The sequence below is a fragment of the Notolepis coatsorum genome, assembly GCF_963971535.1.
Source record: "Notolepis coatsorum genome assembly, chromosome: 2".
Lineage (NCBI taxonomy): Eukaryota > Metazoa > Chordata > Actinopteri > Aulopiformes > Paralepididae > Notolepis > Notolepis coatsorum.
Genome location: NC_140166.1, coordinates 170,605,420 through 170,749,598, shown reverse-complemented (window position 1 = coordinate 170,749,598; position 144,179 = coordinate 170,605,420). Strand labels below are relative to the sequence as shown.

At 44.5% G+C, this 144,179-nt stretch overlaps 1 protein-coding gene across 2 annotated transcripts; it reads left to right on the top strand.

Annotated features, from left to right (window-relative positions):
- Positions 1-70,339: 70,339 nt before the first annotated feature.
- On the top strand, positions 70,340-132,781 carry hdlbpa (high density lipoprotein binding protein a). 2 transcript variants are annotated; one of them, XM_084308856.1, is made up of 28 exons: positions 70,340-70,395; positions 71,859-71,930; positions 74,895-75,057; positions 75,153-75,319; positions 79,923-80,138; positions 84,841-85,047; positions 86,683-86,898; positions 87,228-87,431; positions 102,425-102,532; positions 102,978-103,082; positions 103,851-103,929; positions 105,190-105,329; positions 105,744-105,848; positions 106,008-106,121; positions 106,897-106,983; positions 107,063-107,194; positions 107,447-107,665; positions 110,096-110,317; positions 110,812-111,030; positions 116,615-116,753; positions 117,717-117,904; positions 119,230-119,334; positions 120,118-120,252; positions 125,331-125,474; positions 125,892-126,071; positions 127,907-128,023; positions 128,131-128,271; positions 131,178-132,781. In XM_084308856.1, the coding sequence occupies exons 3-28, from the start codon at positions 74,934-74,936 to the stop codon at positions 131,265-131,267; spliced, it is 3,903 nt and encodes a 1,300-aa protein (XP_084164982.1). In that variant the 5' UTR covers positions 70,340-70,395; positions 71,859-71,930; positions 74,895-74,933; the 3' UTR covers positions 131,268-132,781. The 2 variants fall into 2 exon arrangements, with proteins under 2 accessions (XP_084164982.1, XP_084164983.1); XM_084308857.1 differs by lacking the exon at positions 70,340-70,395 and adding an exon at positions 71,629-71,681.
- The last annotated feature ends 11,398 nt before the right edge of the window (positions 132,782-144,179 follow it).

Sequence of the window (144,179 nt, the reverse complement as noted above, 5' to 3'; positions counted from 1 at the left end):
GGGGTGGGGCTGTCCATAGATATATATAGAACACTAGATAGCTTAAGGCGGAGTCACCAGCATCGCTGAACCGCCGCCATCTTGCCCCAGTCAGCCTTTCTGTTACGTTCTATGGTAGCTGTTGGAGGGTGAGTGATCTGCACAGACAAAAATACTCATAACTCGCTGAAATATTGATGGATTTACAAACGGTTTGGTTTATTACAAGCATTATTAACGTGGCTATGATTCAAGCGGTTTGTAAAAAAAATCAACAAAAAAATCAACAAAAGATTATAAGTATGCAGTACCATAACTACATATTTGATGTTTATAGCAAACCAACCCGTTTGAAAATCGGTAAAGAATTGAGCAATCTATGGTTATTTAAATAGTACATCTGTGAATGTGGAGAGACTGAAACTGTCGGGCATGTCTTCCTAAAATGTGAAAAGTATAGGAAAGAGAGGGAAATCTTTTATAAAAGTCTGGTAGAGTTGGGAGTCTCTTCCTTCTCTCTTAAATCTTTCTTTGGTATGGATAATGAGAACCACCAGCTGATCACAGAGGCAGTGCTGACATTTCTGCATGCTTCAGAGTTGTACCAGAGGATATAGCGTTATTGTATTTATTAGTATTGGACAGGCAAGAGGAGCAGAGAAGAAGGAGATAGTGTGTTTTGAAGATGAGAAGAAGAAGAGGGTAAACAATCAAAAGTTGGTTTACCAGAGGCCTAACTATGGCACACCACTAGCGTAGGATAAGAACTGAGGAGGGCAGTAATACGCCTGCGGGAAATTCAAAAGAAGAAAGAAGAAGAAGAAGAAGAAGAGCTCATCAAAAGAATTGCGGAGGGCAGTAATACGCCACGATGCGTCTACACTGCCGGAAATTCTAAAGAAGAAGAAGAAGTACATGTACCATAGACATTAATGTTATCAGTAGCTGAGCTGCCTGGGGCAAGATGACCGCCCTACGACGACGCCGCTCTCCATTGGCCGGCAGCGCGGGCAAGCTAGCTATCTAGTGTTCTATATATATCTCCACTTGCACAACCTGAAAGTAGGCACTTCCGGCTGACTTCCGGTTGCGAATGGTACTTCCTGTCCCATCCAAATACATTGTTTTTAGCTACTTTTCTCCCGTTATTTAAACAACTTTGTCGTCACAGAGAGGCAATGAAACGTTTGTATTATTATAGTATAGAATGTATTTAATAAGCAAACGTCTGTCAGCAGGGTTTTTGGGCTGTATTTCATGTAAAAACGTTTACTGTTAGTTTACTTGCTCACGCTAATTAAGGCTAATGCTGGTTAACAGAAGCTAGCGCAAGAAACGACGCCGCAAAGTATTGTTTATAGTGCATTCCTTGCCACCTTATAGCATTTGTACATTTGTATGACAGTCTATAATGCTCCCGTGAGGTTTTTCCGGATGTTTTGGTAATGATTTTCACTATAAAATCATATTTCTAAATGACAGGAAGTTGATGAAAACTGGCCGGAATAGCTTTGAGCTAACGATCTTTGCCGATGCATTCCATTCTAAACGTAACGTTAGTTGTTCAGAACATTACCTGTCTATATAATTTGTTCCTCAACATTAGCTTCTAACTGTAGCAGGCTGCAGCTTGCTGGCTAACGTTAGCTTCTAACTGTAGCAGGCTGCAGCTTGCTGGCTAACGTTAGCTTCTAACTGTAGCAGGCTGCAGCTTGCTGGCTAACGTTAGCTTCTAACTGTAGCAGGCTGCAGCTTGCTGGCTAACGTTAGCTTCTAACTGTAGCAGGCTGCAGCTTGCTGGCTAACGTTAGCTTCTAACTGTAGCAGGCTGCAGCTTGCTGGCTAACGTTAGCTTCTAACTGTAGCAGGCTGCAGCTTACTGGCTAACGTTAGCTTCTAACTGTAGCAGGCTGCAGTTAGTTTACAAAACATTACCTGTCTATATAACGTTGAGGAACAAATTATATAGACAGGTAATGTTTTGAACAACTAACATTACGTTTAGAATGGAATGCATCGGCAAAGATCGTTAGCTCAAAGCTATTCCGGCCAGTTTATCAACTTCCTGTCATTTAGAAATATGATTTTATAGTGAAAATCATTACCAAAACGTCCAGAAAAACCTCACAGGAGCATTATAGACTGTCATACAAATGTACAAATGCTATAAGGTGGCAAGAAATGCACTATAAACAATACTTTGCGGCGTCGTTTCTTGCGCTAGCTTCTGTTAGCCAGCATTAGCCTTAATTAGCGTGAGCAAGTAAACTAACAGTAAACGTTTTTACATGAAATACAGCCCAAAAACCCTGCTGACAAACGTTTGCTTATTAAATACATTCTATACTATAATAATACAAACGTTTCATTACCTCTCTGTGACGACAAAGTTGTTTAAATAACGGGAGAAAAGTAGCTAAAAACAATGTATTTGGATGGGACAGGAAGTACCATTCGCAACCGGAAGTCAGCCGGAAGTGCCTACTTTCAGGTTGTGCAAGTGGAGGGGCTGTCATATATCTATGGCTGTCACTGTGCTACAGAGTTCAGAGAGATGACAGCTAAGGAGAAGAAGCTGTTCCTGAGCCTGCTTGACTTGGAACAGAGATTCCTATAGCGCCTCCCAGAGGGAAGGAGGGAAAATAGTCCGTGATTGGAATGAGAGGTGTCCTTGACAATGCTGCATGCCTTCCACAGACACTTAGAACTGTGTGTCGGTTTTTATAAATATGTAATAAACATTGTGTTTTGATTTGCGCCTAGGATTAGGGTTATAAGTGTACTTATAAGGACGTGGGACATTATTCATGAAAACTATTGTCAAGCTCAATTATGTGTAATAGATTACTGCAGCAAGCTTTTGGTTGATACCATTGCCATTGGTGACACTGAGTCAGTGTATTACCGCACCATTTTTGACCATGTGAAGATTGAAAAGAATGGTAAACATCCACCCAAAAGGCCACATAAAGGCATCAAGACCTTGATTAACACTTGAAATGTTCATACTGTGATTTGTTATCAATAACTATTGATACCTGGAGATTTCTGCAAGATGTGGATGGTGAGCATTTCTTTTTCTGAGCTCAGAACCCCTCCCCCACACTGACAACGTATCTAGACAAACCACACTCTCTTTTATTGGGCCAGGTCTCGTCCAAGTTTACGGGTGTAATGTTTCAAGGTGCTGTGATTAACTTAGAGGGCACGGTGGGTCATTTTACAGTGAGGTCAAATCTTTTTCATTTTCATGGGAAGACATATCTTCAGTCGTGTGTGCGTGTGTGTGTGTGTGTGTGTGTGTGTGCGTGTGTGTGTGTGTGTGTGTGTGTGTGTGTGTGTGTGTGTGTGTGTGTGTGTGTGTGTGTGTGTGTGTGTGTGTGTGTGTGTGTGTGTGTGTGTGTGTGTGTGTGTGTGTGTGTGTGCACTCGCTATATATCGCATAATACAGGGTCCATCAGCCTGATATTGTCTGCAAGCTCTCACAGTCGGCCACAGATGTGCGTGTGGGAAAATGTTTCACAGAGAGACCGGATCCCAGCAAATCAATCAATCATCATTAATCAATATTGTGCTGTCAGAACAATTTCATGTTTGTAGGGTAAGTATGTATTAATGTTTGCTGTATGGCCAATTGTCCTCTGTCATCTTGTTCTAAACAGGAAACACTCACGTTATTCAAAGTTGAGAAATCTAGTGATCTATGCACACATTTCTTTTTTCAGCAGATCTTAGTTACAACAAGATTGTGTTAGCTACTGTAGGTTAGGCAACATCGTGTTTAAAGATGATAGTATTTATAATGTTCACTATTTGGCCAAACAAGATGGCGATTTTTTTCACAAGTGAAATACAAATACATGTGCCGATTTAAGAGACCATTCATGACTGTAGAAGTATAATTGGATGTGGTGCGTTAATAAGTGCACCGTTGAGCTTCATAAACTGAGATGTTCCAGTGGTTCAGTGAGTGGTGAGTGAGCAATGAGCACAGCTGTCAGACAGAAGTTCCACAGATGAACTTATGTGGCGGGAACGAAATACAGCCCTATCTTAATAATAACATTTCCTGGATATAGTGCATGTAGGCATCTCTCTGAGTGCCCTTCTAGAAATGGATAAAGTGCAACTGTATTATACAGTGGATAATGTCATATCTAGAATTGTAATGATTTGTAAGTAAAATATGAGTAAATACAAGTGTACGATGGATAAGAACAAATGTATGAAATTATGTACAATGACATTATTAATCTGCTAAATGTACTCCAATCAATCAGATGCATGGGGGTTGAAACAATGCCTGGAGTTACACTAACCGCCACGTTACCGGGGGCAACACCATCACACCTGTCAGAACCAGCCATGGAGGCTAATGGTTAGTGTTTTTAGTAAACATACAGGTGCAGCTCAATAAATTAGAATATCGTGGAAAAGTCTATATATTTAGCTGTATTGATGCAGTCATTTGTGCAAAAGGAGCCTCAGCCAAGTACTGAGTGAACATACATGAACATACTTTTCAGAAGGCCGACATTTCTATATACAAAAGAAAAAGACATCTATTTTTAAAATTTTTATTGGTGATACAGAATCTTGGGCTTTCATGAGCTGTAAGACATAATCATCAAAATTAAAACAAATAAAGGCTTTAAATATTTCACTTTGTGTGTAATGAATCTATAATCTACGAGAGTTTCGCTTTTTGAATTGAATTACTGAAATAAAATAACTTTTCCACGATATTCTAATTTATCGAGCTGCACCTGTACTGCCATATGCAGACTTGTTATGATTAACAAGAACAACAAGAGAAATATAAGTGTAAGATGGATATGAACACATGTATCGCCTTATGCGGCACGGTGGCACAGTGGTTAGCACTGCTGCCTCACAGCAAGAAGGTCCCTTTCTGTGTGGAGTTAGCATGTTCTCCCTGTGTTCACGTGGGTTTCCAGTTTCCTCCCACACCATAAAGACATGCATGTTAGGCAGGGACTACAGATGGAAAACTAGCTCATTAGCTAATTCTGGCACATTTACATTTACGCACACACTCACTCAAACAAACAACACACTGCAGCACCCACTCTCCACACTTTAGATCACACAAACACACTTTACACTTTATATTTATTGATAAAGGATTTGCACTACAACTCGTACACCTACTGTGAATTGTACCTAAATTGCACCTCGTCCCATTTCTGCCTTGCACTATATAGTATTGTATATTAGTACACTGCACAGTATTGTATATTGTATGGTAACTACGTCTATTCTGCATCGAACATTGTACATATGTCTAAACTGAACACTGTGACCTCATTTTTTTACTTCTAATTTTACTATGTTATTTTATTTCATACTTATCTTGTCTTGCACAGTCTCTGGAGCGTAACAGTAAGAAGCATTTTGTATAAAAGTATTCTGTACTTCTGTATGACAAATATTAAAGAAACTTGAAACTTGAACATTGATGTGTGAAACTGAATATGTTGATTAATGTGCACTGTCCCTTGATAAAAAATAAATAACTCAACTAAACTATGTATAACGACAGGATTAGGCCACAGTGCCACGTTCAGTGATAAACGTCAACATCCAAACAATTCTGTATATGGAACTGGTTTAGGTAAGTGGAACTGGTTTAGGTAAGTGGAACTGGTTTAGGTAAGTGGAACTGGTTTAGGTAAGTGGAACTGGTTTAGGTAAGTGGAACTAGTTTAGGTAAGTGGAACTGGTTTAGGTAAGTGGAACTGGTTTAGGCAAGGGGCATTGAAATAAAAAAATTTGCTAGTTCCACATTGTAGATACTCATGATTATGGTCATGCAATTCTGGTAATCCAATCGTGAAACAACTTGAACTGTCTTTGTTGAACTTGTTTTCGCAGAGCAATGAGGAGGGAAACAGCTAGTGTCTGGTGAAGGTGCATTAATCTCAATGAAAGCCAGGGAGCACACTGACACACATCCTGGAGTCCCAGCAGTAGAAGACATAAATGTGTACATGCACCACCCTCCTCTCTACACCACCTACACCTACAACAACATCCTCCTCTCTACACCAACATGCACCACCCTCCTCTCTACACCACCTACACCTACAACAACATCCTCCTCTCTACACCAACATGCACCACCCTCCTCTCTACACCACCTACACCTACAACAACATCCTCCTCTCTACACCAACATGCACCACCCTCCTCTCTACACCACCTACACCTACAACAACATCCTCCTCTCTACACCAACATGCACCACCCTCCTCTCTACACCACCTACACCAACATGCACCACCCTCCTCTCTACACCACCTACACCAACATGCAACACCCTCCTCTCTACACCACCTACACCAACATGCACCACCCTCCTCTCTACACCACCTACACCAACATGCAACACCCTCCTCTCTACACCACCTACACCAACATGCACCACCCTCCTCTCTACACCACCTACACCAACATGCACCACCCTCCTCTCTACACCACCTACACCAACATGCAACACCCTCCTCTCTACACCACCTACACCAACATGCAACACCCTCCTCTCTACACCACCTACACCAACATGCACCACCCTCCTCTCTACATCACCTACACCAACATGCAACACCCTCCTCTCTACACCACCTACACCTACATGCACCACCCTCCTCTCTACACCACCTACACCTACATGCACCACCCTCCTCTCTACACCACCTACACCAACATGCAACACCCTCCTCTCTACACCACCTACACCTACATGCACCACCCTCCTCTCTACACCACCTACACCTACATGCACCACCCTCCTCTCTACACCACCTACACCTACATGCACCACCCTCCTCTCTACACCACCTACACCTACATGCACCACCCTCCTCTCTACTGGAGACTGGATGCAAGGTCTGCATCCCCTTAACAATTGTGTGTATTGAGCCGTACTGTATTGTACCCATTCTGCAATCTGTTAATAAAGTTTTCAATCAATCAATCAAAGCATGGAAAGAACAAGGAAGAGTTAATCTGGCTGCTCTGTTCTGTATGATTTTTATTTTTATTTTTTTTATGTTTCTCAGCAGAAGCACTTGATCAAATAAATGGGCACTACTCCAAGTGTGACAGAACAAATGACCGAACAACATCAATCATGACAAAAGATGGAACATAATGCAGAACATTTCCTTGTAATTGCAGTGCCCTTTTCCATCATGGAGACATTGTGATCAATCAGGTTGTTGTTTTTATTGTCATTGATTAATCCTGAGTAATAAGCAGATTTGCCTGTGGTGAGCGTGTGCTTATAAGTAATCAGGCTATCATTCCAAGATAGAAAGGTTCAAGTTTAGACAACCTCCGCTTGCGTTTAATTTGATTGCAAACCTGTTTTCTGAAAACCTGTTTCTTTTATGCATTTTCACCCTATCTCGCATCCCCCAATGTTGTCAATATGCCAATTCCCTCCTGGTTGTTGCGCTACCCTACTGTCGGTCCTGGGAGGGTGTTGAACCAGTGTATCATTCCTTCGTTTCATATTCATTCAATTGAGAATCCAAAATCTGATATATTTATTTATATGTTTATGAATCTGATATAAAAAAGAAAAAACTGTGTCACCTGGAAGTAACTGTCTTATTAGCTTGAATCAGTTTTGCTAGCCTTGACAATCAATCATTGAGAGTTCAGAGGAACTAGGGTATTGTAGTTTTGTCATATATTCTGTAAAATCAGTGGTCCATTCTCATATTGGTAAGACTACATGTGCCTACCAAATTGGTAGGCACATGTAGTCTACTCGTGGTCTACGAAAAGAGATACAGCATTTTACATACTTCTGAATAGCTCAATTATTCTGAAAGTAGGCTTTTAGTGGCTGAGCAACGAGGAAGGCAGTCTCAACCGTTATCATGCAACAGACAAATAGAAAATGCAGTCATTGGGTACAGACCTGTGTTCCTGCCAGTACTTTCACATGCAACATTCATGGGTACGATAAGATAAGATATTCCTTTATTGATCCCCTTGGGGAAATTCATAGCAGCATGGGGGAGAGGGGAGGGGAGGTACAGGTATGGGCATGGTAATAGTAGAAAGACATAAATATAGGCAATCAAATTATAATAAAGATAAAATGAACAGTGTAAACAATATAATTAACTCTGAATATAGGAATATGAGAAAGTATACAGTGTAATCAAAGGTGCAGTTGAGGGTCTGTATGCCCTATCAGTTATATTATAATGTAGCGACCCTGGGATTTGGGTCGGTTGGTCACTCTGCACTCTGCCAACCTGGGGCTGGCGGCGACGCTATTGGTCGCACAAGCCGGGGGTTGGCAGAGGGGAGGGGGCAGGGGCTGACCTGGAAAGAGTATAAGACCTAGGGTGTGGCCTCTTGAGGCATGGGAAGTGGTAGTGATGAGTCACGTGTATACTGCAACCTATGCACCTGTGTTGTAATAAAGAAGCAAAGAGTGAGAACTAACACCTGCCTCGAGAGTCGTCAATAACGGTTGAAACATTGAAACGCTACAATAAGTTACAATAAATATGGGCAATAAAGAATTAGAATGTGAATATATACTATGAGTAAGTAAAGTAAACAATATACACAGGTGCAGTATACACAAGGTAGGTACCCTAACTGGTATGATATACGTCATGTTATACGTTGTAGTCCATTCAGGTTAGGTGGTAAGAGTCAGACACACTACCGTTAGTCCTCCGGCTGCTGGCAGCAGTCCCTGCCAGCGGTTGTGGAGCCTGGTTCGAACGGCGTTCGAGCCGCTGGTACAAAGGAGAGTAACTAGGGTAGATGACATTGCTGATATTGCCAGTCTCAACAGACCCAGGCTATAAATCCACATGGTGATGCTCTGTGAAATGTCACAAGGTCACCGAAATCAACAGGTTTCTCCCGGTAGCTGTCGTGAATATTTTGACTACATGGGGTCGGCAGATACAGTCATTTGAAATGTACAAGTTTCACCAAAAGCAATACATTTCTTCTTTTGGAATAGCAAATATCATGTCAGTCCGACCTTTAGTTTTTGAGATATGGTGAGAACAGTTGCACACATACACACTCTCTCTCTCTCTCTCTCTCTCTCTCTCTCTCTCTCTCTCTCTCTCTCTCTCTCTCTCTCTCTCTCTCACGCACACACGCACGCACGCACGCACGCACAGAGATAATGAAGAGGTTACTGTGACATGTGTGATTGATTTACTAACCTTGAAATCAGCCTTTGCTTTCACCTCAAACAAAGTTATTATTGGTCATATGTGGGCCAGGGTTTACATACACATTTAAAGTCCCATTGAAGTGATTTACATTTTAATTTCTGTACAGATAGCCTTTTTCCTGTATGATTTCTCCATTGACTTCCATTGTAAAATTTAACACGAAAAAGTCACTGAAATTGTACCTATCTGTATTTTCACACATGGTGATGGTGATGATTCATATTTCATATTTCTCAGGAACGGGACTTGAATAACATCCAGAAGTATACATATCCCATAGTGTGTTTGAGTATTCTGACTGTATTCTACTGTACACCTAAAATCCCATTATCTCCCATTCACATGTATTGAGGGGTGTTGGTCTCTGATTTATTAGCAGGAAAGATTAAATAATATCATGAATGACCACTTCCAAAAATTCCAAAAGACTCCAATGAACTTGTTAAGCCCAAATGGGGGACCCTGCTGTTTTTATCATAAATCGATCAATACAGACCGTATTAATTAATGTTGTGTTTCTTTTTCAAATGTAGCCAAGAGTAAAGACCTTAACCCTATCAAAACAGCAGTAAAAGTGTATATTTTAAGCACTACGTTTGTTTACAGATGTTTTTAAGATTTACCGAAAATAAGAATTTATCGGAAAAATGCTAATTATATCTCTCTTTTATCGTAAAACCGCGAGGAAATGACTAAATCCAGATTTAACACAGCCATTGGAAAGAGGAACTTTCCCCCTATACATAGATGTATGATTTGGCCATAATAAGGTCAAGGTCAAGTTCAAGGTCAAATATGAATTTATAATTCAAATGGATTATAATTTATTACTCTATCTACAAATCCTTCTATTTAATCATCTTCCCTTTATTCATTTGCTTAGATCTTTTGTACACTTGATCTCAATAAGGTGGTGAATGAGCTCAGTGAGCGAGTTCGAGGAAGTCAGAGGTAAGCGACAGCTGTGATTGGAGGATCAAGAAAAGGGGCAGGGTTTGAGATAGGTCTATTGTAACATGGTGTTATTCACCAGCAAAGATGCAAAAATAAATCATAATTTATATTCTCTTTGTTTCAACACAGTTTACTCAAGCCTAGTAACAGATACAATATTTCTAACACTGGGAATACATACCCCCAGGTCCCTAGATGTTCCTAGATACCAAGAACATGCAAATTTACCTTGTAGAAGTGGAGCAATCTTCCATTTACTTGGGCATGTACCATTAGGCGAAATTTCTGAAAATAGGGCTACAGCTTAACAGGTTCAAAAGTAGAATCAGATGCATATAATTATGATATAGAAAAAGTATTATTTCTTGATAACATAATTTTTTATTTTTTTTTACTTACATTTTTATTATCAGTTTCTTGATTTACAAACAAACATCCATGTACAACATTACAATTGGCGGTCAAAATTACAATTCGACAGATAAGAACTAAAAGATATAGCTGATAGTAGAAAATAATATCAAAATCAAATGAAGAGTTGACCTAAAATGAATTAACTAAAGGGAAAAAGAAAAAAATATATATAAAAGAATAAAGTGACATGGGTTCTTTGGTACCTTCATAGTTCATTTTCATTTCTATTTCTCTTCTTGTCTCCTTTTCACTCTCCTGTGATGTCGTTATTTTCTTCCTCTTCCCACTTCTCCCACTTTGACTCAAACTTCTCGTCTTGTAGCCTCAGCCTATGTGTGATTCTCTCCATTTCCTGTATCCCCCCTACTATCTCTGTCCATTGTTCTTTCGTCTGTGCTTCTACATTTTCGTCAATGCTTTCTTGGCTGCTACTAATAATATCTTAACCCTTGTGCGCTGCTTATTTATTTATCTTATTTTGGTGTTAACAAAAACTCTGGGTCCGAATGGACCCGGTGTGTGTAACTCAGTACCAACCACCCCAAAAAATAAGGATTATTATCCAGTTTTGTTTTGTACTTCATTACTAACTTATTAGCTCATCATAACCAGTACCCATATCAAACATTATTTTATATGGCCCCCATATGGCCCCAAGACACAATATACATATTATTTCAATCGAAAATAGGATTATATTCACTCATGCTGTTCCCAATATTGAAGAAAATGGGTAAATATGTATGCAATCTGACTATAACAGGCTAATATTGTTACGATGGCACCAGGTAAGAGTGTAGAATTCCAATAGTGGTTGGCAATAGGGAGACAATTCGGGTATCCTCTTTATTAGGAACAACCGTAGAGCAGTTTAGGTAAATAGGAGTACTGATCAACAGAGAACAAAAGGATAGAATGCTAGTTACTGCAGCACTTGTCTCTTGGTACCGCCGCGTACTGGTTCTGGAGATTGTGTGAAGAGCCGACGAGGAACAGAGAAGACAGGAGTTATTTGAGGGCAACATACCAGAGATTCCACACGTTCCACAGAGTGACAGCCAATACCAGGTGACAACCAATAATACAATCAAGGGAGAGGAAAGTGACAGGTGACAGGATGGTAGCCGGGATCTCAGGTCAACCAGACCCGAGAACCCAGAACTTTACAGTACCTCCCCCCGACGAACGGCACCCGATGTTCACCTAGGGGCCTCGGGATGCAGCCGCCAGAAATCAACGATCAGGCTGGGATCCAAAATATCCCTTTGAGGCACCCAAGAACGCTCTTCTACCCCGTACCCCTCCCAATCCACCAAAAACTGAAACCCCCTACCCCTCCGTCTACAACCCAGGATCCTCCGCACCGTGTAGGCCGGCTGACCCCCGATCAACCGAGGCGGAGGAACCGCGGGCAGAGGCGGGGACAAGGGCGATGAGAGGAACGGCTTCAACAGGGACACATGAAACGTCGGATGAACCCTCATCGAACTCGGAAGCCGCAACTTGTAAGCCACAGGGTTCACCCGACGAACCACTCTAAAGGGTCCTATGAAGCGAGGACTCCACCCGGAGAGGGAGATCACGGGTGGAGAGCCAAACCCGCTGCCCAGGACGGAAAACCGGAGCCGGACGGCGCTTGCGGTTAGCCTGATGCTGGGCCTTAACCGAAGCCTTCTGCAGCGCCGTTCGAACCCGATTCCACGTCCGGCGACAGCGAGCCACATGTGCCTGGACAGAGGAGGTTGAAAATAGGGATGTCCCGATCCCGATCATGTGATTTTGAGTATCTACCGATACCGATATTTCCCGATCCGATCATAAAAAAAAATAAGCAGAAGAATTTTGCCAAAACAAACCAATAGTATTCAGCTGCAGAACGGCAGAACAGCCACACTCTCAGACCCAAACGCATTTCCTTTGATTTAATTATACATCAAATGATTTATGAAGTTAACTTTTCACCTGGATAACGTCAACATTCAGGGTGAATGTAATGTGAGATATTGGGATTAAAAAAATAATAATAATTATTATTTTATTTATTTGGGTCTGAGAATGTGGCTGGTCTGCCGTTCTGCAGCTGGATACTATTGGTTTGTTTTGGCAAAATGCTTCTGCTCTGTGTGACAATAAATAAATTAATGATGATATGCAATTTAAAACCAAAACTAAGGCCTCAGTATGAGTTTAAGACGTGAACATGGTCATGTTTGTTGAATAATAATAAAAAAAAAAAGTAAAAAAAAAAAAAAAAAAAAACATGGCTGTTTTCTTTTCTTTTTTTTTTCGATCCCGATCTTCGGAAAATCACGCGATCGGCCCCGATCCCGATCACGTGATCGGATCGGGACATCCCTAGTTGAAAACCATATTGACACTGAAATGGAGACATACCGGTAGAGGAGGAGAGGAGGGTATTATGCGCGTACTCAGCCCAGGCCAACCTCCTACTCCACGTTGCCGGACACCCGGCAACGTAACACCTTAAGATCCCCTCCAGATCCTGGTTGACGCGCTCCGTCTGCCCCTTCGACTGCGGGTGAAACCCAGACGACAGGCTGACGGAGCCGCCAAGACTGGTGGCAAACGCCTTCCAGAACCTGGAGGCGAACTGAGGACCCCGGTCCGACACGATATCCACTGGGAGCCCGTGGACCCGAAAGACGTGCTGTACCACCAGATCAGCCGTCTCTCGGGCAGAGGGAAGTTTGGGAAGGGGAATGAAGTGAGCCGCCTTGGAGAAACGGTCCACCACCACCAAAATGGCAGTGAACCCATCTGACAAGGGTAGGCCTGAAATAAAATCCAGGGATATGTGCGACCAGGGACGTTTGGGAATAGGAAGAGGCCGGAGGAGACCTGCTGGTGCACGGCGAGAGGTCTTACTGCGCGCACACACCGGGCAGGCCGCCACAAAGGAACGCATATCCCCCTCCACTCTCGACCACCAGAACCTCCTACGGATAAACTCCAGGGTTCTAGTGGCCCCAGGGTGGCCGGTGAGTGAAGAAGTATGTGCCCACTGCAGCAGGCGTGAGCGTGCAGCCTTGGGCACATACTGACGTCCCGGAGGACCCCACCAGGATCAGGCTCCCGTGCCAGACCGATCTTACCACCTTATCTATGCCCCAAGACACGGGTGCCAAAATCAAGGCCTGTGGAATAATGGGATGGGGGCTCTTCTCTTGACCCGGAGGATCAAATTGGCGCAACAATGCGTCAGGCTTAACGTTTTTGGAACCGGGTCGATAGGAGATGGTAAATCGAAATCGAGTGAAGAATAACGCCCACCTGGCCTGGCGAGAGTTAAGGCGTTTAGCCCCTTGGATGTAAGCCAAGTTCTTATGATCAGTCCAAACAAAGGGATGTGCCGCGCCCTCCAACCAATGTCTCCACTCCTGTAGTGCCAATTTGATTGCCAATAACACCCGATTACCCACGTCGTAGTTACGCTCGGCCGAAGACAGCCGGCGAGGGAAAAAAAGCGCAAGGATGCACTTTACTGTCCTTTAAATATCTCTGAGAGATAACCCCCCCCCTCACCGCGATGTCAGAGGCATCCACCTCTACAATAGACTGAGCCTCTGCATTGTGGCGGATCAGTACAGGGGCGGAGGTAAATCAACGTTTGAGGTTGCAGAAGGCCGGCTCTGCCCTAGGCGACCATTCAAAGCCAGGGAGAGAGGACTTAGTGAGAGCTGCTAACGGATTGGCTAAGGCGCTAAAATTGCGAATAAAACACCTGTAAAAATGTGCAAAGCCCAAAAACAGTGGCAGCTCCTTGAGCGACGAAGGCCGTGGCCAATCCAAGACTGCACTCACCTTGGCTGGATCCATGCGAAGATCACCCTTCGTCAACACAAAGCCCAGGAAGGAAACGGTGTCAGCGTGAAACACACACTTCTCTGCCTTAACAAATAGCTGATGCTCAAGGAGACGGCGAAGCACCTCACGAACATGCAATTGGTGTTGCACCATATCGCGAGAAAAAATCACGATGTCATCTAGGTAAACAAAAACTGACACCCCAATTAAGTCCCACAGCACGTCGTTAACCAGGGCTTGGAAGACTGCTGGAGCATTAGCCAAACCAAAGGGCATGACTAAATACTCATAATGCCCATTAGGAGTATTAAACGCAGTCTTCCACTCGTCCCCTTCTCTAATCCTGACCAGATTGTATGCATTAAGTAAATTAAGTTTATGGAAGGCGGTGTCCATGGGAGGTAGGGGATAGCGGTTTTAAACAGAAACGTTGTTCAATCCCCTATAATCAATGCACGGTCGCTGACCCCCATCCTTTTTAGCCAGTGCCGGCAGGGGATGTGGACGGGCGGATATGCCCCGCGAGCAATGCCTCCTGAATGTAATCGTTCATAGACACAGTCTCAGGGCGAGAGAGGGAGAACATACGCCCACGGGGTGGAGAGGCGCCGGGTAGAAGATCAATGGGGCAGTCGTATGACCTATGAGGCGGTAGTGCTTTAGCACGCGCTTTACTAAAAACGTCCGCAAGGTCCCAATAGATCTCGGGCACACCCATTAAATCAGGATTATGAATCTGCAACACTCACCACCATCCTGGAGAGAGAAGAGGGAGACAAAAAAGAAGAAGGGGTGGGTAAACCCTCACCGGGGGACGACTCGACGCCGCTCCCCACCGAAAGTTCACCCGTTGCCCAATTAATGACAGGATTACGTTCGGCTAACCACGGATGACCCAAAACAACAACACACTGGGGAGATCTGATGACATAAAACTGTACCCATTCCCACCCCCCACCGGCCACTTGGATGTGTAATCGCGCCATCCTCTTGGTAATGATCCCATCACCCAGTGGCTGTCCATCCAACGCCTGGACCGGAATAGGTACCTGCAATGTCTCTAAGGCTAAACCCCACTGTTCAGCCAACCCCACATGAATCAAATTCCCCGCTGCCCCCGAATCCACCAATGCCCTGGTTCTTTTGAAAGTCTCCCCACAACCCACAGTAACAAAAAATTTACGCAAATCCCGGGTGAAAGGAGAAAGGAGCCCACCTGCTAAAGCCTCTCCGGAGCCTAGCGAGCCCTCCCATTTCCTGACTCAGCCCGACAACTGCCGAAGCGGTGACCGGTCCGCCCACACCGGAAGCAACGCTTCTGCTCCACGTACCTCCTCATCTCGGCGTCGGAGAGTGACAGCGCTCCCAACTGCATTGGTTCGTCACCCAGTGGTTTGCCTGTGTATCGCGGAATGGGATCAGCACCGGAAGAGAAAGGGAATCGTACTTGAGGCTGAGACGCTGTTGATCCTCTCTCCCGTCCTCTCTCCCGATGCCGATTGTCCATCTTAATGGCTAGGTTTATGATGCCATCCAGGTGCTCCGGTAACTTGCGAACTGACAGCTCATCCTTCATGCGAACCGAGTGCCCCTGGACAAACAGAACACAGCAGGGTATTTCGGGCCAGGCCGCCTCCCGGGCCAGAATGCGGAAATCAATGGCATCATCTGCCACGGTGTGGAGGCCTTGCCGGCAAGTGATAAGCCGCCCACCGGCTTCATAAATGGAAATTACACGGGAAGTGTCAAACACACGTCTTAACTCCCCGGTAAAGGCGTCCGCATCGTGGCAGATCATCGACCCGCTTTCCCACTCTGCCGTAGCCCAGGAGAGGGCCCGGCCGGTGAGAAGGGTGATGATGTAGGCCACCCGGGACATGGCGGAAGGGAATGGCTGGAGATGGAATATAAGCGAACACTGGGTGACAAACTCTCGACACCCCTCCGGGGCTCCCCCGTAGCGCCCGGGCGGCGTCAGCCTCGGCTCCCGAACCTCCTCTGGAAACGATCGCCCTCCTTCGCTGTTGGAAGCCGCATCCTCCGACAAAAGACTTCCTGTAGCCCCCGTCCCGGCAGCTGTCTGTCGAGCGATGTTGGCCAATGCCAGGGCCGAATCCGCCGTCCTCTGGGCAGTACCGGATATACTGCCCAGGCGTCCCAGCTCGCTGCCCACCTCCTTCTGACGCTCCACTACCACTCGCAGACCGTCCTTCTGTGTCTGGAGTTCCGCCCAGATCGCCTCCGTGGAACTCATCTTGGTCGGCTCTTCTGTTACGATGGCACCAGGTAAGAGTGTAGAGTTCCAATAGTGGTTGGCAATAAGGAGACAGTGAGTAGGTTCATTCTTCACAATTCGGGTATCCTCTTTATTAGGAACAACCGTAGAGCAGTTTAGGTAAATAGGAGTACTGATCAACAGAGAACAAAAGGATAGAATGCTAGTTACTGCTGAAGTATCTCTCTGTTCTTCATTTATCTCTATATCTAAGTTCAATGATCGTATAGTTTTCTATATCACCCTTCTCCTGCATTGGTTAGGTAGTTCTCAGATGTTCGGTTCAAGTAAAGAGAGGAGCTGACAACGTGGTCAAAAACAACTGCGGTGTTTATTAATACCACAGCTTAGGAATTAAAACAAGTACATCGTCTCTTTCATTCAATCTAATCGTCTCTTTCATGTGGCTGTTGTCCATGCTCGGATCAGCTAGGGTGATCAGAGTTTTCTTCTTCCGGTGCGGTCCTCTGGTTGTTGTCTTGGTTTCCAGGCCAACACGCGCCTTCTCTCTCGTGGTTCGCTGGTCTGGTTGTCAAGGCAACCTGGTCTCCTCGCCGATCAGGCAGGGAGTGCTTGATTTCGTATCGGCGGAGTCTGCTATGAACCTCGGCTCGGCCATCTGGTCTCAATGGCTCTCTGTGTCATCGGCTCTCCCGTAGCCGGCTTGGCGAGTCTCCCTCTGTCGGTGGAGGTTTTCAGCGCTCCAGCTGCTAGGCGATCTCTGTCATTGTCTGTGTCCATGGCTCTGTGTCTCCATGCTCTCAGGATCCTTCTCGCTGTGTCTCAGGCTCGGCTCTCCAGTTCTGTGTGTCTCTCCAGGTCCTTTCTGGTGTGAGTGTTCTGAGTGTCTCTCTCCGTCCCGGTGTCTCCGTGTCTCTGTCTCACCTCCATCATTCAACCTGCAGGTTTTATAGAGAAGAGAGAACCCCCCCAGAGAGCCTGCTTTCCTATTGGCTAGAAGGTCTCCCCTCTCAGTGATTTGGGTCTTGCGAAACAGCGTTACAAGGTGGCCTTACAGAGGGGATATGAACTAGTTTCCTTTTAGAATGATTTACCCAAGTGTCCCTGAATGCGACCCTCATACAGATGGAAATATAGTACCCACTCAACCTAACAGTGGGTATCACAGAATGGCCTGTTTGGTCTGCTTAGCTAAAGTAAACAGAACTCGGGTGCTGGCCTTCAGGCCGTCACTTCTTGACTTAAAAGTTAGTTATTGGGCCCTTCATCCCACTTTGTTGTGTGGGGAAAGAGGTTTCATCCTGTGGTCTCAGTACATCTGTATGAAACGATCACCCTTCCTTTGAACTGTGGGACTGTGTAGTCATAAAATCTCTTCTAAACCTTACACAAACACGTTTTTCTGCTGGTCTCAGCTTATTTGAAGGCTATCCACATTTGTCCTTCCCTGACCTGTATTCAGTGTTTCCCCTCCGTACATCTCAAGGTAGCTTTTGGCCATCTTTCACCATTTAGACTGAGGCCAGTTAACAGCCTTCTTGTTGACTCAAATGTATGGTTAACCTAACAGGTGATTTGGCATGGCTGTGAGTCTCTAATTTTCTAAGAGAAAATAACCTAGTTCTTTTCTATTTCATATATGTGCATAATTTCTATTGTTTAATTTACAGGTTTTATTTAGATAAATATACGACAATCCACCCTTAGTGGGTTTCATAACCCACTATATAGCACCAATATGTTCTAAATTAAACATGTTAAACCATAATTATCATTTTTGCTAATATTTTCAAAATTTCAAAAAAATTCAAAATTGACCCAAATCGAACTACAAAACCCCTTTCCATCTGTACAGTTACAAAATCATCATTTCACCTACCTCTTCTTCTTGCACAGTTATACACATTTATCAGTTATTATTATGACATCCAGTCTAAGAAAGCTGTTCCTGTTTTTACAAGAAACACTCTTTCAATAATAGCTTTTTTGTTTAGACTATTTTATCCATGTAATTAGCTTAAATGTCTATTTTGTGTAATGGACTCTGCAAGAAAAGATTAATACATCACACCACTAAAATATTAACACTCTAAACATTTGAGGGAAATTCAAACAAGCAACATAAATCATTTCTTCTTCTTGAAAAGACCACTGAGGCCTCAATTACCTCCCTGTCAGTTATCCCTATTTCAACCTCCTGAGGCCTTTACTGCTAACTCGTTTTTGACCGTTTTCTTCTTGTTGTATTTTTTGCTAATCACCGCCTCTTCTTTGTTGTATGCAGGTCTTGGTACTGCTCCGATTCTCCACAGAAGGAAACGATTTTCCCTCTGTCCTTTTTGCATTTTGGATTATTATTTACAAAACACACAATAGATTGGAAACTTTTATTTTCGCAGATACATCTTTACTGTTCTGCATTTTGACAATACATTTTTCTCCAAATCCTTTATCTATGTATTTCACAGCTTCTTACGTTAGCATTCAATCAAATCACCTTTGTCTCATTTCTTTTTGTGCTGTACTGTTTTACTAGATTCAATATCTCAAGATCAACACAACTACCTCCACCCTTGAAAGTGGAATATCCATTATTTCACTATCAAATACCTTGTTTCCCGACAGCTCCTCGGTCCGGACAGTCAGCTCTAGACGAGGCCAATCACCAACAGAACTTATGTGCATGGTCAACAAACCACAGTCCCTTTAAACACACATCACACACACTCCGCCAGCTTTCAACAAGCCGGTGCAGAGTCTTCCATAAGTCAATCATCAAATTCACATGTCTGCACCCTACATGAACACTATTTCGGCCAATTTGCGACCAAAAACCTACAGAGCTTTCTATAGACAGAGAAATATGTTTCCCCAACCCTTACCATAACCCAAAAAGTGACACAACCGCCCAGATTCTACATCTGGACTCTTAATGAGCGGAAAACAAACCATGAACCAGCTCCCGTCCATTCCCAGTTTCCAGCTCATTATATCAGACCTCCTACCAGTCTCGCTGTGTCACCACCACCTGCTATCCCTGACCGGCGAGAGATCCCTCCCAGCCAGCCAGTTCCTAAAAAATATAGTCAAACAAAAACAAAGAAAATTGTAAATAAACAAAAAAATTGTGAGTGCCTACATGCTACACACCCATCCAACAGAATTTAACTATTATCTAGAGGCATAAATACCCCCGCAAAAACTAAGACAACAAAATTAAAAATCCAAAAAGAAATAAAATAAGTAATGAAATAATAATATTGTTGTGTTTTTTTATTTTTATTTTTTATTTTTTAATTCAACTTGACCACCCTTCGATCAAGTATGTAATCACCACTATAAATAGTCCTTTGTCTCTAACTCTGTTCAATATTAAATGTTCCATTGTTCCTGTCTAAAGCCATCAATTTTGTTAGTTTGATTAGCCCATGCAATTCAGTTACGTCATCCCTCTATAGCCCCAACTTACCCTGGTTAGTCTTCCAAACCATTTTAGTAACTTGCACACTTAATCAAACCTTATCTATGTATCCTCGTCTCTATCCTTATTCCAATCAGTCTCATTTTTCCATTTTAATTTATCAATAACTCTATTTACTCGAGCACCCAAAAGGCTTTGTTTGTGCATTTCCGCTTCGCTCTTAATCAACCTATGACCTATGCAGACACCCCCTATTTACACCCCCTCTGAAAATGTCCCAACTCTCCACATTTCCAGTAACTCTGTTTTCTGATGGACTCTCGCCTTCTACTGGACTTTTGCTGAGCCCTCCACCCTTTGTCACATGACCGAGCGAAATGGCCAACCTCCCCACAATCCCAGCACACAGCCGACGCCGGCCATCCCAGGGGTTCCAGTTTACCACGACTCCCACAGTCTCTCGGCTGGCCTCCCACAGTCCTCGCCAGGTCCACCCCTCTCCTGTCCTCTGGTCGCATGTCCTGTTGCCTGGAGGAGAGAGGGGCATACCTGTCCTTTTCTGCTGCCTCTCCTCGGGCCCTCTCCTGTTGGGAGGGGCCTAGAAACTCACCCCTCCTGCGGTTCTGTTCACCCTGTCGCGGCCCAGTTCCCTGTCCGGGCAACGGAGCACAGGGCACTCTTTGATCACGGCGGCCTAGGTCAGACGCCCGAAGCATGATCTCAACAGCTGTCGCTTCTAGTAGCGCAGCCTTTCTTGCCAGTTCTCGTTCCAATCTCTGAGTCTCGTGTGCGGCTTGACCGATCTCCAGCTGTGTCTTCATCAGATCTCGATGAACTGCCTCGTGTTGTTCGAACGCTGTCACAAACGCTCTCTGTTGTCTATAGTATGCTGCCTCTTCCCCCATCTCAGCACTGGCGGTTTGACTTCCCATCGCTGGGCTCCGCCTCTCATCTTGGCTTTGGTGCTGAGGGCAGGGTGGACATGGGAAACGGGTGGGCTGTAGAAACTGTTCGTGTATTCCATACCTGCTGTCGGTCTCAGTTCCAGCCCTCCGGCCAGAGTGGACTTCGTGGGACCGCTGTAACCTCAGTCTCTTTTTCTGCCCCTTGGTTAAACCGCAGTCGCCTGCAATGGACACTCCAGCTCGAATCGGTTCTGGTTGGAGTAACACCGTTGTCACTGGTTCACTCCCCTGTATTGGAACCAAAGTCAACATTTCAAGTCCTTCTGTCGTACTGGTCACATGAGAGAAGTCCCAATCAATCAGATTATCACTGGTAAAGTCTATCTGGGAAATGTCTGCAGAGGCTCTCGGCCTTCTCCCCCCAATGGCCTGATCACTAAGGCCCTTCTCCATATTGTTGTTGTTGTTATTCTATTGTTATTGCATCTAACGCTTCAGTTATTCCTATCAATGTTCCACTAAGGTGAACTTCCTATGTTACTGTCATTCACTCCACCCTTTCAAACACTCCTGCAACACCGTTTGAAAAAACAAGTTTCTCTGTCTTTCACTATTTCTACTTACTTGAGTTAAAACACTCACACTGTCAAATTTTTACTGTGCAGACAAGGATTGATAACTGGCTTATCATTCATACTTATACCAAGGCTCATTACAGCCGTTTCCCTAGATGGTTATGGAAATCGTTAGAGCTCCTGCCCGGCCGAGCACCTGTACAGAAAGAAAGCAAAAACATCCAGACTTAATACAGTGGCATTTCCCTATTATTTCCACTATTGGTTATGCATTGGAAATGTCGGGCAACACTATACTAAAATATTTAGAGAGACACAGTGTGATCTGTTTGAAAATAACGATACAGCTTATCTTGATTGTCCGTTCCTTCAACAGGAACACTGGAGGTTTCCAATCCCCTGTGTGTTCTCTCCACCTGATTTTCTGGGAAACATAATCATTAGTCCCATGCCTATCAATTGTCTAATAATCCTTTGTAAACCTGGCCTTTCATCCGTTCCAATCTCTCTTTGCTTGATGAATCTGTTCATCCTAATCTTATTTCTTACTTTAAATGCCCGATTAGTGTATCGACTAAATGTATTATTCGCTTTTGCTTCACACTCCTCATACAACATCAATTTCATTCACACTCCTCATACACAACCATTACCCCCTCACAACACTTAATAAAAATCAACTAGTGTTGTTACTGCTACCAACCACCAATCAGGGAAAACAATAAACTTTTAGCAACTTAGATCACCAAAACCCCGACCGACACATAGTACAGCTGGCCATGTTAATAAATTCATGGACACTCGCACTATGCCACCGCAATATTCCTCAGACCCTTGAATACACAAAGAACCGTCAACCTACAGCCCAAAGCGTCCTCCCTTCAGTTTCGAACCTGAACGGAAACACCCCAAACTTCCTACCAAGGAATATCACAACTCAACCTACCACCACCTGCACCTAGACAGGCCAGCGCCCATCCGGTACCTACCTCACATACACAATAACAACGTAGTTCAAATAAACCTACAACCCAATAACCACAACATGCCGCAAAACCAGGGATGGTGAACCACAGGGAGAAATACAAGGAGAGACAGAGGGGGGGCGGAGGGAAGAGCAAAAGGAGGGAGGGATACAGGGATACAGGGACTAAGGGGAGGAAGGGGGGGGGGGGGGGGGGGCACACAAAGCAACATTAACTAATACCAAAACCGTCTACACTCAATCAGCAGAATACCCCGTATTGCCTGGTCCCGTTTACCCACGGGACTCCAAACACATCACCATCATCTGCTGCCAACTTTAACTTAAATCAACCTTAACTTCAATCAGACCAAAAGAATGACCATGAATATTCTATCTATCCTTATGTAATCCTATTTTAGCAAGTAACACTATACTAATATAACCAACACTCCAAGCCCACCATAAAGACAATCCATCCTATACAAAACTCCCTTTGCGCACCCGTCATCTCACAAAGTCAAGCTGGGAGATAGGGATGGAGCGGAGGGGGGCCATCATACTTGGCCCATAACAAATACAGATTTATAATCAAACAAGTATACACATTCATCATCAACAACTGAAAAAACCGAATATAAAGAATTTACAAATCCCCACAAATGGTCGCTACTCAAAACCTATAATAATCACAAACGTTCTCTATTGCTCACTGCACCTCGTTAACCTGTGAAGGAGAGGTGTAACTATCAAAGAGGCAACACTGCCCTCCACTGGAACGTTCGCTCATCACCCTTATTGCACCACAGTTCTCACCACGTCCTGCAGGAGGCGCCCACGCCTCCCCCGCAAGTGCGTCATTCACGCCGTACCACACCAAGACGACAACTTGACGTTCCACCTCAACCACAAAACTACAATTCCCAGAATCCTCTACACCGGAAGTCCCTGTCCACCGCCTCTCTAAGATCCCGCGCCAGCCACCAAAGAGTAGCAACACGCGATATTCTCCGAGAGTCCAATCATGCTATATTGTTAGCACAGGTAGCTTAGCATCTTAGCTTCGTTAGCTCAGCACTGCTAGCTCCTATTAGCTTAGCTTAGTACCCAACATCACTCCTCCTAAACGGCCCAGTCTCCTGTTGATCCGAGCGGCACAACACATCGCAACGTTTACACAACCCCTGCTTTCCCCCGCAACATAACTTTAATCCTATAAGCCCCCGTTCACAGAACATATATCATTATCCTTATTCTAGCACGCTCGCCCGATTGGCCCCGCCTGACCGAAATACACAGTATTTTATACCCAACGCTCCCCAAGCTTCGACGCTCCCAGTGACGTCATCAGCTCCAAAATCTCCGTTCCCTTTGATCGCTACTACATTACTTTCAGACTTTATCCCCACCGTTTTGAAAAATTTCAACAAACATTACACATCATCTAGGTTCCATCACACTTGCCATTCATTCAATTCACTCGACAACGCAACACAGCGTCCACACGTTAGTCGCGTTGCCCTCGGCTAACGCCGGCAGCTAAACAAACGCCTCTCTTCTTCCGGACAGGGGTGCGGTTTCTCCTGCTGCCGCCTTGACCACCAGTGTTTATAATAATACAAAAAAAATACCTTGGCATTCACTCAGAGCTCCTAACATTCATCCATTCAAACACATATACTTAGCAAAACAATGTCCCATTCATAAGCATACCATTCATTTATGCACACATTCATCCTAAACGCATTTCCTACCTTGCTTCTTTCACACAACATTCTCCTATGTTCTAATCACATGTGCAGTATCTACTTCCAAAGTGCTTTACTCCAAAGGTTACTTTCCCAACGTCATCCTAACTCCCCATCCTCTCAATCTTAGTAGATTATGTCGGGCCACGATACAACAGCTCCGCATGAAACGTCTTTCAAAGCTCGCCTGTCAAACGCGCCGATCCTAAGAGCGAAGCCTCGACGGTCTGGCAAAAAGCAACCAATTAATCCCCATTGTACTCTGTTCTCAGTATACCCTACACTCCGTCCTCTGTTCTCTTCGTGGAACCAGGCTATCCCTGTACTACACCACGGTTCTCAGTACTCTACACTCCGTTCTCTGTTCTCTTCGCGGAACCAGGCTATCCCTGTACTACACCACGGTTCTCTCATTAAACTCTTTACCTTACCCTCTAATGAACCACCTCGTCACTCACAGTCTCTCGTCCCGCTATCTGTGACCAATCCCTGTTCTACCGCTTCCACGCCGGTCCCCTCAAATATTTTTCCTATCCCTAGCCTATCCTCCTAAGCTAACTAAACATAGAGATCTATATCCTCATCCTAACCGAACATCCCCCATCCCCTACGCTTCCTAAGTGCAGCGCCGGCGTGTGGCTGAGACCAGAGTCAGGTTGTGAACCCTGAACCCCGATCCCCTCCAACACCAACTTTATCCTGGTCCATTTACAACTTATTTCTAACCAAAGTAATAGCAACCCCAAAATGCGAGACTGCTTCGACCATTACCAATCTTAAACGCCATCACTACTTACCTAGTTCCGCTGGCCTGTCGAAGTGGTGACGATCATTTCAGTCGTAGAAGCGTCGACGAGGTCCATCTCCCAGAAGTAGCTTTCAGGCGTCTCCAACCGGTTCCGGTCGAATGCAGCACGGGTCACCGCACCAATTGAAGTATCTCTCTGTTCTTCATTTATCTCTATATCTAAGTTCAATGATCGTATAGTTTTCTATATCACCCTTCTCCTGCATTGGTTAGGTAGTTCTCAGATGTTCGGTTCAAGTAAAGAGAGGAGCTGACAACGTGGTCAAAAACAACTGCGGTGTTTATTAATACCACAGCTTAGGAATTAAAACAAGTACATCGTCTCTTTCATTCAATCTAATCGTCTCTTTCATGTGGCTGTTGTCCATGCTCGGATCAGCTAGGGTGATCAGAGTTTTCTTCTTCCGGTGCGGTTCTCTGGTTGTTGTCTTGGTTTCCAGGCCAACACGCGCCTTCTCTCTCGTGGTTCGCTGGTCTGGTTGTCAAGGCAACCTGGTCTCCTCGCCGATCAGGCAGGGAGTGCTTGATTTCGTATCGGCGGAGTCTGCTATGAACCTCGGCTCGGCCATCTGGTCTCAATGGCTCTCTGTGTCATCGGCTCTCCCATAGCCGGCTTGGCGAGTCTCCCTCTGTCGGTGGAGGTTTTCAGCGCTCCAGCTGCTAGGCGATCTCTGTCATTGTCTGTGTCCATGGCTCTGTGTCTCCATGCTCTCAGGATCCTTCTCGCTGTGTCTCAGGCTCGGCTCTCCAGTTCTGTGTGTCTCTCCAGGTCCTTTCTGGTGTGAGTGTTCTGAGTGTCTCTCTCCGTCCCGGTGTCTCCGTGTCTCTGTCTCACCTCCATCATTCAACCTGCAGGTTTTATAGAGAAGAGAGAACCCCCCCCAGAGAGCCTGCTTTCCTATTGGCTAGAAGGTCTCCCCTCTCAGTGATTTGGGTCTTGCGAAACAGCGTTACAAGGTGACCTTACAGAGGGGATATGAACTAGTTTCCTTTTAGAATGATTTACCCAAGTGTCCCTGAATGCGACCCTCATACAGATGGAAATATAGTACCCACTCAACCTAACAGTGGGTATCACAGAATGGCCTGTTTGGTCTGCTTAGCTAAAGTAAACAGAACTCGGGTGCTGGCCTTCAGGCCGTCACTTCTTGACTTAAAAGTTAGTTATTGGGCCCTTCATCCCACTTTGTTGTGTGGGGAAAGAGGTTTCATCCTGTGGTCTCAGTACATCTGTATGAAACGATCACCCTTCCTTTGAACTGTGGGACTGTGTAGTCATAAAATCTCTTCTAAACCTTACACAAACACGTTTTTCTGCTGGTCTCAGCTTATTTGAAGGCTATCCACATTTGTCCTTCCCTGACCTGTATTCAGTGTTTCCCCTCCGTACATCTCAAGGTAGCTTTTGGCCATCTTTCACCATTTAGACTGAGGCCAGTTAACAGCCTTCTTGTTGACTCAAATGTATGGTTAACCTAACAGGTGATTTGGCATGGCTGTGAGTCTCTAATTTTCTAAGAGAAAATAACCTAGTTCTTTTCTATTTCATATATGTGCATAATTTCTATTGTTTAATTTACAGGTTTTATTTAGATAAATATACGACACTGCAGCACTTGTCTCTTTGTACCGCCGCATACTGGTTCTGGAGATTGTGTGAAGAGCCGACGAGGAACAGATATTTGAGGGCAACATACCAGACATTCCACATGTTCCACAGAGTGACAGCCAATACCAGGTGACAACCAATAATACAATCAAGGGAGAGGAAAGTGACAGGTGACAGGATGGTAGCCGGGATCTCAGGTCAACCAGACCCGAGAACCCAGAACGTTACAAATATATGAAGACACTTTATTGAGTAAACTGCTTTGCGGGTTTTAAAACTGTATTATGGAAATAAATCAAGGAACAAAACAACTCCACCTCCCTATGACTCTCTTCCTTCTCTTCCTCTCCACCTCCCTATCGCTCTCTTCCTCATTTCCCTCTCTACCTCCATATCACTCTCTTCCTTCTCTCCCTCTCCACCTCCCTATCGCTCTCTACCTCCTCTCCCTCTCCACCTCCATATCACTCTCTTCCTCCTCTCCCTCTCCACCTCCCTATCGCTATCTTCCTCCTTTCCCTCTCCACTTCCCTATCACTCTGTTCCTCTCCCTCTCCCCCTCCCTATCACACTGTTCCTCCTCTCCACATCCCTATCACTCTCTTCCTCCTCTCACTCTCCACCTCCCTATCACTCTGTTCCTCTCCCTATCACACTGTTCCTCCTCTCCACGTCCCTATCGCTCTCTTCCTCCTCTCCCTCTCCACCTCCATATCACTCTCTTCCTCCTCTCCCTCTCCACCTCCCTATTGCCATCTTCCTCCTCTCCCTCTCCACCTCCCTATCACTCTGTTCCTCTCCCTCTCCCCCTCCCTATCACACTGTTCCTCCTCTCCACGTCCCTATCACTCTCTTCCTCCTCTCCCTCTCCACCTCCCTATCACTGTTCCTCCTCTCCACCTCCCTATCGCTCTGTTCCTCCTCTCCCTCTCCACCTCCCTATCACTCTGGTCCGCCTCTCCCTCTCCACCTCCCTATCACTCTGTTCCTCCTCTCCCTCTCCACCTTCCTATCACTCTGGTCCTCCTCTCCCTCTCCACCTCCATATCGCTCTGTTCCCTTTCCCTCTCCACCTCCCTATTACTCTGTTCCTCCTCTCCACCCCCTCTCTTGCTCCTGCTCTTGTTCCCATTGAAAGAAATCTGTGTTTTTCAATGTATATTTGGTTTATAACTGATATATAGAGACAAGCTTTAAGAGGGTAATACCATTATCATCACGGGTTGAACGGTGGAGGAATAGCGGTCTAGTGGCTGGCAGTCAGTGTTAGCAGAGCAGATTGACATTAATGAAAACAGACGTTTTAATGTGTGTTAGAGGTTATTAGCAGTTGCTATGACAGTGCGTTGCATGGCAACCAGGAGAGGGGCGAGGCCGTCGTTGCTATGACGAAGATCCTATAAATCTAGCAGTGTTTCCGGGTGTAAGCCAGACCAAGACTGAGACTAAGAACAACTGAGAAACTAATCCCACGGGAGAGAAGAACCATCACAGACGGCCATCCCTCCGGTGGGGGGGGGGGGGGGGAATGCCACGTCATCATTAGCTTCGGCTAACGGGGGAAGGGTTCTGGCTAGCGACAAGGCCTGAGCCACCATTGGACTGAACACACAGAAGAGACGATAGCAAGGACAATACGTAAGGGATAATGTATAGCTACGAGGTCATTGTCGCAAAATAATTGACCGACACAGAGTTTAAAATACCGAGCCGCCTCGGCGAGGTGTTTTAAACGTCAGTGAAGGTCAATTATTTTGCGATGATGACCGAGTATAGCTATACATTATCCCGCTTATTACATGGCTAACTTACTAACAATATACCTAATTCATTTGACAAATCGCAGTTGTTCTGTGGCTCTGTCAGCCCAAATAAAGTGATTATTATTATTGCGGGCGGCCCGGCAGGTGTGTCTGATTGGCTGCACTGAAACAGTGTGTGTCAGTGGGGCTTGATTACTCCAGCTGCGAAAAACAATAATTCACCGCTGTCGGGGGCTATTGACCAATCACAAACAAGCATTTCGGCGAATGTGTAAACGCCATGTAATAAAATCTGATAACATCTGAGCTGAGGCTTCTGTTTATGTAATAAACAACGCTCTTTCGAGAAAGGTATTATGCTGTAAAGGGTTGAATTCTTATGGAGGTGGTGAATACTTATGCCTGCGGATTGCATTAACGGGGGATGATAAGGATTGTACAGCCAGTATGTGGAGACGTCGGAGAGATAACAAACACAACGCAGAGTCAGTGGATGGAGATGAGAACACAAGCCAAACAGAAGAAGACGTGATACTGGCCGATTGATCAGAATCCAACAGTTGTTGCCCTTTGACGGCCGGATTGCAGATCGAGATTACATTAGGTTGAGACGACGATGCCAACGGTGGTTAAAGATAATGGGGCTGGAGACGGGGACATGAGAGAGGCCATGAGAGGGCACAGCAACCGAGCGAAACCATGGACGCCAGACAACGTTGAAGAAAAAAACGTGAGTGTGTCTCACGCTAGGGGTCTTAGCTTTATCTAACCTCGCAAGCCAATAAAAACGAATTAATAGTGCATCCGTAAACATAATTAGTGGACACAGAGAGAACGCCAGCTGTAATAATAGATGTGAAGACAAACAGAGATATGAATGAGTGATCTGGCGGGAGGGAGTGATGTGTATTACAGAGAGAGGCAGGCTGCACGGTTTTGGTTTGGGAGAGAATCAGCGGCGGAGGTGTTATCTAAAAAGATAGTATGACAGACACCATGGCTTGGGAAAGCAAAACAAAAGCCAGAGTGTAAAAGTGTATTGAGGAAGACGGTAGGGATGCTAAGCGGGACAAAAAATAAAAAAATAAAAAAGACTGTCAGGACACGGTGATAGCTAGAGACGGCTCTCCTTAAAATGGCGCTGTGGTCTCAGAGAGGACCGGAACTGTCCTGACAGGAGATATAAGGGCCTGATAAGGTTTACCTTAAAGTGCCTAATATGTTATCGGGCAGGAGTGGTTAAAATAAATTTTTGTCCGAGATAGCGTCCCCTTTTAGGTAGATAGGACGACGGAGCAGAGCTTTAGTGTCTTATCTATAGATGGAATGACAACAAAACCGGAGAGACAAGATGGCCGCCAGAACGGATTTTCCACCAAGGAGGCGAACAGGAACTAGAGTCAGAGAGTGACACGTCAGCTAAAGTACTCTAGACTGAGTTTGGCCGCCATCTGGGGGTGGCAGTGGGATAATGCAGGCAAATATTTGAAGATAGGTCTCTACTACCATCTAATGGCGGAGTGGGGGAGTGACTCCAGATTACTGGACCAAGTACAAAAGGGTGCTATTATTATAGTAATACTAGTGATTCCAGTTAGAAGAGTTTAATTTAATTAAAGAGTTAAATTTTTTCAAATTACCAACTGCTTGTGTGTATACACAGTGGTGTATGTTAGAATTTTGTAAAGGAACTCAAAGTGTTTAGGATAGAGTGACGGACTGCTCCGTGTTAGGATAGAGCGACACACAGCTCCAGAGCAACGGACTGCTCCGTGTTAGGATAGAGCAACGGACAGCTCCAGGGCGACGGAACTGCCCCGTGTAGGGTAGAGCAACGGACAGCTCCAGGGTGATGGAACTGCCCCGTGTAGGGTAGAGCAACGGACAGCTCCAGGGCGACGGGACTGCCCCGTGTAGGGTAGAGCAACGGACAGCTCTGTTGTTGGAGCGACGGACCGCTCTGTTGTATGTTATTATAATAATAATATTGATATACAGGTTAATTAAATAGGTTAATTATGAAATAAGGAGGGAGTTTGATTTCCAGTTGCGCCTTTTCACACTTGATAGGTAGGGCGAGAGGTTTTCAGACGACACAGTCACCAGAAGAACTAGCGCGCGCTTGGGGCCAAACTGGGACGAAGATAGGGCGCGAAAGTCGGTATCGGTAAGCTGCTGGTGTCACGACGGAAGACGACAAACAGGGACAGATATGGGTGTGGAGAAGGTCGTAGCCTAATAGAAAACACAAGGGGAAGTTGTGTACAGAAGACTGTTGGTGTTGTTTTTCTGCTTTCAGAGTCTGGAGAGGACGATCGACGGCGGTGGAGACGGCCAACGGGGCGGAGACCAGCGGTCACAGGCGGTGTTGCTCCGGGAAGGACGAGGCAGGAGGGACGGAGCCTTCCTACAGAGACACTGTTTTGAGGCGTTTGGAACAGAAGAATGAATCATGGACAAATAGGGACTTCCTTTCAGAGTCAATCAGGAGATTGAGAGACGAGACGACAGCGAGAAGTCCTGTGTTCATTGATAATAATTGATAGGAGTATGAGATATAAAATAAACCTTATGGAGGATTTATATATAAGATATATATGTATAGAAGGATATATATATAGAAGGTAGATAAGGGGGGAGGTTGGTTTGCTTCAACCACAGTCTATTCTTGGGTATAATTAATTGAAAAACCAAATAATGATTTATGATTCTGAAGGTTGATTAGAATCAAGGGGGGAGTGAAAGAAATCAGTGTTTTTCAATGTATATTTGGTTTATAACTGATATATAGAGACAAGCTTTAAGAGGGTAATACCATTATCATCACGGGTTGAACGGTGGAGGAATAGCGGTCTAGTGGCTGGCAGTCAGTGTTAGGAGAGCAGAATGTTTGCATTCCATCAGAACATCAACAAGCTGATAAGAACGGCAGCAGGCACAGGAGCGAGATCCTAGGTTTGACATTAATGAAAACAGACATTTTAATGTGTGTTAGAGATTATTAGCAGTTGCTATGACATCGCGTCGCATGGCAACCAGGAGAGGGGCGAGGCCGTCGTTGCTATGACGAAGATCCTATAAATCTAGCAGTGTTTCCGGGTGTAAGCCAGACCAAGACTGAGACTAAGAACGAATCCCACGGGAGAGAAGAACCATCACAGACGCTCATCCCTCTCACCGTCGCCAGATGGGGGGGGGGGGGGGGGATGCCACATCATCATTAGCTTCGGCTAACAGGGGAAGGGTTCTGGCTAGTGACAAGGCCTGAGCCACCATTGGACTGAACACACAGAAGAGACGATAGCAAGGACAATACAATCTGATAACATCTGAGCTGAGGCTTCTGTTTATATAATAAACAACGCACTTTCGAGAAAGGTATTATGCTGTAAAGGGTCGAATTCTTATGGAGGTGGTGAATACTTATGCCTGCGGATTGCATTAACAGGGGATGATAAGGATTGTACAGCCAGTATGTGGAGACGTCAGAGAGATAACAAACACAATGCAGAGTCAGTGGATGGAGATGAGAACACAAGCCAAACAGACGAAGACGTGATACTGGCCGATTGATCAGAATCCAACACCATGAAGGTGGGGGGGGGGTGTCTAGTTGTTGAGAGTCACAGCCATTGTGACCCCGCAATTGCCATCTCGTCCCCCCGTACAGACGCTATTAGGACAGTGGAAAGTGACCAACCAGGATGACAGAGGGGGTGTTGAAGTCCCACAAACAACTAGTGACACATTTTATATTGACATCCTGTTACCTCTCTGCCTTATGTCACTTGTATGATGTGGTATATTGAGCATTTAACATGTATATATAGAGGTTTAAATATAAGTATGTATTATAAGCTTGATAACAGGACAAGTAGGCCTCTGATCTAAGCACCAAATGCGCACTGAAAGTCAGTGATTTATGAAGAATGTCTTTTGTATTCTTTCTTCCTACTTGTGTAAAACTGTAAGAACTATAACTATAGACTATAAAACTGTAACTTGTGTAAACTACCATATCTTGTGTAGCCCTGGAGAATGGATAGAGAAGGGGCCTCTTCTTACTGTTCGTGACGCCAGGAATGTGGCCACAGTGTGCTGACCTTGACGGTGAATCGCTTCTACATGGTTTTAACCCTTGCAGTTCTGGGGTAGAGAGCCATTATACATTTTAAAACTACATAATGTGTGAACATATCAACCAGTGTTTAAGTATATGAGTATTGTATTGTACATGTATATATATGCTATATCTATCTTTCTGTAACATTTAGATCATTGCAAACATGCATAAACATGACAAGTGATGTATTAGGGTTTTTCCCAATACAAAGTAATCTGTTACTTTTCCAGTTACAGTAACGACTAGAAAGGGAGGAGGATTCATCCTTACTGAATTGTGTGTTGATTGGCTGGTAGAATGACATAAATATTTTTAGACCAATAATAAGATGTCTTGATATGATGCAGACTTGGGTATATAAGGTTTTGCCCGCTCGCTCGGGGTGGGAGATTTTTTTATAGCAACAGACAAGGTTGAGCGTTGTACTGGAACCTAGTCTGTTTATTTTTCAGAGTAAAGTCCCTATGACAATACTATTTTTTTTAGATTTGAAGAGCTATGCTAAGCTCTTAGCTAAATCTTTTAGATGATAGCAACCAAGAGAGTTTTTTTCTTTGTCTGCTTGAGAAAGATGTTTTGTTTTATACTTATTATTCCTGGATTGGACTTCTCCAATACAGTCTCTTTGTAACTTACTTTTTCTAATTAAACCAACTTTGTTAAAATACTTTTATCAAATTCGTGGACTGCTTTTCTTGTGCTGCTCTATCACAATGTTTCAAGACGCTGGCCGTGCCCTGCTTTCATCGGAGGTGACTATGTTCTGGTAGCCTGAAATACAGATTAAATCAATTGCTGGTTACTGCTTTTAGCTAAAGTTATATAAATGATATAATATATATATATATGTATCACTATTTGTTGCTTGCAAGCGCCAGTATCTCTAGATGTGACGGGCCTATTGGATTTGTGGGAATTTGAGAGTCTGGCCACTGCAGGGCCGGACAATCAAGCCACAGTTTTATGGTCAAACTGATCGGAGGTTCTGGGGCTTGCAAATGATTATTAATATTATTACGCTAATATTACACTATTATTAGTAGTCCTACTTATTAAAAGAGTAGTAATATCATCAGGCTTACAAATGATTATTATTCTGGGGCTTTTCCTATAATTACTATTATAGGCATAGTGTTGTGAATATGACAATTCGATCAAAGGAGTTTTCCCAGACATACATTCGGTTTATTACAAACAAAGAAGAGGTTAACAACTCTTCTACGCTTATATTTCATATGAACTGGATATAACTAACTAGTGACTATGAAGTAAGCGTGATTAGGATTAGTAATTGACTCGAGAACTTGGCGAGTTTAATAATAATAATAATAATGGATTGGATTTATATAGCGCTCTTCACTGACCCAGAGCGCTTCACAGAGTCCATTATTCGTTCATACACAGTCATACCGGTGGTGGTAAGCTACAATTGCAGCCAGAGCTGCCCTGAGGCAGACTCACGGAAGCGTGGCGAATAATCATCGCCTACGGCCCCTCCGACCACCACCAACATTCATTCACATGCATACACATTCATACGAGGCAAGTAGGTTAAGTGTTTAGCACCTCACCGGGGGATATCGAGCGGCCACAGGGTTCTATCTCTAATAGGAGTTGAGATAGATAGAGACACCTGTAGCTCTTATCATGGCGTCCCTGCGTTTGGGCTGGAATCGGTATAAGATAACAGCCGAATAAAATAAACTAGAATATTGATAACGGAGAACTCTGGAATGAACAGATTATAGAAGTGAGTTTAAACATTACTTGAATGTGCTCTTATCAGCACCTAGGAAGTCATAACCTTCCGCTTTAGAATGTGCCAGACAAAGGATATTGATCTGTATGGCCCTCAGAGGAAAGCAGTGGCAAATTAAAAGGCGTCTGCGTTTTTGTGGGCATTGCTGGTGGAGCGGTTAAGGCCACAAAGTTGGGCTAAAGACAGACAAGAAGACCCTCTCTCTAATGACTGGAGAAGGCTTAAAGAGACACCAGCGCAATCATACAGGCTGGCGTTGTCGGCTAACAAGCCAGTGCCAACTGGTAGCCAACAGGAGGCTACATAGCCAGAGTCTACAGGAGGCTACATAGCCCGAGTCTACAGGAGGCTACATAGCCAGAGTCTACAGGAGGCTACATAGCCCGAGCCTACAGGAGGCTACATAGCCCGAGCTAACTGGAAGCTAACTGGCCCTAGCTAACTGGAGGCTAAATAGCCAGGAGCTAACAGCCGGCTAACGAGCCCGAGCTAACAGGAGCTAACAGCCGGCTAACGAGCCAGAGCTAACAGCCGGCTAACGAGCCAGAGCTAACAGATGCTAACAGCAGGCTAAATAGCCAGAGCTAATAAGAGCTCACAGCAGGCTAAATAGCCAAGAGCTAACATGAGCTCACAACAGGCTAAATAGACAGAGCTAATAAGAGCTCACAGCAGGCTAAATAGCCAAGAGCTAACAAGAGCTCACAACAGGCTAAATAGCCAGAGCTAATAAGAGCTCACAGCAGGTTAAATAGCCAAGAGCTAACAGATGCTAACAGCAGGCTAAATAGCCAGAGCTAATAAGAGCTCACAGCAGGCTAAATAGCCAAGAGCTAACAAGAGCTCACAACAGGCTAAATAGCCAGAGCTAATAAGAGCTCACAGCAGGCTAAATAGCCAAGAGCTAACAAGAGCTCACAACAGGCTAAATAGCCAGAGCTAATAAGAGCTCACAGCAGGCTAAATAGCCAAGAGCTAACAAGAGCTCACAACAGGCTAAATAGTCAGAGCTATTAAGAGCTCACAGCAGGCTAAATAGCCAAGAGCTAACAAGAGCTCACAACAGGCTAAATAGCCAGAGCTATTAAGAGCTCACAGCAGGCTAAATAGCCAAGAGCTAACAAGAGCTCACAACAGGCTAAATAGCCAGAGCTAATAAGAGCTCACAGCAGGCTAAATAGCCAAGAGCTAACAAGAGCTCACAACAGGCTAAATAGCCAGAGCTAATAAGAGCTCACAGCAGGCTAAATAGCCAAGAGCTAACAAGAGCTCACAACAGGCTAAATAGCCAGAGCTAATAAGAGCTCACAGCAGGCTAAATAGCCAAGAGCTAACAAAAGCTCACAACAGGCTAAATAGCCAGAGCTAATAAGAGCTCACAGCAGGCTAAATAGCCAAGAGCTAACAAGAGCTCACAACAGGCTAAATAGCCAGAGCTAATAAGAGCTCACAGCAGGCTAAATAGCCAAGAGCTAACAAGAGCTCACAACAGGCTAAATAGCCAGCGCTAATAAGAGCTCACAGCAGGCTAAATAGCCAAGAGCTAACAAGAGCTCACAACAGGCTAAATAGCCAGAGCTAATAAGAGCTCACAACAGGCTAAATAGCCAAGAGCTAACAAGAACTCACAACAGGCTAAATAGCCAGAGCTATTAAGAGCTCACAGCAGGCTAAATAGCCAAGAGCTAACAAGAGCTCACAACAGGCTAAATAGCCAGAGCTAATAAGAGCTCACAACAGGCTAAATAGCCAGAGCTAATAAGAGCTCACAGCAGGCTAAATAGCCAGAGCTAATAAGAGCTCACAGCAGGCTAAATAGCCAAGAGCTAACAAGAACTCACAACAGGCTAAATAGCCAGAGCTATTAAGAGCTCACAGCAGGCTAAATAGCCAAGAGCTAACAAGAGCTCACAACAGGCTAAATAGCCAGAGCTAATAAGAGCTCACAACAGGCTAAATAGCCAGAGCTAATAAGAGCTCACGGCAGGCTAAATAGCCAAGAGCTAACAAGAGCTCACAACAGGCTAAATAGCCAGAGTTAATAAGAGCTCACAGCAGGCTAAATAGCCAAGAGCTAACAAGAGCTCACAACAGGCTAAATAGCCAGAGCTAATAAGAGCTCACAGCAGGCTAAATAGCCAAGAGCTAACAAGAGCTCACAACAGGCTAAATAGCCAGAGCTAATAAGAGCTCACAGCAGGCTAAATAGTCAAGAGCTAACAAGAGCTCACAACAGGCTAAATAGCCAGAGCTAATAAGAGCTCACAGCAGGCTAAATAGTCAAGAGCTAACAAGAGCTCACAGCAGGCTAATGATCCAGTGCTAACAGATGCTAACAGCAGGCTAACTAGCCAGTGCTAATGGCGGCTAACAGCAGGCTAACTAGCCAGAAGCTAGCAGGAGCAAAGTCCTGCTACTGTGATGGAAGTGGAACCAGCAACTGTGTCGGGCAATTTAAAGAGTCACCAGCGCAATCATACAGGCTGGCGTTGTCGGCAGGAGCCGAGTCTACAAGAGGCTACATAGCCAGAGTCTACAGCAGGCTAACTAGCCAGTGCTAACAAGAGCTCACAACAGGCTAAATAGCCAGAGCTAATAAGAGCTCACAGCAGGCTAAATAGCCAAGAGCTAACAAGAGCTCACAACAGGCTAAATAGCCAGAGATAATAAGAGCTCACAGCAGGCTAAATAGCCAAGAGTTAACAAGAGCTCACAACAGGCTAAATAGCCAGAGCTAATAAGAGCTCACAGCAGGCTAAATAGCCAAGAGCTAACAAGAGCTCACAACAGGCTAAATAGCCAGAGCTAATAAGAGCTCACAGCAGGCTAAATAGCCAAGAGCTAACAAGAGCTCACAACAGGTTAAATAGCCAGAGCTAATAAGAGCTCACAGCAGGCTAAATAGCCAAGAGCTAACAAGAGCTCACAACAGGCTAAATAGCCAGAGCTAATAAGAGCTCACAGCAGGCTAAATAGCCAAGAGCTAACAAGAACTCACAACAGGCTAAATAGCCAGAGCTATTAAGAGCTCACAGCAGGCTAAATAGCCAAGAGCTAACAAGAGCTCACAACAGGCTAAATAGCCAGAGCTAATAAGAGCTCACAACAGGTTAAATAGCCAGAGCTAATAAGAGCTCACAGCAGGCTAAATAGCCAAGAGCTAACAAGAGCTCACAACAGGCTAAATAGCCAGAGCTAATAAGAGCTCACATCAGGCTAAATAGCCAAGAGCTAACAAGAGCTCACAACAGGCTAAATAGCCAGAGCTAATAAGAGCTCACAGCAGGCTAAATAGCCAAGAGCTAACAAGAGCTCACAACAGGCTAAATAGCCAGAGCTAATAAGAGCTCACAGCAGGCTAATGATCCAGTGCTAACAGATGCTAACAGCAGGCTAACTAGCCAGTGCTAATGGCGGCTAACAGCAGGCTAACTAGCCAGAAGCTAGCAGGAGCAAAGTCCTGCTACTGTGATGGAAGTGGAACCAGCAACTGTGTCGGGCAATTTAAAGAGTCACCAGCGCAATCATACAGGCTGGCGTTGTCGGCAGGAGCCGAGTCTACAAGAGGCTACATAGCCAGAGTGTGAGGTTTTGGTCCGCTCCCTGCCACACGCTCCGTTCCTTTAAGGTACTATGTGATTAATGCATTCCCCGCCACGCGCTCCGTTCCTTTAACCTGCCGTGTTTGATTGGTGCTTTCCCCGCCACACGCTTTTGGAGCAAGTATCAATCTCATCCCGCAGCTGTCACAGCTTGTAATTAGCGCCCTTGAAGGCTTTATATGCTCAGAACCCCTTACTATCGGTGTTGGGTCGTTTTGAATTACAACTGCATACACCTGCCTTCCCCGTCGCTGTTGCTGTCTTTTTGCTCTCCAGGATCTTTTGTGGAGAACTGCTGTGGAGAACCTGGTTCCCCGTTCGGAGCTACGCCTCGTAATCTGCCCGCTTCTCGCGTTGCGCTCTGGTGAGTTTTTGGAAACTATCTTTTGTATTATCAGTTTTTTGTGTGTTTGGTGAACACCGAAGAGATCCCGTTTTTGTTTGTACTGGACTCACCTAATTTTTGTGTTAGATTAACACTGAAGATACCGTATTGTTTTTTCTCTGGACTCTGCTAACTTGTGTGTGGTACACCGAAGATCAAGTCACTTGGATTTATACTGGATCAGTCACCTCTCTGCCTCTGTGTGTGCGCTGGGTTAACTCTGATTTCTCTCTCTCTCCGTTTCCACCGGGAGTGAAAGCTGGGAGGATCTGCAGAGCCGCTTCAACGTCACTAGCCAATTCCTCACCACTACCTACTGGGAGTATCTGCAGAGCCGCAACAATCTTCACATGCCAGATTCCCCGTTTGTTCGATTGCTCTACTTTATTCCATCTTGTGACTCTGTAAATAAATACGCCCTTGCTTTGGCTAACTCTGAACTTCCTCTCTGTGCCGTTGCGTTTGAGGTCGGTTACAAACCCTAACATTACGACCCAACCATGACGACCTCAGCCGACACAGAGAGGGTCAGAACAGCGTTGGCAGTCCAGATAGAGTTAACCAACGACCACAGCCTACAGCTAGATGCGGCTGCGGCTGCTGTACAGGAGCTCCGAGAGCAGGTCCTGCCTATTCAGGGGTCCCTTGGCTCTCTGGCTAGCCAGCAGTCTAATATTCTCCTCCACTTACAAGCGCTGAGTGAAACCGTTAACACCTTGCTTGTAACCCCACTTACTTCAGGAGCCTCGGCCGGAGCATCACCTGCAGCCCTGGCAGGCCCCGCACCTCGGGAGCCCCGTCTCTCCGAACCACGGTTGTTCGATGGTAACTTCGAGGATTGTGCCACATTCATCATGCAATGTGAGTTGGTTTTTCGTCATCAACCCAGTCGATTCACTTCAAGGGGAGCCCAAGTGGCTTACATGACTAACTTGCTCTCAGGCCGGGCAGCCCAGTGGGTCACTGCCTCCTGGGCAATGGGGGCAGATTTCTGTTTTTCCTACCCAGACTTCGTGGCTGAGCTCCGCAGGGTTTTCCACCACCCAGCCCGTGGCCAGGACCCTGGAGCCCGGTTGGGCACCTTCCGGCAGGGCAGTGGCGGGGTCACCGACTACGTGCTGGAGTTCAGACTGGCGGCAACGGAGAGCGGTTGGAACGATCAAGCACTTCGTCTCACCTTCATGAGGGGGCTCAACGACGCTGTCAGGGACCAGCTCGCGACCCGTGAGGAACCTGAGTCCCTCGAGGACCTGTTCAGCCTCGCCATTCGCATCGACGGACGCCTCCAGGAGAGAAGACGTGAGAGAACCCGACAGGGACCTCAAGAGGTACTCCAGACCCCCCATACTCGTGACGGTACGGCGGGTCGCCCTGCTCCCAACACGACTGGTGGCTCTTTTCCCTCCCGTTCGGTGCCCGGGGAGGAACCCATGCAGCTGGGACGTTCTCATCTTAGCCAAGCTGAACGGGAGGCGAGGTTCCACGGGAGGGAGATCCTGGTGAGCCGTTTTTCTCATTCCCAGAGCCGTGCACCACCTAGCCGTCTGATGAGCGTCACCCTGGTCTGGGCGGACCAACGGGCCACGGTGGAGGCACTCATTGACTCGGGGGCTGACGAGAGTTTCCTAGACTTCGAGTTTGCTACCCGGGCCAACATTCCACTTGAGGACCTAGTGAGGCCATTGGAGGTATTCGCATTGGACCAACACCGCCTGGCTGACATCACTCAACGCACCTGCCCTGTCCTGCTCACCATTGCTGGTAACCACGTTGAGAGACTCCAGTTTTTTATCACCAGATCCCCTCTTGTCCCAGTAGTCCTGGGCCGGCCCTGGCTCGCGCTGCACGAGCCCCACATCGCCTGGTCCTCCGGTACCATCAGGGGGTGGAGCTCCTCCTGTCATGCCCAGTGTCTTCAGGCGGCGTCCTGTCCCTCGCCCCGGAGATCCGTTTGTGAGCCGCCTCCGGACCTCTCGACCATACCCCCCGAGTACCACGACCTCATGGAGGTTTTCAGTAAGTCCAGGGCTCAGGCCCTTCCGCCTCACCGGCCTTACGACTGTGCCATCGACCTCCGCTCAGGGGCTCCCCTTCCCGGCAGCCGCCTCTACAGTCTGACCGTCCCTGAGAAGGCAGCGATGGATCAATACATCTCTGAGTCCTTGGAAGCAGGACTCATTCGGCCTTCCTCCTCTCCTGTGGCGGCCGGCTTCTTCTTTGTTGGGAAGAAGGACGGAGACCTTCGACCCTGCATCGACTATCGCCAGCTCAACGAGATCACCATTAAGAACAAGTACCCTCTTCCTCTCATGAACTCCAACTTCGAGCCTCTCACCCAGGCTACCGTCTTTACCAAGCTGGACCTCCGGAGTGCCTACCATCTAGTCCAGGGGTGGCCAATCAGTCAGAGACTAAGAGCCACAAAAAAATTACTGTGGTACCACAAAGAGCCACACCATATACCAGCGTTTCTCAACCTTTTTTTTCAGTCACGGCACCCTTCATGTGTTTATAGGTCTCACCCTCTGGCCTCTGAAGTTGCTAATGTCTTTTTTATTTGGGCCTCACAGAGTTAAAAGTACCCTGTGAGACCCACGGTTGCAAAATTACAAAATCACTTTTAGCCATTTAAAAAAATAATGTTTATTTAAAAAATGTTAAAGGGGAACTATTTTACTATTTCTTTCACTATTTGGGCACTTTTACACAATTCCTGTGAGTCTATGGAACACCTAGGTTTTTTTCAAAAAAAATGCATTGTTTTGTATTTCTAATCAAGTACTAAAAACCGCATTTTTCTACCTCAAGATCTTAAGCCGTTTTGAGGCTGGGCTCCAACCACTGTGTGGCCTGGTGCCAACTGCCACATCAACTGCCACATTATTATGCAGCTGAGAAATCTCTGACATCACAGATATGCACATTTTCAGATGACTCAGTTCAGTGAGGGTGAATATTGTGAGAGGAGAATTGGAAGAATTCGCCAATATGAGAATTAGAGACATATATCCTATTAATATAAGTCCACATAGCTAAGAAACAATGGTAAACACTGAAAAAAGCCATTTATAAGATAGTTCCCCTTTAAGCACATGTATAGTCAATTGGTCCTGTTGTTCAGCCTCACAATGCTATTTGATAGTAAATGTGTTTATATGTCCCACCCTCTGGCCTCTGAAGTTGCTAATTTCTTTTTAATTCGGGCCTCACAGGGTTAACCTCTTAAGCCCGAGATATACAGTAAAAGTGTATATTTTCAGCATTATGTTTGTTTACCAATTATTTTAACTGTTATTAGTGAAATATAAGATTATAGAAATCTCAGGGCATTGAGTCGGAAACCGGCGCATATTGACAGGAGGAAGTGGCACAGCCAAAAGTGAGTGTAGTCTTTTGAAGGAAGAGACTCAGGGCTTTCAAATTTCGAAAAACTACCCTACCCAGCTCACACCAGCCCCTGTCAATCATCTGACTTCTGGATTTACTTTTTAATTTCTCTTATTTTTGGGGATTATCTCCCACAAACCTGAACGTTATTGCCATAAAACAGAACGCAGTTAGTTTCTCTACCTTTCTGTGAACGTCTTGCAAAAAACGGTGTTGCAATATGATGAGAAATGGTGGAGAAATTTACATTATAAAAAAGATGGCAGAATTCAGTACTGTATCTACAAAACCTTCTGTTTAATCATCTTCCCTTTATTCATTTGCTTAGATTTTTCAGGTCTGGTCAATTTTAGCATGGTGTTATTTACAGTCAAAGATAATTTTTTTTTTAAATAGAATTGATATTCTCCTTTGGTTCATTACAATTTACTCAAGCCTAGTAACAGACACACTATTTCTGACACTGATCCATATATGTCCCTAGATTCAGATACCAAGAACATGCAAATGGACCATTTAAAAAAAAATTGTAAATGTTTATTCTACGTCCTTATGGAATGAGTGACATAAAAAAAAAAAAAGTAAAAAAAAAAAAAAGTAAATTTTTTTTTTTTTTATGGATGGAAGAGCCGCACATTGACGGGCAAAGAGCCGCAGGCTAACTAGCCAGTGCTAACAGCAGCCTAAGGATGTCTCACAATCATTCCCACGTCACCGAGGACAAGGATTCACCCTCGGATGATGGATTGGGATTTTTTACACCCGGCAGGGGGTTAGACTACCTAGGAGAGCGGGGAGAACACCCAGAGTCCCGTGAAACGTTTGCGGGAAGTGAGGAATTCACAGAACCAAGCGAATCACTATACCCAGAGCTGCCGGCTGTACAGCAGGCGGTAATTGGAACACGGAAGGCCACGACAGCTACGGCCCCCGCATACTGGCCCGACAGTCTGGGACTTCAGGGACAGTGGAACCCACTGCCCCAAATCCCTACACCAAACTCCCCACGAGGGGAGCAGACCATGCCACCTGGCATGTCAAGAGTAAATGAAATCTCTTGTGCTATTAAACCAAGAACTCAACCGGGAAACCGAAGCACATACAGCACCTATGGGTCTGTTCCATATGGTTACAAAACGTTGTACCAAAAGGGAACCACACGTTTGTGGTTAACCCGGCCAACCGAGGCCTACGTAATGGAGGAGGAATGGCAAAAACCATACAGGATATGGCAGGACCCAGCTACGCCGACTGGTGTGCAAGAGAGGTGGCCGGACAACCTCATAACCTCCTTAAGGACGGCACAGTGCTGGTGGGAGTCCCCTACCTCCTTAAAAATAAGGGTTATGCAGGGATACTGACAATTGCCATGCAGGACGTGCTGCCAGGAGCAGACATCGAAACCCGAACCCGAGTACTCCTGGCATACTACAGGAACATTTTCAGACAAGCCCAGGACGCAGGCATAACAAGCCTAGTTATGACCTTGTTTGGAATAGGGATTTGGCATTATGATGCCAATACAAGCATATGGTGCTTCCTGGAAGCCTACCAAGAAATACCAGCCGCATCAATGGCGGTGGTCTTGCTGATCCCGGATAAATACCAAGCAAACATGGTGTGCAGAGCTCAAATGGAAGCATGGCCACCACACTATCGTAATGGCTGGGGAAACCTGTTCGAGGAACCCGAGCCCACTATGGTCGGAGACCTCACCCAGGTCGTGAATGAGCTGGCGCAGAATATGCTAGCACAGAAGATGCTAGCGCAACAGACGCTAGCTCAGGAGAAGCTGGCGCAGCAGATGCTAGCGCAACAGACGCTAGCTCATGAGAAGCTGGCGCAGAAGATGCTAGCACAGAAGATGCTAGCGCAACAGATGCTAGCTCAGGAGATGCTAGCACAGCAGATGCTAGCGCAACAGACGCTAGCTCATGAGACGCTAGCTCATGAGACGCTAGCTCAGGAGATGCTAGCTCAAGAGACGCTAGCTCGCATTTTGAGACATCTCAAAGGACTGGAGATCCCCGAAAAGGGCCTCAATGGCCCAAATGATGGAAATAGAAGTAAGGACACCCGGTCCAGATCCAGGGGAAAACATGGTGGAGAAACGAATCCCACAGGTGCGAGACGGGAGCATGTCTCTCACTGTTGCAGCAGAATCAGTCATACGTGGAGCACCTATGCAAGGATCATGCTTACTGCTTGAAAAGCTGTTCAGGGGTGTCCCAGGGGGTAACCTACTGGCAGCCAGATGCGCAGCATGGTCACAAGACCAGATATGTACTGAATGTATGCTGTATGACCAAGTCAAAATGCTTTCTCAAAACAAACACAATACGGGGGAAAGGAAAGGGGAGACCCCGAGAGATGAGAAGGCTCAACCTCGACCTCCCAAAGCACAGCAACAGCCACTGGCTAAAGCTAAACCGACCTACTAAAAAAAAACGACAAAAGGGGGGCCTCCCAGGAGTCCCCCCCGAAAACAACCCAGGAAAGAGCGGGGAAGACAGAGTCTTCCAACACCAAATACCTATCTGCAGACGATTGGGCGGCACTAACCCCAGAGCAGCAAGCAGAGATGAGGGCAAAAAGGAAGGAGTCCAAAGCCCGCAAGGAAAAACATCAATAGTATCCTTACCTCCTGGGGCCCTGACACATGACACTCGAGCAAGTGCAAACTGCACTTGACATTCAGCTCATCTGTCGAGAGGAATAATATATAGTGTTATTGTCATTTAGGAAGAAACATGACATAGAATACTACATTCATTGCGTATACATTTTTAAGTATACTATGTAAAAATGTCTGTCTTTTCTCTAAAACCAGAGTAAAGAGGACGAAATTTTTTTGTAATTCAAGGCAAAGGGGGTTTCCTGACAGCAACCATTGGGTAGATTACACCCGTACCAACCATATCAGCTGCATGAAATGTACACTCACCAGTGCCTATGGATTTGCGAGGAAATGATTATCTGATGATTATCACTATTTGCTTGCTAAATAAAATTAAGACTCTGCAAACTCTCGTCAAGCTTAGCACCTTGACGCGGGGGGACAGAGCAAGCATCAGTATCTCTGTATTCGACGGGCCTATCAGATTTATGGGGACTTGGAAGTTTCAGCATGCAGGACGCTGTGGTGCCAAGTCACTGGTTTATAGGTCTGTCAAAACGGATCAGAGGTTCTGGGGCTTAGAACATCCGTGAGTTGGGCTTTATACTAATTGAATAGTTATTAACAGCCAAAAGAATATGAACTGAAATCACTGCTGTCAGGTGCCTCTGGAGTAAAATAATGCTTACTTAGAGTAGAAACTTAGGTAGAAAACTACTTGCAACTAAAGGCCTTGGGAGCCTTAAAGTCAAAGGCCTAGGGAGCCTTAAAGTCACTTAAACTTGAAGTAACATAATGCTTACTTAGAGTTTAGCAGGCCTAGGGAACCTTAAAGTCACTTGAACTTGAAGTAACATAATGCTTACTTAGAGTCAAAACTTAAGTAGAAAACTACTTGTGACTAGCAGGCCTAGGGAGCCTTAAAGTCAAAGTCCTAGGGAGCCTTAAAGTCACTTGAACTTGAAGTAACATAATGCTTACTTAGAGTCAAAACTTAAGTAGTAAACTACTCGCGACTAGCAGGCCTAGGGAGCCTTAAAGTCAAAGGCCTAGGGAGCCTTAAAGTTAAAGGCCTAGGGAGCATTAAAGTCACTTAAACTTGAAGTAACATAATACTTACTTAGAGTTTAGCAGGCCTAGGGAGCCTTAAAGTCACTTGAACTTGAAGTAACATAATGCTTACTTAGAGTCAAAACTTAAGTAGAAAACTACTTGCGACTAGCAGGCCTAGGGAGCCTTAAAGTCAAACCCTAAGTGGAAAACTACTTGCGACTAGCAGGCCTAGGGAGCCTTAAAGTCACTTAAACTTGAAGTAACATAATGCTTACTTAGAGTTTAGCAGGCCTAGGGAGCCTTAGAGTCAAAACCTTACTCAAGATTGATCTTATCAGCAGAACCTCTCCAACCAAGACTCCTCCTAATGCTCGAGATCTGGAACAATGAGTGACGTAGAGGTCTGCAAAGCGCAGCAGACAGCCTAAGAGGTAAAAAATCTATCAGGAACAAGAGAGGGTTGATAAGTAACAACTTGAAGTAGCGTTTACTCGCGACTAAAGGGTAACGTAATGTTTACTTAAAGTCGAAACCTAAGTAGAAAACTCTACTTGCGACTAACAGGCCTAGGGAGCCTTAAAGTCAAAGGCCTAGGGAGCCTTAAAGTCAAAGGCCTAGGGAGCCTTAAAGTCACTTGAACTTGAAGTAACATAATGCTTACTAATGCTTACTTACTTGAGAACTGGCGCTGCACTGATGGCTGCCTTTCTGATCGCTCCGTCGAGACTGTGCTTTCTTTTGTTAATTTTTATAGTATTAGGAGTTTTATTTGCACCAACTGTTGGTGCATTATATGTGTATGACCGTCAGTCAATCATTGACATTGGATTAAGGAAAACTTACCGATTGGATTGCTCTCTGGATCGGATCGCTGAACAGCAGAAATGGCCCACCGAGATCCTTTGTTATGGCCATGGCCAAGACCAGGAGAAGCCGCCGCGAAGACGTGGAAAGAGAGCCGGGGTCCGAAACAGACTGAGGTCCAAACGACACAGAACCACATTGCCCAGCATATTGTTGGCCAATGTGCAATCGATAGGAAATAAACTGGATGACATCAGAGCACGGATCCAATTCCAGAGGGACATTCGGGATTGTAACGTCCTCTGTTTCACAGAAACTTGGCTGAGTCCAGATGTCCCGAATCACGCAATAGAACCGGCAGACCACTTCTTCGTTCTCCGCAAGGACCGGACGGCAGAAGAGTCACTAAAGAAGAAAGGAGGCGGCATTGCCTTCATGATAAACAAGGAGTGGTGCGATTTAGGCAACACAAAGGAACTGTCTAACCACTGCTCCCCAGACCTGGAGTTTATCACGATAAAATGTCGACCCTTCTTCCTCCCAAGAGAGTTAACGTCCATCATCCTCATCGGAGTGTACATTCCACCACACGCGAACACTGGGGTCGCACTTTCAAAACTTCACGACGAGGTAAACAAACTCCAGACAGCTAATGTTGACGCTGCCATTTTGGTTCTGGGTGATTTCAACAGCGCGCGTCTTAAAAAGGTGTTGCCGAATTTCTATCAGCATGTGACCTGTCCCACCAGAGGCGAGAACATATTAGACCATGTATACTCGCAATTTAAGAATGGGTACAAGTCACAGGCTCTTAGTCCATTCGGTAAAAGCGATCACGCCGCCATATTTCTTTTGCCAAAGTACAAACAAAGTCTCAAGCGAACGCCGGTGGTCTCGCGAGAGGTTAAGCGTTGGGCCGTGACGTCAGAGTCACTCCAAGCTGCACTTGGATGCACAGACTGGAGTGTATTCCGTAATAACACAGCCAATATTAACGAATACACCGAAACGGTGATTGACTATGTCTGTACTCTGGTAGAAGAAACAATCCCCTCCACCAAAATTAAAATCTACCCAAATCAAAAGCCCTGGGTAGACAAATCCGTCCGTGAGGCTCTGAAAGTGCGCACATCAGCATACAACACCGGGCTGGTGACAGGCAACATGGAAGAACACAAGATGGCAAGATACAACGTCAGGAGAGCAGTAATAGAGGCAAAACGGCGTTACAGGGATAAAGTTGAACTTCAGTTTGAACAGGCTGACTCTAGAGGCATGTGGCAGGGCCTCAGAACAATGACAGACTACAAAGGCACCCCCCTCAAACTGAACAGTGACATCTCCTTAGCAAATGATCTCAATTCCTTCTATGCGAGGTTTGAGGCTGTGAATAACAACACCAGCCTACAAACCACGGCAATGGGGGGGGGGGGGGTCTGCTGATGGAGACTCAGTGTTCAGGGTAACAGAGCATGAGGTGAGACGGATCTTTAAAAAAGTGAATATCAGGAAGGCAGCAGGACCGGACGGCATCCCCGGCCGCGTCCTAAAAGTCTGTGCCGACCAACTGGCCCTGGTATTCACTGACATCTTCAACCTGTCCTTGGAACAGGCTGTCATCCCCACCTGTCTGAAGAAGTCCACCATCATCCCTGTACCCAAAAAATCTACGCCCGCTTGCCTCAACGACTACCGCCCTGTAGCCCTCACCTCCATAGCCATGAAGTGCTTTGAGAAGCTAGTGAAGGGCTACATCTGTTCCTCCCTCCCCATCAACCTGGACCCTCTGCAATTTGCATATCGCCCCAACAGGTCCACGGAGGACGCCATAGCCCATATGCTGCACACAGCAGCATCACACCTGGACAAGAGGCAGGGGAACTATGTGAGAATGCTGTTCATCGACTACAGCTCAGCATTCAATACCATAGTCCCCTCCAAACTCATAGCCAAGCACAGGGACCTGGGCTTGAATTATGACCTCTGCCAGTGGGTCTTGGACTTCCTGACGGGCAGACCCCAGGTGGTAAGAGCCGGCAACTGCACCTCCTCATCCATCACGCTCAACATAGGGGCCCCCCAGGGCTGTGTTCTGAGCCCCCTCCTCTACTCCCTGTACACACATGACTGCGTAGCACAGCGGAACACAGTAGTGGTGGGCCTGATCTCTGCCAACGACGAAAGGGCCTACCTGGAAGAGGTAGAGAACCTGTCACAGTGGTGTCAGGAGAACTGCCTCTCCCTGAACGTCAGCAAAACAAAAGAGATGATTGTGGACTTCAGGAGGTCGGGGGTCAAGGACTACAGCCCCCTCAGCATCGACGGGGCACCGGTTGAGAGAGTGAACAGTTTCAAGTACCTCGGAGCCCACATATCCGAGGACTTGACATGGACCACACACATTGACAGTGTTGTGAAGAAGGCACGACAACGCCTCTACTTCCTCAGGCGCCTAAGGAAGTTCCAAGTCAGTCAGAAGATCCTTAGGAACTTCTACTCATGTATAATAGAGAGCATCCTGACCGGCAACATCACCTCCTGGTTTGGGAATAGCACTGCACAAGACCGTAGCAGACTACAAAGAGTGACACGTTCAGCCGAACGCACAATTGGAGGGGGGCTTCCCACCCTCCAGAACATTTACAACAAGCTGTGCAAGGGGAAGGCTAAGAGAATTATTAAGGACTCGAGCCACCCGAACAACTGCCTCTTTGAACTGCTGCGGTCAGGCAAGCGATACCTGAGTCTTAAGGCGAGCACAGAAAGACTCAGAAGAAGCTTCTATCCCCAGGCCATCAGGCTGCTAAACGAACAATAATCACTATGCAACAACCATCAAATGCACACAGCACACACACCCACACGCACACACTCACTCAAACAAACAACACACTGCAGCACCCACTCTCCACACTTTAGATCACACAAACACACTTACACTTTATATTTATTGATAAAGGATTTGCACTACAACTCGTACACCTACTGTGAATTGTACCTAAATTGCACCTCGTCCCATTTCTCCATTTCTGCCTTGCACTATATAGTATTGTATATTAGTACACTGCACAGTATTGTATATTGTATGGTAACTACGTCTATTCTGCATCGAACATTGTACATATGTCTAAACTGAACACTGTGACCTCATTTTTTTTACTTCTAATTTTACTATGTTATTTTATTTCATACTTATCTTGTCTTGCACAGTCTCTGGAGCGCAACAGTAAGAAGCATTTTGTATAAAAGTATTCTGTACTTCTGTATGACAACTATTAAAGAAACTTGAAACTAGAGTCAAAACTTAAGTAGAAAACGACTTGCGACTAGCAGGCCTAGGGAGCCTTAAAGTCAAAGGCCTAGGGAGCCTTAAAGTCACTTGAACTTGAGGTAACGTAATGTTTACTTAAAGTCGAAACCTAAGTAGAAAACTCTACTTGCGACTAACAGGCCTAGGGAGCCTTAAAGTCAAAGGCCTAGGGAGCCTTAAAGTCAAAGGCCTAGGGAGCCTTAAAGTCACTTGAACTTGAAGTAACATAATGCTTACTTAGAGTCAAAACTTAAGTAGAAAAGGACTTGCGACTAGGAGGCCTAGGGAGCCTTAAAGTCAAAACTTGGCAACCAGCACTCGAAGGATGGATTGGGAGCACACACTAGAGTAAAAAGCTCTACTCATGACCCACAGCCTATTGTGCAACGAGAGGGAACCTCACTGTTGTAGTGCTCACGTCAGAACATAAGGAGAGACCTTCTCAACAAGGAGAGACCAGTACACAAGGAAACACTGTTCTCATGAGAGAATCAGGACAGACTGCTAGTTTGTATGAAATAACTACTGCAAAGAAAGGACATCTTTGCTGGCAATGATGCTGAGGACATGCCCTACCGACTAGCCATAATCAGCACGTCAGAACACAAGGAGAGACCTCCGTGTTGTAGCACGTCGATACAAGAGAAGAGACCTCACTGTTGTAGTGCTCATGTCAGAACACAAGGAGAGACCTCCGTGTTGTAGCACGTCGATACAAAAGAAGAGACCTCACTGTTGTAGTGCTCACGTCAGAACACAAGGAGAGACCTCTGTGTTGTAGCACGTCGGTACAAAAGAAGAGACCTCACTGTTGTAGTGCTCACGTCAGAACACAAGGAGACCGACAGTACAGTTCGAACCTGAAGGATCAGAATGTGCCCTATCTCAGGCCAGGAGCATTCTTAGACGGGGGGGCTGTCCCCCGGAGTCGGTGGACGACGCAGCAAGTAGCGAACAGGAGTATACTGATCCAGATCAGGACTCAGAAATGGAGGAAGACCGGGAGGTCCTCATCTAGGTCAAGATCTAGGGAGAGAGTTCAGTACCCAAGGGGCGAACCTCCTAGACCTCGGAACGAGAGAGCTAAACCGGCCAAACTGAGACCTATCAGCAAGGGGCCTCCTCTGAGAGGCACCACCTTTCAGTCTCGGGCTCGATCTGGAGCTCAGGATTGGAGGACGTCTCCGACGAAGGTGAAGGAGACGGGATATTATGCCCGCATATCCTGTGACATGGAGACAGGGAGACATCGGCATGGACCCAAGTTACAAGGCGACGAGAGCCCAGAATGGGCCTGAAAGAAAAGAAATTAGTCCTCTGTGGACTGTATCTGGGATGTCCTGCGTGGCCTACGGACAGGGTCACACGACCAGGCCAACCACGCTTCAATAGAGGACTGCTGCTACAATTCTCGGGGACCCGTGGGGTCGCCCGAGAAGTGACAATTCAACCTACCTCAAACTACGACAGAGATCCAAGAGGTCAGAGGGGGTGACCATGGAACTATGACATTGTGTTCTTCAGACGGCAACAAGTGGTGCATTGGCCGGGAACAACAGATGCAAGTCTTCCCGCCAGCTACCAAGCGACGTCGTGGCCCCTATCCTGTCGGACCGTCCAGCCAGGGAACCAGGGAACCAAGATGACAGAGGGGGTGTTGAGAGTCACAGCCATCGTGACCCCGCAATTGCCATCTCGTCCCCCCGTACAGACGCTATTAGGACAGTGGAAAGTGACCAACCAGGATGACAGAGGGGGTGTTGAACTCCCACAAACAACTAGTGACACTTTTTATATTGACATCCTGTTACCTCTCTGCCTTATGTCACTTGTATGATGTGGTATGTTGAGCATTTAACATGTATATATAGAGGATTAAATATAAGTATGTATTATAAGCTTGATAACAGGACAAGTAGGCCTCTGATCTAAGCACCAAATGCGCACTGAAAGTCAGTGATTTATGAAGAAAGTCTTTTGTATTCTTTCTCCCTACTTGTGTAAAACTGTAAGAACTATAACTATAGACTATAAAACTGTAACTTGTGTAAACTACCATATCTTGTGTAGCCCTGGAGAATGGATAGAGAAGGGGCCTCTTCTTACTGTTCGTGACGCCAGGAATGTGGCCACAGTGTGCTGACCTTGATGGTGAATCGCTTCTGCATGGTTTTAACCCTTGCAGTTCTGGGGCAGAGAGCCATTATACATTTTAAAACGTATAATGTGTGAACATATCAACCAGTGTTTAAGTATATGAGTATTGTATTGTACATGTATATATATGCTATATCTATCTTTCTGTAAAATTTAGATCATTACAAACATGCATAAACATGACAAGTGATGTATTAGGGTTTTTCCCAACACAAAGTAATCTGTTACTTTTCCAGTTACTGTAACGACTAGAAAGGGAGGAGGATTCATCCTTACTGAATTGTGTGTTGATTGGCTGGTAGAATGACATAAATATTTTTAGACCAATAATAAGATGTCTTGATATGATGCAGACTTGGGTATATAAGGTTTTGCCCGCTCGCTCGGGGTGGGAGATTTTTTATAGCAACAGATAAGGTTGAGCGTTGTACTGGAACCTAGTCTGTTTATTTTTCAGAGTAAAGTCCCTATGACAACACTCTTTTTTTTAGATTTGAAGAGCTATGCTAAGCTCTTAGCTAAATCTTTTAGATGATAGCAACCAAGAGAGTTTTTTTCTTTGTCTGCTTGAGAAAGATGTTTTGTTTTATACTTATTATTCCTGGATTGGACTTCTCCAATACAGTCTCTTTGTAACTTACTTTTTCTAATTAAACCAACTTTGTTAAAATACTTTTATCAAATTCGTGGACTGCTTTTCTTGTGCTGCTCTATCACAATGTTTCAAGACGCTGGCCGCGCCCTGCTTTCATCTGAGGTGACTATGTTCTGGTAGCCTGAAATACAGATTAAATCAATTGCTGGTTACTGCTTTTAGCTAAAGTTATATAAATGATATAATATATATATATGTATCACTATTTGTTGCTTGCAAGCGCCAGTATCTCTAGATGCGACGGGCCTATTGGATTTGTGGGAATTTGAGAGTCTGGCCACTGCAGGGCCAGACAATCAAGCCACGGATTTATGGACCTGTCAAACTGATCGGAGGTTCTGGGGCTTGCAAATGATTATTAATATTATTACGCTAATATTACACTATTATTAGTAGTACTACTTATTAAAAGAGTAGTAATATCATCAGGCTTACAAATGATTATTATTCTGGGGCTTTTCCTATAATTACTATTATAGGCATAGTGTTGTGAATATGACAATTCGATCAAAGGAGTTTTCCCAGACATACATTCGGTTTTGTTATGGTTTGACACCGACCCCAAATGCAACGACACAAGAGAGTAGGATTCAGAGTTGCCAAAAACAAGGGCTTGTTTATTAAGACTAAATAAACAGCACAGACTTGGAAGAGTTCAAACAAAGATTGGAATACAAGCAAGGATGAATGTTGCTGCTCTGCAGCTTCTCCCGGGATGGTAGTCAGGGGAAGCAGACGCTGACGTCAGAGCCGCTCTGCAGACTTCTCTCGGCAGAATCTCCGAGGTGGTTGCGGGACCGAGAGAGAGAGAGGGAGCGAGTTAACTCAGAGTGCAGGTGGAACAGAGCAGGTGAACAGGAGAGGTGACTTGTACCCGAAAACAGAGTTATCCAAGTGACTGAATCTTCGGTGTAAATACACACTGTGAGTAACGTTCCAAACACAATCCCAAGTGATAGATATCTTCGGTGCAAAATAAACACTGTGAGCGAAGTCCCAAAATACAAATCCAATGTGATAATATCTTCGGTGTGTAAACACACAGTGGGAGATGTTAGGCCAAAATATTATCCCAAAGAAACAATCCAAAAAAGGCTAAACGCTGGGTGAGTGACTGTCTGATAAAAAGCTGGAAATCTTCAGTGTTAAATAAACACACGAAAAACGGAATTGGATCAAAGACAGTCATAAAAAACTCACCCAGGCGTTGTGCGTAAAGAGCGTTGGAACAGAACGGAGCGAGCGCGTCGCCTCGGGGAAAGGGTGTCCAAAAGGAATGCTTCTTGAATATCCTGGAGGCAAAGCACAGGGAAACAACAGCAGGCAGCAGGAACGGCGAATGCAACTGAAATATCAAAACGATCCAACAAAACTTGAATGGGGAAACGGGGTATAAATAATACGGGAATGCTTAATTGACAAGCAGTGACAGCTGAGGGATGTGATTGATAAGCGTGTGGACGGGGGAGAACCAATCAACGACGTCTCTGGGAAGAAGCGTGTGAATAGGGGAATGAAATGATTAACAGAAAACAAATGGAAATAGAGCGAGTAGGCTTAAAGGAACAGGGCGAGTAAGTGAGCAAAGGACAAAAACCTCACAGTACCCCCCCCTCCACGGGAGCCACCCGGCGACCAGGCCGACCCGGCTCGTCAGGATGGGCACGATGGAAGTCAGTGATCAAGCCGGGATCCACGATGAGCTGCCGGGAGACCCAGCTACGCTCCTCAGGGCCGTAACCCTCCCAGTACACCAGGTATTGGAACCCCCGGCCCCGCCGACGAACGCCCATCAACCGGCAGACCTGCCACTGGGGGTGACCATCCACCAACACGGGAGGCGGAGGATCAGGAGCTGGAGGCATAAGGGGACTGAGGGAGACGGGCTTAACCCGGGAGACATGGAACACGGGGTGAATGTGCATGGACGCAGGAAGTTTCAGGCGTAGGGCCGCCGGACTGAGTACCTTCAGGACCTCGAAAGGTCCGACGAAACGGGGGTTGAGCTTCTTGGCCGAGGACCGAAGCGGGAGGTCCTTTGCGGAGAGCCAAACCCTCTGCCCAGGGAGGTAAGTCGGCGCAGGAACCCGGCGCCGGTCGGCACCACGGCAGGCGCGCTCAGATGTCCGGAGCAGCGCGGTCCTGGTGATCTCCCAAACTCGTCGGCAGCGGTCGAGGTGGTCCTGCACGGAGGGAACTGCCACTTCCGCCTCCTGTGCGGGGAAAAGAGGGGGTTGGTAGCCCAGGGAAACCTCAAATGGTGAGAGGCCGGTGGGCGAACTGACCATTGAATTGATGGAGTATTCAACCCAGGGAAGGAAACGGCTCCAGGATGCCGGTCTCTCGGCTGCCACACACCGAAGAGCAGACTCCACGCTCTGGTTCATCCTCTCCGTCTGTCCGTTAGTCTGGGGATGATAACCAGAGGAAAGACTGACCGTCGCCCCCAATCCCTTGCAAAAGGCCCGCCATACCTGGGAGGTGAACTGGGGCCCCCGGTCAGAGACGATGTCCTGGGGAAACCCATGAAGGCGGAACACGTGGTGAGTCAGGAGGTCCGCCGTCTCGGCCGCCGAGGGAAGCTTGGAAAGGGCCACGAGGTGAACCCCCTTGCTGAATCGATCCACCACGGTCAGAAGGCAAGTGTTCCCCTGGGAGGAGGGAAGACCTGTGACGAAGTCTAGCGCCACATGTGACCAAGGACGGCTTGGAACGGGAAGTGGCTGTAAGAGCCCGGAGGGTGCCTGGTGTGAGGCCTTGCTGCGGGCACAGACCGCGCAGGCCAATACGAACTCCTTGACGTCGTTCCGCATGGTGGGCCACCAGAAACGATGAGCCAGGAAGGAGAACGTGCGATGGACGCCAGGGTGGCAGGCGAACCGGCTGGTATGGCCCCAAAGCAGTACCCGGGACCGGACAGAGTCGGGGACGAAGAGACGATGAATAGGAACGTTGCTTGGAGCACGCTGGAAGCGTAGGGCACGTCTAACCACACCCTCGATGCCCAAGGTGATGGCTCCAACCACTCGGGCCTCCGGGAAGATGGGAGTAGGGTCCTCAGAGGGTGGAGCCCCCTTGGAGTGTAACCGGGACAAGGAGTCGGCCTTCGTGTTGCGGGAACCGGGGCGGAAGGTCAGCGAGAAGTCGAACCGACTGAGGAAACTGGCCCATCTCGCCTGCCGACCGTTGAGGCGCCTGGAAGCGCGGATGAACGTCAGGTTCTTGTGGTCCGTCCAGATGGTAAAAGGCTCCTCGGCCCCCTCTAGCCAATGACGCCACTCCTCCAACGCAGCCACGACCGCCAGCAGCTCCCGATTGCCGGTGTCGTAGTTCCTCTCGGCAGGGAGGAAACAACGCGAGTAGAAGGCGCAAGGATGTACCTTCTGGTCCGAAAGAGAACGTTGGGATAGGACAGCGCCCAGTCCAGTATCCGAGGCGTCCACCTCCACAATGAACTGTCTCTTGGGTTCAGGGTGGAGCAGGATAGGGGCGGAAGTGAACCTCTTCTTGAGGGAGCGGAACGCAGCACATGCCGCTGGGGACCAGTCGAACGGCAGAGCGGGGGAGGTCAGCTTGGTAAGTGGCTCCGCCACTTGACTGTAGTTCCGGATGAACCTTCGGTAGAAGTTGGCGAACCCGAGGAAACTCTGTAACTCCTTCCGAGTGGTGGGTTCAGGCCAATCCTCCACAGCTTGGATCTTGCGAGGATCCGCTCGGGTCAAGCCCTTCTCAACGATGAAGCCCAGGTAGTCGACGGAGTCGGAGTGGAAACGGCACTTCTCCGCCTTGACGAAGAGCCGATTGTGGAGGAAGCGCTCCAGCACACGGCGGACATGCTGGATGTGTTCCTCGAGGGTCCTGGAGAAGATGAGGATGTCGTCCAGGTACACCACCACGAACACCTCCAGCATGTCACGAAGGACGTCGTTCATGAGTGCCTGGAATACCGCCGGGGCGTTGGTGAGGCCGAACGGCATCACTAGGTACTCGTAGTGGCCCCTGGGGGTCTTGAAGGCGGTCTTCGATTCATCGCCCTCACGGATACGGACAAGATGGTAGGCACTCCGGAGGTCCAGCTTGGTGAAGACGGAGGCCTGGGTCAGTGGCTCGAAGGTGGAGTTCATGAGAGGTAGAGGGTACTTGTTCTTGATGGTGATCTCGTTGAGCTGGCGATAGTCGATGCAGGGTCGCAGGTCCCCATCCTTCTTACCAACAAAGAAGAAACCGGCCGCCACCGGGGAGGAGGAAGGCCGAATGAGTCCTGCTTCCAATGACTCAGAGATGTAGAGATCCATCGCCTTCTTCTCCGGAACGGTCAGACTGTAGAGGCGGCTGCCGGGAAGGGGAGCCCCTTGGCGGAGGTCGATGGCGCAGTCATAGGGGCGGTGAGGTGGAAGGGCCTGAGCCCTGGATTTACTGAAAACCTCCAAGAGGTCGTGGTACTCGGGAGGTATGGACGAGAGGTCCGGAGGCGACTCACCAGCGGGCCTCCGGGGCGGGGGACAGGACGCCGCCTGCAGACACAGGGCGTGACAGGAGGAGCTCCAGCCCTTGATGGTACCGGAGGACCAGGCGATGTGGGGCTTGTGCAGCGCGAGCCAGGGCCTACCCAGGACCACCAGGACAAGGGGGGATTGGGTGATGAGAAACTGGATTCTCTCGACGTGGTTCCCAGCGATGGTCAGCACGACTGGGCTGGTGCGTTGAGAGATGTCGGCCAGGCGGTGTTGGTCCAACGAAAAGATCTCCAAGGGCCTCACAAGGTCCTCAAGTGGAATGTTGGCTCGGGTAACAAACTCGAAGTCGAGGAAATTCTCGTCTGCCCCAGAGTCGATGAGGGCCTCCACCGTGGCTCGTTGGTCCCCCCAGGCCAGGGTGACGCTCATCAGATGGTCAGGTGGTGCGCGGCTCTGGGAATGGGAAAAACGGCTCACCAGGATTTCCCGGGGTCTCGGCGAGCCTGATCTTTTGGCCGGGTGGGGCAGTCGGCGATTCGGTGTCCCTCCCTTCCGCAGTAGAGGCAGAGACCGGACCTGAGCCTTGCCTCACGCTCCGCCTGGCTCAGATGAGAGCGTCCCAGCTGCATGGGTTCCTCCTCGCGAACCGAACGGGAGGACCCGCTACCACCAGTTGTGTTGAGGACAGGGCGTCCAGGAGTGACGTCATGCGTCCGGGGAATCCGGGGTACCTCAGGAGGTAACAGTCGGGTCCTCTCGCGCCTTCTCTCCTGGAGGCGTCCGTCGATGCGGATGACGAGGCTAAACAGGTCCTCGAGGGAGTCGGGCACCTCCCGGGTAGCAAGCTGGTCCCGGACTGCGTCACTGAGCCCCTTCATGAAGGTTAGGCGAAGTGCAGGGTCGTTCCATCCACTCTCCACCGCCACCAGTCGAAACTCCAGGACGTAGTCAGTTACCCTGCCGCTCCCCTGTCGGAAGGTCCCCAACCGGGCTCCAGGGTCCAGACCTCGGGCTGGATGGTGGAACACTCTGCGGAGCTCCGCCACGAAGTCTGGATAGGAGAAAACAAAATCTGCATCCATTGCCCAGGAGGAAGTGACCCACTGGGCAGCATGGCCTGAAAGCAAGTTCGTCATATAGGCCACTTGGGACCCTCTAGCAGTAAAACGGCTTGGTTGATGACGGAAAACCAACTCACATTGCATGATGAATGTGGCACACTCCTCGGGATTGCCGTCGAACAGCCGTGGGACGGAGAGACGGGGTTCCCGAGGTGCGGGATCTGCTGGGGCTGCGGGGAATGCTCCTGAAGGATGTGAGGGAAGTAAAGCATTAACGGTGTCGCTCAGCGAGTGAAGCTGAACGAGAATACCAGATTGTTGTCCCGCCAGAGCGGCCAGTGACCCTTGAATAGGCAGGACCTGTTCCCTGAGATCTTGCACCGCAGCCGCAGCCCTCTCTAGTTGGTGGCTGTGATCCTTGGTCAACTCGACTTGAATAGCAAGTGCGGTTCTGACCCTCTCTGTGTCGGCTGGGGTCGTCATTTTGGTTGGATCGTAATGTTATGGTTTGACACCGACCCCAAACGCAACGACACAAGAGAGTAGGATTCAGAGTTGCCAAAAACAAGGGCTTGTTGTTTATTAAGACTAAATAAACAGCACAGACTTGGAAGAGTTCAAACAAAGATTGGAATACAAGCAAGGATGAATGTTGCTGCTCTGCAGCTTCTCCCGGGATGGTAGTCAGGGGTAGCAGACGCTGACGTCAGAGCCGCTCTGCAGACTTCTCTCGGCAGAATCTCCGAGGTGGTTGCGGGACCGAGAGAGAGAGAGGGAGCGAGTTAACTCAGAGTGCAGGTGGAACAGAGCAGGTGAACAGGAGAGGTGACTTGTACCCGAAAACAGAGTTATCCAAGTGACTGAATCTTCGGTGTAAATACACACTGTGAGTAACGTTCCAAACACAATCCCAAGTGATAGATATCTTCGGTGCAAAATAAACACTGTGAGCGAAGTCCCAAAATACAAATCCAATGTGATAATATCTTCGGTGTGTAAACACACAGTGGGAGATGTTAGGCCAAAATATTATCCCAAAGAAACAATCCAAAAAAGGCTAAACGCTGGGTGAGTGACTGTCTGATAAAAAGCTGGAAATCTTCAGTGTTAAATAAACACACGAAAAACGGAATTGGATCAAAGACAGTCATAAAAAACTCACCCAGGCGTTGTGCGTAAAGAGCGTTGGAACAGAACGGAGCGAGCGCGTCGCCTCGGGGAAAGGGTGTCCAAGAGGAATGCTTCTTGAATATCCTGGAGGCAAAGCACAGGGAAACAACAGCAGGCAGCAGGAACGGCGAATGCAACTGAAATATCAAAACGATCCAACAAAACTTGAATGGGGAAACGGGGTATAAATAATACGGGAATGCTTAATTGACAAGCAGTGACAGCTGAGGGATGTGATTGATAAGCGTGTGGACGGGGGAGAACCAATCAACGACGTCTCTGGGAAGAAGCGTGTGAATAGGGGAATGAAATGATTAACAGAAAACAAATGGAAATAGAGCGAGTAGGCTTAAAGGAACAGGGCGAGTAAGTGAGCAAAGGACAAAAACCTCACAGGTTTATTACAAACAAAGAAGAGGTTAACAACTCTTCTACGCTTATATTTCATATGAACTGGATATAACTAACTAGTGACTATGAAGTAAGCGTGATTAGGATTAGTAATTGACTCGAGAACTTGGCGAGTTTAGCACCTCGCCGGGGGATATCGAGCGGCCACAGGGTTCTATCTCTAATAGGAGTTGAGATAGATAGAGACACCTGTAGCTCCTATCACTAGTCAAAGATGAACCTTGATTGACATGTGATCCACAGAGCTAGCCGTAGCGTTTCTATGAAGCCAACTGATGTCTATAGCTATAGCTATAGCTGATGTCTATAGATGTCTATTTTTCTATACCGGGTCCGTTTGGACCCGAACACCACAGATGTAAAAAAAATTCTAGAAGAGATTCAGAATTGGCTAAAATGGTAAACATGAGTATTTTTGTGTTTAAATAGCCGCCATGAGCACATACTCAAAGCCTTGTTCCGGAAAGAAAAACAAGATGGCAATTATTGCATTTTAGATTCTTGAAACGGGTCCGTTTGGACCCTAACACCACACAAGGGTCAAATATTTGTCTTCCCCCTGAATTCCTTCCTGTGTTAAGTTCCCTAAATACAATACTTGGCCTGTCTGGGGTATTTCATATCCTACTTTTTCATTTATTATCTCTCCTATCTCTTCCCAATAGTTCTTTATTATCTGACATCCCCAGAATATGTGTGTGGTTTGCTATTTCCTGTCCACATTTTCTCCAGCATGGTTTCTCTGTTGGTGTATAGTTGCCCTGTATTTCTGGTGTTATAAAGAATCGAATTATGTTTTTACATCCAAACTCCCTCCATATCCTTGACCCTGTGGTTGTGTGTGTGAGCTAGTTATACCATTCTTCTTCTGTTATCTCCGTTTCTAATTCCTTCTCTCACTTTTCCTTTATATATATGGTTGTGATGTCCTTGCTGTCCATTATTGCCTGATATAGTGCTGATATCCCCCTCCCCTTCCTTCCTTCATATGCTTTTACCATTATCCTAATTATCCCATTCTGATCTTTGTCTTTGTCTAGTTTTATTTCTTTGTTGTAGTAGTCTCTAATCTGTAAATAATATCTAAAGTGGTCTCTATTCTCTAGTCCGAATATTTCTTTTGTTTGTAGAGTCTGGATCTCCCCTCCTTCTATCATTGTACATATTGCTGTTATGCCCCCCCTCTCCCATCTTTTGAACCCATGATCTTCTATCCCTGGTTTAAATTTATTGTTGTGCGTTATCCATAACATACATTTCTTGAATACATTTAGACTCTTAAAGATAAAATGTCTCATATTTTGAGTGTAAAATTTAGCTGATAAACAACAATGAAATATTTCTCACAACCTCTTCTTACCTCTTTACCAGGGTGTAACGACCCCAGGCCCAGCCCTTTGTGGGCCTGTTATGATCAGAAAGACATTGGACATTCCCTACCTCCTGTCATTGGTCTCATGGCGCACTCTAGTAAGTAAGTAAGTAAGTAAACTTTATTTGTATAGCACCTTTCTCAGATAAAATCACAAAGTGCTTCACAGAAGTAAAACATAGCAACATAGAGATGAACGCACTACACATAAAACAATTCTGACACATCGTAAGCATAGGCATAGTTACAATTAAATAACTAAATATGAGTGCAACTAAAAACAAAACAACAATTATAAATAAATAAACAACGTATACAACCAGGAATTATTTAAAAGCCTGTCTGAATAAAAACGTTTTCAACTGTTCCTTAAAAGTGGATAGGGAGTCAAGTGAACGCATAGAAAGGGGGAGGGTGTTCCAAAGGGTAGGGGCCATAAATTGGAAGGACCGGTCACCTTTTGTTATTAACCGGGTCCGTGGGACAACCAGGAGATTTTGGTGGGAGGACCTAAGTGCACGACTGGGGGAGTAGGGGCGCAGTAAATTAAAAATGTACACAGGGGATCTACCTTGGAGGGCTTTAAAAGTTAAAACAAGAATTTTAAAATGGACACGATAATTAATGGGGAGCCAATGTAGAGTGGATACAATAGGGGTGATGTGGGCACGCCTACTTGTCCCAGTTAAAAGCCTTGCCGCTGCGTTTTGAATGATTTGCAAGCGGTTTAGCACAGATTTATCCAGACAGGTAAAAATTGAATTGCAATAGTCCAGGCGTGATGAAATAAAAGCATGGATGATCATTTCCATTTCAGCTCTAGAAACAACAAATCTTAATTTGGCAATGTTTCTGAGCTGATAAAAACATGACCGTGTGAGCTGGTTGACATGGCTGTTAAAAGACAGAGTCATCAAAAATTACACCTAAGTTCCTCACATGAGGTTTGACACACTGACCCAAGGGTCCAATAGAATTTTTTATAATGGGGATGATGTGGTCGGGAGCAATAATGAGGGCTTCTGTCTTACTTGCATTAAGCTGAAGGAAATTATCAGCCATCCAGCTTGATGGCATCGATGCATTCATTAATAATGCAAAAACGATTACACTCACTGGGCTTAAAAGAACAATACAATTGGATGTCATCTGCATAAAATTGATAAAATATTCCATTAAAACGTTTAATAATCTGGCTTAGGGGAAACATATATAGGGAGAACAGCATTGGCCCTAGCACAGAACCCTGCGGAACCCCACAGGACAGTGGGGTAGAGTCCGACATGAACTGACCCACTGACACAGAAAAGCTTCTATCAGCTAGGTAAGATGAGAACCATCTCAGTGCTGACCCAGAGATCCCAAACACATCATTGAGCCTACGCACCATAACCACATGATCAACTGTGTCAAAGGCTGCGCTGAGGTCCAATAAAACTAATAGTGAGTGTTTACCATCATCTGCAGCCATTACAATGTCATTGGTAACCTTAAGAAGGGCTGTTTCGGTGGAATGAAATTTCCGAAAGCCTGATTGGAATGGGTCATGCAGATTATGGGTTTCTAGAACCATGAGAAGCTGCTCAGCCACAATTTTCTCCAGCACCTTGGACAGCAGAGGTAGTTTGGAGATTGGTCTATAATTCTCAGGAAGAGAGGGGTCTAGGTTAGCCTTTTTTAAAAGAGGTTGAACTATGGCATGTTTAAAAAGGCTAGGGACAGAACCTGATGCCAGAGAGCGGTTAATTATTGACAGAATTGTGGGCACCATCAGACGGTGCAGGTGTCCATTTTGTCTGTTCTCACAAATGTGCTTAATGTAATTAATTGTTTGAGTAATGTAATTTCATTGTGTGTGTTGTTGACCTTACCTTGTATGATGTGGTTCCCCTGTTTTGGTTTTGTGTTTGTGAGATTGCTTTGGTGTTTAGTTGGTGTTAATTGTTTCTATGTTTTAGACTGGCCTGCCAGGTGTTTTCAATCATGATTAGTCTAGGTATTTAAGTGTGTGTCTTTCTCTCCTCGTCGTGGCGTCATTTCCTCCAGTTCCTCGGTGTTCCCCTGCTCGTTGTGTCTCCTGTCTTCTCCCATGCCTTGCTGTCTTTGTTTTGAGTCATTGTAAGTAAGCTTAGTATTCCGTTTTGTGCATCTTTGTTTTCTCGTTTTCCCAGTTCGTTTTGTATGTTGTGCCAGCGCCGCGTTGCTCTTTGTTTTGTTTGTCCCGGTATTATTATTCATGCTCCAGTTATTCTCTAATAAATAGATCCCAGTACCTGAGAAGAGCAACTGCCGTCTCCGTTTCCTCCATTCATTAGTCATTGTCCGCAGTATTGGGTTCTCTCTCCTCTCCACACTACCCCCAAGGGTTGCGTGTTCGGCACAGCACCCCCTACTCAAAACATCTTCCCGCGGGTATGGTCATCGGTCACTCATCTCACTTTTCCGTTAAACATCAGTGTCTCCGGTAATCATCACGAGAAATCCAGTTCTATCTTTTGGACTCCCTGTTGACTGCATATGTCCTCTCTGCTCCTTCTTGCCTGTTCCCTGACATGTCTGAGGTCGCCTCTGTCTATCTAGAGGTCAACGAGGTGTTCCGTAAGCAATGCACAACCTCACTGGCCCCCTCACCGTGCTCATCACTGTGCTATTGACCTTCTCCCTGGTACCATGCCTCCTCATGGTCGTTTTCCCCTCATTGCTCCAGAGAATGTAGCCATGGAGAAGTACATCAATGAGTCTCTGGCAGCTGGCCTCCTCCGTCCATCATCCTCTCCCTCGGCTGCTGTTTTTTTTCTTTGTGGATAAGAAGGACAAGTCACTCAGACCCTGCATCGATTACCGTGGTCTCAACGACGTTACAGTAAAGAATCGCTATCCGCTCACTGACCTCACTCTCATCCCCTCTGCATCTGAGCTTCTCAGAGGACCCACCATGGAGCCACTATGCTTACTAGTGTAAGGGAAGGAGATGTGTGGAAAAACTGCTTTCGACACCCCGAGTGGTCATTACGAGTATCTGGTAATGCCATTTGGACCCACTAACGCACCGGCTGTGTTCCAAGCCCTGGTCAACAATGTACTCCATGTGACATGCTCAAGTGGTTTGTGTTTGTCTACTTGGACTACATTCACATCTTTTCCAAGTTTCTGCAGATATTTGTGGATGGCTGCATTTATATAGTGCTTTTATCCAAACGTGCTTTTACAATTTGTTCCTCACATTTTACCCATTCACTCACACATTCACACACACCAATGGCAGACGCAACCATGCAAGGTGCCAACCTGCACATCGGGAGCAATTAGGGGGTTAAGTGTCTTGCTCAAGGAAACTTCGACACGCTGCCCGGGAGGAGTCCGGAATCAAACCGGGAACCTCCGGATTACCAGACGACTGCTCTACCTCCTGAGTCACTGTCGCATGTGAAGGCAGAGAAGTGAGAGTTCCATGTGTCCACTGTTTCCTTGGGATTTGTAGTTACACTAATGTAGACCATGGTCAAAGCAGTGGTGGACTGGCCCATTCCTTCATCTCTGAAGCAGCTACAGCGGTTCCTGGGATTCGCCTATTTCTATTTCTAACTACAGCTCCATTGCGACCCCTTTGACTGATTGATTGATTGATTGATTGATTGATTGATTGATTGAAAACTTTATTAACAGATTGCAGAATGGGTACAATACAGTACAGCTCAATACACACAATTGTTAAGGGGATGCAGACCAGAGAAAGACTTTCGTCTTGTTTACATCAGGGTCCCCCATTTTCAATTCATCAGGACATATATGACATACATGACATACAGATAGACAGTACTGCTACATCTATACATTTATGACATACCAGATTTGCAAATACAGTACTGTTTGTGATACAAAAAGAGTCCAGAAAAGGCAGTATATACATTTGACGTAAAAACTGTACATTGGAGGAGGTTGGGTGGGGTTGGGTGGGGGGGGGGGGGGGTTGGGTAGGAGGGGTTGGGGTTGGGGGGGGGGGGAAACACTGTACAACTGTACAAGCAAAACTGTACATTGGAATATTGACAACCATACTAGGTAATTTACTGTACATTGGAGGGGGTTGGGGGGGGGGGGAACACTGTACAAACAAGCAAAACTGTACATTGGAATATTGACAAAACCATACTAGGTAATTTACTGTACATTGGAGGGGGTTGGGTTAGGACATTTACAGGGGCCAGTTTCGAATTGCAGTCTCCCGTAGGTGTTCTTTGAGAGTGGTTTTGAAAGTGGGTAGTGATTCACATTCCTTTACAGCTTTAGGTAGGGCGTTCCACATTGATGTGGCATAATTGCGAAACGTGTTTAGTCCCTTGTTTGAGCCGAATCTGGGTTTAACATGATTTGTGGAGCTCCCTCTGGTGTTGTGATCGTGGTATTCACTGACCTTTGGGAAGTATTTTGACATGTACATGGGTACCTTGGTCGTGTAGTGTATCTTGTAGACCAGGCCCATTGCAAGTTGCTGTACTCTGTCGTCTACTCTAAGCCATCCTAGGTTGTCAAAGTGGGCAGGGGTGAGGTGGGTTCTAGGAGTAAGGTCAAGCAGTAAAAGTCTGACCAGTTTGTTTTGAGATGTTTGTAATTTTGTTTTTAGCGCCTTTGAGGTGCTTTGGTACCATGAGGTGCAAGCATAGTCGTAGTACCCTTGAATGAGTGCTCCTGCCAGAGTCTTCAGGGTATTCTTGTTTACCAGAGAGGAGATCCGGTACAAGAATCGAGTTTGTTGGTTGACTTTTTTTATTACATTGGATGCCATTTTGTCACAGGAAAGATTAGCCTCTAGGATGGAACCCAGGTAGGTAATTTCATCTTTCCTTGTGACAATATTGTCACCCACTGTAACTGAGAAGCCGTCGGTCTTGCTGAGTTTGTTATTTGAACCGAAGAGAATGGACTCTGTTTTGCCCATGTGTAATGATAGTTTGTTATCAGCGAGCCATATGCAGATTTTGCCTAGTTCCGAGCTGAGGGTTTTGTCAACCTGTAACTTGTTCTTGTCAGAGACCAGCAGGGCTGAGTTGTCCGCAAACAGGAACAAGTTGCAGTCACAAGCTGACGACATGTCATTTGCATAAATTAGGAACAGTAGCGGTCCTAGTATGCTTCCTTGTGGAACACCACAGCTCACTGTGAGGGGGGGGATAGGGTACCGTTTACCTCCACCATCTGTTCCCTCCCCTCAAGGTAGGATTGCATCCAGCTCACTGATAGACTATCAAAACCAATTGCTTTTAGCTTGTCAATCAGAATGGAGTGATTGACAGTGTCGAAGGCCTTTTGTAGGTCCAGCATGACCAACCATGCCGCAGTATTTGCCCGCGTCCACCTCTTGTTTGATGTGGTCGTTCAAATAGAGAAGGCATGTGTCAGTGGAGTGGGATGTTCTGAAGCCAGATTGGAATTCGTAGATTAGATTTTTTTCCGCTAGGTACTTTTCGACCTGTTCGTAGACTATTTTTTCCATGATTGCCCTCACCTCACGATCCTCCTCCTTCATCTGGAACCCCCAAAGCTGCGGAGGCTTTCCTTGAACTGAAGAGTCGTTTTACCTCTGCTCTCATCTCAGTGCACCCTGACCGTCTCCCCCTTTCATTGTTGAGGTTGACGCTTCTGACGTGGGGCCATCCTGTCTCAGTGCTTGTCCAAAGACCAGAAAACCCACCCTTGTGCCTTTTTCTCTCGTTGCCTTTCTCAGAAGGAGAATAATTATGGCATCTGTAACAAGGAGTTACTGGCTGTCAAGTTGGCCTTGGAGGAGTGGAGACATTGGTTGGAGGGAGCGGAGCATCCATTCATGGTTTGGACGGACCATAAAAACCTGGCCATCCAGATGGTGAAGCGGATTAATTCAAGCCAGGTGGGCTGTTTTTTTTTTACCGTTGCGTGACGCACCCTCTCAACAGTTCTGTGCAGCTGAGGATAACCATGCTCCAGAAACCATCCTGCCAGCCTCCTGTGTCGTAGCTGTGGTGTCCTGAGCTGTGGAGAATGATGTAGTCAGGGAGGCCCAGTGATCTCATCCTGATCCTGGTAATTGACCTCCTGGTGGCCTTTTTGTTCCTGACTGTCCATTCCCAAGTCCTCCAGCGGGATCACTCCTCTAACCTCACCTGTCACCCTAGCATCACCTGCAGACTGTCATTCCTGCACCATTTCACCTGGCTTACTATGGAGAAGGACACACAGTCCTTCCATCACAGCCTGCTCCGTTTGTGCCCAGAACCCCTTGTCATGCCCCCCCTGGTCTCCTTCAGCTCCTGCTGGTTCCTCATTGTCCCTGGTCTCTATATCTCACTGGACTTCGTCACTGGCCTGCCCCCCTCTGATGGTAACACCACCATCCTCACTTTTGTTGACCGGTTTTCCAAGTCAGCTCATTTAGTCCCTCTACCCAAGTTGCCATCTGCCAACTCATCGATGGCTCTGATACCTGCACTGCTAGGAGGCTGCTGGACATTTGCCACCATGGCAGGGGCCTCCAGTACCTGCCTTGAACACCTTGGACCAGGCACTCATCATGGACTTCTACCAACATCATCCTGGTCGGACGTCAGAAGCCATCCCTAGATAGGGGGGGGGAACTATGTTTCTCTCTCCCCCTAGTCTCTCTCCTCTTGTGTTTCCACTCAGGTCCTCCTTGTGTTTCCTTTGTGCACTGCATGTATTACCAGCGGTCGTCAATCTGTCATCAGCCCTAGTTGTTGTCAATCTGTCTTTTGTACTCATGTCTGTTTCCCCCAGTCAGTCAGTGATTGTTTGTCAGTCTGTGTTCCTTATAGTGTTCCTGCCTGATCTAACCGCTATGTAAGTAGTCTTTCCTGTTCTTGCCAGTGTAGCAAGTTATCACCCACCTGCTATCCTATATCTGTCTGCCTGCTTCTACATTAAACAAACCAATTGTTGGTTTTGACATCGTCTGCATCCTGGCTGCACTTGGTTCCACACCTGTGAGTCTGCATTACATCTATAACCAAAACATTACCTGTATATATTACCAGTACAATTGTGCAAGTTTCTGTATGTCTGTATGTCTCAATCAAATGTGCTCTTTGTAACAGTATGATCATATTGACATACTGTTATTTACCCACTGAGTATATAAGCCTTTTGTTTTGATGCACCAGCTTCCTGGAATGATCTTTAACTCACACTAAAAAGTAATACCACCATGGTGGCAAATTGCGAGAGTAACACCCCTGCACAAAAAAGGCAGTAAATTAGACCCAGGCAACTACCGCCCTGTTTCTATCCTTACCTCCATCTCGAAAGTCATGGACATTTTTTTATACGAACAGGTCGAAAAATATCTCGCGGAAAAAAATCTAATCTACGAATTCCAATCTGGCTTCAGAACATCTCACTCCACTGACATATGCCTTCTCTATTTAAACGACCACATCAAACAAGAGGTGGACGCAGGCAAATACTGCGGCATGGTCATGCTGGACCTACAAAAGGCCTTCGACACTGTCAATCACACCATTCTGATTTACAAGCTAAAAGCAATTGGTTTTGATAGTCTATCAGTGAGCTGGATGCAATCCTACCTGGAGGGGAGAGAGCAGATGGTGGAGGTAAACGGTACCCTATGCCCCCCCCTCACAGTAAGCTGTGGTGTTCCACAAGGAAGCATACTAGGTCCGCTACTGTTCCTAATTTATGCAAATGATATGTTGTCAGCTTGTGACTGCAACTTGTTCCTGTTTGCGGACGACTCAGCCCTGCTGGTCTCTGACAAGAACAAGTTACAGGTTGAAAAAACCCTCAGCTCGGAACTAGGCAAAATCTGCATATGGCTCGCTGATAACAAACTATCATTACACATGGGCAAAACAGAGTCCATTCTCTTCGGTTCAAATAACAAACTCAGCAAGACCGACGGCTTCTCAGTTACAGTGGGTGACAATATTCTCACAAGGAAAGAAGATATTACCTACCTGGGTTCAATCCTAGAGGCAAATCTTTCCTGTGACAAAATGGCATCCAATGTAATAAAAAAAGTCAACCAACGAACTCGATTCTTGTACCGGATCTCCTCACTGGTAAACAAGAATACCCTGAAGACTCTGGCAGGAGCACTCATTCAAGGGTACTACGACTATGCTTGCACCTCATGGTACCAAAGCACCTCAAAGGCGCTAAAAACAAAATTACAGACATCTCAAAACAAACTGGTCAGACTACTGCTTGACCTTACTCCTAGAACCCACCTCACCCCTGCCCACTTTGACAACATAGGATGGCTTAGAGTAGACGACAGAGTACAGCAACTTGCAATGGGCCTGGTCTACAAGATACACTACACGACCAAGGTACCCATGTACATGTCAAAATACTTCCCAAAGGTCAGTGAATACCACGATCACAACACCAGAGGGAGCTCCACAAATCATGTTAAACCCAGATTCGGCTCAAACAAGGGACTAAACACGTTTCGCAATTATGCCACATCAATGTGGAACGCACTACCCAAAGCTGTAAAGGAATGTGAATCCCTACCCACATTCAAAACCGCTCTAAAAGAGCACCTACGGGAGGCTGCAATTCGAAACTGGCCACCGTAAATGTCCAAACCCCCCCACCCCCTCCTAATAGACAGTCTCCTCCCCACTGTATGTATTCTCTCCCCACCGTATGTATATTTCTCTCCCACCCACCCACCCCCTCCTAATGTACAGTCTCCTCCCCACCGTATGTATATATTCTCTCCCCACCGTATGTATATTTCTCTCCCACCCACCCCCTCCTAATGTACAGTCTCCTCCCCATCATATGTATACTCTCTGTCAGGATCTATGGGTAACAGTAGGCTACTGTATATTTGCATATCATATATGTCACAAATGTAACAGTACTATATACCTGTATGTCATGTATGTCCCTATGCCATAAATGTCATGATGTCATGTATGTTGTGTCATAAATGTCTATGAATTGAAAATGGGGGACCCTGATGTAAACAAGACAAACGTCTTTCTCTGGTCTGCATCCCCTTAACAATTGTATGTATTGAGCCGTAGCCTACTGTATTGTACCCATTCTGCAATCTGTGCAGTTTTCATTCATTCATTCATTCATTCATTCACCATTTATTTTTTGATGAATTAAGCAGCATACATTATCACATAATATCATAATCGGATTGGCACAAATACTCCTCACATGATGAATCATCAAATAGGCTCAACCTGCTCACTGATAAAAATCCAAATGGATATTGCCAAACTATAACCCACATACATTATAACCATTATACCCACAACCAGTCAATGAGTTTGAGCCTATGTTTAGGCTGTTTATACGTGTTTGGGGTCACAATACTAAAGCAAGTCAAACAAAAAGCTGCAGATCAGGGAGAAAGAACTGCAATGATTACAAAATTATGGAGTGCCATAGAACTGAAGTGGGAAAACTTATACAACTCTTCTCACTCCATGAAATATGTGATTTGTAATAGGACTCCTTGACATGACGTTAGAGGACATGATTGGTGGGTGGCTCTGGTATATATGTGTCAGGCTTCGATCCCACCTTCTCGCCAGTGGAATTTCATCACAGCTTCTGCACCTACAGGGCAGACGAGAACATAAACACAAGTAAGTACATACCAAATACCATATTTTAATACATCGCATGTTTATCTACGCGTTACACGTGGCCTCTGCCTTCTAAGGATCACCATTACTTGGTGCTACTCGGCAAGGTAAAGGCTGTGTTTATTCAGATCGCTAGCCTGACTGCACTACTCTCTGGCCTGACTCCGTGTCAGTTCTCTCCTGCTCAGCTGTATTCCTTATGCCTACGTGGACTTAGCGAGCTAGACGTGTTAGCTGACATTAGCTCGCTGGTTGACCATTTCAATTCGTACTTTGGTTAACGACGCGATGCATGCTGCTAGTTAAAGTGGAACACATTCATGAGAAAGATGATTTTAATATCTTCATTCTACTGTTGTATTTCTACGATTTCCCCCAGCAGCAGTGGGTAGAGACCGTATAACTGGAGCTATAGCCACCCAGCTTAGCTAGCGTTAGTTAGCAGCGGCTTGAAGTTTTGCCTGTGTGTGTTGGTCCCAGTCTGAGCGAAGCCTCTTAGCTAAACGTTAGCAGCGTCTCTCGCTGCTCAGCTACGTGTCACTACACTCACACACACTGGGCACAAGTTTCTAGCAGGCTGGCTACGGCTCCCGTTAGCTCACTAGCTAGCGATCCCGTGCTATAGCCGTGCAGATCCTGCAGCCAGGGAGGCGCCCAGTGTTTGACAATTAACGCGAAGCTGCGAACCATGACAGCTTCGCTGGTTTTTAATAATCAGAGAGCGATGAAGGCTCAACGCGAACTCTGGGTTGATCATGATCATGCTGCTAGCCTATCATTAGTAGCTACCGTTAACTAGCTAACGTTAGCAGTCGGCTATACTACTAAAGACCTAATACGGGATTTTGTTCGTGGTGCACGGAGATCCTTGAAGGGTAGGACTTCGCAGGAATTCGCAACTTTTTGTTTATTCTATTGCAGCGAACTTGATGCAGGCCCAGCCGATCTGTAACGGGAACCTTCCTAGTCAATTGGCTATATGGGTGATTAGCTATAGCTAACTTGGCCCATTTTCATGTCAATATCATGTTGAGATTGGAATTCTTCGTGACTGGAAAGGAATGATTTGCCTTTAGCGTTACGCCGCACCCGCCGCCATTGCGATCTAACGTCAGCCCGAACAAAGTGGGGAAAAAAGATAACTTGGCTGATGATGATGGGACAACTTCTTTGTTTTAACTTGACCAACTGCACCGTGCTATCTCCAATAAGTGGCTTTTACATTGATCAGGGCAGGCGTTTGTTTTTGTTTTGATTGGTGAGGGAAGTGGTCCATTGTTCCGTATGTGAGTTTGTTATATCCCTAGCCATTTATATAATTTATTTTTTATTTGTACACTAATCTTTCCATGCATCTCTGCTTATTTAGCAGAGCCAATGTTTGTGAAAACTAGCACCCTTGCTAGTTTGTTGTGCTACACAAATGTCTTTTGCCTGGAAACATTTTATCATTTGTTTTTTAGGCAAAAGCTGGCAGGCTGACACGAACAAGCAGCTTTACAGGACGGATTATCTGGTAACTGACCATTTAGCTGGTAAGTTCTCTTAACTACTCTTGAGCTCTGGGGACCACTGACACTTGCACAAAAGGCAGATACTGGAATATAGCATGCTGGGTGTAGTGATCTGATGTTAAAAAAAAAAAAAAAATCCAAACGATCAACGAGCTGCCCAATTAGTGGTTCTGCTCATTCATAGTGTTGCAACTGGGAGTTAATTGCAGACTTACTTGGGTGACAGGGTCTGTGTCCTACACACAGTTCCACAGAGCAGCCTTAACTTTACAAGGCCTGAGGAGGAAGAGGCCTCTGAAAAGGTGGTCTGAAAACGATCTTCTCCGTGTTTTAAGCATTTGCATTGTTCTCAATGACTAACAGAATATAGTACATATATATAGCCTAGTACTTTAATTAAATTCTCCTTTTTAAGTTTTAATTATATATTCCATTGTTTGCAAAGGAATTAAATGTGTCTTTCAAGAAAAACATCCACCCAAATCAGAATTTGCATATCACACCTCTGCTCTTGGACAGTTCAGAAGTATTTTCCAAAGCCAAAAACGATGGGAGCCAAATCCTGGAGCTGCTCCATGGGCAACTTAACTTTTGTGTGCAGTCACAGCACCCATCACATTTTCTGGTTTGTACCCTTTAGTGCTACAATGAAATAAAGCTCAGTCTCTTCACTCTCTTGATATTAAAGGACAGACAAAAGCTGATTAATTGTCAAATGGTCAGCTCCAGGTTTTTGTCTCTTCACAATGTTGGAGATGAAAGACTTGATTCTGTACTCTAGCTTTGGGACAGAGTTGTTCATGTTAACACTTATTGATTGAACTGTCCAAGATGGAAGGAGGAACATGGGAATTCTGTTGTAAGGTGGATTGTGGCTTTAATCCCATCCTGTGTGGATATACTGAGGGGTCAGTGGGGAAATCCTCTTAACCTTGGAGGCTCCTCACCTAGCTGCAAAGGCTCAGAATAGCCCTGGACATGGACCGCAGAGCAGACTGCTAATGGTTTTCCTCTTGAAGTCAAAATGTAGCCTCTGCACTCTACACACCAATACTGTTTTTCTTTGTGATAATTAAGCATATTCTCATGACTGTACACCTGAATTTGTTATTTTTCCACTGCACCAAGATAGTAAATTATGATAATTTGAGATTATTATATTTGAAAGGCATGCCTTCTCCTGATAAAGGTAGATTAGATAATGGCAGAGATCTCAAAGTCCACCCATTGATAAGCTAGTGCACTAAATCAAAGAATTTCAGCTTTTTGAAGTTATATTATACTAATGGCCTAGAACAGTTCTGCATTGGTGAACATTCACTGCATTCTGGGTTTGCCCCACCCTTTTTTTATTTTAAATATTTTTTGTGGCTGGCTAAAATGGTCTAGGGCTATATCCCAAAAAGTACTGATATTGGTACCCAGCTTTAGTGAACACATTATGTATGCATTTGTGCTTAACACTTTGAGTGCCAGCAGGGGGCGCACGATTTATCGCTTGAATGCCAGCCTTTTTGGACAGATTTTCCGATATTTCATGATTTTCGCGGAGCTATTTCTATATGGCTATGTGTCTAATACGCCGGTCGCTTATCAATGACTTGCTTGCAGTCAACATGTACGAAATGGATTGTTTTTTCATTTCCGTTTTATACCGTTTTGAAAAACGGAAGTTTTTGGAAATTACTAGAAAAAAAAAAAGATTCTGTGATAATAGCTCTTTACTGGAATACACACAACATGTTGTCATTTTCCGGCTGATTTATGAATAGTTTTCAAATAAACGCTAGATTATCGATAGTATATGTGTACTTATGCACACTAGAGAAGCGGGCTAAAAAATTGATTTATCTATGCCCTGCCTGGCGCTAACGCCACACACACACACACACACACACACACACACATAGGGGACATGTTGAGATATATGTAAAAAAAATACATCTGATTACCCCAAGACTGGTAACATAGATTCCTTACCTCACATCAGATGTTCTGCAAAAAGATTATTCCAATTCCTGATCGCCATTCCAAATATCGATCGCGTTTATTGATCCAACGTTAGGTACTCGAAACAGATAATCCATGCTGCTCTGAGGGTCCACACTGAATCCAATCGTCTCCGGTTACATGCCTGAGAAGTACAATGTGGATTCCGGGTTTTTTCCCCCCATGCATTTCCATTGAGTCCAATCCAATGGGTGCATTACCATCCGGGAGACGATAGGGGGCGGTATTTTCCCTGTTCGAGCTCATAGACAGTCCCAATGATAACGTGAGGCTAGATTGATGAAAAATGAATGGATATCGCTAATAAAAGCAATAACAATTAAATAACGAGATTTCTCGTCCCTGGCACTCAACGCATGGCATGAAATAACGAGATTTCTCGTGGCTGGCACTCGATGTGTTAAAGTTATCATGTGATTTGGTAAAGTGACTGTGCTTTAAAAAAATTATTAGAAAAAATATGAATAATGAATGACGTACTGGAGTCAATTTAAGACCACCGGCGCTTCAACACGTTTCTCTCCTTTGCCGCTCTCAGCCTCAAATGGTCTGGAGATATGGCTGTGTGTGCATGTTATGTGCATGCATGCATGTATCTCCTCCCTGCTTCCTATTTCTCCATGTGGAATGCACCCGATTGGATAAAACGCACTGTTAGTTGGGACGGTCCCTGGTTTCGGCTCCAGTTTCGAAAAAGAAAGCAAATTTTCTACCTAAATGTTGAACCTAAAATATGTTTCTGACAACATTTTACATGGGGAAATAAAACATGTAATTGCTAGATTGTCATATTTGATCTGCAATACGTAGTTTGACAGTTTGATCTGAACTTAGTTAGATCTCTTACGTGCCCAGTAGTGTGACATCTAGTGGCTAAAATACGCACATTGGCGCTTTTTAAACTGAATACAATTCTCATTTATTCTCATCCTATTTTTATTTATTCTTATTACTAATTTTAACATTCCTTTCTAGTGGCGCACTCGGACTCTGTGTAAACGTGGGATTTCGACCATGAGCTCAGTCGCTGTACTTACGCAGGAAAGCTTTAACGAGCACCGCAGTGGGCTCCTGCCGGAGCAGAGTGGTGCGGGTGCTGTTGTTGCTGGTGTTGGAGGTGGTGGTGGTGGTGGTGGTGGTGAGTATCTGTTCGGTGTCTTTAGCTGTTGGGTTTCTAATGCTACACAGAGCAAGCCTCTTGAAGTGGACCTTTCTTTGCCTCTTTGTGTACAGCTGTTGTGGCAGGACCCAGTGGTTCCGGGGAGGAGGAAGCCCTTCCAACCTATAAGGATGCCTTTCCGCCTTTGCCTGAGAAGGCCTCCTCACCTGAGGGGACCCAGGAAGCAGCCAGTGCCTGGACAAATAAGATCCGTCCTCTAAAGTCTTCTGTTATCACCCAGGTATGTCAATTTTGGACAAATAAAACTGTAGTTGGCGACTGTTTTGAAAGAATGAGGGCATACTATTTGTTGAAGCTAGGAAGTATTGCTAGTGAATGTCGGATAACTTATACGTATATATGAATTCATAATTCTACATAAACATTATTGATTTTCTTATGGCTTATTCCAGGCCCATGCCAAATTATTCTCACTGTAATGTGGAGCTAATGGCCCTGATGGTGCTATTGGCAACAGCAAATATTTGAAGTCTGTAGTTTTCTAAGGTTGTCATACTCTTGGTACCTATAGTCAATTATGAAGTCCATAATTATTAGTCCACACAAAATGGTATAGAATTACACACACATTTCAGTATTATGTGGATACTGTGAATAATGTATATTTCAGTGGATACTGTGAATAATGTATACTCAGTAGATAGTAATTATAACACTACCTCATGCATACTGCACTTTATGTGACACTGTGAATATCTTTTTCAGCTAGTTAGATAGTAAATTATATTGACCCTTTTGTTTACACTGCTTGTGTTGTTTTTACTACCTGTACCACCCCCCCTTCCCCCATGCTGCTATGATTCCTGAATTTCCCCAAGGGGATCAATAAAGGAATATCTTATCTTATCTTATGGTTAGACCTTGTTAATCAGAACCTGTAAAGTTGCAGTTTTTTATTGCAGTCAAAGGAAAATGGAGCATGTTTATGCATCTAGTTTTTGACTATTGTGCAAGCAATATTGTTGGGAAAATAATTTCCAAATTATACTCTATTGTTTAGAATTGTATTCCAAAAACTGAATTTCTGACGGCTTTTACATTTTCTTTATTTCTGGCCTTGTGTGAACCATTCACACATAAAATCAAAAATATTACCGTAATGCAATTCCCTATGCTGCCATTTGAAATGTATTACACCTACATAGTCAAGCTGAATGCTTTGAAATGTTCATGAACTAGTTGGAAATGTCATGCATGAACACCATAGCATATTGTAATCTTCTGAGTCTTTCTGGTTGTTCTGAAGTCTCAAAGTTTGACTATTGATACTCCGAGCCAATATGTTACATGGATGCAATGCCTCACTGAAGGTGACAAGTTTCCACTCCTTTTTAATGAGTAAACCTGTCGAACCTCCACACTCTTTTAAGACTGAGCGAGGAGGGCTGGAACATAGTCTAGAATATTCCTATGTTTGACACATGGACCTGCCCTACAGGTTTAACAGGGACTTGACACGTCATATGTGTTTAGGCATAATACCGGCTGTATGATCTATATATATTATGTCCTTTTGTTATACATTTGCGAAACCAATTTGACTTTGTACTTGTGGGGGGGAAAAACCTACAACTAATATTTGTTTTGGTCTTTTCAAGTTAAGTGTTTCTTTATTTATCTCCTTGGGGAAATCCAGATGTCATAGCAGCATGGGGCAGGGGAGTTACAGGCAGAAGAGATGGTAATAATAATAGAACATGATGATAATAGTGATGACTGTAGTGGAATGGCAGGATTCAGTCAGTGATAATGGTCATGATTGGCTACACAGTCCAGTTCTCCACAATACCTTTCTTTTACTATTTGGTTAAAGAACAGTTTTTTGTCCATTTTCAAAAACTGGGTCACCAGGTCCACAGATAAAAGGAGAAATTGGGCCAGAATAGCTAGAAAATAAATGTCCCATTTTGGTGACTCATCAATCCTTTCACTGCCGTCATTTACTTTGTACTGGTGTGACCCTATTTGCTTTTGTTACTTTCTGGCATTGAGGAACATTCAAACAACGTCTGTCCTTGCATCAACTTGCCTGTCAATTTTGAGAATCGAAAATACCCATTTGTTTTGTTGTCGGAACTATTTTGCATTCAGGGCTGTACGCTAAGCTTTTTCACTAGGGGCACACAAAATATTTTTTAGGGGCACATTTTTAAATAACAATTGTACCATTATTTATATCGATTGTTTTTGATATTAAAAAAAATAATTTTATATAATCTTTTTTAATAAAATATATATATTATATAATCATACTTGTAGTTTTATTATCTGCGAGACATCGCCACCACGCAACAAGTCAAGATGCTCGCTATATGCAACCAGCTCCACTGTCTGTGTGTACTCGAGTAGCCTCCAGCTACGGCCAGGATTCTCCGGGGCTGCAGCTGGACCCTATACTGTAGCCTCCAGCTACGGCCAGGATTCTCCGGCACTGCAGCTGGACCCTATTGACTACCGTACTTTTCGCACTATAAATTGAATGATGTGTACATATATAAGCCGCACTGGACTATAAGCCGCAGGTGTTTTAATGTTTAATTACCATATGTAATTAGCATTGGGACACAATACTGTCGGACAAATAACAAGAATTAACTCATTTACAAGTTGTATTAAGTTTAGCAAATAAGGGAACCGATAAATAACATTTCAATGCAGTCGAAAAAGCAATATTTAGATTTTTACATTTTCGGGTTTGGTCACGTCGAGTCACATATAAGCCGCACCGTTGTATAAGCCGCAGGGTCGAAAAATGGGGGGGAAAAAGCCGCGGCTTATAGTCCGAAAAGTACGGTATATTCAGCGTGCCCTCAGCTCGAATACGCATCGACTCAGTGTTATAAGACATTGATATCGGGAGCTATCTGAACTATTTAGTTTAATGGGACGTTTCGTTTTGAACAGTAAGCTAACGCGAGCTATCATGCACTACTAGACTTGCTGAAGCATTTGTTGGTATCAGTAGCTAGCCGGCTGGCAGGCTCACCGAGGTCCCAGTGTCCCACTAGAGACTAGTGTTTACAACAGCCACGGGTGCGGGAGGAGCAGCAGACGCCGCAGCTCTCTCCGTGTGTCTGAGTTCAGTTCGGCTCACTATAGGAGGTCGAACTCGTCGAAAATATGAAGCAATACTACCTTTACTTTTCTTCATAGCTAAATCAGTCAGCCAGTCTATCAGAGTGAGTGCTCAGTCGATTGTTCCCGCTGATCATACCTGCTGAGTGCTCACTGCTCAGCTCGTGTGAGTGACGTCCTCGCGTCATCACACGCCTTGGATAATTTAGGAGTGAAATGCGAATGCAAGGCTTGAAAGCACTACTTGCAACCCCGCCCCAGATAATATTTACCAATCGCAACGGCCAATTAAAGGGGCAATTCGCGATCATCTCATCGCAGTGTACAGCCCTGGCATTGCATTCACTTGAGAAATGTCCTTCATTATCAATTTCACCTTGGAAAATGTGGCTTTTTGAAACTTTAATAATCCTATACAATCTAAATACAGGTATGTTTTACTTCCTTATTGACAAATCTTATCAGCACAAGTTCTTTTACGACCTCAATCCACATAAAACCATGTTTAGCTGTCGCAAACTGTCCCATTCCTTATATCAAAATCAGCCATGAATGAATGAATGAATGAATGAATGAAAACTTTATTTAACAGATTGCAGAATGGGTACAATACAGTACGGCTCAATACATACAATTGTTAAGGGGATGCAGACCTGAGAAAGACGTTTGTCTTGTTTCCATCAGGGTCCCCCATTTTCAATTCATATAGACATTTATGACATACACAACATACATGACATTTATGGCATAGGGACATATAGGTATTTAGTACTGATACATTTGTGACATAGGCGGTATTCAAATATACAGTACTGTTACCCCTAGATCCTGACAGAGTATATACATATGATGGGGAGGGGACTGTACATTAGGAGGGGGTGGGTGGGTGGGAGGGAAATATACATACGGCGGGGAGGGAATATATACATGCGGTGGGGAGGAGACTGTCTATTAGGAGGTGGTGGGGGTTTTGGGCATTTACGGTGGCCAGTTTCGAATTGCAGCCTCCCGTAGGTGCTCTTTAAGGGCGGTTTTGAATGTGGGCAGGGATTCACATTCCTTTACAGCTTTGGGTAGGGCGTTCCACATTGTTGTGGCATAATTGCGAAACGTGTTTAGTCCCTTGTTTGAGCCGAATCTGGGTTTAACATGATTTGTTGAGCTTCCTCTGGTGTAGTGGTTGTGGTATTCACTGACCTTTGGGAAGTATTTTGACATGTACATGGGTACCTTAGTCGTATAGTGTATCTTGTAGACCAGGCCCATTGCAAGTTGCTGTACTCTGTCGTCTACTCTAAGCCATCCTAGGTTGGCAAAGTGGGCAGGGGTGAGGTGGGTTCTGGGGTTCAGGTCAAGTAGTAGTCTGACCAGTTTGTTTTGTGATGTTTGTAATTTTGTTTTAAGCGCCTTTGAGGTGCTTTGGTACCATGAGGTGCACGCATAGTCATAGTACCCTTGAATGAGTGCTCCTGCCAGAGTCTTCAGGGTATTCTTGTTTACCAGAGAGGAGATCCGGTACAAGAATCTAGTTCGTTGGTTGACTTTTTTTATTACATTGGATGCCATTTTGTCACAGGAAAGATTTGCCTCTAGGATGGAACCCATGTAGGTAATTTCGTCTTTCCTTGTGACAATATTGTCACCCACTGTAACTGAGAAGCCGTCGGTCTTGCTGAGTTTGTTATTTGAACCGATTGAACCAATTGAAATGCTCCCTTTTTTTTATTCTCTCTCCCCCATGCAAATAGGTTTTCCATGTGCCACTGGAAGAGCGTAAGTACAAGGACATCAACCAGTTCGGGGAAGGAGACCAAGCAAAGGTCTGTGTGGACATCATGCACAAGACCGGAGCTCACCTGGAACTGTCCATGGCTAAAGATCAGGGCCTCTCCATCATGGTGTCCGGAAAGCTGGACGCCGTGATGAAGGCCCGCAAGGAGATTGTGTCCCGACTGCAGACTCAGGTGAGCAGGGATTTGGCTTTTTGTTTCACGTTGATGATGCCAAAGATGCTGTATGTCTGTGTGATGGATTAGTTTCCGCATTATCATTGCCCAACCCTGTTTGTACCAAAGGTATAGCTCTGGTGTGCTTTTTATAGTAACTGTGGCCTTGCACGGAATGTTAACCCTAATTGTACCAAATGTATAACTCTGTGGTGGTCTTTTAATAGCAACCGAGGCTTTGCGTGGAATGTTTATGTAGTTGGTCTTTCTTTCAACATGGCTGCCTGTAACAATTAGTAACTACAAAAGTAAAGGCTTAATATTCTGTTCAGTGGTAAGGGTTGGTAAAACACTGGAAACGCATATTACTGTTAACTAGACTTCACTCTGGTGTATTATTGATACTCATTGGGTCTCATTCCCCAACATTTTCCAAAGAGTTCTCTTGGAAGACTTATCTTGGAACCGACTGACTGAATTAATGACAAGTTCACTCTGAGTCTTCAACACGCTGGTAATATGTTTTAAGTGGCTCAAACGGTCGCACCTGTGACATCTGCTTGGGGAATGACACCATGTCTTAAACTCGAACGCGCGTTCCCGTCTAGGTCATTTGCATACAAAACAACGCCTCCAGAGCTCCTTATAAGGCAACTAGTGACGCAGCCGCGTGAAAATGGAATGGCGGAAGTGCTTTGCGAGTCTTGCGACGCATCAAGATTAGATTAATGTATTGGCATCATATATATATAGTACAGCTCGTGGTACACCTGCCGCAGCGCACGCACACACACACACGCACGCGCAGTACTGTATATGAATGAATGAGAGATTTATTTAACAGATTGCAGAATGGGTACAATACAGTACGGCTCAATACACACACTTGTTAAGGGGATGCAGACCATGGCCCTATTCCCTGTACCTGGTTCAACTAAGTCGATCAAAAGCCCCATTATCCACATTCAATTAACCCGATGTTTGAATCCAGGCTTTCCCTGTTCCTCAAACGCTGATTCAGTCTCGTTAATTCGAACCAGACTTGATACTCAGGATAATTGCGCGCAGCCGCCTCACCTGAAAAGACTGCAGGTGTCGATCACAGAAATCCTGATTTTCTAACGTCATTGATTGATTGAAAACTTTATTAACAGATTGCAGAATGAGTACAATACAGTACGGCTCAATAGCCTCGCCGACAAGTTACCGTAATTTTCGGACTATAAGTGGCGCGTTTCCCCCCCATTTTTCGACCCTGCGGCTTATATAAAGGTGCGGCTTATATGTGACTCGACGTGACTAAACCCGAAAATGTAAAAATCGAAATATTGCTTTTTTGACTGCATTGAAATGTTATTTATCTGTTCCCTTATTTGCTAAACTTAATACAACTTGTAAATGAGTTAATTCTTGTTATTTGTCCGACAGTATTGTGTCCCAATGCTAATTACATATGGTAATTAAACATTAAAACACCTGCGGCTTATATATGTACACATCATTCAATTTAGCTGCTGCGGCTTATATTCAGGTGCGGTTTATAGTGCGAAAATTACGGTAAATGTATAATCTATAGGCTAAGTCCCTCATTACCCCAATCAATCAGATTGTATTTCTTTAAATGTGCCTTCTGGCAGTAGTAGGCTTAATGGAATGAATAATTGAATGAGATCTTGCTAGTGAAAATAATTAGTTAAACTCATTCAGAATAAGTAGACAAAAACAAGCCCAAATAGTATCTAATTGATACGAATTAATAGATACTTATGAGGATATCTGTACTGTATGTGCTTAGGTATCATGTATTTATAGTTTTCAAGGTGCGACTTCTGAAATAACGTGTCAGAGTCTTGGAGACTATACAGTTTCACTATAGGTTTTAATCAGTTTCGGACATCATGCATACATGCATTGAATTGATTAACCTTTGGTTTATACCAGTGACACCAGTCATGTTAATCACCTTCTTGTTCATCAGATAACACTAACAGTGCTTGAACTCATTCATTTTCTCAAGTCAAGTCCACGTCATCAAATGCAATCCGTCAAACAGCGCATCTCCTCAAACATTTTAATCCCAGTTACAATATCACAATAACGTGTGAGTGACACAATTCAACAATCCACATACTCCGATTCGTCGTAATTCATATCCACAATCCACGCATGAAGGCGCTTCAATTTATGCTTGAATGAAACACAATCCGGTCGCAAATACATCCACAGCCGAGAATATGAAACCAATCGGAGCCAAACGCCTGATGGGTTTCATTCATTAAAAACATCCCGTGGGATTCACATTTGCAATGCTCCGACATTATTAAAATAACCACATAGTGTGTATATCGCACCTCGCGAGCGCCGTATACAGGTGCAGCTCGATAAATTAGAATATCGTAGAAAAGTAATTTTATTTCAGTAATTCAATTCAAAAAGCAAAACTCTCGTAGATTATAGATTCATTACACACAAAGTGAAATATTTCAAGCCTTTATTTGTTTTAATTTCGATGATTATGTCTTACAGCTCATGAAAGCCCAAACTTCTGTATAACTAATACAAAATTCAAAATGGATGTATTTTATTTCTTTTGTATATAGAAATGTTGGCCTTCTGAAAAGTATGTTCATGTATGTTCACTCAGTACTTGGTTGGGGCTTCTTTTGCACAAATTACTGCATCAATACAGCTAAATATATAGACTTTTCCCACGATATTCTAATTTATTGAGCTGCACCTGTATATCATGCATTATTTAGAACAGAGTAAATCCATAGGCTGAATGTGATTTTATTATCAGCATTTTAGGTATATTATTTTACATTTCAAAAGCCCCCTCTAGAAAAACAAAGCACAAAAACATAATTCAGAATGGTATAATGAGGGGCGCCCTCGTGGCGCATAACAATAGTTATGTCAGGAATATAATAGTCAGGAAGGGAACTGGCATTTCTTTGCGAGGCCGTGACCATGGTTTATCCAGCTAACTGAACTAAACCCTGCCCTCGACCAGGTTCAAACTTTTTGATCTGTTGCCATAGTGATTTAGAAAATCACATGTCGGGGAACCGAAAGGTCTAGTTTAAGTCAAGTTATCCTGAAAATTATCCGGCTAACTCAGTTAGCCAGGTACAAGGAACAGGGCCCTGAGAAAGACGTTTGTCTTGTTTACATATTATCTACTAAATCCTAATGAAACTAGTAACTAAAATATATTAAGCCTATATTCATTAGACACGTAGGCCATACTGGCACACACAAGACTTGTTATGGAATATTAATGCAGTCTATTTCCACCGATTAGCTTTAGTTCTTATTTATTTATTTATTTATCCACTGTCATTTCAGTGTTGGTGTATAGGCTATATAGTGTATTTCAATATAAGTTTAATTGATTAATGATATATTCTAAGGAATGCAGGTTTATATCAAACAAAGGTCTGTTGTATACCATAAAACAGATATGTAAGAAATACAAATTCCACAGAAGGCATTAAATAATTATTTTCAATTATTTCACAATAATTCCATAATTGTGTTTGAATATCTGAGTAATTAAAGTAATTATACATTTGTCAAATAGCTGGGTCAGATATGGTTAATCCAGCTGCCCTGTGATCAGATTTATTTTTCCGACATCAAATGCGTAATTTCTTATCGTACAAATATTGTCATATTTATTTCAATTATGATTTAAGTAATTAATTCCAAGGAGGCCTGTAGTGTTGACATGAAGGAATCACTATGAGAACAGTCTGTCAAGTTAATAAAAATTTCAATTAGTCAATCAATCAAAGTGTGCTCCTCAGCACTCTTAAATCTGCTCTCAGCCACGCTCAAATCTGATCTCAGGAAAATTTGGGGAATCGCGCTACCAGCCCTAATATGTCTTGAATGGACAGAAAAGAGGACATTTTTGGTCGTAAATCTGTTCGGGAATGAGACCCAATGAGACCCAATGATACTACGGTATGTTTGTTTCTGACTCAAATTGTGTGTGTGTGTGTGAGAGAGAGGAGGGCGTGAGAAAGGGGAGAGAGCTGGAGAGTGTGAGAGATGGGGGGGGGGGGGGGGGGGGGGGGTGAATGTAACAAGTTATTTCCTCTATTATTTCATGCACACTTTATTCATTGTTTTAAATTTTTCTCTTTAAGTTATTTTGTGCATCACTCTGATTTGATGCAAATTTGCAATGCATGAGGGTCATCCTTTTGTGTTAAATGGCTGCATAAAGCAAGCATTTGTTGACTCATGTTGATAAGATTATTCAAACTTGAAAAATATCATTTTAAGGTAGATTTAGAACAGATAAAAGATATGCAATTAATTTGCGATTAATCACGATTAACCCTTTCACTGCCACACGACCGAAGGTTAACCCTTTACTATCACGGGTTAACCTTCGGTCGTGTGGCAGTGAAAGGGTTAACCTTGTGTATTGTCGCAGTGAAAGGGTTAACTGTTCAGTAGTGTGGCAGTGAAAGGGTTAACTATGGACAATTGTGCGATTAATCAGATTAAATATTTTAATAAATTGACAGCCTTACTAATTAGACATCAAATTATTAGATTTCTGTTGATATATTTCTTGTATATTAAGTTATTAACACATAGCAACCATTGTTTCATCCAACGTGGAGGAAATCTGGTAATTCTAAACAATCCGTGAAAGGCCTCTACTGCGTTGTATCTTAAGTATATGTTTTTTTTGTATATATAGGCTTCTGCTACTGTGGCCATCCCCAAAGAGCACCATCGCTTTGTCATCGGCAAAAATGGGGAGAAGCTTCAGGAGCTAGAGCTCAAGACTGCCACTAAAATCCAGATCCCACGACCTGACGACCCCAGCAACCTCATCAAGATCTCTGGCACCAAGGAGGGCCTGGAAAAGGCCAAGCATGAGATCCTGCTGATCTCCGCTGAGCAGGTAATCAAAAGAATGTCAAATTGATGTGCCCCTTCTAGCCCTTTTTTATGCTTCCAAAAAGTATATCTAAAACATTCTCTCAAGAATGATAAACACGGTTGCATCTGAACTAGAGGAAAATAATTATGTATGCAGCTTAGGTTTCCTTTTTTTGTCTGTGCATAAATGGAAGCCAATCCCATCAACCATGACCGCTGGTAACCCTGCTGGCATACCATATATTTAATTCTTGGAAGTGTTTTTGATTCACTTTTGACATATTAGTGTCTGTGGAAGCTGCAAGGCGAGCACATCCTGATGTTGAAGTACTGACTTGTAAATGGGCTGAAACCTGAAACTAGAAATGGTTTCGGCTTATGTAACCAATAGCATGTTTCCATCGCAGGGACCTGTATCTAAATTAAGTTATGTGGGACATTCTGATTGGTTGAGTACTCTCTGCATTTTATCCACTATTTTCCAAAATCTGCAGCACAAAAAGTAAATTTTGTTCATTGACCTTTGCATTAAATTGCAGCACATCTAGTTACAGCAATATTGTGCTGTCAGAACTGTCTTGTGTTTGCAGGTTAAGTATTTAAAGTTAGCTACTGCCTATTACTAGACTGTAATCTATCAACCAGGAAATGCACACATCAAACCTAACATTAGTTCTATGCTTGAAGCTCTTATTAGAAGTTGAAGCTCTTAGAAGTTGATAAAGTGATCTATGCATGAAAACTAAACAAATTCAGTGAATCTCTTAGTTTACACATTGTAAGTTAAGCAGGGTTGTGATTTACACATTGTAAGTTAAGCAGGGTTGTGATTATAGGTAAAGTATTTCCAAAACACTGCTTCGATAAGGATAAAATATCTTGACACCTGACATCACTTTCATTTCATATAGTGCGTTGAAAACATGGGAAATCGAATGCAAGCCCATTTCTAAAGATAATTCAACAATTCTGTATATAATTGATATTGACACTTGCCCAGTGGTGCAAAATAAAACCCTGCAGCGTCTGCCCTTTAAACTTAGGACAGGCATAAGATATACAAGAATAAGATGGGATAGCACTTGGGTCGTTGCACAAGTTGTGACGGGACAGAATGTCAAGTTAATCTAGTTTAATTTAATTGTGGATTGATCAATAAATCGAATGCAAGCCTATTCCTCGAGATAAAGAGCCAATAATTCCACAACAACCGCATAGCAATGATGACTGGTGGTTTGGAACCCAACTCTGGCGCAGAGCGAAATCTACAGAGCTCTGTTTGGAAATACCAGTCATGTTGGACTCCTGAGTTACCAGTGCATTGTACAGTCTGTTTCATGTCTGTTCAATGCGAGTGTCTATATATATATATATATATATATATATATGGCAAAAGAGACCGTTTTCATACGTTGGCCGACTAATTAGTCTAATCTTCAGATATTTAGACCATGGGCTGAACAAGCCTTTTTAGTTCCTTGAAAAGTAGTTCCTGGGACAAAAATGTCTGGGTACTTCCGGTGGAAACGTGGCTATAAGATTGGGGGGTGGGTGTGTTATTATAAAATGGGATAATATGTTGACTTGTTTCACCTGTGGCTGTCATACCCTGGTCGTGGCATGGTACAATGAACAATATCTTCTGTTTTCTTTTTAGGACAAACGTGCTGTGGAGAGGGTGAACATTGACAAGGTGTTCCACCCTTTCATCACCGGGGCCTACAACAAGCTAGTAGGAGAGATGATGCAGGAGACCGGTGCCCGCATCAACGTGCCCCCTCCCAGCGTCAACAAAACAGAGATCGTCATCACTGGGGAGAAGGAGCAGGTGGCCCTTGCTGTGGCTTTGATCAAGAAGGTTTATGAAGAGAAGGTACGCTACCCTAGGAACCGAGGGATACACTATATACAAGGGATGTTTGGGCAGTTGGAATTATAAAATTCTGATGGAAGCTTCTTTTCATGTGCAAAGTAGTTTAAAAAATAAATAAAAAATTAAGTGAAGTTAAATGGGACTTTATTTAGTCTGTCGGATCAGCTAGAAACGTAACTTGCACCTCATAGACCTGCAGTCACTCACTCGGTTAACAACTCTGCCCCTAGCGGTGGCTCAGAGGTGTGACTCTTTGTCTAGGATGAATAATGGAACTCTCCACCTGTAACACTTGGTATCCTTGTTCTCCTTGTCCTCCGCCAAAGCAGAAGAACGCTACCACAATCGCGGTAGAAGTGAAGAAGTCTCAGCATAAGTATGTGATCGGCCCCAAGGGAAACACCCTGCAAGAGATCCTGGAGAAAACTGGCGTCTCGGTCGAGATCCCACCTTCTGACAGCAGCTCAGAAACTGTCATCCTTCGTGGGGAGCCAGACCGGCTGGGCCAGGCACTCACTGAAGTGTATGCCAAGGTATTTATCTGCAAAAAGATCCACATAACAATTCTATCTCCGATTCCATTATTAGTGTTGGGACTCTTATTAAAATATTTTATTTAATTGAAATGTATCTCATTTTAAACTCTTATCAATATTTGATGTGAAAAGCTAAATGTATTTATTCAAATGGCTTTTGGTATACAAGTGAATCAATGAATATACATATGTTTTAAGCAGCAACATCTTGTTTATTAGCTACTACACAGACAAATGGATCAATGACACTTTTAACAAAGTGCAAAATGTATGCAAAGGACCTTTGTAAACTCAGACACTTTCAAGGTAAAAGTAAAACACAGTACTTTCAAGTACATTCTAGAAAAAAACGTGATTGATCTCAATTTCAAAAGCTATTATTAGCTAACGTTAGCTGTCGTTCCTCCGTTAGCTTATGCTAGCTAGCTGGCCACATTTATAATTACTTCATGGAAACGGAGTAACGTCGAGCCCACCCACACTACACCAGTACACGCATGAACTCGACACAACTACCCCGTTTCCAACGTTAGGTCGAGCGGAGCCCATCCTACACTAGTACACGCATGAACTCGACACAACGTTACCCCGCCTCCATGAAGTGTCCAATTAGCAGCAATGTTGTTGAAAATGTAACGTTAATAAATGCTCCGAGCATAGCTCCGGAGAAATCTCTCCCTCTCTCTCTCTCTGATCTAAAGATAAACAAAGGGTTTTAAAAGTGTTATATTTATCTTCTCTTATAGTACCAGAGAGAAGCTGAGGAGAATCAACCAGCAACAAAAGCTAAATTTAAAAATATATATATATTTCTTTTATGGTATCGAAGTATCGATACTTTTCAAGGTATCGTATCGAAGTCGAAATTCCAGTATCGTGACAACACTAGTCTGGAGTGATCCTGTTGGGTTCTTCTCACAACAGTGCCTCACATATCTGCAGTAGATGGTTTAGGAAAGTGATTAATTATTACCAATTACAGTAAAAATAAATGCTAATAAAAACGACAGCAATGTTTTACTATCTATTAACACAAAAACGCTGTACCACGTCATTCCCCGCCATGCTCATTCTGCCAAAGACGCCGTACCATGTCTTTGATATCAATATTTCAAAAATCTATGATCGAAATCATATTTCTCCCCCGGAGACTTGAGATCTACTGTTGATCCCCTCTCAACTCTCCAACGGTTCAAGAGCGCCATCTGGTGGCCGATCGGCGGATTGCCCAGAGCGGAAACAGGAAATGGAAGCTGGTGCTCATTCCAATTCTGTCCGATCACTCGGTAATAGTCCCAGGACTCGAGCTAGACACAACGGATAGCAATCTGTTACCAATAACTCGATAAACAACATGATTTGGACGTATATACTATTATACAACCTGGAAATGGATCGCATATTTCTACATCCCATAATAGGAATATTTCTGTTCCACGCTCATTGCCCAACGCTATGAGGAAGCTACGGTAAGATTCAGCATTATTTTTTAACGTGTTCGATACTAACTGCTCTAATGATCATATCACCCACACTAGATGAATCATCTAATGTTGGCCACGGAATTATAAACGACCCCCCCCCCATCCGGTCAACATCAGATGATCAGTAGTAACTTCTAGAAGCACGTCCATTTGAAATTATTTATCTCGTATAGATTCCTATCAAACTGTATTTGATCATCAATATAATGCATTTGGGGCTATAAATCACGTTCTGGAGAAAGCTGCAGAAAACGATAAAAACATACTTATACTTTAGACCGTATTTTAGTATGAATATGTGAATGAAAAAGTATAACGTTGCTACACCCTGAACAATAGATACTTGACGTTGAATGGGCCATAGTAATGTCAATTTAGCAATACAATTTAAAAAGTTATAGCCCTGCAAAGAAGGTAAACATCCCCATAGACAAATGGAGCTGGCGGAGGATGGTATATTAAGAATATAAGCCTGGCGACCAAAGTGTTAATATTCAGTACATTTCATTTTGGAAAAGCAATTAAATTTATATTTCACTAATTCACCGTCAATTCACAAAGCTTTAACCTCTTGCGCCTGTGCGGTCCGGTTTCGGGCCGCAAATTACATCACGTCATAAATCTCTCTTTCAAACTTATTCAAGAGTAAACATCCTAACCATGTCACAACAGCAGTCATAGTGTATGTTTGTTTACCAATAGCTTGGTGTTATTAGTGAGATTTTAAATGTGTTGTTTTGATCGCGGGGATCCGCCATTTAGAATTTGCGACCGTCGCTGAATGATGACGATTGTAGTCATTTTGAGAAGAGGACATCTACTCTCAATTAGCGTTGGAATTTTTTTAAACTACACTTCCCAAAGGCTTCTAGCTGCTTTCAAGCAAATTGATAGTGTACTGTATGCATTTCTTTTTTTATTATTACTCTGGATTAGGGTTGGGCACCGAAAACCGGTTCTAATTAGGAACCGGTTCCTAACTTCCGGTTCTGGAACCAGAAGTAACATATCTGCATTTCGATTCTATAAAAAAAAAAAAAATCTTACTTTGTTAATTAATACCCTAGTTACAGTACAGCAACCAAATTAAACTGTATCAAGTCAACTGAAAATGTGAATAGTATGAAAAAAAATCTCCTGTGAAATAAGCTGTGACCTGCACCTCAAAGAATCTGAATCGAGAATCGTTCAGAACAGGAATCGATATGGAGAATCGGAATCGTTCAAATCCAAACGATGCCCAACCCTACTCGGGATTATATACCACAAAACTGAACGTTATTGGCATATATTGTAGCACAGTCAAGTTTGTCTCTCCTATTGTCAACATTTAGCAACCATTCGATTTGAAATCAGTTTAAAAATGGCAGAGCTGTCGCAAGAATAAAAAACCTACTGTACATACAGTAGATTTCATTCTGTTCTTCATGCACACCTGGTGATACTAAATCCAAATTGAACTCTGCCTTTGGAAAGAGTAGATTTGGCCCGATCCATAGTGTGCAAGTTGGCTATAATGTCATTTATAGGCCTCATATTCTATATTCTATAATATTTCAAATTGCATGGGTCCTGATGGCAGAATTCAGTACTGTATCTACAAAACCTTCTGTTTAATCATCTTCGCTTTATTCATTTCCTTAGATTTTTTGTACACGTGATCTCAAGAAGGTACTGAATGAGCTCAGTGGCAGTTTCTTCTTCTTTCATCACAATTTAAGCAAGCCTAGTACCGTAATAGACGCAATATTTCGGACACTGGGAATACATTCACTGAGGTCCCTAGATACCAACAACATGCAAATGGTCCTTATAGAAGTCAATCTTCCATTTACTTAAGTATGTATTTTAGGTGGATTTTCAGAAAATGGGGCTCCGGGTTTAAGAGGTTAATGGACAGTAACTTGTAATAAATCCCATTTAATAAAACAGTTCTTGTTGGGTTTTTGTTTACCTCCATGGTTCAAGGAGGGTCTACAGCAGGGGTCTCAAACTCAATGTACCTAGGGGCCGCTGGAGGTAGAGTCTGGGTGAGGCTGGGCCGCATCAAATATTCCACAAAAAAAGGGGTTAAAGTATTCCCCAAAAAATACAACTGATCCAATCTTCTCAATCTTTAGCAATAACATTTCAGAACATGAACAATTCTTCAGAACATGAACGGTTCTTCAGAAGATAGGCTTCTCTTACCTACTCCTTGCTGCCAGAGACTTGGCAGCGCTTCCCCCCCTTGTGTCCTCTCAGGTTTGTCAGGCGCAATACATCTTCAATAAACTACCCCTTTGCCTCATCATAAAACCTCACAAACACCAGCAACTGAGCATTCTCAGTAGTGTCAGTGGACTCATCCACAGCTATGGAAATGCGCTGCATTAAAAAAAGAATTCAAATCACCAGCCAGTATTTCAGTTATTTTGGTTGCTGTGCTATCTGAGGGGGATTTGCTTTTGTTTGCCTTCAAACATGGTCTCCATCACTTCAGTCATACATTCTTTTATCATGTATGCATCAGAGAATGGCTTCTTGTGTTTAGCCAACACCCATGCCACTGCAGAGTGAGGACTTGGTTGCTTTTTCTCATTGTGACATAGATTTAACAATAATTCTGCTTGCAGCTTGATATGATGATTTCATTCCATTTGTTTTTGTGGTTCTTGGCACTGAATTATGAGGAAAGGTTGCATCAAAATAACTTTTGTAGTGGCGTTTCAAATATGCCACTCTTCACAAGAGCTACCGTTTCTTGGCATAATTAGGACCATTGGTTTGGTGCTGGGAGGATGCACACATATTTTTCAGTCTATTCACCTTTGAATTGCAGTGATTTTCACTGTCTACTTTCCTTTTACTGGCCATCTTTGTACATGCCACATTTTTCTACTAACTGCCTGCTGGTGAAACTATGCTACTAGCTACATTTATCTCACGGAGATAAAACTGGGAACGAGGCTACTAGCTACAGTACCTGCAGATTAGACTACCTGTAGATGCGCTGTCAACTCTCGCTCTGACTCGGACCTGTTGAAAGAGACTACACGCATTCCGTGAAGACCCGCCCTACTCTGCTTCTGATTCGCAGACTGTGGGTGGGGGGAGAAACACTGACGGGACGCTGAATGTGATTGGAGTAGACGGACACAGTCAGTAGCAGTGCAGCCGGACAGGCAGAGCACTGCTTTCAGAGGAGATAACGGAGAATTTCGAGGATGCCTGCCAGACATGCTACTAGCTACATTTATCTCACGGAGATAAAACTGGGAACGAGGCTACTAGCTACAGTACCTGCAGATTAGACTACCTGTAGATGCGCTGTCAACTCTCGCTCTGACTCGGACCTGTTGAAAGAGACTACACGCATTCCGTGAAGACCCGCCCTACTCTGCTTCTGATTCGCAGACTGTGGGTGGGGGGAGAAACACTGACGGGACGCTGAATGTGATTGGAGTAGACGGACACAGTCAGTAGCAGTGCAGCCGGACAGGCAGAGCACTGCTTTCAGAGGAGATAACGGAGAATTTCGAGGATGCCTGCCAGACAGGATATATTTTCCTTCCACTTGGTATCACTCCGGAATCACGTTTCACTAATGTAACGTTGCTGTCATGAGCCTGCGCTATGGTAGCCTACAAGTGATAAAATAAATAAAACATCCAACTCGCGCAACGACGCGGCAAAAACTTGCGTGCGGCCCGCACTAACACTAAACTTTGATGTCAAGTAGGGCAGGGGTTCCCAAACTTTTCAGGCCGGGACCCATAAAATAAGGCGTCAGAGAGCCGCGGCCCAATGCACATCGTCAGGCTTTTTATTTTCTTATCTGTTATTTAGTTTGAAATGTTCGTTGAAATAAGTAGATTTTTCGTTTTTTTTTTATTAAGTTAATATAAAACCATATAGTCACATTTTAGAATACAATAGAATAGAATTTTAGAATACAACTAGAAACACTGTCCTGGCCTGCTTCTAAGTTCAGTGGCCTGACACTTTTTTTTTTTTTTTTTTTTTTGGAAATCATCTCGCGGCCCTCCTGTGGCTGCTCGCGGCCCGACCCCGACTTTGGGAACCACTGAAGTAGGGGGCCGCAAAATATCATCCAGCAAGACCCCTGGTCTACAGCTTCTGTATTTTGGTGGTCTACAGTCCACGGCAATTCAGCGAGCCAGTGTGTTTGTTAGATGTCGTCTGACTCATCTTGGCTCTGAACCCCGTCATCTGGTCTAGTGTGGGTTGGCGACCCTGCTTGCTCGTACTAGGGCTAACGTTAGCCTGACCAGCATTAGCTCTAGCATCCACGTTAGCTGCAACATGCTTAGAATTGAGGTGATAACGTAGGCTTGAAATGCTCCGGTGATATGCAAAGTATTCGCAACCGTTCTCTCTAAATCTCTCATTCAACGGGCCAAGCAACGCAGTCTCAACTTTTCCCATGATAGTCTACAACTGTCTGACGTCACCCAATGCACAGGTATGCCTGGAACTCGTCGACTGAGAAACGTTCTGCGGTGTCTAGAGTGCACTTAAATTTTTTTTTAATATTTTTTAATGCAGATATAATTGTATTTTATTTATTTTTGCCTTGCTTTGAAGACTACCAATAACATGTTTCTGTTCAAATGATTACATTTATGTTTCATATTGAGTGGACTAAACTGGAAAATAAATCGCACTCTGGATTTACATTAAGGTTTACATTTCATTCTGTGTGATCATCTTTTCTTTCTTTTGAAACCTATTAACTCATTGACTGCCACGCTGTTTTTCCATCGTTATTGACTATTTTCACGTTGTTTGTGGACCCATCGTATATACCAGGGGTTCCCAAACTTTTCAGGCCGCGACCCAAAAATAACGGGGTCAGAGAGCCGCGAATCCCACTATTATAGTTTTTTTTTTTTTTTATATATATATATATATATATAAATGGACATTTAAGGTTGAAACATGCACACATTCAAACGCGCACACACACTAATAAGCATTGGAGGCTTTTAACCAGGGCCGGACTGGGGAAATCATTCAGGCCAGGAAATATAGTGCAAAATATAGCCCCAGTCAGGCCACTTTTTAAGCAGTGGGTCTGGGGGTCCCCCACCAGGACATTTCTTGTTACAAAGACTTCATTTCCTGCATTCTGGTGCAGGCATTTTTTTTATTTGTACCCTTTAAATGCCAGTGTTTGTGATGGCATCACAAATGATTGTTAAACAGGCTAGCATATGTATGATTAGCAACAACACTGATTTTGATGGATTTTCAGTTTTTTTTGTTATGTCAGATTGAAAATAATACAATCTTTTATTCAACTTCAGCCCTGATCATAACACCACATATTAATTTTATAATTCTAACCCTTTTATAATTCTAACCCTTTAAATGCCAGTGTGTGTGATGGCATATATTTGCAATATATCAAATGCAAAGTAGATTTTTCTGGGGGGGATTATTACAGGCTAGCATGTGTCAATGATTAGCAACAACAGTTTTTTGTAAGGGTCCCGCCTCCACCAATCACATGCGGCTCCTTTTGTGTGTGTGTGAGAGCAAGAGAGGGAGATAGTTCTCCAACTTGTGTGAGTTGCAGTGATCTCCTGGTTGTTCCCCACCTAGGTTATCTAACTATTGCGCTGCTGCAACTAGAACGTTTTTTTTTTTTTTTTTTTTTAATTTTTTTGGAATCATCTGGCGACCCCGACTTTGGGAACCCCTGGTATATTCTATAAGCTATGGAGACAATAGTACGGCTCATTTGACGGGCACGATTTATACTCCCAGAGCTTCTGCTATCATTACAAAAGCATGTTTTATGACTGGGTTCGGTAAAATAGTAGGGCTGACCTTCGAAGCTTTTTTTGGCAATCGAAGCTTCGGGGCCGAGCTTCGATTTTAATTCGAAGCTTTAAAAAAAATTATAATAATAATAATTTATTGCTCCGCTTCTTCGTCGACATGTCTGCTGCACATGTCCTTGTTGTTTTCAACACAGATAATCTCCACATGCTTGTTGTAGAGAGGTGGAGTCGAGGCGCCGCTTACTTTCGTTTTTGAATCGGAACAGGATCAATACATATAACGTTAGGTGGCCCTCATCCGTTGTCCTCAAGATGGCGCGGCTCAGGTTAGTCGCCGTCGGTTTCGCTCAGCAACGATTGTGCACACTTTGTTATTACCGTATGTTTGTTTTTACTACTTTTTTTTATAGAAACATCACTGGCTGGGACGTCATACGTCATTGACCTAAACTCCGGACTTAAAGACGAGTTTAGAGACACTTTATGCCTAGATTGGCCATCGGTGATCAGGCGGGACAAGGACAAAGGAGTCGGCAAGAAGAAACACAGAGGGAAGAGAGGAGGAATCAGACGGAGTTTAAAAAGATCTGTGTACCGCCCGGCAATCTCATCCATCTTTCTGGCGAATGCACGTTCGTTGGAGGGGAGGATGGACTATTTGAGAGCGAGGGTCCGATTCCAGCGAGATATGAGAGACTGTAACGCTATGCGTTTAACGGAGACATGGCTGAAGCCAGCGACCCCGGACCATAGCGTCTCTCCCTCGGACTCCTTCACCGTCTTCCGAGCGGATCGCACCGAAGCCTCCGGTAAGAGCATCGGCGGGGGTGTCTGCCTCATTACCAACAACGGCTGGGTTAATCCCAAGGAGGTAAAGGTACTCTCCCGTTCATGCTCGCCGGATTTGGATCATCTGGCCATTCAATGCCACCCATTCCACCTACCCTGAGAATTCACGGCCATCATTTTGACTGCAGTATACATCCCTCCCCAGGCAAACACCGCCAGGGCCCTGGCTGAACTGGCGGAGCATCTCAGCATTCATCAGATAAAACATCCGGACGCAGCCAGCTGGCGATTTCAATCAGGCAAATCTGAAAAGTGATGCCATCCTTCTTTCAGCACATCGCCTGCTCCACCAGAGGAGGAAATACACTGGATCACTGCTACACCCCGTTCAGAGCCGGCTACAAAGCTGTACCGGCTCCGCCACTAGCGGGGGCGACTAGCGCGTCCGACCATGACTCCATTTACCTGATCCCTGCGTACAGACAGATCACGTGACGCCGTCGTGGCACGTGAGGCAAAAAAATTGTCCGACCAGAGGCCACGCTTCAGGATGCTCTCGAGGACGTAGACTGGGGGATGTTTCAAGGAAGCGCCAGTGACGTCAGCGAGTTCGCGGACAGCGCTGTATGCTTCATTACAACATTCGCGGATAGTATTATCCCCACAAAGAAGGTGCGGGTGTTCCCAAACCAGAAGCCGTGGGTGGATACTATAGTAATAATAATAATGGCTTGGATTTATATAGCGCTCTTCATGACACCCAGAGCGCTTCACAGAGTCCATTATTCGTTCATACACAGTCATACCGGTGGTGGTAAGCTACAATTGCAGCCAGAGCTGCCCTGAGGCAGACTCACAGAAGCGTGGTGAATAATCATCGCCTACGGCCCCTCCGACCACCACCAACATTCATTCACATGCATACACATTTATACGAGGTAAGTAGGTTGCCCAAGGACACAACGGCGATGGGATGGGCTTGAGCAGGATTCGAACCACCAACCCTTCGATCAGAGCAGCTCTGAAATCTCGCACCACTGCCTACAACCTGGGCAGAGAGTCAGGAAACATGGAGGAGTATAAGGCTACAGTCTATACTCTGCGCAAGGCTGTTAAACTTGCAAAACGGACGTATGCTGACAAAATGGAGACACAAATGGCACAGAATGACTAGGCTTATGGCAGGGACTGAGGACGATAACTGACTACAAAGTCAGCGGCCCCTCAATGGGGAGCGACGACGCCTCTCGCGGACAAACGCAACTCTTTCTACGCTCGGTTTGGTGCAGACGGTGGGCCGCTAGCTCAACGGCTAGTGACGTCACTGGCGCGTCGGCTGTTGTGGAGGGGGGGTGTGGGCATCCGCGGGGGGGCGGGGACGCTCTCTCATTGTCGGTACACAGTGTGAGAAGAGCATTTATGCAGGTGAACACCAGAAAAGCTGCTGGCCCAGACGGAATAACAGGACGCATACTTAAGTCCTGCGCTAACCAGCTAGCCCCTGTGTTCACCGCCATATTTAATCGATCCCTGGCGGAGTCAGTGGTCCCCGCCTGCTTCAAGATGTCTACCATCATCCCTGTACCAAGAAAACCTCCCCAACATGTCTCGATGACTACAGACCGGTGGCACTCACCTCTGTGGCCATGAAATGTTTCGAGAGGCTGGTCAAGGATCACATTTGTGCCTCCTTCCCCAGTGATATGGACCCTATGCAATTTGCATACAGGCCAAACGGGTCCACTGATGATGCGGTCTCCCAAGTACTGCACAGCACCCTCTCTCACCTTGACCGCCAGAAGGGGGGCTATGTGAGACTGTTGTTCATTGACTACAGCTCAGCGTTCAACACCATAGTCCCCACCAGACTGGTGGACAAGCTGATCGAGCTGGGTCTGAGCTCCGCTCTGAGCACCTGGATACTGGACTTTCTGAGTGAAAGGCCCCAGGCGGTCAGGGTGGGGCGTCAGACCTCCAACACCATCACCCTGAGCATCGGGTCCCCCCAGGGCTGTGTTCTGAGCCCCCTGCTGTACTCACTATACACGCACGACTGTGTGGCCAAGTTCAGCTCCAACTCCATAGTGAAGTTTGCGGACGACACGGTGGTGGTGGGGCTGATCTCGGACAACGACGAGAAGGCCTACCGGGAGGAGGTTGAGGTACTGGAACGCTGGTGCCAGGACAACATCCTGCTCCTGAACATTGGTAAAACCAAGGAGCTGATCGTGGATTATAGGAGAGGACAGCAGGAGACACACGCACCACTGAGGATAAACGGGGCTACCGTGGACAGGGTGAGCAGCTTTAAGTACCTGGGGGTCCACATCTCAGAGGATCTGACATGGACAACACACATAGACTCAGTCGTAAAAAAGGCGAAGCAGCGCCTTTACCACCTGAGACAGTTAAGGAAGTTCAGAGTATCTGGGAAGATACTCCAGTCCTTCTACTCCGGAGCTGTAGAGAGCATCTTGACTGGAAACATCACTGCCTGGTATGGAAACAGCACGGCACAGGACAAGAAGGCCCTACAGAGAGTGGTGCGCTCAGCCGAGCGTACCACGGGTATTGCACTACCACCCCTGCAGGTTCTCATCATCAAACCTTTATTTGAATAGGCAGGCTAATTAAGAACAAGTTCTTATTTTCAATAACGGCCTATTTGGGGGTAAAAAGCCCCCAAGGGGATGGGGGATCAAATCAAATAAATAAAAATAAAACACAAAGGAACATTATTAAAAAGGCAGGACATACATACAGAGCAACAACTGAACTGAACAACAACTGGCGGACAACAGAACAATAGTGGCAGCATGGTGTTAGCACATGGAGAAACATCTACATGAGTGCTCTAGGGAGTTTGTTAAAATTTCCTTAAACAATCGAATTGAAATAAACGTTTCCATATTTAAGGTTTTTTGTAGTGTACAATCAGCTGCTGCGTACTGAAAGGAGGAACGGCCTTGTGAGGAGTTGGCATGGGGGGCGTTTACCAGGATATGTGTGGCTGACCGGGTGTGGTAATTTGGGAGTGGACGAGGGTGGACTAGGCGAGTAAGGTAAGGGGGATTATGGCCTAGAAGTGTTTTATATACAAAGGCCAGCCAGTGGATGTTGCGTCTAATCTCCAGGGAGGGCCAGTTTACTAGGGAGTATAGCTTGCAGTGGTGGGTCCTGTAGGGGGCATTGGTAGCGAAGCGAATGGCGCAGTGATATAGGATATCCAAGCGCTCTAGATCACCTTTACGGGCCAAGCGGTAGATTACATCGCTAAAATCAAATAGCGGCAGGACAGTCATCTGCACCAGGGTGAGTTTAGCAGATCTAGTGAAGGAGGAACGGTTCCTATACAGAAAGCTAAGCCTTGCTTTGACTTTGGCCTGCAGTTTAGTTAGGTGTTCAGAGAAGGAGAGTTTGGTGTCGATCCACACTCCCAGGTATTTATAAGAGGTGACCAGTTCAAGCTTTTTGCCATCGGCGGCTACAATGGTGCCAGTCTGGGAGGTACCCTTGTGGCCGAACCACATAACTTTGGTCTTGCTGGTGTTTAGGACCAGGCAAAGGGCGGAGAAACCAGCTTGGATTTTTAGAAAGCTCTCCTGGAGAGTTTTCAGGACAGCATCCGGGGAGGGACCAGAGGTGTACAGGACTGTCATCAGCATAGAGGTGAATTAGGGAGTTTCCAGCGAACTGGCCTATGTTGTTTATATAGATGGAGAAGAGGATTGGAGCTAGTAAGGAGCCTTGGGGGACCCCCTTAGAGATGGATAGGGACTGGGTTAATAGGTTGTCGGTTTTATTGACTGAGTGCGATCAGAGAGGTAGTTCTCGAACCATGCTACACTGTGATTAGTGACACCAACAAGATATACAACAAGGGGTGCAAATCCAGAGCCTGCAGAATAATGAAAGACCCTCGCCACCCCAACAACAGCCTGTTCATGCTGTTGAGGTCAGGCAGACGCCTGCGAACATTACCTACTAGGACAGAGGGACTTCGGCTCAGCTTCTTCCGCCAGGCCATCAGAGCCTTGAACACTGAACTCTCCACACACAAGCACACACACGACACACGCACTGTACACGCTCACACACTAGCAGCCACTTTAACATGAGCAAGCACACACTCATGCTGCACACGCCCACACTTATGGCCACTAAGGAAAGGTCACTTTAAGAATAGTATAGTATAACTGAGATTGTATAATATAGCATGTACAGAAAGACCGTGCCTCATCCGTAGCTAACAGTGTATTGCACTACCACAGGACCTAGCATGTCCTACCATGCTCTGTAAATAACTTATGTACATATACCAATATGCCCTACTCTGTTTACTTGTTGCACAATGTCGTTCTATTGGATTCTATTATGTTATTACTATTGTATTATGCACATCGTTGCGGGCAAGACCACCCGCATTTCATTGTATACTCGTATGCCGTGACAAATAAAACTCTTGACTTGACTTGACTTCTTCTATAGTCTGCTCGGGCCCGACTATACCACAGAGCCGAATAGGTTTCCTCATCGGCCGGTTTGACTAGTATTTTTATGATTTACCGGAAGTGCTGAGTTCAACATAGTCTGGGGGAAACGCACCTTATCGTCCATAATCATCATCCATATAATCCGTTTTGGCTTCTTCATAATATCCAATAGTTCGCTCTAGGCGATCGCCATTGTCGAACGTTAGATTGCTGTAGTTTGCTCAGTGATTCCATGCCACTGCTGCCACTGCTGAGTGCCCTAGTGATTTGGTTACACTCGGCCCATGCAGTTCATAAGGTAGGCGATACTGCCACCTGTTGGGATTCGATCATCATTGCAGGTTCCAGCCACACTCAACGGCCCGCGTGAGTGGTTAGAATAAGAAAATAGAAAAAAAGGAACAAACGAGATCTCGTTTTTGGCGCTGAATGAGTTAAGTACCGAACTCTGTACTTTGAAGGTTACCAACCGAATTACATCGGTACTACAGTGTACCGATTCATGCTAGATCAATCGGTACCAAAATTTTGTACCTCTTCTAGTATATTACACTCTTATACTAAACAGAGACTACCGGTAGTCTAGACAAATATAAATGTTAGTCCCATCTCTTGGGTCTTTGGAAAGACCAGACGAGGTCAGAAGTTTTGATAATATTAACTGAGGATGGCCAGATAATGTTGTTTAAAAACGTAATGCATGCTCATGCAATTTATTTTCTGTGGTGTGGGACGGTTCACAAAATGGACTGTTCGGTTCGTATCACGGTTTTGGGGTCACGGTTTTTGGTTCGGTTCCATATACGTTAATTTTTATTAAAAAATAATTTAACCCTCAAATCTAAACATGCTTCTCATTTATATATAAAAAACAAAGTTTACAGTGTTTACAGCCTTAAATAATGTTTGGCACACAAAGACCGAACTGACTGAAAAATATAGGCTACATTTGTCAAAGTATTAACTTAGTGCAAACAAACAATATGCTCAGCCAGCACTAGACTTTCCTTTCTTTAATATAAACACAAAAAAACAATGTCAACCATGTTTAAATTCCCTGATTATCAGTTCTGAATGGAAAGATTCGTTTTCCGCTTGAAATTAAAGTGCAGTATTTGAAATACAATGAAAGGAATATGGCTGGATTTCTTATCGTACATCAAACTAACACACACGCTGTACTGTTTAAAAACAACACTGCTCTGTTCATTCTATTTTTTAAATATGTACATTATCTGTCTACATTTATTTAGACTAACATTATTTAAATATTGAGTGCAACTGTGGTGGATTACGTAATTCGGTGAGTTGGAACTATCTGGGTTGGCGGGTCCCCACGGACATTTTAGTGGCACGGACCTTCAGCTCAGGCAATGTTATCAGCTCCGGTAACGTTAGGAGTTCATAACATCAACAGGCAGTGGGAAAGCGGCAATAGTCCCGGTTGGAGTTAGTAAAACACAGTTGTATGTTAGCCTTCTTGGATGTTGAATAAACGCCTATCATTGTCTTTAAACACCCCGCCTCTCAGACTCTCATTTCCTCCTCTGCTAGCTAGTAGCTACGCTACCATAGTTAAAACGTGCGTTGTGTTGTACAAACTGCTAACGCTATGGCAAGATGTGTGTAGGGGCCTATGTAATGTTAATGGCTATGTTTTTAAAGTCGTAATTATTTATATTGTGCCTTCCATTTTTACACAAACTGACTAGCACCTGGCTGCAGTGCTGCTGCTGCTGCCTGCAGCCAGTGCTCACCTCTCCCGGCTCCGCCAAATAATTTTTTTTTTATTTGCGTGTCATCTGAACCGTACGATACACAGACGCCCCGAACCGTGGAGGTAGTACCGTACGGTACACGATTCGAATGCGTATCGTCCCACCCCTAGTTATAACTATATTGACATTGAGAAGTTTGGACATATTTCTTACAACTGAAATGAAATTATTTTATCACAGAGTTGAGTACCGAAAAAAGCTACCGCTGGTTACCGATACCGAAGTCCAGGAACTGGTACTGATATCTGTTCAAATGTGACCGGTACCCAACCCTAATATGGATAATGAAGATATCTCATCTGCATAATGAGAATACTATGAATAGGAACAGGACCTCACGATATACCGTAGTTCGCCCTTATTTAAATGTGACAGGGGAGTAATCCAATCCACTTTATTTATAAAGCACATTTAAAAACAAGTGCTGTACAAGTCCACAACATAAGATAAAACATAAACATTTAATAAAAAAGCACACAATAAAAAAACAAGTACAATATGTCACATAAAAAGGCAGGTCTCTCAAAAGCTGTTTAAAACACCGAAAGCCAGAGCAAATAGTTGTGATTTGAACACCTGCAGAGTGGGGACCTGCCTAACATCCAGTGGCAGCTCATTACAGATGACTTTAATGTATAACTTTGTTTTGGTTTACAGGCCAACAGCTACACTGTGTCCTCCGTCACAGCTCCTTCCTGGCTTCATCGTTTCATAATTGGCAAGAAGGGGCAGAATTTGGCCAAGATCACCCAACAAATGCCCAAGGTTTGTGGGGGGGGGGGGGAAGTAGGGATGTCCGATATTATCGGCCGATATTGGCATAGAAATGTGATATCGGAAAATATTGGTATCTGTTTTCAAATTTATTTAAAAAAATTTAAGCTTATTTAACCTTTTATTTACCCATGCAAGTAAGAACAAATTATAATTTTATTTATTGTCAAAGTATGCATAATGTTGTGTTAATTACACAAGAGATATGTAATGTTAATTACCTGAAATTATTCAGTTTTTTGTGGGGAGAAACCCTGCATATATCTGTTCGGTTGATATCGGTATCGGAAAATAAGAGTTGGACAATATCGGTATATCGGTAAAAAAGCCAATATTGAGCATCGCTAGAAAAAAGTACGTAATTGTGTCAGTTTTTTTTTTTTTTTTTTTTATATATGTCTGGAGATCTCTGTTTTGATATCTCGTTTGTACTCAGGTGCACATCGAGTTCACTGAGGGAGAAGACAAGATCACCCTGGAGGGTCCCACCAAAGACATGCAGATGGTGCAGAGCCAGATGGAAGCCATTGTTACCGATCTGGTGAGGATGATAATCTCTTGCCAAGTCACCCACAAAGGGCATACTTTGTTGACTTTTTTTTTTCTTCTTTTCATGAGGAATGGTAATATAGCTAAGATGCTATTCTAAGGGAAACGGGGGGGGCAGTTTTTTTCAAATATGAAGTGTTTTTGGGAGAAAAGATTACCAGCTAAGTCAAATTATTCTCTTAATTGAATAACTAGTTATGAAGACTTTAAAATGGGGAGTCCTCTGTTTGTTTAGAAGATGTTTATAAGCAGGCGGTTAGGTGGCCGAGCGGAGATTGCGTTCGTCACCAACCCCGGAGCTGTGAGCTGGATTCGCCCGTTGGAATCCAGCTCACAGCTCCGGGGTTGTCACCAGCTTGGCTGGCCGTCTGCACTAATACAATTGGCTGTATTAGAGGGTGGGAGAAGCTGGCGGGGTGGGTCCGGGTCGTTGTAAACAGCGACTCCTACAGTTCGGTCGGGGCGCCTGCTTAGCGCGGATAGGACTTGAGGGGGATAGTGTGATCCTCCCACACGCTACGCCCTCTCGATGAGAATCCGCGCTGCCAGGTGAAAAGAAGCGGTGATTGGCTGGACGTGTGTCGGAGGAAGCACGTGGTAGCCTCCACTCTCCCAGATGATCTGACTGTGGGGGGTAAGTGCGCAGCGACCAGGAAGGGACTGGGAATTGGCATACGACTAACATTGGGATGGGAGAAAATCGGAGGAAAAATGGAGGAAAAAAGGATGTTTATAAGCGTACTTGCTTCCACCTCAACAGGTTAGCCGTATGGATTATACAGAGATCAGCGTGGATCCCAAATTCCACAGACACCTTATTGGCAAGGGTGGTGGCAACAGTGAGTAGCTCATTACTTCTCGTTTGTCAGACGCTAGTAGCTTCAGTATAAGATCTTCACAGTTTCTAAGATGCGACGCACATTAGGCCTGGGCGGTATAATTTTTTTCACACCGTCATACTTTGATCACCTAATACCCCGGTATACGGTATATGACGGTATGACTCATTTTCATCAGCGGGGGGGGGGGGGGGGGGGGCGCAGCTAACAATATACTCGTTATTATCACCATACATAACTCTTGCTTATATTGAAACACGTTGAGATTAGGGCCGTTCTTTCAACCTGAAAGTGCACTTTCTTCAACCTCGAAGTAAACAAATCACAGAAGGTAGCCCCGCCTGCCGGCACCATCCAGGTATCGACGTGAGCTAACGGTAGCTAGTTAGCCGGCAGCCCGGCGGAGCTAACAATATACTCGTTATTATCACCATACATAACGCTTGCTTATATTGAAACACGTTGAGATTAGGGCCGTTCTTTCAACCTGAAAGTGCACTTTCTTCAACCTCGAAGTAAACGAATCACAGAAGGTAGCCCCGCCTGCCGGCACCATCCAGTTATCGACGTGAGCGAACGGTAGCTAGTTAGCCGGTAGCCCGGCACCATCGTATCAACGTGAGCCAGTTGCATTAGGATTAAAAAAATGTCAACACTCACTCACCCCGTTTTATATTACATTCCCAAAGAACTGCCTCCGTCTCTCGTAGTCTCTGTGGTTAACTTCGACGCTTCATCGTTCAATGGTAACATTATTATTATTGCTTTAGCAACTGCTCAGAGATGGAGGAAATGCATACAGGCATCTTGCTCAGCTCAGCTCTGTGCGGGGAAATACGGACCGCCTCCCCTGCCCTCTGCTGGCCGTGCTGTGTGTGTGCACGCACTTCAACATACTCGAAAGTTAACTCCGTTTCACTTATGGAAACCGAAACGCAATGCCGTCCCTGTATAAACTCTGTTTCAGTGGAAATAGAAACTTAAAACCAACTGTGATTATACCGTCATACCGCCCAAGCCTAACGCACATCTAATACGATCGTCCAAAGCCATTAACTCACTCATTCAGTCAGTCACTGTTAACCGCTCTGCCCCTAGTGGAGGCTCACAGGGAATGTGCTTCTCATCTATTATGTGTCCTTGTTTTTTGTTACATTCATAGTTTGAGGTTCAGTTGCAGACAACGGGACATATTTACCGGTAATCATTTATAATGATAAAAAAGAAAATTGAATTAAGAAAATCTCCCTCCTTTTTTAGTCAACCGCATCAAAGACCTGTACAAGGTGACTGTGCGCATTCCCCCTGACAACGAGAAGAGCAACCTGATCCGCATTGAAGGAGACCCCCAGGGTGTCCAGGAAGCCAAGAAGGAGCTGCTGGAGCTTGCGTCACGCATGGTTTGTACTGCCGAGCCCCTCCAGTTTAAAGCCCCAGTCTGTGATTCATTTCACCTTCTAAATGTTTATTATATTCTTGACCAGTTTGATCTGTAGATGGAAAATTTGTTTTATGGATCTTTCTTAATCCATTGTAATATAGATCTGTTTTTACTCTCATTACCAACATGAACAAACCTTTTTACAGCCTCAAAATAATTGAACCGTAAAGCTTTACCTGTTTAGTGTTGGTCCTTTTATATAAAGAGCTCAGCAAATCAACTAGTCTCCTTATTTTTAGTGGTGCATGCTTCCCATGGGTTTACGTTTTGGATCACGGATTGAGCCTTTAATACGAATATGGCAATAATAAGGATTTCTGTGTTGGGTCATAGTTTACTCTAACTTGGGCTAACATTTCTCTCTCTCTGGCAGGAGAATGAGCGTACAAAGGACCTGATAATTGAACAGCGTTTTCACAGAGCCATCATTGGGCAGAAAGGAGAGAATATCAAGGAAGTGCGTGACAAATTCCCTGAGGTGAGTCACCTAGGAAGGAAACTAACAAGCTGCCACCAGAGAATTAGTCTGTGGCTGAACGTGCTTCTCATATTCAATGCTCACTTAGTTGTTACCGACTGGCCTATTCATTATAAACAATTTTTTTATGTACTTAACCCATTATTTGTTCACTTGAAGGTTATTATCAATTTCCCTGACCCGGCACAAAAAAGTGATATTGTCCAGCTCCGAGGCCCACGGAACGAGGTGGAGAAATGCGCCAAATTCATGGCCAAGATGGTGGCTGAAATGGTACGTCCATATAGTAGATGGGTTTGCGCCATTATCTATTTTTTTTTTTTATTATTGTTCGTAGTCATTGACCCTTTCACTACTGCACTATAGAATGTTAACCCCTCCACTACCATACTACAGACTAACTGTCTGTATTGTGGTAGTTGAAGGGTTAAAAGTGATGCACGATATATCGGCCGCCGATATAATATCGGCTGATATGGCCGTTATTTTACACATCGGTATCGGTCCGATATCGAGATGGGGCCGATATTAAAAAAGTTTTTACATTTTTTTTTATTCTTTTATTTTTTTTATACATGTTTTGGCCTTAAATAGTTTCAAAATATCAGACATTTCTGAAAATAAGTTACAAAAGTAAAAAGAATTATGCGTTTTGGAAAATAGCTCTTTATTTATATAACTCGTCATCACTGTAAATGAGGGAAACCTCAGTGCTTTCACGAGTATAAATAAAGGTTTGGAATGAAATTTGATTATAATAAAGTGTTTTCTATACAGAGATATCGACATCGGTAAATATCGGCCAGAACAGCAATATTAATATCGGTATCTGCCACAATTTTCACATCGGTGCATCACAAACATTTATAATTTGCCTGTTTTTATTTGTCTGCCTAGCCCTAGTGTAAAGTAATGCATCACAAACTAGTGTGTAAAAGATGCTCACAGATCTAGATAGAATATGTCTGCATACCTTTTATTGGAGTAGTCACTGATGGCGTAACATTAAAGAGCAATAATTGTTGACCTATGACTTCTCTTTGTTCAGGTGGAGAACAGTTTTGTCGTCTCAGTCCCCATCTTCAAACAGTTCCACAAGAACATTATTGGAAAAGGAGGAGCAAATATTAAGAAGGTTGGTTATTGACTTAAAATCATACAATTTAATTTCATTTGTATTTATTTATTTTTGACAAATAATCTTTTCTTTCTAGATTCGGGAGGAAACTACCACCAAGATTGACCTGCCTGCCGAGAATAGTAACTCTGAGATGATTGTCATCACTGGCAAGAAGGCCAACTGTGAGGCTGCCAGGACCCGCATCCTGGCCATTCAGAAAGAGCTGGTTAGTCGTTTGTTGTTTCCACGGTATCGCCCATGCTTTGGCATATGGGTATGCATTACGACTGAACAATATACAGTGTCTTATTGATATTGCAATATTCATATTGTAATGACTGTAGTATGGGCGTTTCAAAATATATTTATTTCTTTTAAGATGCACATAATAAATTGGAAGGTTTACGATGTAGAAATGTCTGGAATTGGGGTTTTGTTTTCGGGATGACTTTGACATCTCAAACTCTTGGGTGTTTAGGCAAACATCACAGAGTTGGAGGTGTCCATTCCCTCTAAGCTGCACAACTCCCTGATCGGTTCCAAGGGGCGTTTAGTGCGCTCCATCATGGAGGAGTGTGGCGGCATCCACATCCACTTCCCCACGGAGGGTTCTGGCATCGACAAGGTCACAATCAGAGGTCCTGCTGAGGAGGTGGAGAAGGCCAAGCAGCAGCTGCTCGCCCTGGCAGAGGAGAAGGTTGGTTCTCAAGACGCGTGGCTGTTCTTGTGGGGGCGGATGGGTGCAATCTCCAGATCTCATCTCAATGTTTTTGAAGAAGGAACGACAACTGTTGACTCTAAACGCCCACATTAGGGGGAAAAACATTAGTGAGTCTTGAGTAAAAGCATTGCTTCAACATTGTTTACTTGAACGACTGCCCCGTCTGTGAATATTTTAACTTTTTAAAGATCCACAGGGTTCGCACAAGGTCCTTGAAGTGCTTGATTTTTGACAAAAGTCGAGGCCTGGAATTCCTTAAACAGCCCATTTTTTATGAGGTGCTTAAAAAGTCCTTGAAATTCAAATCAACCATTCACATTGAAAGTTGTTCATCCATGATCAAATTGTTCTGAAGAAATTGAATTTTTATTTAAAGTCCGTCAGAAATTGGTTTTAAAAATAGTGCTTAGGAAAGTACTTGAAAGTCCTTGAATAAAATGTTGCAATGTGGGAACCCTGGATCCAGTGAAATAATGTAATTGGGTCATAAATTGCTTATTGTGCACTGTTAATGTCACAAGTCAATTTGTCAGCTTGATTTCTTACGTGTTTTTGTGCACCCTCTCTGAGCACAGCCAACTCTCTCAGTAGCTCAGTGTGGCCTTCTGTTCACTAGACTATTACCGTACTTTTCGGACTATAAGCCGCAGCTCTTTCGACCCTGCGGCTTATATAACGGTGTGGCTAATCTATGGATTTTTACAGCTAACTGGGCGCACTCCCTCAGCTCTGTGACCGTCAGATCAGACTCTTAAATCTGCTGCAGCAGTGCACGCCTTGCCCCTCCTCCTCCCCCTCACATAACCATGTCAACAAACCATTACGGCAAGAGTCTATTGTATGAGCAGCTCAGGGCTCTTTCAACATAACTGAAGCATTAAACAAAATGACCCAGTCAATGAACTATTCACTTTAGTTTATTTATACATGAGGCGTTGTCTAATGTTATCTAGCTACTGATAGCTCCTGATATCAACGTATGATATCATCAGTTTGGCACTCTATTTCGCAGGTGCTGGCTAGCGCTGGCTAACTGGCTATCGTTATGAGAGCTAACGTTGCTACCTATATGTACCTGCCGCTGCTAACGTTGCTACCTATATGTACCTGGCGCTGCTAACTGGCTAACGTTGCTACCTATATGTACCTGGCGCTGCTAACTGGCTAACGTTGCTACGGCGCTGCTAACTGGCTATCGTTATGCGAGCTAACGTTGCTACCTATATGTACCTGGCGCTGCTAACTGGCTAACGTTGCTACCTATATGTACCTGGCGCTGCTAACTGGCTAACGTTGCTACCTATATGTACCTGGCGCTGCTAACTGGCTAACGTTGCTACCTATATGTAGCAACGTATATCTATATGTACCCGGCGCTGCTAACGTTGCTACCTATATGTACCCGGCGCTGCTAACTGGCTAACGTTGTTACCTATATGTACCCGGCGCTGCTAACTGGCTAACGTTGCTACTAGGGATGTCCCGATCACGTTTTTTTGCTCCCGATCAAGTGATTTTGAGTATCTACCGATACCGATATTTCCCGATCCGATCATAAAAAATTAAAATAAAGAAAATTCAACAAACATGACCATGTTCACGTCTTAAACTCATACTGAGGCCTTAATTTTGGTTTTAAATAGCATATCATTCATTTATTTATTGTTACACAGAGCAGAAGAATTTTGCCAAAACAAACCAATAGTATCCAGCTGCAGAACGGCAGAACAGCCACACTCTTTCTTTTGCCGATCCCGATCTTCGGAAAATCACGTGATCGGCCCCGATCGGATCTGGACATCCCTAGTTGCTACCTATATGTACCCGGCGCTGCTAACTGGCTAACGTTGCTACCTATATGTACCTGGCGCTGCTAACTGGCTATTGTTATGAGAGCTAACGTTGCTACTTATATGTACCTGGCGCTGCTAACTGGCTATCGTTATGAGAGCTAACGTTGCTACCTACTGTACCCGGCGCTGCTAACTGGCTATCGTTCCTTAAACAAAAATGTTAATAAATGGGAGCTTCCTCAAACAGCCATCTCTTTCCCGACAATCCCCTCTGTGCACGAACCTTTATGGTAATTAAACATTAAAACACCTGCGGCTTATAGTCCAGTGCGGCTTATATATGTACACATCATTCAATTTAGCTGCTGCGGCTTATATTCAGGTGCGGCTTATAGTGCGAAAAGTACGGTATATGCTCTATTGTTGAGCACTATTGTGTCCTTACACCACTCTGCTAGATTCAGAATAACCCAAGTATATTCTGTAACTGAGTTTGTTGATCTTAAGTCATTTTCACAATAACCGTTCTAACATTTTGGGTAAAAAAACGGTTCAAACACTTCATTGGTTCATTGTACTGAATCTTTTAAAAAACAAACAATCTTTTATCCAGCAAATCAAGAGTCACACGGCTGAGCTGCGCGCCAAGCCAGAGTACCACAAGTTCCTCATCGGCAAAGGTGGCGCAAACATCCGAAAGGTGCGCGACGCGACCGGCGCCAGGATCATCTTCCCCACCGCCGACGACCAAGACCAGGAGCTGATCACCGTGGTCGGCACCGAGGAGGCCGTGCAGGAGGCCCAGAAGGAGCTGGAGGAGCTCATCAGGAGTCTGGTGAGGCACCTAACGGAGACATAGTGAATAGTCAGCCATTTACGACAACCCGGGGTGATATTGGGCCATTGTCAAACAAACTACAATAGTTGATGAATAGGAATAAAGAATATATAATGTAATATTAATAATATCATTTATAATATATCAAGAGATAAATGTAGCAACACTGGTCCAAAGCAAGTCCATTTTGTAATCACTAGTCTTGTTTTTGTTAACTTCTGATCTAATCGACATATACCTTTTTGCTTTGTAAAGATACTGGATGGACAGTAGCCTATTGATTGTAAAATAACTTTTACATTTATCAACAGTGATGATTATATATTAACTTGATCGATGGACCAAGTGATTTTGTTTGCAGATGATTTTGTTATGTGTTTATTGCAATAAGGTTCTTACTTTATTATTATTTTCACAGCAAATAATTTCAGTTTACATTGTTACTTAATGATTATTGTTTGGTTTCACATCCCTGAATGTCTGTCCCTCAGGATAATGTTGTGGAGGATCAGATGCTTGTTGACCCCAAGCACCATCGCTACTTCGTGGCTCGCCGTGGCCAGGTCCTCAGGGACATCGCGGACGAGTACGGCGGTGTGATGGTGAGCTTCCCTCGCACCGCCTCTCAGAGTGACAAGGTCACGCTGAAGGGAGCCAAGGACTGTGTGGAAGCAGCCAAGAAGCGCATGCTGGAGATCATTGAAGACTTGGTGAGTAGACATCATATGCTATTACTAAAGCTGTACATTCACAGGGCTCCAGAGTGCGACCTTTTTAGTCTCATTTTGCGACCAAATATCAGTGCAGTGCGACTGGGTGTTTTCCTTTGTCGCACTGGTGCACCTCCCAGCAGGTCTGTCTGTGTGTGTGTGTGTGTAGCGTCTTTTTCCCGGCCATGTGCGCTCAAAAGAAAAAGAAAAAAAACTCTGCCTTTTGATTGGTTCTACACGTGCATTATGCAAAGACCAGCGCTGATCTGCCTCTGATTGGCTCGATCGTTATTCACTGAATGACGGGATAAACAAAAAAAGCCATGCGTGACTGTGAAACCTGAAACCGTGTCCACTTCTATTGTGCGACACCACATGTTTAGTTTAGTAGCTTGTAATAAAATAAAAATTAAGAGAACAATCATACTGGTTTCTAGGGATGCCCCGATCGGCCAGCGATCGGTATCGGCCGATATTCAGTATAAATATGAGTGAATTCCGATAATGCTTTATTTTCGCCGATCGTGAAAACCGATCTCTGCGGAGTTCTCACTCGCTCTTCTCTCACAGCCACATTCTGCTGCTGCTGCTGCACGTCTTGCCCCTCCTCCCCCCCCCCCCCCTCCCAGATCCATGTCAACAAACCCTTACCACGGCAAGAGTCGAGTGGATGAGCACCTCGGAGCTCCTCTTTCAACATAACAAGCATTAAACAAAATGGCCCAGTCATTCATGAGGCGTTGTCTAATTTTATCTAGCTACTGATGGCTCCTGATATCAACGTCTGATATAATCAGTTTGGTATTCGTTTTTGCAAGTGCTGGCTAGCGTTGGCTAACTAGCTATCGCTCGTGAGCTAACGTTAGCTACCTAGCTAACGTTACTGTTTAAACAAAACTACAGTCAACTATTCACTTTAGTTTAATACATGATGCATTGTCTAACTGGCTAGCTACTGATATCAACAAATGCGCATTTCAGTTTAAGAATGATAGGGATGCCCCGTGCCGATCGGCCAGCATGGGACCGCCGCTCACGTTAGCTCACTGTTTTTGTTTTTAATAATTTTTTTTTTATATCTCTTTCTCTGATTTTTCTCTGTTTTCTCCCTGTCCCAATTTAGTCGTTGTGCCCCCTACCTGGTTGTTGTGCACATGTTCTCCTACTGGTCGGTACAAGGGAACCCTAAAGTATCCGCACGCTTCCTCCGACACGTGCAGCGACAGCCTGTGGCTCTCATTTGGCTCTTCTTACCTGGCAGCGAGGGCTCTCATTGGTTAAGTGTAACGCGTGGGAGGTCACGCTGCCTTCCTCAAGTCCTGCCTCCGCTGAGCAAGCGTCCAGACCTGACATGTAGGTGTCGCTGTCCACAACGGCAGTTTCCCACCCACGGCTTCCCTCCCCCTAACCCAGCCAAACGAGTTAGTATAGCGATCAGCCCAAGCCAAGGCAATGCTGACTCCGGGAGTCGAGACCGCAGTCTCTTGCATTGGTGACGAGCGCAATCTCCGCTACGCCACCTGACCGCCCCCTTAGCTCACTGTTTTAACAAAATGACCCAGTAAACTAAATAGTTCACTTTATTTTAATTAGTGCTGTCAGGCGATTAAAAAAATTTATCTAATTAATTACAGGATTTGTAATTAATTAATCTAATAATCACATTTTAATCGCATAACATTTTATGCCTGATATTCTATAATCATATTTCAAATTGCATGTGTCCGGAGGGCAGAATTCAGTACTGTATCTTCAAAACCTTCTGTTTAATCATCTTCCATCTACCGTATTAATTTGCTTAGATTTTTCAGGTCTGGTCAATTTGAGCATATTGTTATTCACAGTCAAAGATTAAAAAAAAATTATTGATATTCTCATTTGGTTCATTACAATTTACTCAAGCCTAGTAACAGACACAGTATTTCTGACACTGGGAATACATTCCCTGAGATCCATAGATGTCCCTAGAATCGGATACCAAGAACATGCAAATGGCCCATATAAAAAAATGTCTGTAAATGTGTATTCTACGTTCTTATGGAATGAATGAGATAAAAAAAAAATAAAAAAAATTGTAATACATTTTCATAACGCGATAATTTGCTGTGTAATTAATCTAATTAACGCGATAAACGGACAGCCCTTATTTTAATACATGATGCATTGTCTAACGTCATCTAGCCGGCTAGCAGTAGCTACAGATAGCTCCTGATATCAATGTCTTATAACATAATTGACATTATTCGTTTTTGCAGCTGAACATTGAATTAGCCAATCATGCTTCATAACACTGCGATGATGGCAATGCTGAATGTGATTTGACCAAAGCAGAGTATACACACAGACAGTGGAGCTGTTTGCAGATAGCGAGCATTTTGACTTGTTCCGTGGTGGCGATGTCTCGCAGATAATACAACTACAAGTATAATTATATAATATATATTTTATATAAAAAAATCTGCCGATATGGCTCATAGACGATCGGTTATCGGTGGCAAAAAAACGTGATCGGGACATCCCTACTGGTTTCATAATACAAAGTGTATGCAGTGATGCTTTCCCAGCGGAACACAAGCTGCTTAACGTTACAGTGGTATGTTATACACGTTAATTAAGCTATGTAACGTTAGAGCGCAGCTAACGTTAAAGTAGCAGGAGCTGTCGGCCAACAAAGTTTTTTCAACAAATTGATTCACAAAATGGATTGGCATTCAAACGTTATTGAAGCCTCCGCCGTGACCAGTAAGTAGGTACTACTACTCAACCGCAGCAATGTTCACCATGAATTGAAAATGGAGGACCCCGATGCAAACAAGACAAACGTCCCCCTCCGGTCTGCATCCCCCAAACAACTGCGCGTACCGAGCTGCACTGTAACCCACTCTGCACCCAGTCTGCAATCCGCCAAATAAAGCCTTCATTCATTCGCTATGTGCCTAAAGTCAAGACTCTTGCAAAAGAAAAAAAAAAAACCTGCGAGCAAGTCAAGTGAGGCGGGGACGGAAGTAGAGTTGTACCAATACCGGTATCGGAAATGCCTCCAATGCTGGTATCGGCGAGTACGCCGAAAGTGTAGCCTCCGATCCCATGACGTCATTTATCTCCTGCGGAGAGTGATGATTATAAAATGAACGTGTTTTAAAGTGTGATGCTGTTTGTCATTTTAACAGCAGATACACTTTCTTAAATTCCATTTTCCCCGACAGAGCGGTGTGACTGGGAGCTCGGACGGGATGTGTTTTGCTTGCTGGTGTTGTTATAGCATTAGCTGAAAAGCTAGCTAGTTGGAACAACATCCGCTTTAACGTTACATCAAATCAGATGATCGCCTGTCCTTTCTCCAGGACCACACTGTCCGTCTATCAACAATAATGCACCCACGGTGAATCGTATTTAAGTCAAGTAGCTACTGACTAGCGTTAGCTGACTAACGTTATCAAATGCCAATGCGGGGAAGACTAGCTATGTCAGCTAGCTTAGCTTGATAACGGTACCTTGGCTAAAGTTGGTGCTATTCATAATCCAGCAATTATGGCTCCAGACCTGCAAGCAAAGTACAGCAAGTGCCAAAGGATAAGAGTCTGAGGCGGAGTCTCAAAAGAGAATATTGAATATTTATTTTGCATCGAAAATCGCAACATAAACGTTAATACTAGCCAGAGCCTCTGCTACTAACAGACTGGGTAGCAAGTGCAACAACGTCTAACGTCCGTGCGGATCATTGGAGTAGGGTATATCTGCAGTGCCACAGCCCCATACTCATTGATTAATGATACTAATACTAATCTATACAATCACCTGTTGTTGAATAAATACAATTACTTTCTAGTTATTACTAAAAAACAGTATATATAAAACGGTATGTAGCTGTAAAAAAATAAATAAAAAAAGTATAACTTATATAATATATACTTTTTAATTTTTTTAATGTATGCACTGGTATCGGTATCGGCCGATACCCAAAGCTTAGGTATCGGAATCGGATCTGAAAGGAAAAAAGGCGGTTTGGACATTTACGGTGGCCAGTTTCGAATTGCAGCCTCCTGTATGTGGGAGGTTTTGAATGTAGGGATTCACATAATTTTACGGCTGTGGGTAGGGTGTTCCACATTGTTGTGGCATAATTGCGAAATGTGTTTAGTCCCTTGTTTGTGCCGAATCTGGGTTGATGTAGATGTTCACAGAAAGGTAGAGAAACTAACTGTGTTCTAATTTATGCCAATAACGTTCAGGTTTGTGGGAGATGATCCCGAAAAATAAGTAAAATCCACAAGTCGGATGACTTGTGGATGTCTTGAGCTGGGTAGTGTCGTTTTTCAAAATTCCAAAGCCCATCGAAAGCCCTGGGTCTCCTCTCCTCATACGACTACAAACTAAATGGCTAAATTTCCTAGCATCTATATTCGACTAGATTTCCAAAACTCATATTTCACTAAACACTTTAACTTATTGGTAAACAAATGTATTGCTGAAAATATACACGTTGACTGCTGTTTTGACATGGTTCGGGTCTTTACTCTTGGCTACATTTGGGGGGAAAAACACAACATTAATTCATACGGTCTGTAGAGATGGTTTTGTGGCGTGATGTCATTTGCGGTCCACCACCGTTGTTCCACAGCTGTAGGAAACCCACAGGGGAAGTCGGAGGTTTCTTCACTCGTCAACCCCCCCCCTTTCTGTGGAGGATATTAGGGCTGTCGCTAACTATTATTTTGTTGTCGATTTAATCTAAACGATTAATTTACCAGAAAAATCAACAATTGAGTCTATTTGCAATTGAATATTTCAAAATGTTTGACTAGTATCCTCAGGTCACATGGGTAGTTGCCTCTTTGACACAACCTATGGAATACCCAGAGTAGGATATGAGCGGTGGAGTTTATTTATGTCTATAAACCAGCCAGAGATTTTTTTACCAGCCAACAATTATAAATAGCTTTTTAGTATATCCATGAATTATTATATATTGTGTGTTATCGCCACTCCACGCTATGGTAGTGCTTGTGCCAGCACAGGAGATAACCGATTCAAAATGTGTTTTTTCTTTTATATATACCGGTATGTGCTATATACATGTTTAAATCTATCTTCCTTTTGAATAAAATGGGCTCAGGAATCAGGATTGTTAAAGCTAATTATGTCAAAGAGTAGCCTATAGTAAATGTATACACGAGAGGGAGAATAGCTTATAGCAGACTTAATGATTTTACAATATTTTTGCTAATGAGATATTTATCAACTATCCAATTATTTGAAGTAGCGTTGCACTATAAAAACTAACTGAACGTACAGAGGGAGGGAGATGGGCTCAGCCCCCCCCCCCCCTTTCCTCACTAGCAGCTAACGTTAGTTACGGTTTTTACCGCAACGTGGGCATACAGGGAATGGTATAAAGTGTGTTCAGCCTCTTCTCCTCGCATGTCTTCCCTCACTTCCCCTGTGAAGTGTCACTGAGGAATCGAGGATGAGACGCGAGCATGCATCTCTAAACCTTTGGAATGGACCCTGTGTGTCCTCGTTGTCATAGTAGATGGTAGGTAAACTAGGTGACTGACGGTGACTCTTTGTGGAATTCTTCCAGGATGCTCAAGTGACCATTGAGTGCGTCATCGCTCAGAAGTTCCACCGTTCCATCATGGGTCCCAAGGGCTCCCGGATCCAGCAGATCACCAGAGATCACAGTGTGCAGATCAAGTTCCCAGACCGCGAGGACCCTCAAGGTAAGGGTACAATTGACCCTTCTCAAACCCTGCCCTCTTTTCTTGATCCGCCAATCACAACTGTGATCCAATCCTCTGGACAAAGTAAGTGTCTTACTTAGAGATGTCCAATATTATCGGCCTACCGATAATAAAGACAAGATTATGTACTTGCATACAAGTAAATAAAATGCTAAATTACAGTAGCAATAGTATACAAGGAAAATTACAATAAATAAGGGAGAGAGGAAAAAGGGAGAGAGAACCAGAGGGAGAGAAGAAAAGGGGCGATGCACAGATAATGTTTACATTATCTTTATTATTATGTTAATTCCATGAATTCCACAAGATATATGCAATGTTGGTTACCTGAAATAATTTCGTATTTTTTTGGGGTGGGTAAACCCTGCATATATCTGTATCGGTTTATATCGTAAATTAAGAGTTGGACAATATCGGTAAAAAAGCCAATATCTAACATCCCTAGTCTTACTGTATTGTAGGGCTGACCCTGATTTAGTCGACTAATCGATCGAAAGGAGCCGTAGTTGACTGACAACCTTAGTCGAATGCAAAAAAAATATGTATGATTCTTTCCAAAAGCAAAGGGGCCTAGAAGCGTGGCTAACGCTAATGGCGCGCATACCAGTGAGGCTAACTGCCTAAGAAAATGGGCACAGAAAGAGGATTTCACCCATCTAATGAACACACTAGACTAGATAAATATCAAGATATATCCATCAGTGGACCAATTTTATGCTTTTGCAGAGGACAAGAAGCATTCAGTCGACTACTTCAGACATTAAGCACCCCCACAGCCCAAATGGAATGATAAAAACAAAAGAAATTATATATATATTATTTTTCTTTTGCATCTGCAAATTTCTGCCAACCAAAGTCGACTATCCAAATCCTTAGTCGGGGACAGCCCTACTGTATTTTGTCTTTGATTTTCTGATCAACTTCTTTTTGTGTCTGTTCCAGCCGCACCCCCTGCCGAGGCCCCCGTGCAGGAGAACGGAGAGGCCAACGGTGAAGTGAAGGAGCCTCTGGAGCCCGTGGAGCCTCTGGAGCCTGTGGAGCCCGTGGATCCAGCTGCTCCAAAGAAGTGTGATGTCATTGTGCTCTCTGGACGCAAGGAGCGCTGCGAGGCCGCCGTGGAGGCGCTGAAGGTACAGGATGTCCTTTTAATCGCACAGCCTACTAATAAAAGAATAATCCAGTTTAAATTATGATTCTTGGCTTCCCGCGATCATAAACGAGGTATTGGAGAGGAAACCATAATTTAGTAGGTTGTGGAAGTGAGTGCACTACAACATAGCTGGTGATATTTATTTTTAGTTCAGTCATTGTTTTTAAAAGAAACGCCAGTGTTAAGAGTTAAATAAATGCATACAATGTTCTCAAATCGATGAGTAATCATATTTTCAGTAATTGTGATTTCAATAGTAAAAATAATCGTGCTTATGATTTTTGCCTATTAGAAAGTCCTTACTCGTTGCTATTCGCTCATTAACACTTTAATCGCCGGAGACGCTGTTCAGCGTCTTTCCCCGCCATGCTTATTCTGCCGAAGACGCTGGACAGCGTCTTTGATATCAATATTTCAAAAATATGTGATCGAAATCATATTTCTCCCCGGAGACATTATATGTACTGGTGAGCCCCTCTCAATTCTCCAACGGTTCAAGAGTGCCATCTGGTGGCCGATCGGCCGCTCGCCCAAACGGGAAGTGATGCGGATGAAGTGGTGCTCACCCATATTTTGTCCGGGCACTCGCTCTCATTAGCAGGACTCCATCTTGACACAATGGATGTCGATCGGTTGCAAATAACTCTATAAACAACATGATTTGGACGTATATACTATTATACAACCTGGAAATGGATCGGATATTTCGACATCCCATAATAGAAAAAATTCTGTTCCACACTAATCTCCCAACGTCGCGAGGAAGCTACGGTGAGTTTCAGCGTTATTTTTTAATGTCTTCGATACTAACTGCTCTAATGATCATATCATCCACACTAGATGAATGATATAACGTTGCCCACGGAATTATAAACGACCCCCCCCCCCATCCGGTCAACATCGGATCATACGTAGTAACTCCTAGAAGCACGTCCAGTTGAAATTTTTTATCTCGCACCGATTCCTACCAAACTGTATTTGATCATCAATATAATGCATTTAGGGCTATAAATCAAGTTCTGGAGAAAGCTGCAGAAAATGATAAAAACATACTTATACTTTAGACCGTATTTTAGTATGAATATGTGAATGAAAAAGTATAACGTTGCTACACCCTGAACAATAGATATAGGACGTTGAATGGGCCATAGTAATGTCAATTTAGCAATACAATTTAAAAAGTTATAGCCCTGCAAAGAAGGGGAACTTCTCCATGTTAAATAGGGCTGGCGAGGGATGGTAAATTATGAATTTAACCCCGGCGATCAAAGTGTTAATAGTGTCTTTCTCTTTCTTTTTAAATAGGCTTTGGTACCTGTCACTATCGAGGTGGAAGTGCCTTTTGAGCTTCACCGTTACATCATTGGACAGAAAGGAAGTGGAATTCGCAGGATGATGGATGAGTTTGAGGTTTGCATTATTAAGATACTTGTGTTTTTGTTGTGTCGGGTTGCACAATCCATGACTCGTCGACCAAGATTTTGTTCATAGATCCACCCCCTCCCCAATACTGACTTGAGTTACTTTCTGAAGGACGCAACCCTCTTTGCGCCGCTCCTGTGCCTCAAATAGATCCGCTATCAGCTCTATCTTTCAAAATGTTCAGTTGCTATCAGCTCTCTTACATTTTTCTAAATGTTCAGTTGCTATTGCATGCACTCATCTGTGTTTCACTACACACATGAGTGCATGCTTACCAACTGTCCGTCTACTACTATCACCGACATCTAAGAAGGGAGAAACCCCCTTGAACGGCCCTTCTAAGGTTTCTCTCCTCCACACTGCCTGTGGTGCATTTTTTCCTATTGCTAGGTTTTAGTGAGTTTTTCCTTACCTTCGCGTGGGGTATGTCTGGGAGTGTTTGCATTCATTTATTTTGCATTTATTTTAAATTTGTTGGACCTTATGGTGTTCTTCTTTTGTTCTTGGCTTATTGTTATGTTTCTTCTTGACTTGTTTAAAGAAGACGTGTCTGGCCCATGGGGACATTAACGTGTGTTGTCGGGCCTTACAATTTCAAATTTATTTGTAAGAACACTAAAGAGGTCCTGCTGTGGATTTTATGTGGAAACTATTTTACAGATTTGTTTATTCTCAGTCTTGGGACAGCCCTAGTGCACTAGGATTGGTGCTTCTGTTTAATCGTATTGTTTTGTGATGGGCCCGTTATTAAAAACCATGTTTCTGCCCCAGGTTAATATTCAAGTGCCTGCTCCTGACCTGCAGTCCGACATCATCTTCATCACTGGCCTCGTCACCCACCTGGACCGTGCCAAGGAGGGCCTCCTGGAGCGCGTCAAGGACCTGCAGGCTGAGCAGGAGGATCGGGTTCGTGTTCAGTCATTTTAAAGATCCAGTACAATGAATCTTTTGAATTCATAAGATGCTTATTGTGGTGTGTTATGTTATAAGTGTTTTAGGTTACCCGCCCCTCTCTCTGAGCAGAGCCAGGCCTTCTGTTCACTAGAGTCAAAAATAGATTCTTCACACTATTTTTCAAGGTAGTGGGTTTATACGTTTCCCCTTATTCAATTGATCTGACATTTGAGGAGGGCACAGTTGAGCATAATTAAAATATCTACTTTTGACTAAACTAGTCGTCATGGTTACTATACCTAATACAATTTAATCTCTACTTGTTTCCGTGGTAACTACTACATAATATAACCACATGCCTCGGCATTTGAGGACCAGTCACGACTCAGGAGCGACCGCTGCTGAGCGGATGGCGTTATGAAACCAAAATGGTCAAAACGACAAACGGAATACACTATTGGAATTATATACTCATGATTACCGGACTTAACTGTAGTTTTCATATTTTGAACCGTTTTTCATAGCTACATGAAAACAAAGATGGCCAAGAAAACGATGAATGATGCAAAGTAGTTGTGCTCTTGTGATTGGTTAAAGATTGCAGAGGCATATCGGAACGTGTAAAGATTAGGATATAAAAATCACTCAAAGATTACATAAGTTAAAACATTTACCGTTACCTTTTTTTTTTTAATTATTATTGGTTGTAACTGTATAATAATTTATACCTCTGGCAAATAGTATAACCCTACACAATACGGTTTTGCTGTAATACGTCTACTTAGTTTTGATCTTCAATGGGTGGCTACACACACCTCACTCCCCAGGTCTATATAGATGCTTGATTGTTAAGGACTCAGTGTCCTTACACCACTAGGATAGATTTGACTGATGGGCCAATCAGACATAGTGGGATTGACTGATGGGCCAATCAGACATAGTGTGATTGACTGATGGGCAAATCAGACTAACCAGTGTATATTATGTAATATCTGCAAGGAAGCAGATTGGATTTCTGAAATGGTTTGATTATGTTGATATCCGGGGGGATGGTGATCAAAGGGCTTTAGTCATCATTTTCACAACAGTTCTAACATTTTGGATAATTTTACAAACAGACCTTCTGTTAAAAAATGCAACACTGAAAAACGTGCTTTTCATTATACTGAATATTTAATTATTTTAACGTCTATTTAACCAGACAACACATTTCTATTTATAATGGAGGCCTGGTAGTAAGTCAGAAAATCCTCCCATTAGTTTACTGAACATGCTATACATTAGGAAAAACCCATCTGAAAAATGGGTAGAATGAATGCTACCCCTCCTGGTCAGTTGGGATGGGTACCGAATCTGGTGCTTTTAACCTCTTAACTGGCACCGACCCGGCCAGTTTTAATCAGGCTTGCGTTGGTGATTTCAAAGCTGGTTGCACGCATGTGCATAAATGTTCCCTCGCGTACGCACAGACTAAAGACACTGCCTAATTGCCTCTACGAATGGAATGTAACACATTTCATTCACAAGTTGTGTGAATGTATCTAAGAACGTATATGAACACACCTGACGACCTGAGCTATTGATATGCAAAGTAGCCAGGTGGATACTTCACGAGTTGGCGCATCAGTCGAGTGCAGCGCATTCCTGTGTGCACGACACGTGCGTTGCTCATGGGACGGGGTTGCACGCACCTCTGATTTTAATACAATATATGGATCGAATTAAAGCCCTAATTGTTTCCTGTCGATTGCCCTTTCAGGCAACAAAATCGGACTTTCTATTTTTTTTCAAATACCACTTCCGAGCCTCTACCCCTTTCAATCATTTGGCAATCTCAAAGATTATTGGACAGGGTTGTAACTAGGGATGGGTATCGTTAGGATTTTATCGATACTGCTTTACGGTTCGGTACTTTATCGATACTCTTATCGGTTCTTTTATATTATTATAAAAAAATTATACATTTATTTATTTGAACGGCTTAAGGCTATATCTGTACTTGATGTTTGTTTGTTGTGTTGCATATTTGAAATAAACTTCAATCAAATCAAACCCCCCCTCTTAAAAACAAAAACCTGTGTTTAACCTAGCCATCTATAAAACATCATGCTAAAACTGTGAAACAAATGTCCTACTCCCCTAAAAGAAATACATAGCAAACATGACTCGGTTATCCAATAGTGCTGCTGCTTTTTATTTTGTTAATCTTTTAGTTAATAAGACTAAAAGACTGGGTGCTCCAGTAGCACACCATGTTACCGCGCTCGCGCGGGACTCCGTGCTGCGTCATGGATCTGGTTGACTCCGAGTTCGATTCCCGGACCCGCCGTCATTTGCCGAATGTCTCCCCCTGCTCTCTCTCCCGTTTCACCCTGCAACTGTCGGTCATGCTTGACCAGGAAAGCGATAAACGCTAAAAAATAAAGTTTAAAAAAAAAAGACTAAAAGACTACAATATCACTAGAGCGATTTCATGACGGCTTCCTGTCCTCGCGTTTAACGTTACATTTTCAACAACAGATTGCTGCTAATTAAACACTTCATGGAAACGGAGTAACGTTATGTCGAGTTCATACATGTAGTATGAACTCGACATAAAGTTAGCGTTACTCCGTGTCCACTGTTGCGTCGCAGATGGATGGTACACCCTGTTAGCTCCATAGCTAATCCGCTCCTAGACTACCGATAACGTCGGAGCTTATCAATACTCAGTTTTTTCTAATTTAGTACCGGTTCCCGTTTAGAACCGGGTTTCGGGGGGCATCCCTAGTTGTAACGAATGAGTGTGGCTTTCCAATGGTACCCCACGTGGGAATTAGCAAATCAGGGATCTAGTTGAAAAGTCACGGGGCAAAACGTTAAGAGAATTCTGTCGATAATTTCTTTTCTCACTTTTTACCAACACCGCTTCTTATCACTCATTTCTGAATGGATTTTTATGAAATTTGGACATGTACTACACAAGACCTCAGGCTATGGACCCAGGGTGTTTTTTTCAGCCATACCAATTTTTTTTGATATACCGGTACTACTTCTGGATATTGCAACTACTACAGAAATACGTGAGCAACAAGTTTTTCTACAACTCAAGTTCAGACCTATGTTACTCTATTTCATTAGCACTAAAAGTGAATTGAAAGTTGAAAGTGAAAGTATAGTATTTTGGTTAAAATAAAAAGAATTATAAAAAAAAAAGTATGCGGTCTTCAAAAACGAACTAAAATGGCCACTTTTGGGGGCGCCTGTTTAGAGGTTAAGGGTATCGACCGAATCACGTCGGTATTTCACGTGAGATCCACCGGTGCCACATTTCGGTACTGCACAAAAAAAAATTTTTATATAAGGTCCGATGACGTCAACGTTTCGTTTACCGCAAAACGAAACCTATGAAGTGTGCCGCATGTTCGCGTCAACGTTCACACGCACAATACACGCATACCTACGATTTGACTTGATTCAACAACAAAGCAGTCGGGGCAATGGCAAGTAGAAAATGGTCGGTTACACTTTACAAAGCTAGATGCAGACGACGCTCGCTGCAATATTATATTATATAAAAGAAACTCTAAATAAACAATAATGATAATAAATTATTTGAAGTTTGGATTAAATTATTATATATTTTTTTTACAACTGAGGTAGGTAGATAAAATGTTTAGAGACTAGGGTACAGTTGGGTAACGATTCACAGGTACCGTATCGGTTCAAATGTGAATGGTACCCAACCCTACTGGTCAGTTGGGGTAGTTGGTATTTGTTCTAAAGCTGATGCTTGCATGCTACAGTAATATATTCTGTCATGGTGAGAAGTAGGGCTGGGCGATATATCGAGTATACTCTATGTATCGCGGCTTGTTCTACATGAGATGTAGTAAGTTATTATATCGTGAACATCGAGTACATGTTGTTGCGGCTGATGAGACTTTAGCGCAGAGCTGTCCTCTCATTTCATTATAGACTCATGACCAGCGCGGACCTTAAATGACATGCAATTGTAATTTCATTAGACAGACCAGCGCGGACCTTTAATGACATGCAATTTAATTGACGCAAGCAATGGGCTAACGTTGGCTGCTAACCAAGTTATCCATGATGACTAGGCTAAGCTAACTAGCGTTAGATGCTAACCCTGGAAAACGCTCAAAGCGGACTCCACAACACTAGTTCCATCATGAGGAAAGGGGGTGGGATATATTGACGACGCTTGACGACAGAAGTTTAAACATAACTTCATATTTATTAGTTATTCGTTTCTATATATCATCCAGTTTCCATCTCCGTGTATTAAACTCTTCCTGTTTACATTCAAGTGTGACATCACCTACGGCGGCCTTAGACTAGCAAAACGCAAACTTAGAACAAAACCCGAGGGGGGGGGGGCTCTCTCTCTCTCTCTCTCTCTATTTATTCAATGATTTAAAGTAGCCAAACGTTACAGTATAAATACTAACTGGATAGTTGATGATATAAACATTTAATTTCATTATCTGAAATATTCTAAAATCATTAAGTCTGCTATAAGCCATTATCCCTTTGTGTGTGATTATTATTTTCTCACAGTAGTGTGTGTGATTATTATTTTCTCACAGTAGTGTGTGTATATATAATGTGTTTGGATAAAGTGGATAGAAAACACAGTACTGTGCAAAAGTCTTTTATATAAATTGTCTTGGATGTAAATAAATTTTTTTATTAGTGTGTCCGTAGACTACTCTTACATACATTACATTTTAAGAGTAAAGCATCTTCATGGTTTAATAATGCAAACATATGTTGCAGGGACTTATTATTATAATCATCATATTGGCGTGACTGTATGCATCAAAGGGTTAAATCAAGCATTTTGTGCTTTAGAGGAAATGTCAAAATATCGCAATATATATCGTGATATGGCCAAAACATATCGCAATATTATTTAGAGGCCATCGCCCAGCTCTAGTGAGAAGTAGTATCTGTAGCATCTCACAAAATCAAGCAACGGCAGAATGAGGGGTAAAAAATATGAAGCCAAAAGGAAGAAAACGGCTTTCAACTCCTTCAGGACTTGAACCCATAATAATTTCTAAATGCTTCCGTCCAAACAAATCCAGGCACTCAGGAGTTTCAAGTTGACCATCACTGTGGACCCCAAGTATCATCCCAAGATCATTGGCCGCAAGGGTGCCATTATTACCAACATCCGCACTGAACATGATGTTAATATCCAGTTCCCAGACAAGAACGACGAGAACCAGGTAAAACTCGAATGCCAACCAGGTATAGTGTAAAACTCACTGTAAACTGATGACGACCAGGTATAGTGTAAAACTCACTGTAAACTGATGACGACCAGGTATAGTGTAAAACTCACTGTAAACTGATGACAACTAGGTATAGTGTAAATCTCACTGTAAACTGATGACAACCAGGTATAGTGTAAAACTCACTGTAAACTGATGACGACCAGGTATAGTGTAAAACTCACTGTAAACTGATGACAACTAGGTATAGTGTAAATCTCACTAAACTGATGACAACCAGGTATAGTGTGAAACTGACTAATTCCTGAGGTAAATACACATCAGATGGCGGGAAGTTACCAGTGTTTTGTCAGTCTCATGTTTCGCTGCATGATTGTGTCACATGACGCTGTTTCTACCGTCTTCCCACAGGATCAGATTACTATCACTGGGTATGAGAACAAAGCCTTAGCTGCACGAGTTGCCATCCAGACTATTGTGGATGAGCTGGAGGAGATGATATCCGAGGACATCACCCTGGACAGCAGGGTTCATGCCCGCATCATCGGAGCCCGTGGCAAGGGCATCCGCAAGATTATGGACGAGTTCAAGGTCGGGCTCTTTTGTATGATTAAAAAAAATATTAGTGCTGTCAATAGATTAAAGAAAATTAAATAATGAATCTCACAATTTTCTGTAATTATATCTAGATTAAAATGGCATTTTTCGACCTAAAACCGAAGCTTGTAACAGATATTTACTTGAGTAAAATCATGGAATTTATGTAAAATCAACACAAAGAAAGTATATTTAGATTCAAAGACTATTTTAATAGCTTTCTTTGAATACAGTGTGTCCCTGTGAAATACAAATGTTAAACATTGACTCAGCTAGACCTCTTTCTTATATCCGCGGCGCTAAAATTGAAGATGTTTCACTCTATAGATTCATCTAGATTAATTTATTTGAATGCTTAAAGCATTAATTGAAAATATATATTTATTTATTACATGGCGTTTTCGCCGAAATGCTTGCTTGTGATTGGTCAATAGCGCTCGTCAGAGGTCCGATATTACTCTATAACGGACCTCTGCCGAACAATAATGGCCGCTGTGCGCAGCTGGACCAATCAAGCCCACTACACACACACTGTATCAGTGCTGCTCAGCATATTCACAGCTGCACTCAGTCATGCAATCAGACCACAGACCTGCCGGCTGCCGATAATAATAATCACTTTATTTGGGCTGACAGAGCCACAGAACAACTGCGTCTGCATTTGATCTCGTCTTGTCGATGAATTAGGTATATTGTTAGTAAGTTAGCCATGTAATACGCGGGATAATGTATAGCCTATACTCGGTCATTGTCGCAAAATAATTGACCTTCACTGACGTTTAAAACACCTCGGCTGCGCCTCTGTGTTCTAAACTCCGTGTCGCTCAATTATTTTGCGACAATGACCTCGTAGCTATACATTATCCCTTACATAATAGGGGTGTAAAGGTACATGTATCCATACCAAACCAAACTAAACCGCTTAAGTGTGTACCGTACCGAACGGATGTGTAGTGTACCGAACGAATAAAACTATGTTAACCACTAACGACCGCCCACCAGGGGCTGTTTTTTTTTCACAATCTTATTATTATTTAAAAAAGAATTCACAAGTCTATTATTAATTTCAATATAGAATATTCGTTGACAGCCCTACAAGTACAATTAGTTACTGCACACTACATCTACCCTGAGTGGAACATGGAAAGCCGAACTTTCCCCCACTGTACCGAAAACCCGTACTGAACCTTGATTTCAAAACCGAGGTACGTACCGAACCGTGGTTTTTGTGTACCGTTACACCCCTAATATATAATAATCTTAACAATGACACATGGTGTCATAAATTCAAAGCTAACTATGGTCTTACATAAAGCGCATTTCCTGTGAGCCACCACTGGGGACGAGAGTGGCTCAGTAGGTTGAGCAGTCGTCTCGTAATTGGAAGCTTCCCTGTTCGATTCCTGCTCCTCCCGGGCAGCGTGTCGAAGTGTCCTCGAGCAAGACACTTAACCCCCAATTGCTCCCGATGAGCAGGTTGGCACCTTGTTGCATTGTTGCCTCCGTCGGTGTGTGAAATGTCAGGAACAAAATTGTAAAGCGCTTTGGGTAAAAGTGATATATAAATGCACCATTTAGGGGCAAAGTGACTAACGGTGAGTGAGTGACTTCTAAAAAGATCATTCTGATATATATTCTCGTATGTATATAGAGAACGTTGTCCTGTGGTGCCTTCTGATATGTATATAGAGAATGTTGTCCTGGGTGGCTTCTGATATGTATATAGAGAATGTTGTCCTGTGGTGCCTTCTGATATGTATATAGAGAACGTTGTCCCGGGGTGGCTAGCATTTTAAGAGGATCAATCATGGTTATCGTCTCTCATCCAGGTTGACCTGCGGTTCCCCCAGAGTGGATCTCCAGACCCAAATCTGGTCACAGTCACCGGCCGCCCTGAGCTCGTGGACGAAGCCATCGACCATCTCCTTAATCTGGAAGAGGAGTTTGTAAGTTACCTGCATTTCAATCTGAGATATTAACTTCAGTTCCACTAGATGCTGTAAGTAGTTATTTACTACAAACCAATCGACACTTAATGCATTTTATTTTTTAGATGGGTGATCGAGTGGAGAACGAGTCGAAGATGGCTTACACGAGGCCCCCTGGAGGTGGTGCATCTTCCAACGAGGAGTCTCGTGGCCCGTCTAAAGGCTTTGTGGTGAGGGAGGCCCCCTGGACCACTGGCAGTGAGAAGGTGAGCCCCTTCTATTCATTTTCAATGTCAACTTTATTTCGATAGCACATTTAAAACCAACCGAAGTTGCACCAAGTGCTTTACAATATAAAAACAGAAATACTAAAAAATACAAGTTTTAGTCAACTACAGGTCTGAACATTTTCACATTCACCCACGGAACTATGTGTTGGGCATAAGGGTTCCGTACGGACAATATTGTTTGTTACTTTCCTGTCTGCAAACGAGTTCCTGCAAGCAAAGCCCAGTAAACAGTGTTTGATGTTAAATAAGTTTAAGTTGATGTTAAATAAACGTTTAGCGTTGTCTTTCGGCATCCCGCCTCCGGCTCCTATTCTTCTGTGCTACAAGAGATTTCGCCAAGATTTTATTTAGTAAACTACATTTTGTGTTGTCGTTTTTACATTGCATTTAGTCACGTTAGTGTCGCATGATCTCTAACACTTTGATTGCCAGCAGGGGGTGCGCTATTTATCGCTTGAGTGCCAGCGCTTTAGTCAATGAGAGGACGGGGATATTTGCGAACGCATAAACTATATCTTAAATTATGGCTATGTGTCTAATACAACCGTCGCTTATCAATGACTTGCTTGCAGTCAACATGTACGAAACGGATTGTTTTTTCATCAGTACATTTCCGTTTTGAATAAGAGTATAGTTTTGAAGATGTCTAGTGATTCCAGAAAAATCTGCGAAAATCGCCCTTTACTGGAATACACAAAACACGTTGTCATTTTTCTGCCTATTTATGAATCGTTTTCAAATAAACGCTAGATTATCGATAGTATGTGTACTTATGCACGCTAGAGAAGCGGGCTGAAATCTATTATCTATGCCCTGCCTGGCACTAACGCCACCAGGGTTTCCGTTAGAAAAAATTGTTGCCGGTCTCCGTGACCTGCAAGATTTCAATCTACCGGACAAATGAGATTAATTCCGGTCATAGTTTATTGAGCTTTAAAACAATTGAATAAAGAATGTCATCCTCAAGGCATGTAGATTTATAATATTATTACTTAAAACTATAGGCTACTTTTGCGTATACAGTCATTAATATATTCCAAATAAAATAAGTCCCTCGATACTCCGTGCTGCTGCTGACTTGAAATAAAATAGACCGCGTATGTGGGCAGTCGGTCCGACACTAAACAGCAGTCTGTTATAATCACATTTTTATGAGCTAACGAATTCCGTTATATTGGACATTTGTATTAATTATATCAAGCGAAGAACTGAGAAATTTTGCAGAGAGACGGCAACATTATCGTGGGTTTGCGTGATGTATATATCCACCTCCCAACGACTTGGTGCTGGTCATAATGTCCGGTGAAAACAACTCCCTCCAAGCACAACTTGACCACCCGAACCGTACCAAAACAGGCCAAAATTAAATAGCCCATGCGACGAACGATTCATTACATTCGTTTCATCGTTGCTCCACCAAGCAGCCGGTCCAACAATGAAAGCTGTTATCAGCGCGAGCCGGCCGCAGTTAGTTTGCAAGAAGCATCCAGCTGCAGACCCGCAGAGCAGCTTTCCAGGTCTGGGGACCGCACTGTGCCAACAAAGCTGGTGGGTTCTGTGGGTCTGCAGCTGCATGCCTTCCGCAAATCCAGCAGCAAGCTCTCGCTGAGCGAAGCAACGACAACAAACGCAATGATTGTTTCGTTCATCGCATAGGCCACCCAACTCCAGCCCATCCAAATACAATTCAAATAATCAAACTGTGCCCAGAGGGAACTATTTTCACCGGACACTATGACCGGAGAGATTAAATATGTCGGACTTCAACAGATTTTGCGGGCCAAATACCGGTAATTACCGGCTAACGGAAACGCTGAACGCCACACACACACACACACACACACACATGAGACACGTTGTGAAATATGTGAAAACATCTGATTACCCCAAGACTGGTAAAATAAAGTCCTTACCTCACATCAGATGTTCTGCAAAAAGATTATTCCAATTCCTGATCGCCATTCCAAATATCGATTGTGTTTATTGATCCAACCTTGAAACTCATAATCCACGCTGCTTCCAGTCCCCTCAATGAAGGCAATAGTCTCGGGTTACATTGCCTCAGAAGTAAAATGTGGAATCCGCCCCCCCCCCATACATTTCCATTGACTCTAATCCAATGGGTGCAATACCATCCGGGAGACGATAGGGGGCGGTATTTGCCCTTTTCGAGGTCAGAGCCAGTCCCAGTCCCAATGATAACGTGAGGCTGGATGGATGAAAAATTTATGGATATCGCTAATAAAAGAAATAACGATTAAATAACGAGATTTCTCATTGTTGGCACACAACGCATGGCGGCCAACAATGAGATTTCTCGTCGTTGGCACTCAATGTGTTAACGTGACGTCTCATCTCGTTAGGGAGAAAAGCTTCATTGACTACCATATTTAGTCAAAATTTCCGTTGGCTAAATTAACACTGCCCACTGCCGCATTGTTCCCGTGCTCATTCTCAACACGGCAGGCTGATGCTAATCCACTTTGTGACTCAAGATTGAAGCTTCAAAGCGTTCGGCTCTAACTAGGGGTGTAACAATGCATTGATCCTAATGTGACGATTCAACGGTATCGATTTGAAAATGTTAGAATCTATTATAATAAAAAAAATAATATATATATATTTTTTTGTGTATTGTTTGTATTGACCTATAGTCCATTCATGCGGAGTGATCAGTTCCCCCAGCCACATTTGTGTATTCAACATTTTTGGGGGAATTAACTGATAGAAAATTGAATCGTGGTCAAATGAAGAGATTTCATGATGCATTGAATCGTTGCCTGAAGAATCATAATCTAATTTAATCGTTGTGAGGTCGCATCGTTACACCCCTAGCTCTAACCGCTGTCGGGAGCTCTAACCCGTTGTCTCGTCTCCTCTAGGCCCCAGATATGAGCAGTTCTGAAGACTTCCCTAGCTTCGGTGCTCCTGTGGCTGCCAAGAGCTCTCCCTGGGGACCCAAGCGCTTCTGAGATGGGCCTCCACTCAACACAATCTTCCACCAGTCATCTTCCCCTCTCTCTCTCTCTTGACCTGGACTGACCGCTGACCCTAAAAAGAAAAGAAAAAAAAATTGAGTTCTGACAAAATCATGCTTCTCTGTCTACTACTCTTGTCTGCTTTGGCAGATTCCATCATGAAGTCTGAAGTGCTTTCAGAAAACTGTAATTGAGCTTTGTACCTGCATTCAATAATGCAATGTCTTCTGCAAAAAAAAACCCGGTATTGTAAGGGATTGCCTGGTTCTTGGGGGTTAAATGTATTTACGGACAGTAAAAAGACCCAAGTTTGATGTTGCTAGACCTAACATTTCATTGTGGTTTGAATTGTTCTACCAAATCCAAAGGTGGTCAGACAACTAGAGACGTTTTCTTAAAAATTTTACTGAGCTGCCCTTCTCTTAGTTGCCTTTTTGTAGGGCGGGGGGCGGGTGAAGGGGTTTAAACACAGCTGGTGACGTGTTCAAACCCGATACTTGACAGGCGCGTCATCCCAGCCGCTTTCAAACGCCTCCCCCCCCCCCCCCCCCCCCCCCCCCTCTCATTCCTCATGTAGCTGAGTGAAACCTTGTCGAGTCTTCAAGCACATTTTTACTGATAGTCTTCTGTCGCATCTATTTCCCCGTTCTTTGCTCGTAACTGTTGCTTAATGTGATTTATGGTCAAGTAGTGGCATGTACCTTGCAGCCTTACAAATCCGGTCAGTAGTTGTTTGAAGAGGTTTCGGCCACTACAGAATGGCACAAACTCAAACTGCCAGATGCGTTGGAGAATCGCGTGGGGACCTGTACCATGTTCTTTCAACACTAGACCCAGAGCTCCAATGTATCAAAAAAACCTCACACTAACTTGTTTAGGAACCTGTTCCACAAATACTTTTTTTTTTTTTTTTTTTTTTTTTAAATTAACATTCAAACAAACTATCACTCGTCCTTTTAACACTCATCAATTGAACACACACAAGAAAAAAAAGAAAAGAGCAGACACCCTGTGCCAATTAACTGTCTAGTGATGTCCTTGTTATTGCTACTCATCCTCAGTATTGGGTCAGTGTCCAGTCCCTTTGTCTTCCAGTTGCTATGCAGATTGTTCTGTTGAAACATAGCAATGGCCCCTTTTTTATCAGCCTTATAACTAGAATGATACAGACCAGGCCAGAGATGATGTTCAAGGTGCGTTCTGGAAGGAGAGCTGCGGGAGGCTCTGTTGACACAAAGTTCTTTTGAGAGCTCTTGGAACATTTGCCTCCAGTTTGTTGCACATGACCTCATGCTCAAGAATTGTCTCGTTTTGCCTGAGAGGGATGTGGTGCATATTTAGCTTGTCAGCTGCTATTAGAAGATTCCAGCATCAGCCTCGTCTTGGTTTTTATCATTCTAGCCTTGTATGAAAGATTATGCAAATACCATAGAGAAAAAAAGCAAACAATTATGGATGACACTGGAAATGAATTGTCCAAAAAGTCAATAAAAATTGAAAATCCTCAATGTTGTGTTTTTTTTTTTTGGCTTGTCCACTTCATGTTTATCAAAGACGATGTATTTATCAATGGTAATTTATAACCACTTGGTCAATTTAAGCTGTGTGCATATTGACCAGAGTTATTCACACAACTGCTTTAGCATGTGAGTCCAGAGCAAATTTTATATGCAGCAGCGAGTGTTTGTTTTAGGTCACAGCCATGGGACTCGTATTGATTTCCTTGATTTTTAAGGAGAATTTGACAAATTCCTCAAAGGTGAAGTGATCTGATTTCAGAGGGGATGTTCAGAATAAATGTTTGAACCCTAGCCCTGTTTCATACAAACACTGAAGCATGATTTTGGTCTACTGTGGAGTTGGTTCTGTTTCAGCAGTTGTTTCAAGGCTCATACAGCTTGGCCCCATTGACTTTGCATTAATTTTGTGGTTAACTAGCCGGAGCTACAGGTCTATCCATTGTCCAGAACAAGTTTCAAGTTTCTTTATTAGTTGTCATACAGAAGTACAGAATACTTTTATACAAAATGCTTCTTTCTGTTACGCTCCAGAGACTGCTAGACAAAAATAGATGAGTATAAAATAAGTATAGCAGTATAAAATAGAAGTCACGTACGTAGACACAAATGTTCAGTATGTACAGTGTTCAGTAGAAGTAACTGAGTTACCATACAATATAGTGCAAAGGAGAAATGGGATGAGGTACAATTTACAGTACGGTGTAATGAGGTATGGGTTGTCGTGCAAATTCTTTACCAATAAATATAAAGTGTGTTTAGGTGTTCTAAAGTGGGTGCTGCAGTGAGTTGTTTGTTTAAAGTGTGTGTGTGCTGTGAGTGCATTTGATGGTTGTTACTTAAGCATTACATCACGCGCAGGAGTGGTTTGTGAACAATAAACCATGCCTAGGGTTCGACCCCCCTAGGCATGGTTTATTGTTCACAAATCACGACTGCAAGTGGTGTAAAGCTTTTATACAACTGCCACATTAATCCAACCTTATTTCTATACAATAAACACACATTAATCGAAGATTTATTGAAAAAACCATCCGCCAGAAAAAGTAGTTCCCACAACTACAAAAAAGACAATTTGCCTCCATGTGGAAGCAGCTTGAAGTGCATCCAACCAAACTAACACATCAAACTGTGTATTATTGGAATGATTGAGAGAAGTTGCCTCATGTGGAAGCAGCTTGAAGTGCATCCAACCAACTAACACATCCAACTGTGTATTATTGGAATGATTGATTGAACATTTTATTACCAGATGCAGAATGGGTACAATACAGTACGGCTCAATACACACAATTGTTAAGGGAATGCAGACCTACTTTCCATAGAACTTCATTCTTAGATGCTTCTATAGAAGGTAGGTAAAACAAATTAAAAAGTTTTCTTTGCCCTATAGGAAAAAAATGTTTTCTTCACCCTATTTTTTTATTTATTTTTTTAAACCTACTGTAGAGGGCCTAAACTTAACCAGTTGGAAACCAAGCGTACAGTAATAAAATTAGCAATCAATCAACTCAATAGGCCATGCTCACTTAGAACAGCGCAGCACCCAGCTCTCTCAGTCTGACTATCCCCCGCGTTGCAGGCAGAGTGTGTGTGGGTGTGTGTGTGGGGGGGGGTGTGTGGCGGTGGGTGGAGACTAGAGCGAGCGCTGACAGTCGAAAGGAAAAAAATTTGAAAATCAATCAATCAATCCGCGATTTTTCTTTTGTTACAGAATGATTCAAGACCCATCAATTACATCATCCAACATTGTTTAAACGACTAAGACATTCACTGTGACAGAATCGCTTGATATTTAGTCGTTTAGTCGCTATCAACATATCCATTTGTAAAGATTATTGTCCACCTTCTTGTGATCCGGCGGAGTGATATGATGTGGTTCGGTTGTGGGCGGGTCCTGGGCCAGCAGCGTGGAATTGTTGCCAATAAAGACGTGTAAAATGACTGTTTCAGCCAATCAGAATCGAGAAATTTGCATGCCGTTGTATAAATAGTGTTATTGTTCGTTGAGCATCCTGATGGCCTGGGGATAGAAGCTTCTTCTGAGTCTTTCTGTGCTTCCCATGAGACTCCGGTATTGCTTGGAGTCAGCATGGATTGTGCTGAGGACTACAGATTTGACTACATTGTTGGTAAGTAGGAAACAAGGATGGGGATCCAAACTGAATAACCTAATTAAAGGCTAAGTTTATAAGCATAGGCTTAATCATAAAAACAAGGTGTGTGTATAGTGCAATGATCACAAAGCAACTAGTGCTAATAATATGGGCAGATAATGCTTGGGTCAAAGGTTATTGAGGACCTAGAGATGAAAGCCCAGAATATCTTTCAAGTGTGTTCATTTTCTTTCAACACAAGGACGGGATACAAATGTATCCAAAAATGTATATCTGGAACTATTTATGGATAATCTATCTGAAAGTAATGGTGATGTCTATCCAACCACCCTGGTCACCACCACGCTGAACTGTTGCCCTTTGGTATGTCAGCCTATGCTGCTGTCCACCTGGCACTTTACTGAAGATAATGTTCAGTTCAAAGGTTATTGAGGAGCTAGTGCCACACCTAGAGATAAAAGCCCAGAATACTTTCAGTGTAGTTTTCTTTCAACACAAGGACAAGTACAGGGGTACTGTGTGTTGGTTGTCTTTATCCTTGACCCCTACAGAGATATTCTTCCTATCACGTTTGGTTTCTTCTTGCTCAAGCCGCCTCAGTAAGTTGAACGTGCAACATCTGTGCTGGCTTAGCCAGTGCTGCAGGTTGGAGAGACACACTGAAGTTGCCACTGGTGTGTTTGTATAACCTTTATTTTTCCAGCAAAGGAGTATGCTCTTTGTCAACAGCGCCCTTGCTTCACACTCATGCAGTCGCACACATTCACACCTGGGAGAGCTGCCCAATACACATTCTTCTGCTGTTGGCCACTGAGGCTGTAGTGCCCTGCTCAAGGACACTTTGGTGGTCGTTGTTGAGGAAGAGAGTGTTTTTCATTTCATCTGCCTGATGCACCTTCACCGTCAAGGAACACACTGTCCCATGGGTGTTAGCTGGTTATTAGGTTCCTGTTGGGAGCGCAGGACTTCCTGTTCCCACCATTTTTTTATTTCTTTATTTCGCACCATTTCAGCAAAACGGTAAAAAAAAATTGAAACATTGACCATGACAAGTGTATAAAAAGCTGCTGAGTAGAGGCAAGAGACCCAGATGGGCCTATACGGGGCCTCAACTCATTAAATCATCGGATAAAAAAAAAACACAAAAACAAAAGTAAAGTGAAATAAGTTCATAAAACTATTTTCATAATCGTAGATAATAACAATAATGATCAAAGTAATAATAATTACTATGAAACTGTAAAACAAAGTGACATTAATGGTTTTATGAGATTGAAGCTATTCATTTAACAATGTATATTTAAGCTTGGATTTGAATGATGAAATGGATGAGCAAATTTTTATTATGGAGGGTTTTCAATTCCAAATTGTAGGACCTCTAAATCCTAAATCTTTTATACTGAACTGACCTAATGTTGTGCGGAAGAAATTACGATGAATATTATTTGATTGCGTTGTTGGATATGAATGAATACTGGAGTTTGAAAATGTATGGAAAACAATAGGAAATAAATCTAAATAAAAAATGCAGTTAAACATAAAAATACATATCTTGTTACGAAGGATCAGATTAAACCGAATATATATATTTATTTATGGATATATATTGAATAGTATTTGTATATCGTTTGATATCCCTTGTATATTCCTTGTACAGTACATATACACGGAATATCCCTTTAGCCTACTATAGCCCATAATAGTTCATTCTCTTATTGGACAAAAGGACCAGGCGCCAGGGGACCAGCCCCCGGCGTCAAGTTCAAAGGTACCGACGAGACATGTCCGTACTAGCCCCGGCTCCGCTCAGGGATACGGCTACCGAAATGAGAGTGGCACTATTTGTTCACCGTGCATATAAATATGGCGCAAGTAAATGTAGAAATCCCTTAGTCCCTTACCCTTCTACCCAACTTAGTAACAGAACGTGAAGCCTCACCCACGATACCACGTGCGGTGTAGTATGGCCTGTTTGGCCTTAGAATAGCATCGAGACCTCGTGCGAATTAATAACTGAATTGTCAGAGTTTGGCACTGTACCGTCGAGTGCGACGTATTTCTATTAAGTAATAATAGTCTATCGTGTATGGTGCATCGTGCGGTTAGAGTTCTAAAGTGACCAGCATCTCCAACGCTTCCTCGTGTTATCTAGAGTCTTATCCAGGCTGGGCCGACCACATGGCGCTTTCATCCGAGGAGATCTAGGCGAGGACCGAGGGACATGTACACTGGATTACCTACCCGACGACTGCTGAGCCCTATGCGGCTGGAATATATATTTGCTTTGGTACTGTGATTTGTGGAGCGGATAATCGCCGACGCCTGTGAGTGTTGGATTTACCCCCGAGAGGAGTCAAGTTGAGTCGGCGCTCAGAGAGACTGAGGTTGCCTAGCTTCTTCTTCACTGTGGAGCTACAGCCTACAAGAGAACCAAGGTGTATTCATCTGCGGATCAAGAGTCTACTGCACTGTCTTCTGTACTTGAAGTCTCCCTAGATATCGTTGACCAGACGGTCTACTACCGACGGCTCTCCTACCCCCCCTACCGGCTTACAACCGGGAGGACCCCTTCCAGAACATCCCGCTATATCATTAAGTGTACCATAGATCTAATTCCCTAAGAGCCAGGTTGTATACTTGCTTCCTGCGTAACCAGAGATTGGACATTCAGTGTTGATTTGCCTACGAGTACTCATTTGCCTTACAAGTGCATTCAAATCATAAATGTAATAGTAAATATCATATGTACCTTTTGCTATATTAAATATTTGATTATTACCTTTGTCTGGAACCGATTTCATTGTGGGAAAGTGTTCATCATATTTAGATATCGTGTACTGTATGGCCAGTAGTTAAAGTACATAAAGCGGTAGTGGTTTAATGATACCATACTTATCAATACAGTCAGGGAATTGTACCCCTCAGTTACAATTGGTCCTTCGAGCCGGAGGGTAATTAGTGTAATATTAATATAGTGGTATTAATATTGAAATGGCCTATGATGAACACTCCACGAAACGGTCCTCCTAAAGTAGAACGCCCGCAGCGTAGACGACAGCCACCTCAGTACTTAGAGGATTACGCTGCCAGTATACTACCTAGCCTTCTACAAACGGTAAACGCGGTAAAAGTAGAAAGTAAAATTATGTCCGACCCTATCAACCAGGATACCCCATCCACAGAGGCCCTAGTGGGTTCTAATGTAACTGACCAAGCTCACGGTGGGGACCAGGAGGGAACTGACACGACTTTACCCCCCGCCAAGACCGAAGAAGTGGTCCCCGAAGAGCTCCGGGAGGAAGACAACCCTCCAGAGATGGAACTCTGCACGGAACAAGATGAGGAGAGCGCCGAGGAGATAGAACTCCAAGACTCCCCGCAGGGGAACGCATCCCCAACGAGCACTGCCAGGAGCGGATCACCTCAACCAGCGTCTTCCCCCAGCGAGGCGGAGAGGATGCTGGCACAGGCGTTCCTCGCCAGCCTAGAGCCTCTACGTAGCGCGATCGACTCCAAGCACAGACGCTTAGCGAGCGCGAACAACTCCAAGCACAGATGCTTAGCGAGCGTGAACATTCTACCATTGAAAGAGAACGCCTCCAAGCGCAGCAACGGAGCGACGAAGATCGTATACGTCTAGAGATTAGACGCCTTCAGACGGAAGAGAATATGGTAAGAGACCACGCCGAAGCCCAGCGCGCCGCCGCCGAAGCCCAGCGCGCCACTGCCGGTGCCCAAAGAGAAGCAGAGCGCGACATCGCTCTCACCAAGCGCGAAGCCGAGCGCGACAGACTACAAGCGCAGCTAATGGAGCAGCTGATCACCAGGGCAACACCCCCTCCCTCCACAAGGGGTTCCAGGGCCTCGTCAAGACACGGGTCAAGGGCACCCTCCCCTAACCGATTAAGCGACCCTGAGCCCGACCACCAGAGAGAGCCTATACCCCCCTCCGAACTCCTTCCCCGACTGGTCCCGGTGAGACCCAGCTACAAGGAAGGAACGGCGTACACCGCGGAGAGGCTAAATAGACGACTACAGGATCTAGATGACCTGACAGAGGAAGAAGAGGGAGAAGAGGAGAGTCAAGCCCGACAGCAGCACATTACTCCACAGGACCAGGAGGTCCAGTACAGCCCAGGCTATACCCCCGCGGCTCTGCGCTACAGACCCCCGACTCTATTCACGGGTGAGCATGACGCACGACCAGTCCCGAGGAATAGTACCTGGACCAGCGGGCCATGGTACCCTGCCGGTACCAGCCCACCGAGAGGCGTAAGAGGAGACTCGCCTAGGAGGCCTCTCTTCCAACGCTCACCGATGTGCCAGCCATCCACGGCGTCATACATTGGCACACCGACGTTTCCAGACTTCACCCATGAGAACCGAGCACAGTACACGGAGCTACGGATGTGCTTAGAGACAATGATGGTGGATGTAGCTGATGAACGCCACAAGTATGCTATCCTATTGAAGCACCTGAAAGTGCCCAGAGCGCACAACATAGCGCTGGCCTATGCCACCTCTACTACCCCATACACAGCGGCTCTAGCAGCACTAGACCAAAGATATGGACGTATATGGGATTACGTAATACAAGAGATAAGGCATATTGACCGCCTACCCCCAGCAACAGACAATCGCTCACTAGACGACCTGTCTATCAAAGTACAATCCCTGGTAGGGATGCTGGGGGCGCAACGAGAAAAGGGTATGCATGAACTATACGCAAACTCGAACGTCGAGAGGATTTTAGAGAAGCTGCCGCCCGCCCGACAGGAGCGCTTCAGGCGGCAAAGAGACCACCGTGATCCTAACGGTCCCGAGCCATCCCTCCTAGACCTAGCCGACTTCCTGGCGAGAGAAGTCAGCAGCTTGGATACGTTCGTGCGGAGCACACCAAGCTCCAGAGAGGGACCTAGAAGAGCAAACGATGGCCGAAGATCGGTGACTGTCATGCACCAATCAGAATCAGTACCGAGCAGCAAGAACCACAGTACCCCCTCGATGAAAGAGAAGTGGAAGATGGTGTGCCCGTACTGCGAAAAGGAACACTGGTTGTCACAATGTGACCTGTTCAAGAAGATGACCGCTGAAGAAGTGAGTCAATGGATAAAGTCCAACAGGCGCTGTTACCGATGTGCGCGCAGTCACATGGCAGCCGAGTGCCGCCTAAAGAAGAGGTGTAGTCGGTGTGACGGAGCCCACCTAGATGTCCTACACGACAGTAACAGAAGAAAGCCTGCACCATCCAGCAGCACAAAGGCAAGTGTTATGTACATTGACCCCGCTAGCAGCGGGGGGGCCCAGGTGCTCTTAAAGGTGGTCCGCGTAACACTGAGTTACCAAGATAAGGTCATGGACACTTACGCCGTCCTTGATGACGGGTCAGAGAAGACCCTTCTCCTCGCGTCCGCTGCGGCCCAGCTGGGGCTGCGGGGGAGCGAGAACCAGATGACGATTCGGACAATAAGAAGAGATCTAAAGACGATAAAGGGCGAGAATGTCTCCTTCACTATCGCAGCAAGCGGGCAGCCAGAGAGACGGTATAGGATTACTAATGCTTTCACCAGCCAAGAAATAGGACTATCGCAGTACACCTACCCCATCGCCAAGCTGATGGATAAATATGTGCACCTGCGTCAACTCCCTATCCCGCTCATAGACGGTGCCACCCCGACCCTGCTGATAGGCTCCGACCATGCAGACCTCATAGTCCCGATAGACCGGGTCCATACAGGACCCAGAGGTTGTCCTGCAGCAGTCGAGACCCGCCTAGGATGGACATTACAAGGCCCCCTCGCCAAGTCTCTTAACCGAACAGCAGCCACTAGCTGCCTCTACTCCAGAGTGACAGAAGAAGACACCACACTCCTGCAGCATGTCGAGAGGCTATGGACACTAGAGACAATGCCCTTTAAGAACGAAAAGAAAGACATTCGTTCTAAGGACGACATTTACGCTATAGCCCTCCTCGAGCAAGGGACAAAGAGAGTCAACGTCAACGGAGTGATGAGATACGCAACTCCACTCCTGAGGCGAGAGGGAATGCCCACCTTTCACGCCACAAAGGAAGCGACGGAGCGGTATCTATTGAACACAGAGCGGCGCCTAGCCAAAGACCCCGCTCAAGAGGCTGTGTACCGCGCTGAGATTAACAAGCGAATCACAGCGGGACACATAAAGAAAATTGACTGGCGACGTCGTGCGCTGCTCCGCGCCTCCCTGATCAAAGACGGCTTTGATCTCCGGCAGCGGGCCAGCAGCGACCCCCCAGTATTACGCAACCTCAACCCAGAGGACAAGCTCCAGCTGCGGTTCCTATGGAGAGAGAGGATCGGGGATGAGCAACCAGCCATCTATCAACGGGAAGTCCTCCCTTTCGGAACCACATGCAGCCCATGCTGTGCTACGTTTGCACTACAAAAACACGTCGCAGAGGACCCAGCAGCAGATGAAGAGGTCCGACAAAGTGTGACAAATAGTTTCTACGTGGACAACTGTTTACAAAGCGTCTCGACGCCAGAAGAAGCCGAGGCTCTCCTACTCAAGCTCCGCGCCTCCCTGATCAAAGGCGGCTTTGATCTCAGGCAGTGGGCCAGCAGCGACCCGCAAGTACTGCGCAGCCTCTCCCCCGAGGACAAGGCAGCGAGCAGCGACACCTGGATGGCGACCATCCCAGGAGAAGCCCAAGAAATGACACTAGGACTAGTCTGGCGCTTCAAAACAGACTCGCTCCATTATAGACACAAACCCCTGACCAAGGAGCAGGGAAGGTCGACTGCACTACCGACCACCAGACGGAGTGTATACAGAACACTCGCCAGACAATATGACCCGTTGGGATGTATTCTACCTTACACCACCAGGGCAAAGATGATTGTAAGAGCGCTATGGGACAAGGACCAGGGCTGGGACGATCCCATACCCGAACACCTTGCATCCACATGGAGAGAGTGGGAGACGGAACTCCGCTCACTCCCAGGTGTTAATATACGCCGCAGCTACTTCCCACCCACAGTGAGGCCAGAGACATGCAAGATGGACCTGCACGTATTCAGCGACGCCTCCGAAGTAGCCTACGGTTCGGTGGCCTACTTGTGTGCCCGAGAGGAGGGAGGAGAAATACATACTGCTTTCATCCTGGCTCGCTCAAGAATAGCCCCACGAAAGCAACAATCTATCCCACGTCTAGAGCTCTGCGCAGCCCTAGCAGGAGCGCAGCTCGCCACGTTAATCCAACGTGAACTCACCATCCCGGTGCAAAGAACAATCCTGTGGTCAGACTCCACGACAGTACTCACATGGATCCGGTCTGATTCGTGCAGATACAAGGTCTTCGTGGGAGTCAGAGTCACCGAGATTCAAGAGTTAACAGAAGTAGCGAGCTGGAGGTATGTGGACACCAAACACAACCCAGCTGACGTCATCACCCGGGGAATGTCCCTGGATGACCTCACCCGTCACAACCTCTACAGTGACGGACCAGAGTTTCTCAAGCTCCCCGAAGAAGAGTGGCCTACACCCACCCCACGGGAGGCGAGTAAAGAGGAGGCCGAAAACAAGAAACCTATGTTCTGTGGATTGAACACACTCGTCTCCACAGACCCCGACATAGACGATTGCCTCACCCTACAGAGTGCGCAGCTAAAGACATTTCTGTGGCACCACCCAGAGGTTCAGCCCACGACTGACATTTCAGCAGCTGACTACGAAGAAGCAGAACTTCTTCTACTACAACGAGCCCAGAGAGACTCGTTCCCAGATGAGCTAGCCTGTCTACAGGGAGCAAAGCCCGTCCCATCAGACAGCAGACTGCTCCACCTAGCCCCCGAGAGCGACGCCCATAATCTCATCAGAGTGGGTGGTCGTCTGCGGAGAGCCCCAGACTTACCGGATGACGTCAAGTACCCGATAGTCTTGAACAGCCGACATAAGGTCACAGAGCTGATTATAAAGAAATACGACGAGGATGTGCACCACGCAGGGGCAGAGAGAGTCTTCGCGGAGATCAGACGTCGTTATTGGATACTGCAAGGGAGAGAAGCAGTGCGGCGCTTCCAGCGAACCTGTCTAGACTGTCGTAAGTGGCGAGCCCAGCCCAGTATACCCCGGATGGCTGACCTACCTCCCTGTCGCCTCCGACTCGGCGACAAGCCCTTTCACTCCACCGGTATGGACTGTTTCGGCCCGCTGTATATAAAGAAAGGAAGAGGAACCGAGAAGCGGTGGGGTATTGTATTCAAATGCATGACCACCAGAGCGATACATATCGAACTCCTTCCAACCATGAGCACAGACTCATTCCTTATGGCCTTCCGAAGATTCACATCACGGAAAGGAAAACCGTCTACATTATTGTCTGATCACGGGACAAACTTCAAAGGCGGAGAAAGAGAGCTGAGAGAGAGCTTCCAAGCTATGGGCCCAGAACTTAAGACCCACCTCGCTCCATCCCAGATTGACTTCCAGTTTAATCCCCCGAACGCACCTCACTTCGGTGGAACTTGGGAACGAGAAGTACGTTCTATAAAGACAGCCCTGTACGCCGTGCTTGGGGCCCAGACCGTAGCGGAAGAAGTCTTAATGACAGTCCTCACGGAGATCGAGGGAGTATTGAACTCAAAGCCCCTCGGTTACGTCTCAAGTGATGTAGCAGATGTCGACCCAGTCACCCCCAACACACTCTTGATGGGGCGGCTGGACCCCGCGCTACCCCAGACAATGTACAAGCCTGAAGAAGCGAACGGCCGAAGAATGTGGAGGTACAGTCAAGTATTGGCTGACAAGTTTTGGAACAGCTTCCTACTCCACTACCTACCGTCTCTACAGACCCGCCAGAAATGGGTGAAAGAGAGAGACAATTTGACAGAAGGAACAGTCGTCATGATTATCGACCAGTCACTACCCCGAGCTATGTGGCCGGCTGGCCGCGTAAGCAAAGTGATCACTGGTGCCGATGGAAAGGTCCGAGCAGCTGAAGTGCTCGTCCAAGGGCGGACTTACACCCGACCCGTGGCGAGGCTAATAGAACTGCCAAGGCTCCCTGATACTATCGATGACGACCATGACCCCATGACTTTGTGAACTGACTGACCCTCACAGCGGACATTGAGTAGTGGACAGTGCGGTTAATCTGTCTCTGCTTAGCTAATTAGGTGGGACTAATTAGGGGGCGGCTGTTACGAAGGATCAGATTAAACCGAATATATATATTTATTTATGGATATATATTGAATAGTATTTGTATATCGTTTGATATCCCTTGTATATTC

Bases quoted from the DNA above. Each gene is read 5' to 3' on its own strand.
- hdlbpa (XM_084308856.1), top strand. From the start codon at position 74,934: ATGAGCTCAGTCGCTGTACTTACGCAGGAAAGCTTTAACGAGCACCGC. The intron at 75,058-75,152 runs GTGAGTATCTGT...CTTTGTGTACAG, and splicing joins TGGTGGTGGTGGTGGTGGTG to CTGTTGTGGCAGGACCCAGT. The intron at 106,984-107,062 runs GTTGGTTATTGA...TTTTCTTTCTAG, and splicing joins GAGGAGCAAATATTAAGAAG to ATTCGGGAGGAAACTACCAC.